Source organism: Lytechinus pictus, chromosome 15, assembly GCF_037042905.1.
Source record: "Lytechinus pictus isolate F3 Inbred chromosome 15, Lp3.0, whole genome shotgun sequence".
NCBI lineage: Eukaryota > Metazoa > Echinodermata > Echinoidea > Temnopleuroida > Toxopneustidae > Lytechinus > Lytechinus pictus.
The window spans coordinates 2696476-2840654 of record NC_087259.1 but is presented as its reverse complement, the minus strand read 5'-3'; the positions used below and the strand labels follow the sequence as shown (position 1 = coordinate 2840654).

The 144179-nt window shown below is 36.4% G+C and overlaps 3 protein-coding genes across 3 annotated transcripts; all 3 read left to right on the top strand.

Moving 5' to 3' along the window:
* The first annotated feature begins 38027 nt into the window (after positions 1-38027).
* LOC129278153 (short transient receptor potential channel 4-like) lies at positions 38028-50886 on the top strand. Its single transcript, XM_054914369.2, has 6 exons — positions 38028-38328; positions 40132-40324; positions 44839-44963; positions 45759-46130; positions 49373-49501; positions 50466-50886. Exons 1-6 carry the CDS (start codon positions 38119-38121, stop codon positions 50859-50861), a joined length of 1425 nt encoding a protein of 474 aa, XP_054770344.1. The 5' UTR covers positions 38028-38118; the 3' UTR covers positions 50862-50886.
* Positions 50887-63859: 12973 nt separating this feature from the next.
* On the top strand, positions 63860-100132 carry LOC129277617 (short transient receptor potential channel 5-like). The gene is made up of 10 exons (XM_054913774.2): positions 63860-63994; positions 67805-68035; positions 68951-69094; positions 69962-70161; positions 79757-79964; positions 80916-81095; positions 90505-90549; positions 91554-91781; positions 92257-92532; positions 95947-100132. Exons 1-10 carry the CDS (start codon positions 63941-63943, stop codon positions 95950-95952), a joined length of 1572 nt encoding a protein of 523 aa, XP_054769749.1. The 5' UTR covers positions 63860-63940; the 3' UTR covers positions 95953-100132.
* Positions 100133-111118: 10986 nt separating this feature from the next.
* LOC129277603 (syntaxin-6-like) lies at positions 111119-128462 on the top strand. The gene is made up of 7 exons (XM_064110153.1): positions 111119-111634; positions 114793-114962; positions 116324-116481; positions 118071-118181; positions 119841-119947; positions 120717-120811; positions 123299-128462. The coding sequence occupies exons 1-7, from the start codon at positions 111600-111602 to the stop codon at positions 123370-123372; spliced, it is 750 nt and encodes a 249-aa protein (XP_063966223.1). The 5' UTR covers positions 111119-111599; the 3' UTR covers positions 123373-128462.
* The last annotated feature ends 15717 nt before the right edge of the window (positions 128463-144179 follow it).

Here is a 144179-nt window from a genome sequence, read left to right as displayed (position 1 = left end):
CCCTTCCTGAATCCCTCTGGTCAGATGCGATGGTCAGTAGTCATCTACTAGATATTGAGTGATATACTGGGTGCCCTCACTAGCTTTGGTCATTGATTAGTATTGACCGTTACTGACCACCAAACGTGACCAGAATATTAGTCTCGGTATGGTCACGGCAAACTGACAGGTCAATAATTCTCTCTATAAATCATGATTTAATGAAAAAAAAATCATGATATAATACTGTATACATTGCTTATACAGACAGCACCTTTTTAGGAGATGATAAGAAAAAACATTACTTATTGACTTTAAAAACAAAATTTGCAGGTCGCCTGCAAGAAAAGTTTAATTTGATTAGTTCTTTTAATTGCTCTCTTCTGACAGAGTGACAGTGTCTGGAATCGGAATTTTCGGTCTTTTTTCATAATTATAATCAGGGTCTTCCCACGAGGCCGAGGGTCTACGATGCTGATTTTGCTCATTTTCTTTCTAAAAATTAATTGTATTTATCGCAACTTATTCAAATGGTCTATGGTAAATTTTGATTTGCCTTGAAAAATATGTGAAACCGGAAGCCTAAAGTGACGTAGACAAAAGTGCAACCTTAGCATTGTGGACCATCCCTCTGTACCCTTAAAACCCCTCCCCCGTGAAACATTTCTAATTTCTTAATGTTTTACTCATTATTTCTACTGACATATTTCAGAGAAAATTCTGCAACACACCTTAAGGTTTTATATCATTTTGACATTATCATAAGTTTTTTACAGTTCTGTTAGTTTTATTCAGTTGATTTTGAAAATAAGCAAGCAGGAAACAATTCACACTGCAACTTTGGAATAATATTGTTTGAGCCGTATGTTTCTACATGTTCAAGTAAATATTATCAATATGCTAAAAATCTCCCTAATGTTAATATATATAATAAACTTCCAACTGTGTCTCTTAATTTTCTATTTTTTTTTATCGTTTCCCAGATAGTTCAGGGGAAAGGGAAATATTCAATTTTCCCCATAACTTGCATCCAAATGGATTACGAAATATTGATTGAATCATCCTATATGATTTAAATAATAATCGCTATGAATCTGTGGTCACATTTTCTTTCTTGGCATTTGATCTCATTCGCCCTTAATATACATTGCCCGCGAATTACCTTCAATTTCGATCGCAATTCGCCTCCGATTCTCCTGGTATTGGACCGATGTCATGAATCGCTAGGTCATTGGGCGGTAGCCACTGTGGATTAGCCATCAGCAATTGATGATAGCTGTCCATGTATGTAATTTAGCCATGACCATGTCAACGTCCTGTTACATGGGATATTGGATAGGTTAATGGCATTTTAAAGCCTTAAAGTGAAACATTCAGGTCCATTCTAACCTATGAGAAAAATATTTCAATGAGTAACCGGGTTATGATTTCAGCACATGTACGTGGACAATACTCATTGTCTGCCTGAGTAAAATAACCACACAGCAAAAACTGTGGTGTTAACCGGTGAACATAGAGGACCACACCAGTTATTTTACACCGGTGTTAAATTGACAGTGTTAGTTTTACACCTATAGGTGTTATTACAACACCTTTGGTTGTCACATCAACACCCTTTGGTGTTATGTTCATTCCCTAGGGTGTAATCTTAACACCTCAGGGTGTGGTCCTCTATTAACACCAACTGGTGTCAGTTTTAACACCTCAGTTTTTACAGTGTTGCATTGTTTTACTTTAAAATCATCCTTTCCATCTCTAATGTTATATGTAATAATATTTAGTTTAACTTTCCGGCTCTATCAATAAGTATACTAAAAATAGAATACATGAAAAGCTTCCACTTCATATAGCCTCAATATGAACGATATATGTAATATTATGATATGATATAATAAATGTTCCCTTAAACTTTCCAATAGCGTCACCTGAAATTCTTCACATTATTGCTGGGAACAGTTTTCTCAGTCTTAATCCGAGATGGTTTTCGAGTTTTACGTTATACGGACGTGGTTAGAATCGAGTCTGTTACATATGTTAATGATTTATAAAAACTAAACTTGCCATATTAACACGATCATACAAACAATAAATGTTACAAAATTCAAACTCTTAATTATTTATCACCTCGTAAATGGGTCATACCTATAATTCAAAACCCGTCAAAGAATTGACCGCAAATAAAAGACACATGATTTTATTCCCTGATATTAGCCCCACATCTATATACCCTCCCTCATCACTTGCAGTACTTGCGAATTAGTTCTGCTCGACCTACATGTATACCTGTATCTTTTGGTAGTATTAACCTAGATAACTAAAGCGACTCATCGAGCTAGATGATTGGTCCCCCATGCCTATTACCAAGCGATTATTTGATGACCAATTGATGATAACGTCTCTTTCTATCATTATTACTGCCTCAGTTACACCAAGGAACCCGACTCCAAACCGACCGATGATTTACCTTTATAAATGACGGTATCATTTTGGTCGGTTTGCTGGGATCGGTTTCTTCAGTGTGACTGTGATCGGATAACATGATCATGCTACAGACACACTAAAGAAACCGACTCAAAACCGACCGATGGTATGTCATTGGACATGACGTAACAGATTTGATCGGTCTGGAGACGGTTTGCCAGGTGTGATTGTAACCGAATCCGACACAAAACCGACCGATGGTAAGTCATTGGACATGACGTAATAGTTTTGATCGGACTGGATACGGTTTGTCAGGTGTGATTGTAACCGAAACCGACACAAAACCGATTGATGGTTGTCATTGGACATGACGTAATAGATTTGATCGATCTGGAGACGGTTTGTCAGGTGTGAGTGTAACCGAAACCGACACAAAACCGACCGATGGTATGTCATTGGACATGACGTAATAGATTTGATCGGTCTGGAGACGGTTTGTCAGGTGTGATTGTAACCGAAACCGACACAAAACCGATCGATGGTATGTCATTGGACATGACGTAATAGATTTGATCGGACTGGAAACGGTTAGGCCGATGTGACTGTCGCATATGTTTTAAGGTTAAAAAGCACTCATCTTTCTAAAATTACACAGGCAGACTTTAATTTGCGGTTTCAGATAGACAATTAAAAAAAAGGGAAAACAGAAAAGAGATAAAAACAAATTATCATGGATGCGTAGGGAAGATGGCGATACAAGAAGAGGAATAAATAGAGTGAGGACAAAGCTGAATGGAGATGAGGAACCTGAATAGGGAAAATCAGAAATTAAGATATTTTGAAATTTAGTTTGCAATTTTTTAAGTAAAAAAATGCAGGTAAAGTAATAACGGTTTATCACTTATCACCGCAAAACATTTTATGTTGCTGTTAGAATTGTCCATTTGACTAAAAGCAATTTTCTATCTTTATGTTAAGTTACATATTAGCATCCTACTTTCTTTTCATTTTTCAAAGTTCTTTCCTAAATCCCCAATCTAATGCAATGGCATAAGAACTACCTGATCAATGATTTTGCTATGTTACCAACCCCATCATAATCAAGCCATTGTGTATTTCCACGTAAACATCTGCTATATCATGATTCATTTTATCTTATTAATCTCGCCCTCACCCACATAGCTCGTTGCCCGACATAGGAGATAAAATCAAACGATAAAAAATCGATAACTTTCTTCTTCCTCGCGGGTATTGTTGCACCTGTACTCGTTTAAAAGCCTAGAAAAGGTTAAAGGGAAATCCAGCCTTGGCAATAAAATGTTGTGTTGGGACGGAGAAAAATAAATCAACCAGAATGGTTAAAGTTTGAAAGAAATCGGACAAGCAATTTGGAAGTCATAGCTGCTTTAAAATTGAGATCACTAATACTATGTAGATTTCAAATTGGCAACTATGTAAGTAAATTATGACAAGGTGCAAGGACAACTTTCCCATAGGCCATGTACATTATTATCAGGGATTTGTGGTTTTCTCCAAAGTACCCATTCCCCTGGAGTATTAATCTAAATATAACCCATGATTTGAAATAAAACTTTTGGGAAAAATGACATTTTAGCCATATTATGTATTGGAGTACATGGAAGAGTAGTCCTTGCCTTACATCACTATGACATCCCATATGCGGCCAATTTGAAGTCTCCATGGGTATATAGTGATTACCAATATTTACAACTTTTAAAAATTCATAACTTTCTTGTTGTTTGTCCAATATTGTTCAAACTTTCACCCATCAACTTATCTGATTTTTCTTTTCCTTATAAAAACAAGTTTTTATTTGGGTTGGATTCCTCTTTAAAGCTCTGAGGTCAGCTCTTTAAAGGGGACGTTCATCCTGACAAAAATTTTATTGTAAAAATGGCAGAAAAAATAATAAAGATATTGATGAAGGTTTTAGGAAAATCCTTCAAAGATTTTAAAAGTTATTCGAAGTTTATTTTCAATTTGTGACGTCCAAATGTGAACAGCTTTCCATGTACTTTGAAGTGAAAAAAGTCGATGAAGTGTCATTTTCTAAAAGAAAAATGTAGACAGTATTTCACCAGACAAATCATTTCACACCCGCTCCTTGAAGAAAAAAAAATCAGTCTTAATGAACCATTAGAAATTGATATTCATGCATTTTATATTACAAAAATTTGGGGCAGATGCTCGTATATATGACGTCACAAATAAAAAAAATACACTTCTAACTTTTTAAATATCATTTTGATGGATTTTCCTCAAACCTTCTCCAATGTTTTTATCTTTTTATTTGTTGTTTTTACAATATTTGTCGGTTTTTTGTTTTTTTGCAATGAACCATTTAGTAAACATGATAGTGTTACATTCTGAAGTTATCATTATCATTCAACACAGCACATTCTGTGGTGCTTATTAGTGTATACGTATACTAATGGTGCTATTTAAACACCTTTGGTTGATACTTTAACACTCTTTGGTGTTATGTTCAATCTCTACAGCCCCTTTCACAATTGGTGGTGCGACTGCTTACAACCGTTGCGATTCTGTGCAACATTATATTGTGACCAAATGATCGCACGAGCAATATTATTGTGATAGGGACTTAATGTGTTATTACAACACCTAAGGGTGTGGTTACCTAGAGACGCCAACTGATGTTAACACCCCACTTTTGATAATGTATGCTGCGAAATTGGTGGGACGGGGAACGAGTCCCCTATACCCCTCCAGTTCCCCATCCCCCCTCTCCCGGGCCCCCTCTCGATTTTTTTTTTTGTTGGTTGATTGACCATCAGGATTTCGAAGTAATCATGTCACTTGTCCTTGCATTTGATATTCAAAATGCAATACGATTATAATTATTAGCTATCCGTTAACCTTGAATTTTGATCATTGACTTTAACCTCGTACATTATTATCGATCCGTATATATCCTTTCATCTTTAACCGTTTGATCAGAAAGGGAATGATCAGACCTAACTTCTTTTGAAGATCAATAAGTTTCACATGATATATAATTTGGAAATAATCCAATAGCCTGACCAATCCCGCATCATTATTCGTACTGACCTTGATAACGTTAATCGCCCAAGCGGATGTGGTGTTTCATTATTGTGCAATTAAGTCTAAAATGAACGAGAGAACGAATTGCCCATTTAATATGAGCCACTCAAGTATACTACTGCTGCGTGGGGCTATTTTCGACATTTGTTAATGGCCGAAATATTGCTGGGCATTGGTTTTATGATATAACTTCAGGGTGTGTCGTATGATCGCATTAACCTTGAAATGGCATGACCATAAAAGGGCTTATACCGAGGATGGATTATAATGAAGATATAACTAAATCTGACAGCTGACGTATTTCACAATCAATACATATTTCATTTTAAAGATGTAGAGGTGTAACTATTATATTAGATGTGATTATTGGTAAATTGTTGAATCATCACGCCGAGGTGAAATTAAAGGTATAATTATGACGTAAACGCCAAACATTGGTCAACTAATTGGATATCTCCGAGTGAGAATAGATCACTCGGATTCGGAAAGGGTGTATACGGGTTGAAATAAAGGGCTTAGGAATGGGTGGTCACTGAAAAGGGTGAAAATGCTATATGCTTGGGAACTGCAGCTGGCGTGGGGGGGGGGGAGGGACTCTTAAGGGCCACACAGTGCCCCCCCCCCCCCCCCCAATGAGAAGAAGGACACTTTTAGCCGAACCACAAATATCTTCCACTCCAAGCACACTTAACTGTTTCAAAAAACATGAAATTGTTAGCTATCGGACTGGGAAAATCCCCATCTTTCCGTATTTTCGGTACAAGCAAGTGAAAACGAACCTCTCTTGTTCGCGAAACATGCTAACAATCATGACAATAGACCTCCTATTATAAAAAGGACCTGGAACTTCGATTCTTGTAATGCAAAATGTTTTTAGGTCTGTAAACTGTGAATTTGTTAAGACTATTGGTAGGACAGTAAAAAAATACTCATTGAAACACACTATCAAGTTCTTTATCTGATACCAGTGTGATTTCGTTCGTATCGAGTAATTATACATTACTTTTTAGCCACTTCCATGTTTTTAATTACGATGCTTTACGGAAGTCCAGCTATTGGCGAATAAAACCATCATAATGAGCTCATTCCGGTCCTATAATGACATTGTCACGTTTGACTTGTTACTTGTTTAAATATTCAGGGCGTATCTAATTTGTGCTTGGATAGATCCCGGCTTTCCCGCCACTGTATATACAATGTATCATGGCGGATAAACTGGGTCGCTAGAAGCAAAGCATCATGGGACCTTGACACTGTTTAATAACTTATCCGCTCGTAGTTCTTCCACATCTAATGAAGATCTACCTTCGCGACCATCATTTTCCTTGTTACATTTAATAATAGACGGGTCAATATATGGTTTGACCCGGAACAAATTGCAAAAAATGATTTTTCAACGGTATTTTGTACTATTTGACCTCAGGAATAACATACTAAAAATCTACCAAAATCCGCATCTGGGAAAATGGTTATTTTCAAGATGGCGTCCAAGATGGCCGCCATTCACCAAAAATGGATATAACTCACTCACTATCCACCCTAGAATCCTATTTGGGTTCATGTTCCATGGTCCAATGGGTAAAAGAATTTATTTATACAAGTTAGAGTGAATATTAGCACTCCAGGGTACCAGGAAAATCCAAGATGGCGCCCAAAATGGCTGCCGTAGTTTAAAAAATCCACAATTCATCTATTACTTAAGTGGCTTTAATTTGGTTTCCATTCGATTGTTTTAATGATGAAGTAGTACATCGGGACAAATTACAAGGACAGCCAGTGGGTCTGGTGTGTCTAAAAATAAAAGATGGTTTCCAAAAAATGAGTTTAAAATGGCTATTAATCCTTAAATTGGACATTGCTCATATCACATCCACTTGAGAGATGTGATTTGGTGTCTAGACCATGGTTTCAATGGTCAAATAATACATTGGGACAAGTTACAAGAACAGTCAGTGGTCCGGTATGTTCAAAAATCCAAGATGGCTTCCAAAAATGGAGTAAAAATGCTGTTGCTACTAAAAAAAAAACCCAACATAGTTTGTTCAATATCCTGGAATATGATTTTTTTGCCTATACCATGGTTAAATGGGTCAAATAATAAATTGGGATCTTTTACAAGGACGATTGGTGGTCAAGTATGTCCAAAAGTCTACGGTGGCTAAAAAAATAGTATCAATCAGCCGCGATGGTATTTAAAAATGGACATAATTCATGTTTTATTCGTCAAGGGCATATGATTTTGTTGCCTATATCATGGTTTCAAAAGGCAGAAAATTAGTTACAAGGACAGTCAGTGGTCCAGTATGTCGAAAATCTAAGAAAGCTTCCAAAAATCGGAGTCTAAAATGACTGTTGTTACTTCAAAAATGGACATAGTTCATTTAAAATCCACCTAGGAGATATGATTTCGGTGTCCACACTATGGTTTCATGGTTAAAATAATACGTTTGGACTGGTTACATTGATATGCAGTTGTCCAATTTGCCTAAAACACAAGAGGGTTTTTAAAAAAGGAATCTAAAACGACTCATATCATTCAATAGTGGTCAGAGTTCTACAATATTCATCTGCAAGAAATAATGTTGGTGTCCAAATTGTGGTATGAAGGGTCAAATAATACACTCGGACAAGTAACAGGATGGTTAGTACTCCATTTTGTCAAAGAATCCATGATAGATTCTAAAATTTCATCAAAATGGGTGCTGTTACTAACTCATGAAGCAATATGATAACTTGTCCCCATGCATTTAAGTGTAGACACCAAGATTATTCCTAACAGGTAGATATTTTATGGAGCAGTAGTCACTTTACATGCTTTAGAACCCATTTTTAAGCCAACTTTGATTTTAAGGCAAAATGGATAGCTGCATATCTTGGTAACCAGTCCCAAAGTATTGTTTGACCCTTGAAAGCCTAGTGTAGACACCAAAATAATATCCCCAAGGTGTATTTATAATGTTCTACATCCACTTTTACGTAACAGCAGTCATTTAAGACCCCCATTTTTAAAGCCATCTTTGATTTTTGGACATACCTGACACCTGACTGTCTGTTCAACTTAACCCAATGTATTGCTTGACCCTGTAAACTCTAGTATAGACAGTAAAATCATACCTCCAAGGTGTATTTATAATAAACTATGCATACTTTTAGGTAGCAACAGTCAATCTACACCCCATTTTTTGAAGTAATCTTCGATTTTTTAACATACAGACAACTGACTGGTCTTGTAACTTACCCTAGTGTATTACATGACCCTTTTAAACCATGCTTTAAACACCAAACTCATATTCCCCAGACAGATATTAAACAAACTATGTCCTTTTATAAGTAACATCAGACATTTCTTACTCCATTTTTGGAAGCCATCTTGTAATTTTGGACATACTAGACCACTGACTGCCATTGTCTTGTCCTAATATATAATTTGACCCTTGAAACCATAGTTTAGACACCGAAATCATATCTCACAGGAGGATTTAAGATGAGCTATGCCAATTTTAAGTATCAACAGCCATTTATGAATCAAGTTTTGGAAGCCATATTGGATTTTTGGTCATACCAGACCACTGACTGGCCTTAAAACGTGTCCTAATGTATTATTTTGGCCCTTAAACCAGCGGTTTAGACACCAAAATCGCATCTCTCATGCCAATATAAAATAAGCTATGTCCGCTTTAAGTAGCAGCAGTCAATTTAGAATCAATTTTTGGAAGCCAACTTAGATTTTTTGACCGACCAGGCAACTGACTGTCCTTGTAACTTGCCCTAATGTATAAATTGATCCTTGAAACTAGTGGTTTAGACACCAAAATCACATTTCCAGGCCGATATAAAATGAGCTTTGTCCACTTTAAGTATCAGCAGCATATTTTTAAGACCAATTTTTGGACGCCATATTCGATTTTTGGACAAACCAGACCATTGACTGTCCTTTTAACTTATCTTAAGATATTATTTGACCCTTGAAACCAGTGGTTTAGACATCAAAATCACATATCCCAGGCCAAAATGAAATGAGCTACGTCCGCTTTAAGTATTAGCAGCCATTTCAGAATCAATTTCTAGAATCCATCGAGGATTTTTGCACATACCAGACCACTGACTTTCCTTGTAACTTGTCCCAATGTATTATTCGACCCATTTAACCATGGTACAAGACACAAAAATCATATTTCTGGACATTGAGCAAACTATGACGGATTTTTTGAAGTTGCAACAGCAATTTTCGATTCCATTCTTGGAGGCCATCTTGGATTTTTTAACATACTAGACCACTGACTGTGTTTGTAACTTGCCCCAATGTCTTATTTGATCATTGAAATCATGGTCTTCGCACCAAATCATTATGTCCCAGGCGGATATGAAATGAACTATGTCCATTTTAATTATCAACAGCCATTTTAAACTCCATTTTTGGAAGCCATCTTGGATTTTTGGACACACCAGACCACTGGCTGTCCTTATAACTTGTTTCGACGTAATATTTTACCCTTAAAACCATTGAATAAAAACAAATTTAGATGAATTGTTGATTTTCAGCCTATATGGCAGCCATTTTGGGCGCCATCTTGGATTTGCCTGGTACACTGGAGGGCTTATAATTCATTCTAGCCTAAATCAGTTTTTGTAACCCCAGAACATGGAATATGAACCGAAATAGGATTCTAGAGTGGATAATGTGTCAGTTGTATCAATTTTCAGTGAATGGCGGCCATCTTGGACGCCATCTTGAAAATAACCACTTTCCCGGGTTCGGATTTTGGTAGATTTTTAGTATGTTATTCCTGAGGTCAAATAGTACAAAATACCGTTGAAAAATCATTTGTTGTAATTTGTTCCGGGTAAGGCTATTTTTGGTCGTATATTGACCCGTCTATAAAGCATTTGAATCTAAAACATAAATCAGATACAATAAAGGCATACATTTATGCACGCGTAAATGAATGTTCACTGTAAAAAAATATTTGTTGGTAGAATTCTAACCAGCACGAGGGTAATGATGTGTCCAACCAATTTGTGGCAGTATTTTACCCGATGCGGGAAGCATTGTCCAGTAAGGTTAAAAAATAAACAGCAGTTACTTTAGAATGGGCAAAATTTTCATCACACTGGATAAATGAAAATGCCCAAAAGAAATGTTGGTTGGACACAAAATTACCCTCATGGAGCATTTTTACCCAATATTTTTTAGAATGTACATTATCTTTTGTTATTATTTATACATAAAACTTCATAGATTGAAGAAAATACTATTGAATCCTCAAATCGGCAATGTGTTTAAAACGCTTCCATAGTCTGTTTGAAACGCATAAACATAGATTGTCAGACTAGTATTATATAGTATAACTTGTATGATATATAGTATAGTATACTTATATAGTTTTAATAGGAAAGCCATGATATAAAAGACGGTTGCCAATTTGAAGATCATCGTGTGACTTATGTATATCTAGAGTAGTAGTAAACCTAACGGTCTTTACTGCTCACAAAACATAAACTCTGGGGAAAAGAAAGTCACACCAATAAAGGCTCGATTATCCCTTTTAGTTTATGTATATAGATTATCATAGATTTAAGAGTGACCGTGCACCCTTTGAGGTTAAAAGGTGTAAATTTTGTTCTTTAAAGTCGAGGAAACAGCGTACGATTGCCATGTCTTGTGCATAGTCTATATCTAACCTAGACTACCCATTGAGAATGTAATAGGGCCTACATGGAGATACCTACACGCTAAAACTTAAAGAAAAATCATAAACGAATCCGTGTTGAGAGTGCATTTATATCCAGAGAGGGTTATATTTATATGCTTATACCCAGAAAAGTGTGGACCTAAGGGTTCTTGTTACCCTGACCGCAAATACTGCTCCCAAAACATAACCTCGGGAAATGTTTACACCTATGTACATGCAATAATATTCCTTTTAGTTTGTTTATTGGTCGTTAGAAATTAAAAATTTATTTGTCCCATTGGCAAAGTCCGATATGCACACTTGAGTGTAAAATATGTCAAACTTGTCGTTTTAGTTGGGAAAACAGTGCGCGTTTCCCATGAAATAAGGCTCGCGCTAAGTCTACATCTAACACCGATTATCCACAGGAATTGTATTTATTAGTATATACCATACCGACATAGGATTTTTTTTAACTCAAGATAAAAAATCTTTTCACCCTCCTTTGAACACTCTCTAAAACAAAACAAAACACTCTCTAAAACAAAAAAAGGGGTTCAAAACGACATGAGCTGGGTCAAGTTGTGGACGGACAAGTGATTAATACAATCGTGCCGATTATGTTTTGTCTAATTACAGAGAAATTTACCTGATCGAACCCATATACTTGTTGGTCTTGAATAGTCCACTCAGCAATGCTTAAAGCCAGCAAATGACGCTATTGGCTAGTTTTTGCAAGGATTGGAATGCAAAGCAATTTGCATTCAGCCCCTGAGGACTAAGTTTCAGACCACTTAAGTGTGTTCCGACAAGCAGGGGGGGGGGGGCAAATGTCTATCAGCTAGCTTTATTCAATACAGATGTTTCGATAAATCGGTATTTGCCACCACTTTAACATCTTTAACAAGGTGTTCCGTTCTGAGGATGCAACGTGAAATAGATTCATTATGCACAATCCGCCTGTTTTCGGAAGGAAAACAAAAAAAAAAATTCGCCAATTGTGACGGTTAACATAAAGGTATTCATTAAATGAACTTTTTAGGATTTTCACGCCTTAAGAAAAGACAAAATGAAATTTCCTCTGTCTGTGTGCTCTTGTAAAGGTACTTTTTTTGACAAAAGAGGTGAAAATGCTGAGTTCGTGAAGGAGTGAATTTGGATTAGAAATATGTATATTTTTACTCACTTTATAGAGTATCCACTGCGTCACTAAGGAGTGACGATATTATCTTTCCACTTAAAATTCATTCTAAATCCACACTAATTTAAGAGAGACTATTTTCACTCATTCCGATCAAGTATTTAAGTGCGTGCGAATGTGGTGTTGGAACCACTGGGATCGGGCTACAGTCATACCGACGATGCCGACGTCAAACCGACCGATGATAATGCCATTCGAAATAACGTAATAGCTTTGATCGGTCTGGAGTCGGTTTCAGTGGTGCGGTTGGGGCATCATAACGGTCGTGCTCTGAGACAGGTGTACTCCATCATTGAGTGTTCGTTCAAAAAGCTCTCGACAAACGATCGATTGCTTGTTTGATATCTGTCTTTCTATCTCTCTTTGCCTGTGAATCATCCCCCTTTCCAACATAGAACCCCTCCCCCTCTCTCTCCGCCTCCCTCTCTTATCTTTATCTCTCTCTCTCTCTTTCTTTCTTTCTCTCACTGTCCTATCTTTCTCCTTTTCACTTTCCGTTTCTCTTACTCTCCCATCTTTCTTTCTTTTTTTTTACTTTCCATCTCCCCCTCTCTTTCTCGCATTCACTCTCAGCCAACACCTATCCATCTATTCCATGTATACGATCAGAAATTGGCACGCATTTGGTTCCTGATTTATCAACCCCCCCCCCCTCCCCCACCCCGTCCCTAGTTTTTTTCTTACCCATGCATAATTCTTATTCACTTCTACAATTGTACCTTTATTCCAATTATGTTGCATAAATGCAAAGTAAGTTTTTAACATCTTAAGTATTAAAAAAATTTGATAAATTCAGTCACACTTGGTCTAAACTAAGGAATCTCCCGTGCCGATAAATAATGGGACTTCATGAATTCGCACATTTATTTGATTTGTGAAAAAAAAAACATCCGTCTGTAATGCTAAGTGATATGGGACCTGCTCATCTTCCTTAATTACAAAACACAGAAAGTACTTATTTCAATCAATATTGACCTGGCTGAGAGGAGTTTACTGACCTCATCGAGCTTCCCAATTGATTACATCATCCACCACTTTTTTTTCATTTTTCCTGCCCTGGTCATTTTAAATTCGCAGTGACTTCATCGGAGAAAACTATGAATACTTCTTGGAGGTTTTCCATCTTCTCTTTTCCCGTGTATTATCTTTCATCAAGTATTTTATTCTATATCCAAATGTCTGCAAATAAACGATCAGGCTTCGTAGTGTCACTATCAACTTACTTCACTCTTGAAAGTGGCTTGTCAGAATGACCCGGATATAAATCAAGAGGTGCCACATGCCCTTCCGTGTCAAATCTGTCTCTGATTTTTGTAAGAGTGGAGTTTCTTGTGATCGTCCTTTTTTTAATAATCGGACGCGACCTATTATGTAAATATATAGGTTAACCAAAGAGTTTAAAGTATTTTGACTCCTTCTTTGAAATAACGTCATATTTTATACATAGGGTAGCCACTTCAGTCTGAAACACGATGTTATTATTACCCCGGGTTTTAGCTAGGACTGTCTATAGGCGCTCAAGCATTCGTAGAAATATTTTTCTTCCGGATACCCATTTATTACACCTGACTTGATAGAGGCATGTAGACAAGCGCCTTGCCAAATGACGAGAGTGCTGCGGTGGGACTCGATCCCCGGACGTCGTGATTCATCGTCCGAAGGCTTATCCACTTATCCACAACGCTTCTACACTTCGGATGTAAAATGATTTTGAGCTGCATATCTCAACGATATACTGGGCAGGGAAGAGCAAACTGTTAAAGATTAAAGACACGTCTTATTTTTTTTTTTTTTTTTGATGTCACTGACCTCAAATATGAATGGCTTCGGGTGTTGTCTTTTTATAAAGATGCAGAATCAATTTGTTTTATTGACCGTATAATGGGGGCCAAGTTGCTTTGCACGAATTCGATTATGAATTCTTGCATTAAATTCTGTCGAGAATATTCAACTGATGTTAGAGGCGTTGTAAATTTAAATGGAAGATACGATTATCCTGAAGAATGCCTACAGGACATATTGTTTGAGAAGGTGCATTAATAAGTGCTTTAGAAAATTACAAAAAGAGATTCTCAAGATCTGGAATAATTTCGACCTTGGCTTGCTGTACTTTTTATAGAAACAATTTAGAAGAGAAAACGCCGTGGTCCTTGATGGTAATGGTTTCTTTTAAAACGAAATCATAATCTTCACAGATGTCATCTAGCTGAAATTACTTTCTCCATGATTGAGAGCATTTCAGTCATATTTTTCAAAAATCTTTTCCTTTAAAGTGTTGTCAGCGACCTTCATTACAGATCGTATGATTGTGTATAGTGTTCAGGCCTACAGTTAGTTTGTCTTGTACGGCTAATATTTGGGCGAGGTGATCGATCGAGTATTTAGAAATCGGAAAATCCCTCGACAAATCTTCAATTAATACAGTATACATATAGCAGGCGCGCCTGCCTGTCTCATACAGGCAGGAATAAAGATGTTAAGAAATGGAAGGGTAACCGTACAGGGGAAGTTGGAGCGAATAGATGGAAAGAATAGAACAAGAAAGAAAAATATGAGAAAGATGAAGAGAAAGAGAAAGAACGCGGGAGATAAATGTAAAGAGTGAGGGAGAGAGAGGAAGAGAGTGGAATAGAGGGTAAAGAGTGGAGGGGACGGACAGGGAAGGAGATATAGAAAGAGAGGGAGAGAAAGTAGGGAGAGAGAGAGAAGCAGACTGTACAATGAAAGATAAATTATAGAAAGACATTTATCAAGAGCGAACACTCAGAATGATAGGGAGACAGGGAAAGAGATGGAGATAGAGAAACAGACAAGGATGTAAGGATTACATGTGGATATAGGGAAATGTAAAGAGAAAAGTAGGAATGGAAGAGAGGGGAGAAGAGAGGGAGAGATGGGAGAAGAAATGATGAATATGAACAGTCCAGAAAGAGATCAAATCTACATTTACAGCAGGGATTGAGAAGATAGTAGAAAATAAGAACTGGAGATAGACAAAAGGAAAGGATGCGGAGAAATTGAAAATGACGGAAAGCGAGGATGGCAGAAAAGGAGAGGTAAAGATGAGAAAGATGTGGATGAAAGGGGTATTATGATGGAAAGGTGCAAATATTAGATAGGTAAATGAACACGGGTTTCAGCTTGGTAAGTTATATACACCATGAACACATGAAAAAAGTGAGAGGCGAAATCACCAAATGGAACATAAGATATGCGTTGTTAACGCATTTGGTTCCTCATTGGATAATGAGCGTTTGTCAAGATGAAAACAGTACTTGAATCGATAAATTGTATCAAACTATGACTGGTTAGAAAAAAAAACTACATTTCTGAAATAATATCATTAAATTAAAAAAAAAATCACACGATTCGATGTTAAGTAGCGTTGATATATATTCTACAGGGTTTTAATTTCAAATCATATCCTCTGTCCATTGTGATAATTTGAATGTCCTTGTATATTCGGCAAATGAATCGAAAATAGATGGACTTTACTCATTATCAGGAGATATAGTCCAGTAGATATGTGAAAAAGATGCTCGAATCTGGCAGAAAGTGTGAAATTTGGCACACAGGGGTATTTTTGGGCGCTGATTTCAAAAATTGCCGGCCCCAAGCGATTTGACCATCGGGTCGGCCGCCATTTTGAAATCCAAGATGGCCGCCATGAAAAATCATTAAATGTCATTTTCTTGAGTTTTACATGGCATGTGACACTGAAATTTGGCATATAGGGGTATTTTGAGGCACTGATTTCAAATATTGCCGGCCCCCAGCAATTTGACCATTTGGCCGGCGGCTAAATGGCCGCCATCTTGAAATCCAAGATGGCCACCATGATATATTATTGCAATCATTTTCTCGAGTTTTATATGAACTGCGGTATTGAAATTTGGCATATAGGCTTAATTTGGGGTGCTGATTTCAAAAATTGCCGGCCCCAAGTGATTTGACCATCGGGTCGGCCGCCATTTTGAAATCCAAGATGGCCGCCATGAGAAATCTTTATTGTCATTTTCACGAGTTTTACATGACGTGTTACACTGAAATTTGGCATATAGGGGTATTTTTAGGCACTGATTTCAAATATTGCCGGCCCCCAGCAATTTGACAATTTGGTCGTTGGCAAAATGACCGCCATTTTGAAATCCAAGATGGCCGCCATGAAAAATCGTTAAATGTCATTTTCTTGAGTTTTACGTGAGAGGCGACACTGAAATTTGGCATATAGGGGTATTTTGAGGCACTGATGTCAAATATTGCCGGCCCCCAGCAATTTGACCTCCAGGTCAGCAGCAAAACGGCCGCCATCTTAAAATCCAAGATGGCCGCCATGAAAGATAATTTGCTCAAGTCTTACGTATGGCCTGTAACACTTTAAATTTGGAAAAAAAACTTGATCTTTGCATCCTTGATCAATGAAAAGAACATAGTAAATAGATGCTATTTTGAATTCCAATATGGTTACCAAGTTTGAATGATGTTCAACATTATAATGGTGAGTAAAACCCATTGCATTGGCACTGAAAACAAATCCAACGCAACCACATCTTTGTCCGTTGCAAGGAATTTGGCATCCTTAATTGCTGATATAGATGTTACGTAAGTATGAAGCACCATAAATACACAAACCAGCTAGCTTCTTCTGCAGTTACACATTTGAAGTGGCTTTGGTTGAATAATAACCATCCAGAACAATCATTTTCTGTTGAGAGGCTTTAAATTTATTATTTCTTTGAGCTTTATATGATCTGCATTATTGCACTTTGACAAATCGACGGAGTGTGGGGTGCTTATTTCAAATATTGCTGGCCCTCAGCGATCTGATCCCGAGTCAGAGGCAAAATGTCAGCCATCTTGAAATCCAAGATGGCTGCCATGAAAAAAGATCATTGAAAAAAAATCACTTTATCTAGTATCACGTAACGTATTATTTTAAAGTTTGGCATCTAGGGATATTGAAATTGCCCCCAGTAATCTGTCCAACAGATATGCTGCAAAATGGCCACCATCTTGAAATCTAGAGAGGGTAGACTGTCATGAAAATTCATTAAAATCATTTTCTTAGTTTTAAACAATTTGAGGCACTGCATTTTAGAAGTACAGGCAGGATTTTGGCCCGCTGGTTTTAGAATATTGCTCCAATAATTGCAATATTTTATTACAAATCAACATGAAGAAAACTGCTCCAGACTTGAAGTACTGATGGTTATATAGTAGTATGATGATGATGATGATGATGAAATGAAATTAATATTAATAATGGATGATAATAATACATATTTTATTGTTCAAAATAGAATTCAGTAACAGAAATGCTCCGAAAATTTATTTTGCCCATACCCTGTAGATCGTGAGCCCGGCAGCAACTTAGCAGCGCGACATCGGACGTTGCTCTATCCTTTAAAAAGGGAGTTCACCCCAGAGAAAAGTTTGTTGTAAAAACAAAAGAAAATATGATATAAAAAAGATATTGGTGGATCCATCAAAGATATTAGAATTTTAAGTTTTTGATTTGTGACGTCATATAGGCTACTGTACGAGCAGCTTTCCCATTATGTTGTGTGATATAAAATGCATAAATGGTTCATCATGGGTATTTTTTTTTCTTTCTGGAGCGGGTGTGAAATCATTAGTTTGTTGATATACTGAGGGTCCTATAAAAAAACATTTTCATTTTTTGAGGAGGCTACATTTCATTGATTTTTGTACTATAAGAAACATGGGGGAACTGCTTGCATCTGACGTCACAAATGCACCAAATGAAATTCCAATAGCTTTTTAAATATTTGATGGAATTTCCTCAAACCTTCAATATTTTTTTTCATTACTTATTCTGTTATTGTTTCAATACACTTTTTGTCAGGTCGAACTTCCCCTTTAATTCGTTGACCGCCAAACAGGTTAGAAGCAGCTCCCCTTTTCTAACATCTTTTGGTCTGATGCTGTCGGAGCTTGAACTCCCGATCTCCCGATTGTGAGGCGAACATGCTCCCATTGTCAGATTGTCGAACACACGATGGTTATTCAAAAATGCCAAATTTTAAAATAATACCTACATTATAATTATGATACTTGATTTTTTTTAATGATTTTTTTATGGCAGCCATCTTTGATTTCAAGATGGCTGCCATAAATTGGATGAACATTACTGGATTCGAAAGAAGTCTATGGAGATCACAGGGAAATCTCAGTTGTGGGCGATGCCGTCGAACTTAACACACGTGTAGAAAGCAACTCGGACGCCAAAAGAAAGCTTATTTTCTTCTCTTTTGACTGATAATACATATGTTTACTCACCATTATAATGTTGAACATCATTCAAACTTGGTAACCATATTGGAATTCAAAATCTATTTACTATGTTCTTTTCATTGATCAAGGATGCAAAGATCAAGTTTTTTTCCAAATTTAAAGTGTTACAGGCCATACGTAAGACTTGAGCAAATTATCTTTCAAGGCGACCATCTTGGATTTTAAGATGGCGGCTGTTTTGCTGCTGACCTGGAGGTCAAATTGCTGGGGGACGGCAATATTTGACATCAGTGCCTCAAAATACCCCTATATGCCAAATTTCAGTGTCGCCTATCATGTAAAACTCAAGAAAATGACATTTAATGATTTTTCATGGCGGCCATCTTGGATTTCAAAATGGCGGCCATTTTGCCGCCGACCAAATTGTCAAATTGCTGGGTGCCGGCAATATTTGAAATCAGTGCCTAAAAATACCCCTATATGCCAAATTTCAGTGTCACACGTCATGTAAAACTCATGAAAATGACATTAAAGATTTCTCATGGCGGCCATCTTGGATTTCAAAATGGCGGCCGACCCGATGGTCAAATCACTTGGGGCTGGCAATATTTGAAATCAGCACCCCAAATTAAGCCTATATGCCAAATTTCAATACCGCAGTTCATATAAAACTCGAAAAAATGATTGCAATAATATATCATGGCGGCCATCTTGGATTTTAAGATGGCGGCCATTTTGCCGCCGGCCAAATGGTCAAATTGCTGGGGGCCGGCAATATTTGAAATCAGTGCCTCAAAATACCCCTATATGCCAAATTTCAGTGTCACATGCCATGTAAAACTCAAGAAAATGACATTTAATGATTTTTCATGGCGGCCATCTTGGATTTCAAAATGGCGGCCGACCCGATGGTCAAATCGCTTGGGGCCGGCAATTTTTGAAATCAGCGCCCAAAAATACCTCTGTATGCCAATTTTTACACTTTCTGCCAGATCCGAGCATCTTGGCCATTTTTTGTCACATAACCGCTCCACTAATATGTTTAAATTGGAAACCAAGGTTACCGGGGCAAAGTTTATTTGATGCTGTACTTGGGCAGTGCTAATGGTTTCCGGTTCTCTTAAATACTGCGATATATTATGGGATATGTCTTCGTATCAAGAGGAATTAATTTTATGGTAGATGTCCTTTAAAAAATTCATTTGATCATTAGGATCCATCACTGTTCCACACATGTAAAATGCACCACATCAATTTCCTATGCAGGCAACCTTTTTTTTTACTAGTGCGCACATTCCAGTATAATTACGATGACGTTCACATCCTACCGAATACACATTTAACACTTGGATGAAGAGTGACAAACATGGATAAGTGCCCTGCCAAACTACAAAAGCATCGGGTGAACCTTAGATTATGCGCCAAGGGACTGAACCACAATACCTCAACAAATGAGAGAAATAAGCGAAATATCAACCAAAAAAAATGTCGGGAAATATCAATATCATTACCTTTGATAAGAAGACTTATAATGGTTTATAAGAAAAAATGTGAGTATACTATCAACATTTCTCGAAGGATGACACGTCCGAAAATTGAGTTTACCCCGCTGAAGCATGTCATATTTAAAACATCACGCTTGTAACCATGAAATGAAGCGTGAAGAAACATCATGTATATACGCAGGATTGGAATGACTTGGCGTTATTCCTCTAAACCATGTGATCAATGGCGCCAGGCTAGTTTGGGATGACATTGAAGATGATATTACAGTCACACCAACGAAACCGACTCTTAACCGACCGATAGTATGTAATTGAAAATAACGTGATTGCTTTGATCGGTCTGGAGTTGGTTTAGCGCGGTGTGACAGTGGCATGATTTATCAGACTTTAACATGTAAAAAACATTACAAGGAGAATGTCTATGAATTCAGGGTTTCATATTTCCATCCTTAAGGTGTTCCAAAATGATACCTCCTGTTCATTTGTTATTGAGCGTTTATTTTCTTACTAGGCGTTTTAAACAAACATGAATGAAGTTTTGTTTTGTCTGTCAATTGCATAGGTTAAGTCAAAGGATCATCCAATTATACTTGTTACGTTATTTAGAAAAGGGCCTTTAAAAATCTCAACTACCCATGTCCATTTTTTTTCTGAGACACCCTGTATTGTGTACCGAAGGCGAAGGCTGTGAAGTTTAAAAAGCATATAAGACATTGGAAATTACACATTGGGCATGCGTATTTGTCACGTTGAACGAGTCGATTACCCTCGCCGTCTCCCAAAGGTATCACCCTTACCCGCTCCTCCGGGGAGAGATATAGAGGAAAAGAGGGGTAAACGTCTTGGGTTGAAGATTTGAAGGGATGTTTGTCACAGGGGAATCGACATGGACACGATGGACCGTTAACAAGGTGTTCATATAGAGAGAACGAGTTGATAGGTATTGTGATTAGCATCCAATTGCTTGGAATCCACTCGATGTCCAGTTCTGGTTATATGGCGTCACACAGTGGTTACGATGAGATGGAAAGGAAGAGAGAGGGGTAATAGATGTGAGAGAAAAGTCGTGGTATTAATTGACGCCGACTAACACGAAACTGCACCAAAGTGGGAATTGGCGGTTGTAAAGGAAACAAGCGCTGGTCATCAGTCTTTAGCGGTCGATTTTTAACCGATTAAGAGTGTAAAGGAACGCTCTTTTAAGAACACTCCAAATCGCACAGGGTGAACTCTTTTCTTAAAGCAAAGAGACCCTCTTTTTTGTCGGAAGTCACTGCAGGTGAATTGCATAGGTTGTTTATTCTGGAACTGAATATTCTGATGCGTGATTCTCTCAAGAGAGGAGACCTGTGAACTGAGAGAAAGGATGAAAGTGATTGCTGAAGTATTCCATCGAGGTCGTCTGGTCACTGTCTAAAACCATATTCTGAATGGCAAATTGAATGTGAGACTGATTATCGACTGACTGATCCTTTGTGGAAGTATGATTTGATCTTTACAATCATAATTACAACAATAATTGTCACTTTCTTAACTTGAAGGGGAATTCCCCCTTCTAAATTCAATCTGGAAACGAGCTTCTGTTTGTTCTTTCTCTGGTAAGTAAATGTCTTTGCTACTTGTTTCAAAAGTTTGTCTTTTTCAATATTTATATCATGTCATGCTCCTCGTAATTTCATGAACACTTTCTTAAACGTATCAAATGCATATTACAGGAGACAAATTGGCTTTTCTCACTTTAAACGCCGGTAATATCCACAAAACTGAATCTTTTTTAATGAGTCCATTTTATTTGAAGTGTTGTATTTGATTATAGGTATGAAGATCCTATTTCCTGCATATTATTGTCTGTACATCTGTTTTGTTTTGTTAACAAAATGGCCTCTCTTCACACATGCACGTTGACGAGATCAGCACGGGGTACGTTGGAATGCTTATCTACATTGTTTTAATTGCTTAATTTTAACTTGAAGTTGCGTAACATACTTTCGTGTAAGAAACAAACATTTTAGGATTTAAAATATAAAATGTTGGAAATTATTTCTTCATGTTGGTGAACAGATTGGGATCTATGATGCAGTTGTAAACCTAAAACTTTCAAAATTTTATGAAAGTGCAAATTGGAAAAACGCGATTACTTTCCAGGAAGTGATTTTTATTTTCTTTTGTTTTTTATAAGCCTTCTTGAACATGTTGAACTGCTTATGTCTATTTAATTTTGAAATGGGGAAATATCATGGTATAATGCATAAAATTTGTTTCTTTTTGGGGGCTTGAGGTAAAGCCGTCCATTATAAATTGAATCATGGGTTCAAATCCGTGGTGAGGCATGCACCAATCATGATGATTAGAGATGATCAGGCGTTCATCCTGACATTCAAACTCCATCGGAAAGAATTATGACCGTCGGTCCCTTAGATTTGACAAACATACACATCTTTCATAAGGATGACATGAATTAAACAAATTATAAGAGTGTCCAACCAAAACATATTACAAGATAAGATGTGAATTATGATGGTAAGAGTTGTGTAGTAGGACCTTACACTTTATAATTTAACATAATTTGATGAACGGAACAATTACAAAAAATCAGATTTTTAGCCAATGTGTTATCAAATAAGCTGTCAGAAATGAGAAAAAAAAAATTGGTAAGACCAAGAGAAAGACAAACAGTATATGACAGGGGGGAAGTGATATGAATTATGTGTCAGTTTGATAATAGGAGTCGTTTACAGATATCAATGAGAGAGAAAAGTGAAAGAAACTATTACTGATGGAAATATAAGACTGAGAAGAATATCAGAAAGGAGTGACAGAGAGTCAGTGCCATGTGAACAATATTTTGTAATAGGGGGTGCCGGTTTGGAAGAAAAATTTGACAAGCAAAAAAAAACAAGGTTTTCCCTCCACAATGAATGCGATTTTTGGTCGAGGAAAAAAAAAAAAAGCTTTCACAACAAAATGAAGGTGATTTGGGTCAAATTTCTACTTTTTAGCGCATCGTCCTGTTTTCCAGGGGGTGCTTGCCTGTGGTGTAGAACACCCCCCAACACCCCCGCTCCCCAAGACCACGCAGAGAGAGTTTAATGAAGAATTGGGAGGAAATAGATATGAAATAATTAGTGACTTTAATCAACAAATCCCCATGCTACTTCGCACCTGATTAAATACTCGACATGACGTGACTCTTATTTGAAAGGTTAATTTATCTTTAGGGTTACTAAAAGGCCTTAATTATTTCAAAATGAGATGATAGTTATGTCTCCCTTTTTTATTCTTTCTGTGTATGTCAATCGAGAAGAAATTAATAACTTTCGATTACAATAATTGCTAGGAATTTTGGAAAGACTGGAAATGAAATAAAGGAAGGATTACTATATCACCCCCTCAAAAATCATTATCATCTTCTTTTAAAAATGTCAAGTTCATAATACGAGTGCTAAGCATTCGGTAGCAATCCCTAAAAATCAACAAAAAATAAAAAAAAAGACAACTAACAGAATATTATACGTTTTTTAGAAAAAAAATAATAGAGGGAAAAGTCGGGTAATATAGTTATGAAGAGCAAATAAGGTGCATGCGTGATGTAATTAAGGTAGTTCTACAAATGGGAAACACCTTCTTTGTACCGTGTCATGTGCATATAACTAATGATGTTTAAGTATTGTTTCAGTCCACGTCCCCCCAAAAAACCAACAAAAAAAACATGTTTATATATATAAATAAATAAATAAAAATAAGAAAGAAAAAATGTAAGGAAGGAAGAAAGAAAGAAAGAAAGAAAGAAAGAAAGAAAGAAAGAAAGAAAGAAAGAAAGAAAGAAAGAAAGAAAGAAAGAAAGAAAAAAAGAAAGAACGGAAGAAACAAAGGAAGAATAATGTCAACACAACGAAAAGAACTTTTTAATAGAACAGAACATAAATAACGGTCTGCCAGTGGTTACAGAGGGCACATGAGGAGCGTGATGTAATTAAGGTAACACTACAAGAGTAATTCTTACATTATCCATGGACCGTATTATGTACATGATATGACGGCTCGTGTCACAGCCGCACCAGTGAACCCAATACCAAACCAGGGGCCCGTAACACAAAGCTTTGCAACGATCGTAGCACATTTTTCTACGATTAATTCCATTGACTACAATGTACAATCAATCGTAAAAATCAAGCGTACAATTAATCGTTAACCTTTGTGTTACGGGACCCAGGTGGGTGTGTTTCATAAAGCCGTTCGTAAGATACGAATGACTTTACGCACGACTGGTGACCCCTTCTTGTGCTGAATGATATATCCCTAAGTCATTTGTTTAGAACATAAGAACATGTTCCAGTCGTTCGTAAAGTTGAGCGTAACTTAACGAGCAGCTTTATGAAACACCCACCAGTTAAAGGGGAATCCAGCCTTGGCAATAAAATATTGTGTTGGGAAGGAGACAAATAAATTAAACAGAATGGAGAAAGTTTGAAAGAAATCGGACAAGCAATAAGAAAGTTATAGCTGCTTTAAAATTGAGATCACTAATAGTATGTAGATTTCAAATTGGCAACTAGGTAAGTAAATTATGACAAGGGGCAAGGACAACTTTCCCATAGGCCATGTACTTTATTATCAGAGATTTATGGTTTTCTCCTAAGTACCCATTCCCCTGGGGCAGTAATCTAAATATAACCCAGGTAGTATATTGTTTTATGTCCTCATGAAAGAAAAATATAATTTGAAATAAAACTTTTGGGAAAAAGGACATTTTAGCCATAATATGTATTGGAGTACATGGAAGAGTCCTTGCCTTACATCACTATGACATCCCATATGCGGCCAATTTGAAGTCTCCATGGGTATAGTGATTACCAATATTTACAACTTTTAAAAATTCATAACTTTCTTGTTGTTTGCCCAATATTGTTCAAACTTTCACCTATCAACTTGTCTGATTTTTCTTTTTCTTATAAAAACAAGTTTTTATTTGGGCTGGATTCCCCTTTAAAATTATTTCCAATGACAGACCACCGCTCAGTTTCGGGTTGGTTTCGTTGGTAAGACTCTAGCCTACACAATGCTGCAGTTTCATTTGCGCAGCATTTTAAACTATTACAATTTATTTCCCCTGTCTATGAAACATTACTACTCAAAAACTAAACCACGATGTTATTGTGATATAAAATGAATGTAATATAGCTACCATAAAACCATTTAAAGGACACTTTGGATGCCATGACGTCTGATGTGAGGAGGAGGAGGTGGAATAAAAGATGAAAAACGAGGAAGGGGAGGATAGTGAAAATTAAAAAGAAATAAGCGTACGGTAGCAGAAGAGAGAGTGTGTATAGAGAGAGGTTACAAGTGAAAAATAAATAGAAAGATGCTAAAAAGCAAAGCAGGTGTTAGATATAGGCTTATTATCTCTGTGATCTAGATCAAATTGTTCATGAAGTGGAAGCTACTTTCAAAATTGTGACGTCATCTGTTTTCCAATCGTTAGTAAGAGGTTTCGCTCCCCACGAGACAACACTCGTTTGAAATCCTTACTCTAGAGCGTGGTTGACGACAATCTGACAATCATGTAGGACGTTTGAACATGCTTATCGATTTAATGCATGAATGGTAGTCAGTGAGTAATTTGATTTTTTTTTTGGGGGGTGACAGAATTTCCACATGGGGTGCAAACCTGTAACCTTAAATTATGGTGAAATTGAATAAAAATGTGAAAAATTGTATAGAATTAGCTTGAATTGTTTTTTATCACCTACAAACTGTATGTCTAATTATGTCTGCCAACATCCAAACCCGCACAATCTTTGATTCATGAAGCAATGAAATGATTCAACGATCGCCAGCTAAACCAGACAAAATTTGTGAATTTACCCATTTGAGACGGTTCACTGTCGATATTATTGTCCATGGATAAATATGATGACTTAATGAGAAATGGTAATCATCTGTGCAAAGTTAAGATGCTAACGTACTTTCCAGAGTAGTGAAGTATAGCCCGAATGTCAGAGGGCTTCTAGTTCTAGATGAATATTCGTGTATAATACCTGTGTGGGTGCACGTACACATTTTCCCAATGTATCCCTTCATTGGCGATACTATGAAAGCCCAGCACACACTATGCGATCCGATGCGACGCGATTTTTTTTTAATAAATCACAGTTTGTATTAAACAATTTGTGGAAGTTCCATGAAGTGAGGTTATTTCATTTTAATTTTTTAATGTTAGGAATAACAAAATCATAATTTTGCTTTGAGGCAAGCCCTGTGGTCGGAGTAAAGTCCAAATCGGTTTCAAATCGCAGCCGATCATGACGTCATTACGATTTGGATTTGAATTTGCTTTTATTTCTACAAGGAGAGGCTCGAACTAGACCAAATTTCGATTTTAGTAATCCTACCACTATTCTGAACTCTGACCGTTGATATTGTGTTGGTTGGAATGTCCATATAAAATGTTATTACAATTTGTTTGGAATTTGGATCGCGACGAATCGCATAGTGTTCGCCGGGCTTTTTATAGAAAGTACCTATATCTTTCTAATCCGAATGCTTGGTCAATAATCATTTATCGAATACAAAACGCATGATTACAAGTCGCCGCTATACAGGGTGGGGGCAATCAATCAGCGAAAAATGAAGTAAATCGACGGGAGAAGTGAATAAATCGTGAATGGAAAGGTATGAAATAAGAGTATCAAAAGAGAGATTTATTCTACGGTTACCCCTTTAATTCAATTAAAGAAAAAAAGACGTTTTCTTGTAGTCGTTTTAACACCCCCCCCCCCCTACTTTTCACCGACCCTGTCGACCCTGATAACAATGCAATGATCAAGATACGTTGAGACCATCGCGATCATGGGGGAAATATATAAGGTATATATTTTACTGACGTGGAGAAGCTTTGAATAAAATTACTCTTTGGTTATTTTAGTTATAACGATTATAATGATCATGCACCTCGTGCACTGAGAAGCAACGAAATAGCTGCAGGGATCTGCTTTTGTTAGTCATGTTAGTCATACTGTTAGTATTTACGAAACGTTGAAAAGATATTGTACATTTATTTTCATTTTTCGCCGTCTGCTTGCCCTTGAATTTGACAAATGTTAGGAGGTTTAGGTACCTGGGATTGTTCCAGATATTGTTAATGTAAGATCACTGGAGGGGTCTCCTTGCCAAATCCGTTATAGCTGGAGGGTGTGTGTGTTTATACGTGTGCTGAATGAAAATAGTGCGTATATTATCATGATACCCAATGACGTCATGACAAGTGATGTCTGTAAAACATACTTTCCATACTACTGCATTCACCTTGCAATTCCCCCCCCCCCTCCATTTCTCTCTCTCAGTCACTCACATATACTATCTATCATTGTGTGTGCATCTCTCTCTCCCCCTCCTCCCTCCCCCTATCTCCCCCTCTCTCTCCCTCTCTCGTCATCTTTCTCTTTCATGAAGATTGGAAAATAATTACAAAAAATTCGATCACATGTATAATTTCATAAGGGGATAGCTTTGAAAGCTGCTGAAGCCCCAATAACAGAATTGATCACCCCCCCAAAAAAAAATTAAAAATAAAATAGATAGATAAAATAAGCATAACAATCGTGTTTTCTATGATGTACGGTGTATACAATACAAAACAATTAACATCATTAATTAATATGATATATAGCGTTTATTGGGCGCCGGTTATCGAGTTGCCTATTCAATGGCGCACTAACACTGGCTGTAGCTCCAGCTTCTATAGGCTACCGGGTACCCATTCATCTCACCTGGGTTGAGTGCAGCACAATGTGGGTAAGTTTCTTGCTGAAGGAAAACACGCCATAGCTGGGATTCGAACCCACGACCCTCGGATAGAAAGACGAGAGTCTTAACCACTACTCCACGACGCCCCAACAATTATTCATTTTCCCCCATCACATGAATTTTCATCTACTCCTCATTTTATAACAGGGACAGTCAAAAAATGGAGTGTCCTAATAAATTTCCTATACAGCGTTCAGAACAATTTCTCCAAATAATTTAATAAAATTATATTTCAGGCTGTGAACTGAGAATGAAATTGGAAACAACCTTTAAAACTTGTAGAGACGTGTTATCTATATTTGAAAGGATGTAAATTGTCCCTATTATTCGTACAAATAGGATTTAACTCGCCGATAGGACCGCTTCCGACTTTTAACTAGGATTACTACACACAAAGCCACGTAGAAGATTAACTTTTAACTATTCACTGTTAGAGCAGGAAATTTCCAGACTTGAAGAAGAAGATGAAGAAGAAGAAGAAGACGAAGAAGAAGAAGAAGCAATCAGGTAAAAATCACCATTACCACTACCAACCCCACTAAAATACTAGCACCAACACATCCTCCTCCTCCTTCTCTCCCTCCTCCTACTCCACCCCTCCTCCTTTTCATCTACTCCCCTTTCTCATCTTCTTCGCCTCCTCATCATCATCATGCTCCTTCCCCTCCTCCTTCTTTCAATCCTCCTCCCCCTCTCCTCATCCTCCTCCGCCTCCCTCCCCCACTTACTTCTCCTCCTAATGCTATTCTTCCCCTTTTCCATCTCCTCCTTTTCCTCTCCTCCTTTCTCTCTCTCTCTCTCCACCTCCCTCCCATCCTCCTCTTCCTCCTCATAATCCTTCCCCTCCTCCGCTCCCCTCCCTCTCACTCCTACTCCCCTCCGTCTCCTCCCCCTTTTATTCTCCCTCCTTCCATCTCTTTCCTTCTCTTTTTCTATCTCAGGGGCCGGGGGCGGGGGGGGGGCTTAAGCTCCCCCCCCCCACTTTTTTCCAAAACCGTGTACAAACACGTAAAAATGACCATATGATTGTGATTTTTTGAATGGTCAGCCCCCCCCCCCCCCACTTTGAAAACCGTTCCGCGGCCCCTGTATCTTTATGTCCCTCTTCTTCTCTCTGCTCTGTTGTATATACCTGTTAGATCAGAATAATATTGACTCGTTTAGACAGAAGGTTAAATGATTTAAACAAATTGTTTAATCAATTCATGGTTACTTCCTCTAATATTCTTACATCACAATGAATAGGTATACAAGGACAGATCATTTATTATGAAATTATTTGAAATGTCAAAGATCGTAAGGTGGAAATATATATACTTCGCAAACGAAATAATTTGATTAACGTTTATCATTTGCGGGATAAAATACTCATTATCGCTTTTGCATCCCATGGGTAAACTTTGGGTTTTGTTTTTATTTTATTCTGACTTGTGATTTTATGTAAAATGATATCCATCTAATCTACTTCACAAGTCATGTCTTGAGAAGAAAAAAATAAACTTTTTTAATGTGTAATATTCTTAATTTCTTAACTCTCAGATATTTTAAGGTCCCATTCATTTCTCCCCCCCCCCCTGCTCTTTCCCCTCCTACACCTCCTAGGTCCTCATCCCCCTTTCTTCTGCCGCCACCAATTCTTTCCCGCTTTACCCTCCCTCTTATTTTTTCATCCTCTCCACTTTCCAATCATCATCATTATAAAAGCATTCTCTTCCAACTTATGTTGCTCTTGCCACTTCACCACGGCGCCCCGGGGCATATCTGTGAATGCTGCATGTGCTCTCACCCTTGCACTCAGCCGGTAAAAGCTCCACCCGCGGTTTGTATCTTGACATGGTTCTCAAACAGTTTCCAACCTTAACCATAAACAGTGCATGCAGCTGACAAGTATGCAACGTGATTTCACATTCAATGTTCTTTATACCTACCTCCCCCGCCTCTCTCCCTCTCTTATCTATCTTCTCCCTTCTCCCCCCCCCCCCTTCCCCCTCTCTCTCCTTCCTTCTTTATCTCTCTCTCTCTCTCTGGTAATAGGGAGATGTCACAAGCACCCTTTTTCTTTTGTACTTAATGATTTTATTCAGTCAGTATTTCGACGAAGAAAAGCTCACTAAAGTGGTACCCCTCCCGCCCGCCCCCCCCCCATCTCCCTCTTTTCCCCTCTCCCTCCCTTTCTTCCCTCTCTCACTCCTCGGCCCCAGCCCCAGCCCCCCTCTCTCTTTATTCTCCTTATTGAAGTACAAGGCAATGTCCTCCAATGAGTTTTCGGCCACATCATAGAGTAGGCGGTGTCCCGGGGGCGTTGATTAAACGAAAATTAAATAGTTTGCTTGATCGGGTATTAAAGACGTTGTGTTTATGAATTGTTAGGCTTGAAATAGCCAAATTGAAATGCAATAGCGGTCATTCCCTTAATTTTCTGGCCTTACCTTAGATAACATTCCCCCGAAAACATTTTAATAAAAGTAGGACGGTATTGTGAACTCTCGCAGTTCCATGAAGTTAATTGACATCACTCGTTTTCCCTATACCAGCATTCATTTTTGCGGCGGCACTCTCAGATCTGTGTATACATGGAGGTTGCGGTTAATAATTTCCTCACTTTAGAGCAATTTGCAATCACGCCAAAATCGTAGTGTTCTGATAACATTTGTTTAAATATTTCTTCTGATTTATATCAGTGGAATGTTCATTGAAAAGTTTTGTCAGTGATTTTTTTAACAGCCCGATGTTATAAGCTACTGCGTATCCTTCATTTACTTCGTTTCGTGAATGTGATGATTTTTTTTAAGAGATACGATATTTTTTCTTGTTATACTTCAGCTATAATTCAGCTTGTATTATGGGATGTGGTTTCTTCCTGTACCAGTCTTTAGGATGGTACATTAAATATTAATTATGTACTTTTAATCGCAAACGGCGAGAACTTCTCCGGAATCCCCTTTGACTCGATAATAAGACGCACAAAAAATGAGAAAAGTGCCACCCCAACTTCATTCAGGAAAATCGACGTGAAATGGATATCGAATGGCAATCCAATATTAGGACTTCAACTCAAGTACTCCTCTCAACACGTGTTTACTGAAGCACTTCCCATTATTACTACCACACTTGTCACAATTGCAAATAATTCGCTAATTACCTGCCTACTTCAGACAATATTTGAAGTTTCACGGTGCGTGATTCGTCGATGTGTACAGCAATGTAGGAAATATGAATAGGTATGCTTGATACGTTCGCCCTCATACCCCGCCCCCACACATGTCTTTCTTGTTATGCCTTAAAATATTCCCCTCTCGCCCTCCCCGCTTTCCTGAAAAATAAAAATTATGGATTTTCATTTTCATTTTTTTAATTTTCCTTATATCACTCTGGCACTCTCTCTCTGTCTCTCTCTCCCTCTCTTTATTTATCATCAGTCTCTATAAGTATGGTGATTATGCGTTCGACCAAATAAATGGTCGAAATCAATAATTTGACTAATTTGTCTTTTTTTCGTTTTACAGCAAGCATATTTACTAATAACAGATCAGTTATTTTATCCCGTTTTTCAGATTGTGGATTAATGAATAGTTTTTAAAGAACATTTTAATCAAATTTAAACAGAAAAGGTTTCGTCAGTCGACTACTTTTTAACAAATATAATATTGCATAACTATTGGTTTGGCAGAAATTAATTGTTTTTATTGTATTTTTTGTCATATTAAATTATCCAAAAAAAAATTATTACATTCAAAATGAAAATGTACGCTTGAACCATTAAAATTTATCTAAAAGAATTTTAATCCAAAGACTTAAAATACTGATAGCATACTCACGAAGATGAAACGCTATCTTATGAAGATGACATTTTATCTTACGAAGCTGGGTACTATCTTACAATGATGGCATGCTATCTCACAATGATAGCACTCTGTCTTATGAAGATAGCATGCTATCTCACGAAGATAGCATGCGATCTCACAAAGATAGCGTATTATCACATAATGATACCATACTATCTCACCATGATAGCATTCTGTCTAATGAAGATAGCATGCTTTATCACGAAGATAGCATGCTATCTAACTAAGATAGCATATTTTATCACAATGATAGCATTCTCTCTTATGAAGATGGCACATTATCTCATGAAGATGGCATACTATCTCACAAAGATAGCATACTATCTCACAATGATAACATACTATCTTACGATGATAGCATTCTCTCTTGTAAAGATAGCATACTTTCTCACAATGATAGCATACTATCTAACAATGATAACATTCTGTTTTATAAAGATAGCATATTATTTCACAATGATAGCACTCTGTCTGATGAAGATAGCGTGCTATCTCACTAAGATAGCATACTTTCTCACCATGATAGCATTCTGTCTTATGAAAATAGCATGCTTTCTCACAAAGATGGCATGCTATCTCACTAAAATAGCATACTATATCACAACGATAGCATGCTGTCTTATGAAGATAGCATGCTACCTCACAAAGATAGCATGCACTTTTAAGGCCCCGCACACATTACGATCAGATTTAGGAGCAAAATGGCATTTTGCTGATTATCTAAAAATGTGAATAAAAAGTATCTTTTTATTTGAGATTCAAATTAACTAAACGAATACTAATACAAAAAATGTTCGATGATTGCAAGCCTTTATTTTGGAGTAAAGGCCAAATTAGTTTCAAATCGTGGCCAATCGTACGATTACTGTGACGTCATTACGTCTAGATATTAAATTCGCTTCTAAGAATGGCAACATAGTCACAGATTTGAACATTACACAGTAAGATATTTCACGTCTCAATAATAACATCAAATTCTACTACGTATTATTCCAAAATCGGATCGCAGACCAATCGTAAGGTGAGTGGTCGCCTTTATGACGATGACATACTAGCTTTAGAAGATGCCATACTGTCTCACAAATATGAGATACTACCTCACGAAGATGGCATAGTATAATGATGAGGAAAGCACCTAAACTTTATATTTTTCGGGTGTGAAAGTTTTTCTTTAAAAAATGATCAATGATTTATTTTACACTCATTGAAATATCTCTCTCCCTTGAGTACGTGACTGTGTACTTCTGTCTATTCATTTAAACGTTACCGGAATACTTACCTATTTAACGCTTTCTATTCTTAATATCCATGGGTATATACAGATCTAATTTATTTTGTTCATTGTGCCCTGAGCTCTCTACATTGCATTGGGGATTGGTAAATAATATGTACTTAATTATTATTGTCATTAACCTCTTGTACTTCCATAATGATAATAAAACCAATGAATACATCCAGCTTTGATATCGATGTTCCTACGACAATCTACGAGAATTTCGTCACCCTTTTTGTAATAAGCTGACGACTGCATCCGTTGTTTTTACAAAGCAATCGTTTTTAGCCGTGACCTACATTTCGGCCTGATTGTGACATGTAAACACGTGCTGTCCAGCGACCACTCCAGTTCACCAATAACTCCATGACTTTGGTGATATTGTTTTGGTATGCAAGATTCAAGGTTATGGGAGAGATCTGGGTACGTTGGATCATCTAAGTGCCCGGGATTTTTAGACCCTCTTTTTATTATCCTCTGACCGGACATGGTGGCTCAGTGGTAGAACGCCCGCCTCATGAACGTGAGGTCATGAGTTCAATCCCCGGCCGAGTCATACCAAAGACTTTTTATGGACCTTCTGCCTTCTTGACATATGAGAATGGAGAAGGGTAATAATAAAATATGTTATACAGGGCCCGCTGGAAAAACAGCGTCATCTGAGATTAATATTATTATTATTATTGTTGTTATTATTATTTATTATTATTATTATTGCTATTACTGTTGTGTTAAAAAAGTTACAAATGTTTAAAATTTTCCTTGATAGTTTTTTTTTCGGGTTGGTTAGTACACGATTTGGAACTTCATAGCATGTGTTTACTTAACTATTATCTTTTTGGTATTGGATTCTAAAATGGAGATTTTTAGTGAATTTAGAGCAAAGAGGAAGAAAGGCAATCTCTTTGGTTAATTCAAGACTGAAAATACACTTCCACTTCGAAATCACTAGAAACGCACTCTTTTTGAAGAGTGTGTGATAGAAGTGTGTGTATAAATCACCAGAGAAAGTAACTGCATTCAGACCACTTAATCGATGATAATTTAACATTTTCCACTTCAAATTACATACAGCACACTAAATCGATTGTGGAATGATTCTTTCTACAAATTTTCCCTTAACTTATTGTGAATATTTATTTATGAGCGTCATGGCTCTTTCCGGAGAAGTTCGTCGGCGCAGCAAATGAGAAAGACAGGATTTATCGTTCAGCCAACCAAAGCTACGTCGAGTGAACTTAATTATTCGCTGGTGGGAAAAAACGCCCATATTCCCAGGACAGGTTGTGACGGAATCCAGTTACAATAGCTCATTGTACAACGTGATGAAAACAGTCACACAAACGAACAGACTCCTAACCGATCGATTGTATGTCATTGGTAATATCGTAATATATTTTGATCGTTCTGATGCTGGTTTCACAGGTCACACCAATGAAACCTACTCCAATCTGATCGATGGTTTGCTATTGGTAATAACGCATTATCGTTTGTCAGTTTTTAGTTGTTTTTTGCCAATGTAACTAGAGCATTGTGTGATGCAGCCCGTGGTACACGTCACAATGTAGATTGTATGTGACGTCATTTATAAGTATTGATTTATGGCTTCATTTTGTGCTGCAGAGAGGCGAGTCCGTAACCATGATACATATTTGATTAATTTGCGATGAAAATACAATCACTCGAAGGAGCAGATGGTTTGATTGTCATCCCAATGATAGATATCTAAATCGTTGATGATCTTTTTGTTTCTTTCCCTGTTTTTCGCCCATTCTCTCTCTCTCTCTCTTTCTCTCTCTATCTCTATCTTCCTTTTAATTTATCTATCTATCTATCTATCTGTATATCTATCTGTCTATCTATCTATATGTCTATCTATCTATCTGTCTGTCTATCTATCTATCTATATATCTATCTATCTATCTGTCTGTCTATCTATCTATCTATTTATCTATCTATTTTTCCTTCAATCTGATACCCTTTTCTGTCTTGTATATTTTGTTTTCCTGTGATCGTCATCTTTGGGGTCGTGTAAATGAATAAAGTTCGTCCACTTAAACAAAAATGGGTTGAAAATAAGCACAAGATTTGGAAATACTAAATGAGATACCATTTTATATGCCGATATTGCGTTGCCTTGGTCACGTGGTAGTCTAAAGATATATCAAGAGCGAAATATCATGCTGAAATCATTGATAAATCGGGGCATTTCAATTTTTTTTGTGTTTATCGTTTAAATTTCCATGATGCATGCACGATAGATAAGTCCATCTGAGAAATAAACAAACATAAAAAAACCCCGCATAAACGCTTCCACACGCTCACTAAATCATTCACGCACACGCACGAACCCTCAAACACTCACGCACAGTCGAACACACAAAAACTTATTAGCAGACTACACGATCCAAGTCGATTCGTTGAGAAGTCGTGCAAAACGATTATGAATGTCTTTTTGTTCAACTCTATAATTTGATTAACAAGGACTAATCTATCCACCAATGTATATTTCCAATTTACAATACGCCCAAACTCTGACCGGTGTTTCGTTAACTAGATGGTCATCTCATAATCAAACACACCTTTTGAGTTGTATTAAAATCACTCCGACAATGAGTCGGTCACGGACGATCAAATCGGATCGATTTCCTGTCAATAAATTATCGGTCAGCCGTGACAATGGTAATATCGAGCATTTCAATAAAGATGCGTCCTCTATCTTATATTTTCCCTCCAATATTCCTTCACCTTCGTTCAGGCCATAATGATCGCGATCGAGCGTAATTTACTACGTTCGCTATCGACTGCATTATTATCCGCTCATCATTTTTCCGCGACATTTCAAAAATTGAGAGCGCTCCCCTTTGTCGCTATTTCCACCGAACAAAGACTTACGATTGCTGCAAATTAGAGCAGAATGGCAAATCTTTTCGCCGTGTAGAGAGGAGGAAATGTCAACTGATAGACTCGATCTTTTTTAATGCCAAAGGATAAAGAAATAGTCGGGAATCTAAACGAGCGAATTCGATTGAAGTAATTAATTAAACACTGGATAGAGACGGTGGCCTGCCCCGACCGTTACTGGTTGGTTTTAATTTGTGTTTTTCGTCAACTTGTTTAGTGAGTTGCGAACAGATTCGTGACTGGTAAAGTAGATGGCGTGTTGAAGGTGCCTCCTGGATTAATTTGATGGTAGCCGGACACGATCATGAACAGTTGGAAAATCAGAATAAAGGACTGACTGGAATGTATCGCCATCCGTTCATGAATGATGTCAGGCAGGGACCACTTGTGTATTGATCTCCAAGACCCTAGGAACGAAAGTTGCATCTCTTTTTAATGGCACCTGTAGTGGACCATATTACTAGGATCATTTGATTCATCTTCGCTATTTAAACTCCTCTTGGTTTCTGCTCTTCACACTCACACTTTTCGTAAAGACAACAGGGCCTGTGTTTGTGGATTCATACCAAGTGTTTATCATCAACAAGTTATCATCACTTATGTGCTTGACACATTGAGTCTTCTTTGAAACTAATTTGGTCTGTTATTAAAACTTTGTTGATACTTTGCGCGGCTTCTTAACATGAATAGATGGTTGTACCCTTGACGCACTTTTACTCTTAGTAGGATTTTGAGGATTATAATTCTCACCTTGAAATGAAATAAAAGGCATTTTATTGTGAATAAAAGCTGGGATCAAACGTTTACCGGAAACAAGAATCCAGATCCAGTTGACTGCAGATTTGCTTTCTTGTCGCCGTGTGATATCGTCATCAAAGTGAGAATCAATGGACACACGAACCTCCCCGTTGACCTTGATGAGTTGTGTTACTTAAGGAAACCCATACCTTGCCATTTTCTACACATTTTGCTCTTATCAAACCAGGGTAATCTAATTAGAATTAATTTTAAATCCATGGAGTGGAAGAAAGGATGCTCATTCTCGGAACCACTTCGCCGGTGACTTACACATTTTTGACAACTTGTTTTTTTCGTTGATTGGCATCGGAACATAAGCACCCTTACCAGGTGCCTCACTTCAGCCGATGTGTGTACGCATGTGACGTTTACTTATTGATTGAAGCAAGAACACTAAGCGTTATATCGATGACATTGTGTCGGGTTGCCGATTTGCATCCCCTTGTTGATTGGCCCACCTGCCCTTGGTAAACTTCCACTCAAAACATCCCACAGAGAGATAGAGAGACGAAAACAGAAGGCAAAGAAGATGAGATAATGTAGTTGGATTTGATTTATTCATGGTTCTTTAGTCCGGTTCGAGCAGAGCTTAGCACTACTTATCCTCTTACGGCGGAATTTTGTTTCATTTATTCATTAAAAGCAAATCCTTCGTCACAAATCTATGAGGAAGCGTTGTTATTTGGTTTACCTTTAGGTCGAAGTGTTACTATAGTGACGAACTTGTTCTCAAACAAGTATACGAATATTTGTTACCAAAGAGCTTAGAACTGTGGATGGTCAACAGCATTCAGCAGGCGCGGTTTCCTTTTCCACGTCCATGAATCGTGTACGGTCAACACTTTAGCAAAACTTGAATATTGCTATCCATAGAAATATTTTGCTCTCTTTCATGCCATCGTGCTTCTTCGTTACATTTCTCATGCTAACAAGGAAGGAGTCTTAGCCTGATTGATAAACCTAACAAACCATTGCAAACCTTTTTTTCGCTGAGCCTATATACGTTTACTATCCTACATTTTGCCAAAATCGGTCCACTTTTACATCTTCCTTAGACTGCATGCACATCGTACGTTGACCCGCAAACCATCTTTAAACAGACGAGCATAAACCAAAGCCACAACGTTTGCAAACTCAAGATTTTACTGAAAGAAACTGACGCATGATGCACCTAGGAATCTGTATCCCATGAAAGATCAACATGAAAGATATATTGATGATAAACATCACAGAATGCATCATCCAATATACCTAGCTAGCTGGAAACTACAGATATAGAAAGAGGAGAGGACAGAGGGAGGGGATACAAATATTGACCAGGATATCCCTCTGCTCTTTGAATTATTCCTTGTGGTAGTCAACCCCATCAGGTATGGATCCCAGTCGTGAGGGCGACCGAAGAGGTGGTGTCCTCAACACCACAGAGACTGTTGTAAACCCCATGGACATACCGAATAATGCCAGTCCGCTGCTTCTCCAGAATGAATCGACACCATTGGATATTATGATGGGATTTATACCCGGATCTAACCAAACACCAGGACAGGACCAAGACAATGGGGATTCGCTATCTCAGCAACCGGTATTTTACGATGAGTTTAGATTTTAAAGAATAAAAAAAGGAAACGGGGAGTTTTGCTGAAATTGGTCATGGTTTTGTTTGGTAAAGCTGGCGAAATTGATTTTTTTGAATGTATGTCTTTTTTTACATCACATGAAAGTCTTGTCATGATACGCTTTACATTTAAAGAAACAATATATCTTAATGAAATAAGTCATAATGCCTTATTATATTGTACTTCATAATTTTTTGTAAATTCAAACTTTCAGCATGTGCTGTTGGTCACTTTGTATTATATACCAATGAAGAATTAAATTAACAATTTTGCTAAGCTTTCCTGCATAATATAATTGATTAAAAGTCCTATGTCCTTTGTCCAATAATAATATCAACAAGACAATGAGATATTAGCAATTTTGCATTTGAAATGTTATCATATTATTATCTAGTGGTTTAATCTGGTAGAGTCAATTCCAAACGATTGGTCTGTTTTTAATCACCACTTTTCAAAAAAAAAAACACAGTGAGATCTATCATTGAAATGATATTATACAACATTAAGAACTGGTCATTGAGTATTTCCTTGGGCAGTTAATTTACTGATAGTGTTGGTGTATTCATTTAGCGCGAAATGAATGCAATATCTCGAACAAAACGGATAGAACTATTTTTCTCTTTAACCTAATTTAACGACGTTTTGAATCAGATGTACGAAAAGACAATTAAAAAAAAGGAATACACGTATTTTATGGTTTGCTTGCACATACCACCTTTATGTTTTATATGTTACATGCATCTTTAAATGAAGATAAGTGGACAATATATATCATGTATATTGAGTCACCTGTAGATTTGAATAAAAAATACACTCTTCCATCGCTCGACAGGACATTTTATTACCCTATCCCTCTGAGAAAAGTGAAATAAAGTTCACCGAGCAGGCATGAATGCCTGTAAGTCCTGTCACCTCAGAGTAGCAACCCGGTAATTGACGGGATGAAAAGCAAGGGAATCGGGCCATGTAAAGCGGTTGACTATGATAGTTATAGAGGATGAACTGTATCGAATTAGAAGAAAATGGCGGGTCGAATGTCAAAATAATTTGCAAAGGTGGAGGCCATCCTCAATAGAATTGCCAGGAAGTCGTTAACAACGTGATTCTAATAATAATTACATGTTTATCTTTTGATACAACTTTTTAAAGAGAGTTGGAATGAATATGCGCGCTACAAGTTGAGTATACTAAGCTGTATTTTAAATCGATCCAGTACAATTAAACAAATTTTCAAAGCTTGCCCTGATAATTTTTTTCATGCTGAACCTTAAAAATGATTAAAATTGCATCTGCATGCAAAAAGGAAGAAAAATGTTCATATATAGAACCAATTTTAATGCATCAATATATTTTTCTCATAGCCAAAATAAATGAATATAACGACTAATATCCATAAAATGGCATTAACGATTTGACCCTTATAATCGCTTGATTTCACATATGAATTTGCAAGTTTTCAACTTGTTAAGACATTCTTTTTCAATATCTTGTTAATTCTAATGCTAAAAACCTTAAAAGAAAATATGAAGCAATGAAAGAATAATATTATTATTACCCGTGTGAAGAAAAATTGGTGATCAACTAAATATTTAATTGCCATAAATAAAAAGGTTACATGAATCTATATGTTCATGATATTGCAGTTTCATATCTCTCTTTTCTGCATTTTTTCTTTGAACATTCGTTCGGCATTCTAATATTGTAAGGAAAAAAATGAATTAAGAATTAATAACCCTGATTTTTGTTTGTTTCTCTTTTTCCCCCAACAGAAAGGGAGTCCAACTTTCAAGATGTCCAAGATGCCAGAGAACTCAGTGGAATCACTCTTCCTCCAAGCAACAGAGAGGGGAGACCGTAAGGCTATCATCTTCGCTCTCGAAAACGCTCCAGACCTCAACGTCAATTGCACAGATGCAGATGGAAATTCCGCCTTGGTCATAGCAATACAAAATGGAAATTCAGGTACATATTTTGCTTTTTTTCTTCAAAAATCTATGGTAAAAAATCAAATTGCAAGGCAATTGATTGATGGTACTGCGGAGATAAAGGGTCGTATAATGTAGTGACGTAGCGTATGAAGTTGAAATCGAAGCAGTATCCCCGGTGGTAGATGATGAAGAAGAAGATGATGAAGAAGAAGAAGATGATGATGAAGAAGTAGTAGTAGTAGTAGTAGTAGTAGTAGTAGTAGTAGTAGTAGTAGTAGTAGTAGTAGTAGTAGTAGTAGTAGTAGAAGTAGTAGTAGTAGTAGAAGTAGTAGCAGTAGTAGTAGTAGTAGTAGTAGTAGTAGTACAGTGTAGTAGTAGTAATAGTAGTAGACGTAGTAGTAGTAGTAGTAGTAGTAGTAGTAGTAGTAGTAGTAGTAGTAGTAGTAGTAGTAGTAGTAGTAGTAGTAGTAGTAGTAGTATATATAGTAATGGTAGTAGAAGTAATGATAGTAGCAGCAGCAGACGTAAAGTATACTGGTTATTGTATAGGAGTAGTATTAGTAGCAGTAGTATAGTAGTAGTAGTAGTAGTAGTAGTAGTAGTAGTAGTAGTAGTAGTAGTAGCAGTAGTAGCAGTAGTAGTAGTAGATGTAGTAGTAGTAGTAGTAGTAGTAGTAGTAAAAGTAGTAGTAGTAGTAGTAGTTGTAGTAGTCAAGTAGTCAGTGGTGTAACTATGGAAGGCACGTGCCCCTCCCCATCGGCTGACAAAAACAAACCGGGGGAAATAAAAGGAGAAAAAGAGGGAGAACAAAAGAGAGACGTAGTAGAGGAAAAAGAAACTAGTGTATATATATTATATATACTATATGACAAGACATTATAATACATAAGTATTTTTTTCTCATAACTTTATGATACATAATTTGCTGAGGGCCTATGTATTCATCATTCTGGTAGTCGCAATGTCTGTTTAAGATAAATATAATCCTGTTGTACTAACATCCCCTTTTCAAGTCAATACATATCAAATTTCCTCGCACTTCGAGTATATTTCTGTTTTATGAAGTTACATGCTTCTTTTCACGAATACTTAAAGTGATATTTCCCCCTTTTAGAGTCTGAATAAAAAATATTTCAATTCAGTGCTTACGTTCGCATTAGTGGATTGGTGAGATAGGTTTACAATTATGATGAATTCCTAAAAACAGTCCTAAAAATGTCCCCTTCTCTGGTCTAAATACTGTATTAAAATAATTCAGCTCGCGCTTCGCGCTCGCATTATTTGAACAGTGAGAAACATATTCTTTTAATGGCACATGCAGTCCTAGAAACGTCTCTATTAGGTCAGTTTACGTGGCAATTGAGCGCGCTTCGCGCGCCCCCTAAGTGACTTTTTTTTTTGCTTGTGACCCACGGTACGCCAATGGTAGTAGTAGTAGTAGTAGTCGTCTGAAATTTGCCCTCGAAGCAGTAAAATCAAATTAGCAGATGTAGTATCACAACAGAAGTTATTAAAAACAATCCAAGTAGAGGTACAGTGTATATTTGCAAGTTGGTGTAGGAAAGTGGATTTGATTTAGAAAATCTTCAGCTAAAATAATGTCACAGAACAATCTTTTTAATTGGATACTTTAAACTTATCAACAAATATTTATTGAAACCCGATTTGTCAAGGATCAAAATATTGAGATAGATATCCAACTTTGCTTAAGATTACAGAGACTGAAATTTAGTGCAAACATTGAAAGTTGTTTGATAAATAAATTTACGATTTAGAAGTGCTTACATTACAAAAGCCAACAATATAGCACCGAAGCGAATCGCTAATTTATGATAATATCTGCCAATTATTTGCATCGTTTATCACTGTCGCTAGATTATTGAATTGTTACATTTGCTGTGAGGAAAACTAACTTTTATAAATTCGATAGAACTCATCGAATATGAGAAGGAATTAATTCCCAAATTGGTGTACTAATAATTGGAAACAGCTAATAATTGAATACCTTTGATGTCATAGAGTTATTTATGTGTCTAGCAAAGTGCATTGCTGATATGACACGTTTAATAACCCCGTTTCCTGTTCATTATCACAGGCAAAATAGAGATGTCAAACGAACCGAATATGCTGAAATATCATTCAAATAAGAGGCGGAAGCAGGATTTTTGAAGGGGGATATACAATTTACAAGCAAAATAAAAATGGTTTTTATTCCAAACAAGGGACCAATTTTCATCGATGGGGCTCAAGAGGGGGTACATCATACAACAGGTTGCGATTCTTGTACAAATTTGGGTCAAACTTGAAAGGGGGCATGCTACCCGTGTCCCCCCCCCCCCCTACTGGGATCCTCGCGTGTAATATCAATTGAATTCCCCCCTGTGATCTATGACGACATAAATCCTCACAAATTATTGTGATTACATGATGAGAGGCCGCGAATGACCAGGCGGTAATTAATCATTACAATTCAAAGACCCTGTACAGCGCGAGAGACTGAATTAGATCAAAATGGACTTAATACGATAAAAGTTTATCCCCGAATGAAAGGCGAACACACTTTCATGGATAAATCCATGGATGGCATCCCGACAGATGCCATCGAGCTTTGTATGCAATTATATGAAACCAGTGGGTCTATACACAGAGCCAAGACTATTTTTATTGACCAATTAATAGAATATACGCAAATTTATTTTCAGCTATTTTTTTCATATCATTCATTTTCACCGCAATGTTTGTTGAATGGCTAGCAATTAAATTAATCTGCATGGATAATTAATTCAAGGTTACGAATTACTCGATCAGCTATCATTATCAAGATTCTTAGCAAGTATCTAATTAAGGAATTATTATTAAGTAATCGCTCGAAAATCAATCACAAAATTCAATTTTCAACCTGATTTATTACCATCGTTAATTAATCCTTTTCATTAACTCACGTCCGGTTTTGGTAAAGCCATATAGTTCTCGAGTAAATGGGTCAACGTGATGTTGAAGAGTTTGAATCGTGTAAAGCACAATACCATTTCTTTTCATACTAAATACAGTATTAATTTCATATCAAATCAATTGGAATAAGGGGTATTTCACAAACAACAAAGCGTATATTACTTTTAAAGCCATGTTTAAAGGGAGGCATATTGGGTGATCCCACTTGCAATAGACAGGTAACTGAATATCTTACCTACGTCTCTACACTGCAAAAGCTCCGGTGTTCATTTAACACAAGCGCGGAATCTATATATATCCACACCAGAGGAGTGTTGAAACAACACCAGTTTGGAATCAAACCGATGCTGTTTTAATACTAATTGGTGTTGTGTAAACACCTTTCTGGTGTTAGACCGAAACAAAACTGGTGTTGTTTAACACTTCTCTGGTGTGGACATAAAGATTCCGGGCTGGTGTTAAATCAACACCTGAGTTTTTGCAGTGTATACGCGGTGATTGTTATATACCACACCAACCATGCCAACTGGTAAATAGACTCGTATAGTTAACCCTTTATATAACACATCAAAACATTTACACCCTGGTATTCTTGCAATTTAAAGATTGAAAATGCCATGATGAACCTGTATAACCCTTTCACGTCACCTTTCCTCACAATTTCACATAATTAAGTACCTTGATTCACTTTTTTTACATGAATTGGCGGCCTAAAGTAGATAGACAATTGAATCCAATTTGTGAATCTGGGGCAAAGTCATAATTGACTAAGTGACACCTATAATTATCGACCCACATTCGTCACCAACCTAACAGTGATTACTAGGGGCGTCCATCCATGTTTTCGGATTGGGGTGACAAAGATGAAAAAATGACAAAAATTAGAAATTTGCGCCAATAAAAGTGTATGTTTAGAAGTATTTCTGTGCCAAGTTTAATGATTTTATATTGCTTTACGATGCTGTGTAAAACATACATTTGCATTGTATCTTTTGAATTTTTTTACTTGTCAAAATAACATTTCCATTGGGGGCGATCGCTCCTATCCCCCACCCCAGGATCGATGCCTTCGGTGATATTGCCGTTTTGATGCCTATGCTAGTATAAAAACTAGGACATGAAAATTATCTGGGATTAATGAATTGAGCAAAATCGGTGCATGGTAGTATTAAACATTGTATATGTGTAGCAGATGCTCAGTAAATAGAATGTTCATTATGAAGTTAAATTGCACATTGTTTCAAATTTCCCTTTCTCAATGAGCATGAAATTAAATGGCAAAGATAGAGATAATTGAGACAATCTGTTTGTATACTGAAAGCAACGGTTGCATGATTAAACGAAAATTGGATATGATGAAATCGCATTTTTTTTTTTTTTTGGGTAAACATGACTGAAATTATATATCTTTCAAATCATTAGCATTTTAATGAAATGCTATTTATGTCTTTATATACCGGTATATATTATAAAAAGTAAAAGTTTGGATAGATATAAATACATATGGTGTAAAATGAACCTTTATTTAATGTAAACAATCTCAATGATATCAGTAAAAACGTTCTTGTTTATTCTTTCTCATGTTTCTTTTTTCAGATATAGTAAAGTTATTATTGGATCATAATATTCAACTCGGTGATAGTTTATTACGTGCAGTAGATGCTCAATTTACCCAGGGTGTACGACTCATATGCGATCATATAAAGAAGAAAAATATTCCAGTAAGTATACTGAAAGTAATACCATAGAAACAGAAAGAGGTGATGATTGTGGAGGGCGGTGGTGGTGTTTGTGGTGGTGATGGCGGTGACGGTCGTGATGGTATTCGTGATGATGGTGGTGATCATGGTCGTTGGGTTGGTAGTTACTTTGATACGGTGATGATGGTGATGGTGCTGGGGATGTTGTTGTTTTTGGTGGTGGTGGTAGTAGTGGTGGTAGTGTTGGAGGTGGTGGTGGTGGTGGTAGTGGTGGTGGTGGTGGTAGTGTTGGTGGTGGTGGTAGTGTCGTTGGTGGTAGTGGTGGTGATGGTGGTGGTGGTAGTGGTGGTAGTGTTGCTGGTGGTGGTGGTGGTGGTGGTTCAAGTTTGTTTCAATGTCAGGAGTGATGTTGGTGGGGATGGTGGTTGCTGTGGTGGGGGAGTGATGTTAATGGTGGTAACGATGAAGAATTTGATAATGACGATGACAAAGTAAACGACGGCTACGATGAAGATGATGATGATTATGATGATGACGGTGGTGGTGGTTACCCGGGGTGGGGATATGATGATGATGATGAAGACGATGATGACGATGATGATGGTGATGATAACGAAGATGATAATGATTATTATGATAAAGGTGTAAATAAGACTCTCATAAGTTGATTTTTAAAGAAAAAAAATGATAATCCAGTATTGAAAACATTTAAAGAACTGGATGATACATAATTTGATTGTTATAAAATATCAAGTACAGGTGTATCTTTTTTCATGACCCCTTGTTTATTCTAAAATATATCTATATCTACTGTAGGAAGCGTTGAATTGCAAGGCGCTAAATGGTGATTTTCACCCCGACGTCTCGCCGTTAGTCCTGGCTGCTCAACACAACCATTTCGATGTGATCAAGATCCTCCTGGAGGCAGGAGCCAGGATAAAGGACCCTCGGGAGTATGTGGACCAAAGTGAGGTCCACACCCTGGAGAACTCTGTTGGTATGCTCAATCTATACAAGGCCTTGGCTAGCCAGTCTTATATTTCTCTGACGTCATCAGATCCGTTCAATACTACGTTTGAGCTGTGTGCGAAACTACGGAAACTGATGAGGACCAAATACGAGTTCTGTGACCAGTTCCAGGAACTAGCAGACCAGTGTGAGCAGTTCGCTGCTGATCTACTGGACCAGGTTAGTCTGACATCTTGCTTTATGCTACATAATGCATCTGACTCGGTTCTATACATGTCCTCATGAATATGCAGTGAGGAAGCTAATGAGGCCATATTCCCACTTATTCTTTTGAAATAAATAATATTACGCAATAAAATTGCCTTTTTTTTTCAATTGCTTTCTTCCATGAATGGAGAAATGGGATTTGCTATTGATTAATAGTTTAGGATAATCATTGTTGAAACTTATTCCTAAGCAAGGGAACATTTTCAGACACTAATGAAAATTTGAAATGATTTACTTTCATGTAATATAATGAGAAATATGGGAGAGTCGGAATGTGACATCATTAATCTACCCCTTGTATATTCATGACGACATGCATGTTTTCACAAGATACTGCCAATACTTAAAATTCAATAACTTCATCATTCTTTTATTGATAAACTTATGATAAACTTTGATTATGATTGGCTGCTGAGCCCTTGTACTGTATGGCGTATGAAAAATGACAAATTTCCGTACCTGTAATTCTTTATAAAAACGACCCCTGGTGAAAACTTGGGGGTTTAAAAAGTTTACCACATATAGCACGCGTTGCCTATTATTAACTACCAGTGATGAGTCAACATTACTCTTACAATATGTCAAGTTGGAAGATTTTAAAATTCAGCTCATTGGATTAACGATTTCACCAAATTTTGTTGACAAAATACATCAAAAGCTGAAGAAAAAAATCATTGGTGATAAAACGATTTTTTTTTCCAATGAATTGAAATCAAGAATAACGTGGATACCAAAGGTGAGATTAAAAGTCAATGTTGGGATTGTTCTATTAGTTTACAGTGACGTACAGAAGATTTCTTCATTATTATTTTATACATTCAGGGTACGCATGGTTCTGGCCAAGTCAGCGAGTATAAAGAATGCGATAATAAGGCCTATATCAACAAGATTTTCTCAAAATAGGGTCTCATTTAGAAATTGGGTGACAGATTGACATTCATTTTATATTTGTTGAAGAGATCTGCACGCATTGTCGGCCTATTTTGTCGATTTAATCTTCTTCGGCTCGTGGCATTTCATTGCGGAAATTAGGGATTTGTGCTGTAAAATCGGAGCATGATGCAAATAAAATCTGCAAATAATTGGTTTTAACACATTGATGAACATTCGTGTATAAACCATAAAAAGACAGCGGTGTCTCCATTTCTATATGACATGATGATGAAGGTGAGATTACTTTAAAAGACTAGGATAAAAGTGTGTGAATTGTGACGTCAGAAGCACGCACGTGCTCTAATCGTGTTTTGCCTATATTGTCAACCCGTGCTGGTGTTGCCATCTTGTAGAAGCAGACGGTTGATATGGCATTGTGACGTCATTTTGACAGAGTTCTGTGTGAGGAAGATGTCAAAGGGTTGGTCGCTTCCATGAATGGTCTATTTACATGTGTTATGTAGTGTATAGCTTATTTGAATTGATACAAGCTAAAAATAGAAGATCGGTGTTGTATTGCACCTCTATATATTGGAAGATGAATTAATTTCTTTAAAAAAAATATTTCTTACTTTCTTCCAAAATGATTGTAGCATTTCGATGAACTTTGATGAACTGCAGTTATGCACATTCATTTAATAGTTATTTTCTGATTGTTTAATTTCGGAAGCTCTATTAAGTCTCCCTCGCTGCGAATAATTGCTTTCAGAGAAATTACCTCCAATCAGAGGATATGCAATTATCATGAATGTACATAATTACCATACATTGTTATGAACATAATTGTATGTATATAGGCCTTTCATATTGGTATGATGTGTATTTTCGAATAAAAGTAATTTAAAACTTTAAAAATTGAACTTTCGGCATTGATCACATTCACATATAAGAAGATCTAAGCGCATCCCGTCGGCCCCCGCATGGACCAAGTTTCATAAAACCCTAACATTTTTATCAGCCAATAAATTGCATAGAGTACATGTCATTAGATGAATGACTTGAAGAGTGTATGAACGTGATGAATATGAAATTAGGATTATTGTGTGTTATCTTGCTATAGAAATCATACCAATATGTAGAACTTATTTTAGCGTATCAAAATATAATGTCAATAGCGAATTTTTTCAATCACTACATAGTCGTTTTTTGGAACGTTGAGAATCTTTTGAAGATGCCCGTCAAATCACAATGAACAGATTATAGAGGTCATTGTCGAAAAGTGGTAAATCGCAAGTTTCGGAGCTGACGAAAAAATTGCAAAGATGTCGTTTGCCTAGAGTACACGAAGATACTGCTGTTTTGATTCACCGATTTTCGAATAAGACTGCTTTGTCTACAAAGGGCTTTTGACAATATATTATCCAACGTTCTAGAAAGTGTTCGTGTAGTGTTGCGATAACTCCCTTTTGTCGTATTCAGAGTTGCCAACCCTTACGGAATGAATATTAATGAGATGTGTTCTAATGTAAATTCAGTGTTTACTTCCCGATTGAATGACTGAGCGAAAAACTTTTAGCATGTTTTGTCTCGTAAGAAAACATTTGGTTCAGCCGTTTGGTTATTCACATTGTCATTTCTTATCTGATTGATATTCCGTAAAGGTTGGCATCTCTGCATATCTTTCTCATTATGTTGTGATTCAGCAATAATAGACTATTCAATTCTAGTCTCACAAACGAATCTTACTCCAGGCCAGTCAAAGCTATTATTTTTAATTGCATTGTCGGTCGGTTTGGTGTCATACTTTATTCAGATTCGATGGTGTGACTCTACATGTATAGCATTACAGAATACTCTATCATTTATGAAACATAACATGTGGCTGAGATAACGTTAGCATAATAATTTATGATAATAATTATGGTCCATTAATGTAGCGTAATTACTATGTGTATATACTCAACTGCGCTTGATACTTCGTATCATTACCCCGGCCATAGCTTATATTAGCCGCCATATCACGCTAAATCGTCAAGGAATAAATCCTACCAGGTACCCATTCACCTCGCCCTGGGTCATGTGCGTCGAATGCAGCACAATGTCGGTAAATTTCTTGCTGAAGGAAAACACACCTTGGCCTGGAATCGAACCCATGTCCCTCTGAGAGAAAGACGAGAGTCATAACCACTAGACCTCGGTCCCCATGACGATAGATTTAAACGGTAAAACAATCAGTTTACAAGTATATAGTTTGGCGCCTTTCATCATTCATTTTACAAGACGATCATCGCTTTCTTTATTTCTTTTATTTTACGATACAGGTACGAGATTCGGGTGAGCAGGCCTACATCTTAAATCACGACTCGTACGGCTGGGGTAACCCAAACTCAACCCTTGCCACCGAACAGCCCAACAGAGTCAAAGCAGCCATTCACTTTGAACAAAGAAAGGTAGGCGCCATTCTTGTCAAACATGAAACATAACACTACAGTCATACCAAGGAAACCGACTACAAACCGACCGATGATATGCAATTGCTGTGATCGGTTTGAAGACCTGTTTCTGACTGACCCTATTGACTCACGTTTACCCCAAAGCGTCAATTTTAATCACGAAATGTCCTTTAATGAAGATTCGTTTTATAAAAACATTAGCCCATTTACCTCTTTCATAATGGGGTAAAAGCGTGATAACCTATATCACCCAGTATGCCAGTGACTACATCAACACCAACGATTATTTTTTGTCGTATAGGTCTAATGACATTGAACTTTACTTGATATGAGAAGGGAGTTACCATTTTATCTCAAGTACTGTGTCAATATATATTATTTCTTCCATAAAGCCTTCCTTAATATGGTTATGTTTTCATGTGGTCACTTTAGGATGACCTTTGTGGTAGTGGTGATGTCGCTAATTTACTTTGGTGTAATTGAGAAGGATTTGTTTACATTCATGCGTTGATTCATTCAAGTTAGCTTCGCATTTTGTAGTGTTTTCCCAATCAAATCATTAAGGAAAAGTCAGATACTTCATTAATTGATCAAAAGCAGATTAATAGAATAAGGCCTCAATTTAAAGATAAAAGTACAAAGAATTGAAGTCATTACAAAGTCAGTGAGTTATTTTTATTTATATAAAAATTACATTATTTTTTTCATTTTGGGAGAGATTATTCAAGTGCACATAAATGGACATTTCCATGTTATGTCAATGTTCGAGGCCATCATAATTACAGACACGAGTTCATTCTAAACTGGCGTATATATTTCGTCAATATTCGGTTTCCTAATTCATATTTACCATGTTTATGTCATTTTTAATACACACATTTTGTTAAACATACATACATTCTACCTTGATATATATATCGTTCTTAAGCGTCTTTCCCATCTTTATTTTTGTCCCCTGCAGTTTGTAGCCCACCCTCACTGTCAGCAGCGGTTGATCGAGCGCTGGTACGCTGGGCTGCCGGGCTGGCGTGACATGAACGCGTTCAGGTCCGGTCTTCTTGTTTTCCTGATCGGCCTGGGTTTCCCCCTCCTATCCATAGCCTATATCATCTACCCCCGGGGGCGGTACCGGGACTTCCTATCAATACCCTACGTCAAGTTCGTCTGTCATACGTCATCCATGATCTACTTCCTCCTCCTGCTCCTCTACCAAACGATGGCGGAGAACCAGGTTAGAACGGAGACGGATACGTTGATAGACGGTAACGGGACGACCACGGCGACGAAGGCCATCGATTCCAGGTCGGAGCCGCCGACGATAACCATGTTACTCATCGTAGCATGGGTAGCAGGTTAGTCTATGTAGAGATGCCCCCCCCCCTAAAGAAACACGAACAAGAAAAAAAGGTAAAGGAGAAAAAGAAAGAAAAGGAAATGAAAAATGTTTAAATATGATAATTTTTAATGTTATTTCAAAATCTATAGCAAAATTAAGTTTTCATTTTAAAAAGTCAAACTTGTCCTCGCTCGCGTCGTTCGCTCGCAACTTTTTAGAACTTTCCTCACATACGCCATGTACCCCTCTTTTAGTCTCATGACAGGGGTGATAATAAAACAGGAAGATAAAATGTTCCCTTATCCCGAATGTTACTTTGATTATATTTTTATCGTAATGAAAATTATACGTTTCAATCTTGTTTATAATTTCAAAATGACAAATTTTTATAAAAGGAAATCACATCCGATGGAATCAATACAAAACACACGTATGAGACCTAAAATGTCCCTCCACATTGTCATGTCAATATGATAGCCATTTGATAAGACATTATTGAGACATTCAATGTGAGGACCCCTTGTGTCGGTCACACCAACGATACCGATTCCAGACCGATCAAAGCTATTACGTGTTTACCAATGGCGTCTCATCTGTCGGTTTGGATTCGGTTTCGTGGGTGTGTGACTGTAGTGCTGTTAAACACAAATGAAGACATTCCTGCAAGCAACTTTGTACAGCACAAAGTGGAGTAAATTGATGTTGAATCGATATCGCTGTGTGTATGATGACGAGGTCGACGAGGGAATGCGCCTCGACGCAGGTGCTCAAATCGTCTGCCGTCAAAAGTGACACGAGCCACTAGAGCGTTATCCCTGCGCTCTCTCGACCAATGGATATCTATGCCCCGTTCACATGTGAAAGTTATCACGATTGTCCTGTAGCTCCTGTAATTTAAGCTGTATCGCTGTCGATGTTGTCTCTAATATCACAGTCACACTGATGACACCAACTCCAGACTGACCAGAGCTATTACGTTATTACAAATGACATACTATATAGGTCGGTTTGGATTAGATTTTCGTGGATGTGACTGTAACATATCCGCGCGCTTTGACTGTTCTCAATTTTTGTCTTTCTAAAAGCATTGATGCCCTGACCAGCTGACAATGTGCAATAGAATAAGTCTATTTCATTAAGATCCTTTTTTTCATAAAAAGTGTAGATATTCGGGTTTGATGCTTCGCCTTTTTCAAGTCAACCGGAGTGGTATATTAAGCTCTTTAAATCAAGAACCAATTCACATTTGTAACTTTATCATTGCTCCGACTGAATAATGTCACCCCAAATCATTGACATTGTTTACTAGTTGCAGTATTCGAACACATACAGAAATGCAGCGGTGTGGATGTTTATTAGCTGGTCGATAGACTCTAGAAATGCGTAGGGTGAAATGTAGTAATTATCCTATATATATATACGTCATTTATTTTTATCTGTTCATGATGAATAAAGATAATTGTACATTTTATATTGCGCAATTTGTATATGGATATACTCATTACATCTTAAAACCTCAATATTTTGTTTAATAGAACATTGCAAATGATGTCAAATTTCCTATTATTTCATGCATGCATATCATAGTTATTCTGCAAACATCATTTTCCTAATTATTTGAGCAAAATTCATGTGGGGATTCCTACATAAAGCTCTACCACAGCCTTCATGATTTAATCTATGGGCTTGAAATTTTGCATATATTGAATAAAATTCCCTTATTCAATCAAAAATAAACCTTTGTTTAAGTTTTGAATTTTCATTTTCATCCATCCATCTATACATGTATCTATCCTTCCTTCCATCCATCCATCCATCCATCTATCAATCCATCCATCTATCCATCCAAGCAACTATCTAGTTATCTATCCATCCATCCATCTATCTATCTATGTATCTATCTACACTCTTAGAAAAAAACAGAAGATTTCATAGAAAAAATAACCAAACCATTCTGTAAATTGTTATAACAGGAAAGATTTTCGACAATTTTACTACAATTTTACAAAACAGGTCTGTCTTTAAAATAGGGGGAAACAGATTTATTACAATAAATCTGTGAAGTTACATACACCAAATACCAATTGCCAACAGTTTATCTATCTGTCTGTCTATCTATTCATCCATCTATCTATCTATCTATCTATCTATCTATCTTTTTATCTATCTACCTCGGTCACACTCAGTCACTCGCTTCCTCCGCCCTCATCCCTCCATTCGACTGCATTTTCGCGACACCGATATTTTAGTTGAGAAAGCTATAGCCTATAGGGGCTGCAGATTTTTTTTCAGGGAAGGAGGGGGAGGGGCTGTAATATCTATCTATTCTCCTCTCTGGCTGGTATGCCAAAATGAATTCAGTCCACATCCAGTCTTCCCGTGATATTGCTCAGTATATCGTGATGAATTATTTTCCAAATCACTTCACGTGTTTGATTAAACCATTCCGATTTACATCACACGCCTGCCCCTACCCAGTGCGATGGTAATTGATCATTTTGTAGCGAGCTAGCTGGCCGGATGAACGCTTTAAAGCAGTACAAGTGGATATATAAGACGGTTGACTCGTGTATTTTTGGTTGGTGTTTGTTAATGGTTTTAATTTGGGGTTTGGTATATGGATGAGTTGTAGGCAGTTTACAGTGAAAAATACTGAAATATCTCCCTCCATTGTTTTATTGAAGTTTACAATCTAAAAAGTTTACCATATATTGGGTAAAAAGGGAACATGCATGTTTGGGATAAAAAGATACCTAGTAATACTGTGTAAGTTTCACCTAATGTTGCGTTTCAATTTACCCATAAATCATACATTTTGCCTGATAAGGGTCAAAGAATTACTCAATCTTTTTAGAATGTTGAAAATTATAATCTTGCATACAAATAATATTACTTGATAGGGGTTTTGAGAACGTGAAAAATTATTTCAGTTATAAATCTAAAAATAATCAATCATCATGAATAATATGAACCATTTAGTTACAATTTGTTTTGTTTTTTATTTAATGATCCGCCATAGCTAGCAAATGAGTAAGTTATTACGTAAACACAAACATCCGACCAGCAATTACTTTTCCCCATAATTGCAATGATTACTACCTTTAGTCCCCCACACACAAAATCACAAATTTCTCAATGGACGTAGACTGAAATTATTTTTAAAAAACAGAAAAGGAGAAGTGAAGTACATCCATTCGCTTAAAAAATCCCAGAATTATCCAATGACTTTTCAATCAAATAAGGAAACGAACCAAAAACGTCAAATATTTTTTGTGTGAAAAACTCGCAGAACCACTAATGGTCTGATGAATGCATGGTGTAAAATTTCAAGAAAGAAATGGAAAGGGGCCGTTCCCACAGCGCCCCCAATGAAAGACCAGCATGTAGAGCCTACGTCAGACTGATTATTCAGGCGTAAGTCAGGCGGTGGTTCCCGCTCTCTGCCTCATATTACTACAGCATACCTGCATTATCAGTTATTACTTCCTCAAACAAATCCCGATTTGAGGACAGAAAATGTTCTTCGTGTTCCCAGTGATAGGGGTGAAAATCTGTCACATAATTGGTTTTTATTGCTCTTAATTAATTTGAATGTGCGATCGGACGTGTTGATAGAATTAGAATCATGAATATATAAAGTCGGCAATAACAGCAAACAATTATCGAAAAACGTTTCGTTACCATGAAAGGCGGGCACTGTTGAAGATAGATTTCAACATTCATTTTTATCCCATCGCCCAGAAAACATCGAGAATAACAATAAGGGGAAATATAATGAAAACAAACTAAACGAAAACAAAAATGAAACATAATCTGAAAAGAGAATATTGATTTTGTTGCTATAAAAATGGAGTGTAATTTCCAACTGCTTTATCACAACTTATCATGTCTCAAAAAAATGGAGATATTCCATTTTCAATCCTTTTATATATTTTATCTTCAATTTTTTTCTTTAAAAAGAACGGAAGTAAATAAAAAGGTGAGCAGCGTAAAATCAGCAAAACTTGTATTGACCAATCAGAATGTTCAAATTATCGATATATACATGTACCAACATTAGCCATTCAGAGCCGTTGTTTGACATTTCTAATTAATTACAAAGCCCACTGCCATAAGCGCGATCGGTATTTAAACGTGTATCGCCAAAATGATATATATTTTTTTGGTAGTAGTAGTCATTCAGTTTAATTGCTTGCAGCTGAGTAGATACATAATCGAAACATTACAGAATATAATATTTCAATGACTCTGCTATTGAGCAATTACATTCAGTTCAAATGTTATTATTTCTTATGTGTCAAATGAACAGTTACAATAGAATTACAATATAAAAATTGGTTCATAATAATCGAAGTAAATTAGCAATAAATCTTATATACATATACAATAGCAATAGCTTGATAACACATGAAGTAGAAAACATAAATAAATTAGTCACTAAAAAGATACAGAGCTTTTAAAACAGTAAGGCCTCTGAGATTAAATAGAGATTATAAGTCATACAGTTAAAATAATATTGTATTCAAAATTATTGACCGTTATACATTGCCTCATAAAAAAGTAAAAACATCAATTACGTAGTCGTTAAATATTACAAAATATAACATAACAATAAATTTGTAGCTGAGCAATAAAATACAATAAACTATGAAATAGAATTGAATGAGAAAAAAATTATGCACCCCCCCCCCCTCCAAGCAGTTAGCCGACATTTAAACATAAACACAAAAACGTATAAAAAAGACAAAAAGCGGATAGCAAGAGATGACGAATAAACCCAGACGAGACATTAATATCGGAGCACACAAACATATTTCTCAGGTGGACATTAATATCTTCATCTAATTATAATTCAAGTATTAACTGTGAAGACCATCATGCACTCGGATCACATCTGGGTATCATTCCTATTATTCACTCGTATGATTTTTTTTTCTAGATTTTTTTTTCTTTGATCGAGGCCATGGTCATATAAGATCATTCAACTTTTTTACTCAATGTGTTTCTCAATTACTGCACTTTGCCTTATTTTCGTGTTGCGTTATATTACATGCGTTTCTAGAGAAAGGTATATGTCTTCTATATTGATAAGTGGATAGGTAGATTATGGAGAGAGAATATAGATAGATCAATCGATTGATTGTTTTATTCATTGATGGATGGATGGATTTTTTTACATTGTATTTAATGGTTTTTATTTGATAATAACTTCAATTCTTGACATAAACGAAATGAATTACTTACAGCAAATGAAATGTCATATCTTTACAAATGAGTAAATACATTGATTAGTCAAGACGGATGGATAGATTGATTGATTGATTGATTGATTGTGATTGATCAATCGACTTGATTCCTCGACTCGATTGATTGACGAATATTACTTCGTTGACGAATACACGAAAATATGGGATTTTTAGAGACGAGGAAAAACAATCACTGAGTCTGAAAACAAGAGAAGCAAAGCAATTTCTTAATATATAGCAGGCCATATACAAAGGTCAGTCGAAAGAATTCCAAATTAAAAGTGAATGGGAAATCATGCTCTGTGATCATTCAACTATCAAATAGAGCACTTCCATTCCATGACCTTTTCCCGCCAAAATGAGAATATAATTACACCTTCTCGTGTGACCATGATGAAACTGACCCCGGATATAATTTGAGGACAGTCACATCAAAATGGGATGCTGGGTAATCGCCTGTACATTTTTGTTCATTCATGGTTATTGTAATGGTTTATTGCTAAAAAAAAATTATTCAAGTACAAGAATTAAAACATAATCATATGATGCTTACTGAATTAAGAGTGATGGGTATCATGCTTTTTATGTTTGTTTTCAAAGTACGGGAAGAGGGTAAAAAACCCAACATCTGAATCCGTAATCTTTCATTAGTAATGAGTTCAAATTATAGAGATCCACGTTCTCCTAATTTCAAATTCGTGTTACATACCCCCTCTTTCTCTCTCTCTCTCCGTCTCCCTCTCTCTGACTCTGTCTCTCATACACTCACACTGCCTTCACTTACTGTTATTTTGATAATTATGAAATCTAATCGGTAATAGGCCTATACCAAAATTTAATTATAATCATAACGCGAGTAAAAGCGTTGATACCATTAAAAAGGTGTTGAAAATGCGATGACCGTATTTAACACATGGTATGAAATGGCGCCCTCCGTCACGTGACCCGAATGCTATCCATCTGATTGGAAGACGATTTCCGCCACTTGTCACCGCGATAACACGTATGATCGTGCCTCTCGTGTCGTGTGTGTTGACCGAGAGGGAAGGGTTTACTTGACATACCATGTTGGAATCCAACTCAACGAGCCAACCCAGCAAACATGCCTGCTTATTCCAACTATGTTCATGATGTTGGAACTGCTCTTCCGTTATCATGACTGCTATCCCTCTACCCACTTTCTATTTCTTCCTTTTTTTCTCTCTCCCTCTCTGTCGAAAGCCTCTCATAACCCCTTTTGTTCCTCCATTGCATGCAGTATGCCCTAGTCACAATGGTGACACCAACTATAGATACAACTAATCTATTGCGTTATTTTCAATGACATGCCATCGGTCGTTTTGGAATCGATTCCGTTGGTGTAACTGTATATAGGGATATATTTCGTCCGTTCATTTCTTCCCCGCGCTATGGAACTCTTTCTTCTTAGACTTGTCTGTTTTTTATCTATAGTAATTAGGGTTGCAAAGGGCTGGAAACTTTCCGGAAATTTGGAAAAATTTCCATGGAAAGTTTAGGGAATTATTATTTTTTTCACAAAAAGTGATTGTGTTTTTAAATACAAAATCATAAATTGATATCCTCGAATATTATACTTTCCATTTGTATTTAAACTATTCTTTATTCTTTAAATTGTCAAGGGTATGAAATACTCATCAAACTGTAGATAAATACATTATACAGTATACGTGTAACATGTATGTAATCTATAACATGATGGAGCATAATTTACAAAATGAAGATACTTATCACTTCAACATGAAAAAATAAGGCTTTGTATAACACAATTTTTTCATTTTTCTTTTAAAATCAAGGGTTTTACAAGTAAGAACCTGCCTTCCATTTACCATTACATACTAACATGTTAATAGAATATTGCCCCCTACATGTAGTCTGCACGCACAGACCCTTATTAAAACTTCGATCCACAAAAGGGTCTTCACACAAGACTAGCACGAATGCAACTTTCTGCTGAACATAAGGACCTTCTGTACACAAGTCATTGGCAGCGGCCTGAGGCTGCATATTCAGACCACTTTCCTTGAGTGAAGGGTCTGCTATGCGAAGCCTTCACTCGAGTTAAGGGTCTGAATGTGCAGCCTACTCATGCCTTGTGTACTGAAGACCCTCTCGCTCTAGGAAACAGCAAGTTTTGTATGTGCTAGTCTTTGCGTGGAGACCCACTTGTTAATCAAAGTTTCAATGAGGGTCTGTGCCTGCAGACTAGGTTTGCACAGCAGACTGATCCCACCAGCAGCTATGGTACTGGGAAAAACAGAGTTCAGGAAAAAATGTTAATTACTAATTCATTTATGTGATGCCTCCCTTCACCCCCCCCCCCCAAAAAAAAAAGGGGGGAGAGGGGCAAGAAATAGCAATAAAATGGCTGACTTTAAAAACAATTAAGACTAATAATTTTTCACAAAGGGATTTAAAAAAAAACATGCACTAAGTATGTTGACCTCAAATTACCTTTGACCTTGATAGAGATTGACAAAATTGCTATTAATTTCATATCTTTTGTGATGTTAAATGACAATCACATATCAGTTTCATTTGATTTTAACTAGTATTTTGAAAATAATGAACAAAATATTTATTTCTAGAACAGGGTTAATTGAACTAAAATGAACTTTAAGCTTGAACCAGCAACCCGATACTCATCAAATTAACGCCGCCAACAGCACCAAGTTCTCACTTCTGCTATGCAAAAATACATGAGAAATTAAATCATGATTAAGAACAATATAATAATGCTAATAGCTACAATAATGTCATTATTAAATATTATTAATAATGATTCTCATCATCTGCAAAAAGATCAGAATATCCATTAGGAATCATTCCATGAACACTGTATATCCCCTGTGTAAAGCGTGTGCCATGTACTGCCATCGCACGTACCATTCAGCAACTAATACAGTAAATCAACTTTTAAATGAAATTCATTGAAATTCTGCCTTGTCTTACTGTCTTACCATAATATTTGACTTCTAACTTGCTGAAAAAGCAAAATCAAGCATCATCTGTCGGGGTAATCCTTCAATTCATCATTTTTTGAAGTTGGAAGATGTTTATCTTTTGCAATTGGGGTCACTCATGTATAAGTTTCATAGAGGTGATTTGCCATTGACGTTAGCATATTTATTTCATAGAAACAACCAATTTCATTATTACCCAACAAATCTCTTATCTCTTGCCATTTTCTATCTTGTAACTTCGTGCCCCCCCCCCCCCCCCCCCCCCCCCGTTATTCTATCTATCTATTTGTCTATCTATGTATCTGTTTTTGGGTTTTTTTTTTTTTTTACCTACTTTTTTTTTCTTCAACATATCCATTATTCATCTGTAATTAGTTTTTAACCACATATGTATCCTTGTATAACCTTAGTACAACCTATTTCTTTTTATTTAGTATTATCCACCAGTTTAGCTAGAATCAAGTTTTGCTTTAAACAAATAATGTATTGTTTCAATACTGAGGGACCGTATAACAAGCCTGGCTTCCAAAGGTCTCCTCGTCTTCCTTGTCTTTACATTACTTTCCTTTAATTATCGATATATGTTGCTTTTAAACGTTTTCGACATATGCGTTAGCATATGATATTGTACATGTATCTTGTTATATGTTACTTTTTCAAGGAAGATCAATAAAGTTCATTCATTCATTCATTCATTCATTCATTCATTCAATTCCTGTATGTAAATATCAGAAAACTGCTACTTTTTGAAAATTCCAACATTTCTTTAAAATTCCCGAAAATTCAATAAATTCCCGTTTATTCCCATGGAAAGTTTTCACCGCGAAAATTCCCGGGAATTTTGCAACCCTATAGTAATCCGCATTTTTCTTCCTTGTCTTTATTATCATTATTATTGTTGTCCTCATTCTCTTTGTTATTCTTTTCCCCGTCCACCTCCTCCTGCTTCTTCTCTTTTTTTTTTCTTTTCTTCTTCTTCTTCTTCTTATTCTTCTTCTTTTTCTTCCTCTTCTTCTTTTTCACCTTTTTCTTCTCCTTTTTTCTTCTTTTTCTTCTTCCTCTTGTTCTTCTTGTTTTTCTTTTTTTCTTCTTCTTCTTCTGTTTTTTCTTCTTCTTCTTACTCTTATTATTCTTCTTCTTCCTCTCTTTTTTGTCTTCCTTGTTTGTCTCCCTTCCAAGTCTTCTTGTTCTTATTATATTTTTGCTCTTTGTATAGTTTTATCATCATGTCTATCCATTTCCTTTATTTTCGCACGTTTTCTTTTCCATTTTAAACTTACTTTTCTTTCTTGACTGCTTAAGCTTTTTTTTTAATTTCTTTCCCGTTTTTCTTCATTCATCCTTTCATTCATTTGCCTGTTCCCGTTTCCCAATAGTTCTTCCTTTTCTGCATTATATAGTTCGACTATCTTTTCTGAATCAGCTGCCACTCTCTTACTAACCATTTTTCGTCGTAATTCGGACTTGATTTCTGAATATATAGAGTGTGGTATTTTATTATTATTTTTTTGCATTTGGTATAACGTCCTTCCCATTGGTCAAAAACTATATTACAATATGAAGCCATTAACCTCGCCAAACTGCAAATAGTAAATAGATTGATGAGATACACGTAAAGAGGAACTGATGCATAAAAAATTACACACGCACAAAGAAAACATTTGTGCTGGAATTCAATTCCTAAAAAAATATTTAATTCCTGCTATTATTGTCTCGTCTGTTGCATGAATAAATGCGTAATTAACTTGATAAGCGGCTCAAAATTGCACAATAACTCATTCTAAACATAAAAGCGAAGCAGGATTGAGAATGATAATTCACTATCATCTATTATCATAATTCAAATGCCGGTTCAATTGACATTCATTTCCATTTAATGTAGAAGAAAAGCGATGTTATATAGATCGAGTCTGCGCGATTCTATCTTGACACCACAGCAAAGCTAACGCTTTTAAAATGGACCTTGAATTCTACGACCAGCCACCGATATTTCATGGACAAAAATGAGATCAGTCGCTCATCATTTTTCCTCATTTCGTTTGGAATGCAGAGCTATTTCACGACTGACTGTACAGAATAATTATCTTTACTTTGCGTGCAAGCCGGCAATATTGCTCGATCGAGTAGATTAATTTATTTCCGTCTTTAAATATGCTTTCGCGGTATTCATGAGGTCAAATAGAGTGCCTATTTCGGAGTTGCACAACTGTGTTTAATTTTCGGAATAATAATGATACGACAGGGTATAAGCAGCCATTAAAAGGTGATATCAATTTAATGTCATAAATAATGAGAAAGTGTGTTTGGCATTGCAATGCAAGCTGCTGCACAAAAGTTGCACAAAAATTCAATTGTAGTTTTTGAAAATGCACTTTTCATCATATACATATTAGATTCATTAATTCAATTGACAGTTTGGTAATTGTGGATATTTTTACATGATGGGAAGTATTATAAACTGTCGCTGAATATACTTATTTTCATATATATTCAACTTATTTGTATTTCATTTCCGACATAACAAAGGAAAGTGCTCGAAAATAATTGCATATGAAACGTATACACTCTTAAAATAGTTGGGCAAAAAAAATGCCCAACTTTTAACCAACCCTGGGCAACATACTGTCCACGCAACTATTGGTTAAAATTTTTCAAAGTTGGGTAATAAAAACTAATAATTGGGTAATAAATTTGCAATTGGATAAAAATTGCCCAGATATAGTGCGTCCCAGAAAAAAAGAAAACGAGATTTATCGATGATTTATCATAACTTAATCACAAATTCAATAGACAAATGACCTACCATTGTAAAGAATCTCTTCTTTCATCTGAAATTACTTAGATTATTTCTCATTCACGCATGAGTGAGCAAAAACAATTTGAAGAGGGGATACCAAAAAGTCACTTGGCGGGCTGTATCTGGGTTTTAAAAAAAACACCACATTTTTAAGAAATTCAATATCTGCTCTACAATTTGATACCTCAATTACAGAAAATGATCAAGAAATAACAAAGTTCTGCTTATTTGGAATAAAGTTTGAATTTCAATAATTTCATAAACTGAAGAGGTTTTACAGGCTAGCGTTCCGAGTCACTCGACACTCCGTTTTGTTGACGATCAGCCATGCATTAAGTCTTTTGTTAATCGTGCGATATCTTCTGTGGGGAACCGGTGAAACGCGTTTATTTTATAAAATTATGGAAATACAAGCATTGTTTCCAGGGAACAGAACTTTTTACCTCTTGACCATTTTCTGTGATTCAGGTATCAAATAAAAGAGCAGATATTGAACTTTTTAGGAATGTGATTTTCTTTTTGAAATTCAGATACCCCCCGCCAAATGAGTTTTTGGTATCCTTTCTTCAAATTGTTTTTGCTCACTCATGCGTGAATGAGGAATAATTTTAGTAATTTCAGATGAATGAGGAGATTCTAAGCTTTACAATGGTAGGTCACTTGTCTATTGTATTTGTGATTAAGTTATGATAAATCATAGATAAATCTTGGTTTCGTTTTTTTTTCTGGGACGCACTTGATATATTTTACCAACATAATTACCCAACACAGTGGACAGTATTTTGCCCAACATTTAAAGTGTGTACAGACAATATAAATTGAGGCATGTACAAAATATGATATTTTTTCATAAGTAAAACAAAACAAAGTATCATATATACATGTATATATATAACGATATTACATTCCGCGTGTTGGACATAGATGATATTAATGAGGCAAAGTGGTAATGCATTGTACTGTGAGCTTTATTGTATCCCTGAAGAAGACGTATGTTTAACGTCGAAAATTTGGAATTCAAAATAAACTGTTGGAACTAAGTACAATGCATTACCACTTTGCCTCATTAATATATATATATCTATATAAGAAAAATATAAACATAATAAACATTATTACTCTTAGACCTACACTAACTTGGGTTGTTATCCATTGATTAGCCCATGTATAGTTTATTAGTTCATCCCTTTATGTATAAACACATATCCTGCAATGTATAAACGCATGTCCTGCAATAATTTCAATGATACTGATAATAAATTACAACGAAATTTGAAAAAATATTATGATGGAAGGTGGAATTATTGTACTGCTATATACTTGACATAGATTTGCTCTCATAGCACCTTCAAGAGTGGGCCGATGTCGATAAACACTATTTCCGTGATTTTTGATGTAATTGACATATATGAACAATTATGACTAAAGTTCAATCTTTTGGGGTTTTTTCTGCAAAGATTTGTATAATTTATATGTTTATCATAATTTGCTTATTTCACAAAAAGCATGCGTGTACAATATCATTGTATAACTTATAAACCATAGAGCAGTGTCATTGGCAATGAATATGTTAAGGTGAAAGTTTCGTACGATATGCGATACATTCACAACAACGAAACCGTTATTTCGAGTTGCTTTTAATTGGTCGATTTAGAGTCTGTTATGTTGGTGTAAATGTATCATAAACTTTGGGGATAAAATTCTCTGAAACTCATGATAGATAACGCATTCAGATAATGAATTTCGCATTGTTTTGTAATTTTATTGGTGAGCTTGAAATGAAATGAATATTGTGTAAAATATCGGACAGGAATTGAAACAGATGAATCGATGAATCAAGTACCAGTTGTTATCTATTACTGCCCGTCATTGTTTATTCAAAATGAAATATTACCACCTACTTGTTACTGTGTCTTGGGTAAATACAATGTTCTATTGATAATATTTATGTTTAATAAAACTCAAATAAGTTTATTTATCACCCTTTTCGCAGGTCAAACGTGGCAAAAGTGCAAGGAATTGTGGTACAATGGAGCTAGATTCTTTGTCAACTTGTGGAATTATTTTGATTTCTTCATGCTTTCTCTTTTCTGGAGTTTCATCGCACTCCGAGTTATGGTCTATATTCAGGTAAGGAATTTCACTTTTTTCTTTATTTTTCTCTAAACACAAAGGCCCGTATTCTGATAGCAGGTTTAACTTAAACTCAGGTTTAAAGTTGTGGTTAAAGTATGGATAGCCGATTGTTACATAAATCACTAACGGTAGAGATATCATATTTCAGCTCATTTCGCTTTCAAATCATTCATAATTGTCTAGGAAGTATAAATAGATGATTGTCTTCACCGTCGATGAATCAGGAAAGAGCACACAACCTGACTTCAGAATACAGGCCAAAAGGTCTGTTAACTAGCATAATTATTTAGATTTCATACAGACTTTCAAAAAAAAAGGTTGTTCTTGACAACACAATATCATGCCAGAAAGTCACCAGACAAAACACCAATTTATATTTGCAAATACAGAAACAGGATTGAGGTGTAGAAATTTCATTTTTAAAATCGAAACTTGTTAGGTATAAACTGCGTTCAAAAATTAAAGCTTAACTTCGTCAAAAATTTGGTAAAATTATATTTCTTCAATAATGTGTACTATTTCAAATAAGGGAAGGTAAAGGCATTATGAAAAAAAAATGCTTCAGTTTTTCATCATTGTCATTACCCACAATTTTTATTCGTATTGATTTTTTGACATTCGTAAGAGGATTTCTTGATCAAGTATGAATTTTACTGAAGAAATTATAACGTAAGCGGACGATTTCGCACAGTTCCTTGGGTTTGTATATACTGCATAACAAAGTCCAATTCCTTCGCAAATTGGCAATTTACCAACATGTCTGATAGGAAGATTCAGTTTGATTTTTTTTTGTCAAGTTAAAGATCATTTCCGGATCTTATAATTTGATGGTATTTTATTTGACTTATAGAGCGAGACTGTAAGGCGGATTGTCGAACGATCCCAAACACAGGATTATACATTGAGGTTCATTAGCATTTGGACAGTCCAATTCATTCATAAAATACAGTATTACTCAAATTTGTTTGTGAAAACACTCTAGTAAAATATTTGCTAACCGATGCCTAGAATTAGACCCGATTCTTGAGGAGGCAATTTAATTCCAGTAATTCTGTTTGACTCCGGAGCAAATTCAGTGTGCGACCATGATGCTTAAGGGTTTTTTTCTGTTTGCTTATTTCAGCTTACACTTCATAATGGTTTGCATAACCTCTTTTCCCAGTCTCCTATTCGTTTCCTAAGGGTGCTGATGCGTGTAATAAGAGCGGGGGCTGCCGGATCATTTTGCGTCACCGGCCTTTGACACGTCTAAAAACCGAGATGTAGTTTTTGATGATGGCGGGCATCTTATTCCAACAGGGTCACGCATATTGTTTCATACACACACGACTGTTAGATGTTGTGTATACATTAAATTAAAACGGGCAACATGGATGACGGAGTACATGAAGCAAGCACGCCAAACAGAGTTATTGTTTAACGATACTGTACACAAAACTTGTGTATACTTATCATCAATTTTGAATGTACACACTGCGGCGTGGCGGAACAAAAATGAGAGATCATTTTATATCGCTTGCACAAGGGAAACACAACAGATGAAGGATTAGCCTGAAACAAATGTTCCATTTCATTAGCTGTTTTAATCATGATTATAACCTTTCAGGGTATATATGCAGATATGGTTTCCGCTTCGTGTTCTTGCGAAGGTTTTAATGTTTAAAGTTCTGATGACAGATGCACATAGATACGTTCAACATAGATCATGTTTTGTATATTGGTTACCTTTTTTTCTTCCAAATGATTTTTATTGGAAGACCAAATCCTTAGGCATAAAAAATAAAGAATAGAAGGGAGGCCAGTGTACATACAAAGTTTTTTTTTTTACGTCAAACTTAAATATAAAAAACAGGATAGACCCTATTTTGCAAAATAGCTGGTTATTCTTTTAAGTACAAATTATTCATAGTATCTATAAGTACTATTATCAAAGGGATCTTTGATGATTGCTCACATATCCATAGCAAGTCATAGCTTGTACGAATTATATACCAGGCATATAGGCCTATAAAAGTAATAATAATTTTGAAGAAAAAAAAAAGAAACCATATGATGTCGACCTATATAGCTCTGCGGCTTATTTGCTTTTTAGGCCTACTGTTCTTAAAAATTAAAAATGTCTGTTGGTCATTTACATCAAGGAACGTGATTTTTAATGCCTTTATTTGATATAAAGAGAATTACCAATGTAAATTTGAGAGAAAAATCAGACAAAAAGTCACTACCACGAATGGATACGAATTGATGCAATTAATATTGAACAGTATATCGACCAAGGAAGTGAAAAATACAGTTTATTTTGAAGAATATCGTAAAAACATACGACACACCACACAAGACCCATTTTCAAGACAAGTATTACAGGAAAACAATGTCAATAGGCCTATATCTCGGCATCAGTTCTTCCCGGCAGCGTCTCATCAACGGTCCCATGTCATCAAATCGGTGTAAGTATCACCGACTCAATCCAACAGTAAATTGCCACTTCTCTGTTGTAATCTGCAAACAGTGAGGCGAGTTATTCCCACCCGCATAGCGCGACTTCCGTGAAGACTCCTTCAATAATCTTGGGTAAATATTACGGTGTCAATTGGCTTGAAGTATCCTTTTGAGTCCGATGACAGGCCTTGACACATTTCTCCCGACATGACAGCAAGAGGGAGATGAGCTTCAAGTTTAGAAGCTAGTGTACTTGAGTTTCTCAAGTGAGTGTTATCTTTCTTAGATGTCGATATACTAAAGTGCTTTAATCGCGTGATACTCAAGAAAATGGTGTATTGTGTTCTTTAGCGACACACTATCTCACACAATCACTCACTTCCACACACACACACACACACACACATCCAACCTCTCTCCCTCTCTCTGCTCGCTCTAAGCCTCTTAAGACGCAAATTTGTATTGTGTTCTTTAGCCACACACACACACACACACACTATCTCTCTTTCTACCTAACATTATACACACACACACACACACACACACACCCTCTCTCTCTCTAAGCCTCTAACCCTCTAAAATAGCTTGTGTATACCTTGCACTTACACGCAATACACACACTCATATCCACCTTCATGCACACACACACTTTTTTGTTTGTTTGTTTTCATTACTCAATCATAGCAATCGTTATTATTATATTTATTTATTTATTTTGCTTTGTTTACCCTGGGTAACCCCAGTAGTGGACTAAGCACTGTTGAATTGAAAGGAATATAAATACCGATTTCTTGTCTTGTTTCATTATCAAAATACTCGCAGTTATTACCAGTTGTGTGTTTTTAAGCCTTTTGAGAATTAGCAGTAAGTCTGATGTTTAAATTGTGCCATTTAATTACTAAATATTTCACTTTTTTTTTGCCTTTTTTGTTGTTTTTATCAACACTATAAGAAAAACAGAAGATATTACAGAAGAAAAAAAAAAAGATTTTACAGAAAGATTTTCTACAATTTCATAGGACAGGTCTGTTTTAAAAAATAGAGAAAACAGTTTTATTACAATAAATTTGTAAGGTTACATAAACCAAATACCAATTTTCTGTAACTTTACACAAATTCATGTAAGATTACACAGTGCAGTAAGGTTACAGGTGTTCTCGAGACTCTGCTGCAGGATTTTTTTTAAGGAGCAATTTTCTAACAGTGAATGTAATTATATCTTAATCATGTTCAGCACTTCCATTATCGATCACATGGCTTGTGGTTCCGTAGTGGGCATCAAAACATTTTTTGAGAAAACAATACTAAACGCAACCATAAAATCAGAATTATCCTCATTTTCGATTTCCTTTTTCAATAATGCAGGCACTCGCAGACGAAAACGCATCATTCCACATCGCACCGCGGTCGCAGGATTTCAACGCGACCCTGTCCCCGCCAACAAGTGCCAGTTCCATGGACGCCAGCGCCATCAACGACAACGCTGTGGTCACCGAAACCCTGGACGGTATCCAGGATAATCTGCAGGGTATCCATGATCGTCTTGACCAGCTGACCATTGGTCAAACCCAAATCAAATTCTTGTTTTCAGGGGATGTGAGTATTGTCCTTTGCGCCGTCCCCATTATGGTCGTTTGGATTGCAACGCTTTACAGTTCTAGTTATCCATGACCATTATCATACTTATTATCACTGGCGTATAGATGGGGGTTGGGGGGTCATACCCCCACCCCCACCCCTTCCCCTACAAATAAAAGTGGAAATACCAAGAAAAAAATACTGATAAAAATAAAGAAAAGGGAAATGGGGAAAACATTAATATATCACATAATAAGGGTCAACATTTTTCTCCATATGTCATGTTTAGCCCCCTCAATTTTTTTTTTCCATTATGATATTGAGTTTCACCATTGTTAGTGTATATATCTGATATAGGGTTTCAGGTGCAATTCCAGTTTTGCACGGGAGGGGGTTGATAGATACCAACTAATAGAGAGGGGCGTGTAGATTTGTTTAAAATGGGTTAGTATGCATAAAGCTTCCAAAGTCACTGTTACGCTCGATAGAGTGGGGGGGGTTTTCATCATAATCTTTTCACGCCCTAAAGTGCGATTGCTACATACGTTGGTAAATGCAGGCAAAAATCTTGTTATTACCTACATGGAACGTGAAAAGGAACTCCTAATTGAAGTTGAAATAATCAAATTAGACTGAAAAATATTCAATATTTGATAACTCTAATATTCGTATAAAAAGTAATATGGAAGGGAAATAAAAAATGAAAGTGAAAATTGGAATCGGAAAACAATGTTTATTCCTAGCGAATCAAAATATAACCAATACAATTTAACTCTTCAAACCGAAATATTGGCATAAGTTATCTTCGCAATATTTGACTTCTATTTGCATTACTTAACTTATTTTGCAAGATTTTGACTGATTTAGGGCTTCCTGAATACACTGAAATTCCAAACCCAATTTTTTTCTTCCTTTTGCTCTTTGTCGTTTCAGGCGGGAGAGGGTTCATCAAGCAGAAGACGGGGCAGTGGCGGGCTAACTAAGACTGACATCACTGACAATGAAGACTTTGAGAGGGCAAATTGGGGTCCCTACGACCCAGTCCTGATTGCAGAGGCTCTTTTCGCCATAGCAAAGGTGAGTGCATTGTGATTTATTTCAAAACATTCATTTCGTCCGCAGCACTGCAATAAGGTCTTCTATTTTCAATTCGCTGCTGTAGAAAGAAAACACGGATGATGTTTGAAGGTTTGAATGGTTTGCTCAACGGAGGAAGAAAGCTCCACCCACTTCCTTGCTTCCTGCTCAACCCTCAAACCCCAACGGTCTGTTCTCATTCAACATGTCCTATCTCTAAGCCTCCCTGCTTCAGTTAGCCAAGCCTTCACCTCTGCTCATCCCCTCATCCTTGCCACTAATATCTTATTACCCTCCTCGCACCTATCTGTCACTCTTGCTGCCAATGTCATGACCCACTGCCTCAGATACATTCTTAAAATTCATCATATTCGCTTAGAGAAATTACTTCAACACAACAACCAACCTGCGGATAGCCGCTGATCCTCAAATACCGGGGGAAGAACAACAAAGAAGAAGAAGGTGGTATGAACAATGACTGAGATGATAATGGATAGAGGTAGAAGTAAAATGAAGATCCGATAACGGGGAGGTTGGGAAGTAGAACAACTTTCTGAATTGAGTGTAGTCCTTAAAAGGAATGTAAACCTGGAGTGAAAAGCTTGAGTAGTAGGCAGGGTGAGAGGCGTGAGAATAGATGTATCAAAAGGGCAACATTTATGCTCGCTCGCAGCTCTTCAGAAATTTTGCCTTATTCCCATATCTACCCGCCCGCCCCCCAGAAAAAAGAAGGTTCAGCTCATTATAAGCCACAAATTTGGGGGCGTCAAGTTTTCTTCACCCTATATGTGTAACCGTTGCCTTTTTACATGCGACCAATCAAAATTTCCTCTTATTTTTATTTATTTTTTTTTTTTTTCAATATAGGTGTTGAGTTTTCTTCGACCTATCTGTATAACGGTAGTCAACCGTCATGTAGGGCCTATGCAGATCTCTCTTGGTGGTATGATCATTGATATCTGCAAGTTTCTTCTCATTTTCTGTTTCGTTTGGTTCGCTTTCTCGCTTGGTATGAACCAACTCTATTGGTACTATTCAGCCTTCATTACAACTCAGCCGTTTGGATCGTGAGTATATATCATCTCATACATTTTCATATCGCTCCGTAATCATTATGTCTTTCTCCTCTCCGACACACTTTTCGATTTCCCGCTGAATGGCCGCATTTATAATACGGTTGATCCGCTGGGGTTTCGGTCATTTCATACAACTCCAAATGCCTTTTCATTTATTAATTTCCATATTCAATCTTATCCTTACTTTAATTGAGGTATCGGAGGGTAACTCATGAAAGCCCATTACAGTAAATACCCAACTGTATTAAAGAGGGTGGATAGTTTTGGTAATTCCTCAAAATCGGCATGTCACCATTCTAATTAATTTGTATATTATATGAATGTGTATGTCCTAAAACAGTCATGATGTGGATGATATGAAATGAAAAGGTGTTTTTCATGATAAATTATGCTCTTACATGTGTGGATTTTACTTTGTCGGGATACCCAGCTTTTTGAAACGTAGCTGCATGCAGACACTCAAAGTGCGCACCACCGCCTCTGCCGTGCGTGTGCTACGCGAGAACGATAATGTAGTCCTCGCTACACAATTGCGTTGTCAATCAGTTTTACCATAGAGCTATTACAGCTCTATGGTTTTACAAAGCTCATAGTCGTAGATACATTGCCGTTTCCAGACTTTCCTTGCATGATTGCATCACATTACAACGAACGGCAGAGCAGACTTTAGATCTAAACAGCCTTGATCGATATTAGGAGTATACCCAGTTGTTGTGTGTCCGGACAGGTTGTGTATCCGGACGATCAATTTTAGAAAGTCATTTTGAAAAAATTACAAGCGAAGTTTCATCAATTTTTAGCACAAAATTTTAGAAAATATTATAGAGAACAAAATAGAAGATGAATACAACTATTGAATTCATATTTTTAGTGTAATCTTAAGACAAAAAAGAAGGCTTCAAAAATATAAAGTGTCCGGACACCCGATCCCCCATCCTACGTACCTCATTCCTACCTTCCTTGAAGTTTGAACTTGCCCTTGGCTGGGGGCCGCTTGCATATAACAAACCTCGACCGTCCCATCTTCCCCATTAAAAAAATGCAACCACGATATTAGCTGTTGCAAATAAGTATCTGCTCTCTGATTGCTAATATAACACTGGAACAATTTATAAATCAGAATGAATATAACGTACAGCACAGAATTAGAATGGGAAAAACTTCTTTTTTTTGTTCTTCTCCGACTTCCCGCGTATTAGCCTCAGCTCATGTTGTTTCAGATTGACAAAAAGTTTTATTTTACGATTCTAATGATTCAAAAGAAAAGAAAGGAAGATGAAACCAACAGAAAGAACCCTTACATTCAAAGAAAATTCCAAGATTGTGCATCCTGTTTATGTTTTGGAAATGCATTGATTTAATTCTCACTAAAATGATATATAAACAGTCTTTGGGTTAATTGTGTCTGAATTCGTAGACTATAGTGTGCACGTTGGATGTATGTTCTGTGTATGCAGTAGGACTGGCCGGGAATTTCATTCACTTGTGCGTGGGTGTACGGTATGAGTGTGTGTGTTTGTGTTGAATAGTGCGTGTGGAGACGTTACGTAATAAGGTCAACAGATACATTGCATGCAATGATCTTGTATACCGGGCCTCCTAAAGGTCATGAAGAGTTCAGTTCACTGGTCATGTACATGGAGAGATCCTGCGTGTCCCGAGATAATTTGATTCAATCGAAACCATGGGCCTAGTATACAGCTCAGCATGCCGAGTTTCAGAAAACTGGCTATCCTATGGAATAAGTAATTTATTGGATAAAGTTCTGTAAATAATGTTATTCAGTTTGATCGTATATCTTTCCATAATATGGCCATTTCACATGGTAATAACCACTATCTCACTAACTAAATAGGCCTACCAAAAGAACAATAAAAATAATAATGTGGGTCGGGTGTAACGTAGCCTCTTGTCGAGGCCCTGGCGGCTGCTTCCCGAGCGAAGCGAGGGATATCCTAATTCGCGAAGCGAAGCGAATTAGGCCTGGCGCGAGCCAGGGCCTCTTGACATCTGAGCTGAATTATATATTCATGAGGAACGTCTTCCTAATAAATATACATGAGTTGTAATATCACCGGTCACCTCGTAAACCAATGAAATGTCAAAGCTGTTTCTTCCGGGGTTCGGAATACTTTAGTAGTCCACTATTCTGCAGGGGATTCAATTAATTGCGGGACACTAAAGGGGATATAACCAGCAAAATGCTACAAGCAGTGGTACTTCTACTACTACTAGTATACTGGCCGTAAAAGACCCATCACCGCCCCGAAACTTCCCGGGAGATAATGGTCAGCCGCTGGTCAGACTCGAGTCAAGGCGAAACAACTCTACTCCAGCATTCCCTCACTGCACCGCGGAGAACGATAATCGACAAATAGTGGAATCGCATGAAAGATAACATTTTTTCCATATCCTGTGGGTAGATTTACAAAAACATCTCGTCCTTTCAGTGCAGATTTAATTTTATCGACTTGCAAATCCTTAAATCGGTCAATATTCAGCATTTTAGAGGCATATTCAATGCTCTTTGATATTTCGTCGTCACTCTTCGCCTCTTCGCCAAGAATCCACGGGTCGCCATTCAAGATGAGCTCATGAATATTCAATATGACGTCATAGCAGCCCGCGCTCTCATTGGATGATTTTCACCGACCAGTTTTTGGTCGGTATATTGGTAAAAACAATAAAATAACAAAAGAAAGTCGGTGAAATTCGGGTCAGATGTCAAGAGGCCCTGTCTCGCGGCGCTCTGCTTCGCTCTCTCCGTTGCTTCGCAATGTTCGCTCGGAAAGCAGCCGACAGAGCCTCGACAAGAGGCTAGGTGTAACGTCGATATAGGGCCTCGATATCATTTTATATATTTCCCCATAATTTTATTTTTTTCCTGAATATGTGGAATAACCGCTGAGGATTATATCTATGGTTCAGTCAAGTTGGTCCTTATTTTCAAATCTCTAATTGAAATATAATTCAAACAAGCCAGGGGGGCGGTGGGGGCGGTCGCCCCCCCCCCCCCCAAAAAAAAACGTCCCCAAAAAGAAAAAAAGAGAAAAAAGAGAGGAGAAAAGGAAAAGGGAAGGGAGGAAAGGGAAGAAAGGTATAGCTTTGAGTTTTTTTTTCTTTTTATTCTTTTTTTTTTCTCAAAAGAGAAACTCCTTCACTCTTGCTCTAGATTTATATATGAATTTTGCTTCCGCGCTGCGCGCGGTTAAATGACAATATTGAAGATCTCCATTGTTCCCCCCACCCTTTCTCTAACCCTGTTTTTCCACCTCAGCTATATATGTGTTTCTTGCCGGGTAAAGTTCAAATGTATACATTAGGGCATGGTTAGGCCGAAGTATATGAAGTTATCTTTTTTTTTATTGATCGCGCAACTTCTGGTCGGGTCGGCTCCGGTTGGGTGAAATCTTTATATCAATTTCTGCCGTCACCTCCATAAAGTCAACTTCTCCCGCTTTTCAGCTCATTACTAAACAACCATAATTTTTGGGGCAAACAGGTTCCTAATTTAAAAAGAGGAAGGTATATAATTCGTATCTTATTAAATAAAAAAGTACAATATTTTTTATCAAATTCTATTAAACTTCATGTCATTTCCCTGCACATTCATCTCCTGTCCTGTTTTGCGCCCTCAGTTTGAAATTTTGAATGACACCAAAGTTTCTTTATAATTCAAAATGAAGCGCTTCAGGATAAGTCAAAGAAATTAGGTATCCTTTTTATATAATTTCAATAAATCACAGAAGTTTCAACTTTTTGCGCACTATTTTCCTTGTAATGAAGTTCAATAATCTTAGAAAATTAATTGAATTAGAGCCGATCGGGTATTGGAGATATCTGCATTTGATGAAACGTCTGCCCTTTGAAATTTCAGAGTTTCGTTGTTCTGCGCGGGGAGGAATATCTTCCTCCCGGCATATACACTTCTTCTCCTCTGTTTTGCGAGTTAAAGATATGCACTGTCGCTAAATTGTTTGTAATCAAATCTGATCTTTCCAAGGGAAGTATCCAATATGTGTTTGAGAATACCGTTTTCTCGGGACCCTTTTCATGGCAAAAAATTGATAAAACGCTTTAGTTTCCGCGCTTCGCACGGGGTTATTATCATTTTAATTTCCTCCATTGTATTCCTTTTTTGTGCGTTCACAATCTTTTTTGAAAACAATGTTCAAAATCACAATATAGTCAACTGAATTGGAGCTGATATATAGGTACTAAAGACAAGAGAGACGGCTCCTTTTCATTTTAATTTATGAAACACCAAAAGCTTCGCAAGGGAGGGGAAACTCCCCCTCCCTGCACCCACCCCCTAGGGAGCGCGCTTCGCGCGCTCTGTAAGTGTTGGCACGCTTCGCGTGCATTTACCGCCCCCTCCAAAATGAAATCCTGGCTACGCGGTTGGTAGTGATCGAGGGACATCATCAACTCTCATTTGCATAATACTGAGTTGTGCATATAACTATTTTGTGAAAAATATAGGCTATGTGAAATTTGGAAATGCCATACTGATTTACTCATTTTTACATCCAATTTTGATGAATTTTTCAAAATTATGCTTGTTGGATTTTTTTCTATTGATTCAAATCAACATTTTTTTTCTGGGGTGGACTTGACCTTTAATTAAACATTGAACTGTGGGAGAGATGCAAAAAAAATGGCAGGGACAATGATTTACAAGCCAAGCACTGATCGATTTTCAAGTCATTATCAGAAAAAGGAGGTGAAAGAACGGGAAGGGGAAAAAATGCAATGAAAGAAAGAAATTATATAGAGAAAGAAAGAACGTAGGGGAGGGGGGTTGGGTGGGGATCGAGCTGCATGGGAACGAGTCGTTGGGAATTTGTCTAGTCTGACAAACTTTATTATTGCAATTCTTTGTTTCTAACTTGACAACCAAACGATACACGTCCCTCATGAATAACCGGATATATATTGTCACTCGGACTGTTATGAGTGAGAGAAAAGCAAAAAAAAACCCAAAACAAACATGTTGCGATATCGGCCTAAATTAATTGCATCATAATTCATAGTGCATTGAAGTAATATTATTTCTTCACACACACTTTCTTGTGAAAATGCCTATTTGTTCAACTGCATGGCCTATCCCTTCCCCAATAGGCCTACCCCCCCCCCAACCTCACCAATCGCATAAGGGTGGACAAAATAGTACTGCACGAGCAAGTATTTGGCCTTCGGCTGTATAAAACGTGTAATTTTTGTTTGTCAACGAAACAAAGTACGAATCTCTTGTAATGAAAAGATCTCTGACTTCATAATTTTATAAAGTCAAAACTTATTCCCAAAATATTTTATGAATGTGAGAAAGACCAGCGGTCGAGAATACAGCATATACGCCAGTTTTCCCATAATTTTTCTTTCCACATGTAAATTGGCGGATCAGGGCTGGGGGCGACCAAGGTATATTTTGAAAATTGCTCATAGACATACATTTTTATTTATTTACTTTAATAATTGTATGCATTTATTCATTCATTCATGCATGGTCATTTATCATATATTCTGTTTCATTTCCCCAGTGTAAGAGAGTCTTGCACAATAGAGCTAAATGTACGAAAATTGCCATTATAAAATATGGGCCCGTCTGTTTTGCTGTTTCCACCAATTTTTATTTCAAAATCCAAAATGATACATTTTCTTTTGTTCCACGTTCCAATAAATAAAAAATCTTACTTGACATCTAACACGAAACGAGTGACCATTTTTGAACTTTCTTCACAACGTAAAATTTTATAAGAATCTTTTTACTATAATTGGCGACCTTGCCTGACACAGTCCAATTCGATATTGCCATAAACTATATAAATCGCTCTTGTACCATGATTGGTATACCCTGGCCAAATGGCACTGGATGCATGATCAGTTTCAAGTTTCCAATTTGCACCTTTCTAATGAGTCTGAGCAGAAACACAAGTAAAGAACTGTATATAGCTCCTTTATAGAGGCATATTTACAAATGATATGTTGGGTACAGGGGCGGATCCAGCTTCGCTGATATGGGGGGGGGGGGATTTTTCAGTCACATTTTCTACAATCGGCCGCTCGAAGTTGATTTATGTATGTTTATTTGAAGGGGTAGTCCATTAGCTGTATTCCTATAAATCAACATAAATATTTAATAATCTCATAAGCCTTATATAAATAGTTCGAGCGCGAAGCGCGAGCTAATTTTGTATTTGAAATTTTAACATTCTGGGCAATGTTTGTGAGCCTGAACGAATCGTGTATATATGCAACTAAATAATTACTGCGAAGCGTGAACAGAAATTTTAAATATACGTTTTGATCTGATCGAAAAGGAACCATGCACCTGTCAAGGACGTCTTGCAGTTAGCCATGAATGCGTTGCATATTTCAACAATCAAATAGAAGTACATTTTTACCTAAAGAAGGGAAATTCTAAGCTTTTTTGTAAACGTAAACAGGATATGTATATCACTGAACTATTGATGCGAGGGCGAAGCGCGAGCGTAAAAAAAGAGATTTAGACTAAAACGGGACACATCATTCATGTTTTGTAAATAATGAAAAGGATGAGTAATTTGGGATCTTTCTAGATTAATAACATGAATAATGCGAGCGCGGATCCAGGGCGAAGTTCCCGGGTCCCTCTAGGAGTGGGGAAAATAAAAAAAGGGAAAAGAGAGGAGAAAAAAAGGAGGAAAAGAGGAGGAAGACAAATGAAAAAAATAAGGTGAGAAGAAGACTTGGAAAATACAAAAAAAATAAGAATCTTTCATATCACTATATGAATTTTTCGCTCGCACTTGCATGTTTGATATCGAGATACAAATAATCCTCAATGGGCTGATATGGAGCTTAAAATATCACGTTGCTTGATTTACAAATTGATTTTTTTAATGTGCAGCCGTAGTCCGTTTATGGTCTGATCGAGTATCAATGCAGCTCGCGCTACGCGCTCGCATTATTTGTCAAGTACCCAATCTCTAGTCTTCGTATTTACAATAAATTCTCAAAATATTCTTATTCAGGTCTGATTGTCAAAACATATCAGCTCTGATTGTCAAAACCTATCAGCTAGCGCTGCGCGCTCACATTTCGATTGGTTAGTTATTTATCTCTATAACAAACTATTTAAAATCCCTTTTCATGACAATTTATTTAAAAAAAAATCGGTTCGTGATTTGCGCTCGCATTAATTGTTAAAGATATATCAACCAATGCCTTCTATTCATAAATAGAAAAATACTTAGAATATCCAGTTTTCAGAAATTGATATTAACAAATTTCTCGCTCTTATTGGGCTTATTAGAGTAATAAATAAGATAATAACAATAACATTTCATGAATTGCTAATAACTATATTGTCTTTTTTTATAATTGAAAGAATTTTCATCTCGCGCTTGGGGACACTTAATAGGTAGATAATTTCTATTTTCATATGACAAAATGTCCTTAGAATGTTCCCGTCCTAGGTCAGAATAATTTCCGAAAAATATCCGCTCGAGCTTCGCGCTTGAATCATTTATTGAGTGCGATCCACATCCAGTCAGTTTCATTTTCAGTGTTTGAAATAGTTTTCAGATTAGAATTCTGCTCGCACTTCCCGCTCGCATTACGTAGGAAGATGCCTAATTACCCATCTTCACGCCTTACAAAACATGAACTAGTGTCCCGTTTTTAGCTCTAAATCTTAATTTTCCCCATCGCGCTTATCGCTCGTATTGTCTAGTTATATACCTATTCAGTTCAGGATTAATGCTTAGAATGTCAATTTTCTTGTTGGAATGTCAAAAATGTTCAGCCCGCACTTCGCGCTCGCATTATTCCATTCTTGAAATAGGCCATCATAATTATATAGGCCTATGTATCGTCTTCAATACTACAATCAGAACAGGTCCCTTGTTTATCAGGCCAGAATATATATGAAAAAAAAATCTGCTCGTGCTTCGTATTTGCAGTATAGTTATTAGTTAGATGTTTTATTTTCAGGACAAAATATGACATTTACGAAAAATTTTAACTCGCGCATCACTCGCACTATATTGAATAGTACGTATAGGATTATACATTTCAGGGGTCGCGGAAGTGAGGGGGGGGGGGCTCCAGCCCCTGCTTTTTTCCATAACCGTGTTCAAAAAAGTAAAAATGACCATTTGATTGTGATTTTTTGCATGGTCACCCCCCCCCAAAAAAAAATAAAACATTTGACTCAGCCCCCCCCCCCTCACTTTGAAAACCATTCTGCGGCCCCTGCATTTATGTTGTTTTATAAGAATAAAGCTGACTGTTAGGTCTACACCTTCAAAGAAAGAAAGAAACAAAAATCAACTCAGAGCGGTCGATCGTGGAAAATAATGGGTGCAAAATTCCCCCCCCCCCATATTCGTGATATTGGCCGCGAAATTGATCTGCCTCTGCTATCATGTTAGCTCGTTCCATTCTTATTTCCTGTTTCCCTTGCCTCATTTGTTCTTTCTTTTCCTTTACTTGTTATCCTCTTTTTTTTACCTTTCCCTTTCTTCTTTAATTTCTCCCTTCACTTCCAAATTAATTTCCCTTCCCCAATGCATGCGCTGAAATATGACGTGAAAGACATGAACACATCGTACACGCAAAACTGTGTATGAACAGAATGCATAGAGTTGGATAAAGCGTGAGAGAATGTCAGGCCGAAGCGCCGAGCTGAGCGAGCGTGACCAATGTCCATCGCATCGCATCGCATGCAGCATGCAGTATAATGTATCTCGCAGTTTCAAGAACCATGAACCAATCTTGTCGCACGTGGAAATTTGTAGCCAAAATTTTGACAGACTCATCTCTAATACGTTTTCATGAACGTCAAAATAAACTACTGTAACATGTGAACTACAGGTTGGAGGGACAGCATAAGGGGTAAGTTAGTCCACATTTTTAAAAATAATTATCTAACCCATCTAACAAAAATTCAACGGTTTCCTGTGCTCCTCGCCGAACTCGCTGGGGGAGAAACTCGACGGAGGCCATGCTAAAACTAAGGAACAATGATCGACGAGCGCGTACACGGAATTAGCAGACTACGCTCTCGCAGGGATATTTCGGTTTGCTAAAAGTGGAACGGCTAGTGATCAACTAACAGGGGGAAAAATCAGTCGTGGACGAAAGTGGGCGCTATATAAGTGCGCATAAATTCAGCGAACTGTCTTTGAAATTCAGCCGAGGAGAATGATTTTATTTCTCGGAGTTTATTTAAAATTTAATATTTCCAAGAAGAAATTCTGTCAATTTCGCATTGAATCATCATCAGCAATCGTTATTCAATAGGAAAGATCCATTCAACTGGAATTTTTGTATCCTTTACCAACACTATCCACGAGCTTTAAAATATGGATAGCAGGACTAACTGCAGATATTGTAATATTAAGATAAATAAAAAATTAATTTCTGTAAACGGAAAAAGAATCTTGATTATTAATTATTATCATTATTATTATCATTATTATTATTATCATTATTATTATTATTATTATTACTATTATTATTATTATTATTATTATCATTATTATAATCATTATTGTTATTATTATCTTGAATTTCTTTTCTCACTTATTTTTTTATAACACAGATTAGGGGAAACGATGGCCACGCTTTTCTGGGCTCTGTTCGGCCTCCCTGACATGAATATCGTAAACCTGTCGAGCCAAGCAAACATACCCCATACCTTTACACAAACGGTGGGGAACTTCCTTTATGCCACCTATCACGTGATATCTATCGTGGTGCTTCTGAACGTGCTTATCGCTATGATGAGCAATACGTATACGCGTGTTGAGGTGAGTTCAAGCGTGTAAATGATATCGGTGTTATCGTGATCGTCTGGAATGTCGTCTGGGGGCCGTAACACAAAGCTTAGCAATGATCGTAGAACATTTTTCTACGATTGATTCCATTGACTACGATGTGCAATCAATCGTGAAAATCGAAAGTACGATTAATCGCTAAACTTTGTGTTATACGGTGCCCTGGTAAAATCTTATTGACCAAAACTTGTAGCCTTTTCCTTATTTTTTTTTGCCCTTTCTTTTCTTTTCATCCCATTTGTAATAAATCTATAGCAGACAAGCACCGGAAGATTAAACACGCCTCTGCTCTGTCCTGGAAAATTTAAAGGATAACACCTCATATGACATTTTTGTGAAGTTCTCTTTCTCGAAAGATTTCGACAACTGAGGTGTTAAAAAAAAGTTTAATAACAACTTGTCTAAATTGTCTCACCTATCACGTTTTTGTCAAATATCGCTTCAAAGCCAAAATTCACCAATTTCCAATTGAATTTGAATCGATCTCAATAATCTTTTTTTTTCTCTCTTGTCATTTAATACATCTTGTTAATATTTCATTTTGTAATTGCTGAAACGCATCAGTATTAATTTCCGGTATCTTTGATAAGTTTGATGTATAATTTGTATAATTATATGGGTTATGGATTTATTGTATAATTTATAATCATGTTTCAATAATTTGTACAACTTGCTTATGGAAAGTAAATTTGTATTTTGATTTGAGAGAATAAAATAAAACATCCTTAAAAAAAATACCGTGGCCGAGTGGTCTAAGGCGCCCGACTACACCATGTTAGTCCGGGGTTCGATTCCCAGCGCGGCCCTTGACCAAATCATTTTTATCTTTTATCTTGCATCAAATAAATGAAAATGCTTTAGGAATCATTGATACCAACTTGTGCACGTGTTAAAAAAACTTATCCTTTCCCAATTGATTTATAGATGGATGCCGATATCGAGTGGAAATTTTCGAGGTCTAAACTTTGGATGAGCTATTTCGACGATCTCGGCACAGTGCCCCCACCGTTCAACATCATACCAACGCCAAAGGCCTTCTTTTATTTCTTCCGCTGGTTATTTTGTGAAGTTTGTTGCAGAGGGGAAATGGCAAAAGCATACAAGGTAATTATAACCTCCCTTTCAAAAAAAAATCGTAATTTGAATGATAATTCCAGTGAAAAATAAGGCGAATGACGAAGTTTTAGCACGTGGGAAACCAAACTAGATCATGATTAGAATCACGAACGCTAATCACAATCACGAATTCAAATTCTACTCCGGAGGTGAATTCCAGTTAAGTTTCACTCAAATTACGGTACGAATTTTGCGTGTAAAAAGGCTTGACCTCCAAAACATATTTTGGGGGCGGAGCTTACGTGAACTCCAAGTACTTCAAATACAATTGTCATGCACTCGTAGTTTGTATTTGCGATGCAGTGCTTTGATTGACGAGGACACATACCGCCTTCGCTCGGGAATTCGAATTCAAATCACTACAGTTTTCGAGTGAGCGTGTGAAAGGTCCGATGATTCTAAAGACGAATTGCAATCACCAATACAATGATGATTCAAGATTCACGTATGAAAAGGCCCTAAAACTGATACAATATGAAGACTCTCCAAGAAATAAATATCATGGTTAAAATGTTAATGAGTTTCTCAGCTTTATCTGGTGTTAATCAGTGATTACATAGTCTGTATTATAAGGTCTAATGAGTCATACTTTTAATGAGTTTTCTGACCATCATATCGACAAGGCGTGACCGAATGAAGATAGAACCATCTGACGTGTAACATAAAACGCCTACGAAGGGCACTTAAATAGCCATGGACGCTATGGGCTTCAATTATTGATCTTCATCAAAATTATTATCACTAATTGGCATATTCAAAAGAAAATTTACGAAGACAAATATAACTAGATTTTAATTCGTCATGCGGACGAATTAGGTGGTCTGTCATGATTTTTCATTCATTGACGGCTAATGTTGTATAAAATGAATCCCGGGAATGAATCATTCAGATATGATTGATAATCTTGATCATAGACATCAAAGGAATAAATTTTGACCATTGCTAAATGTGATTATAAATGTAGTGATGACAATCGTGATGATTGTAATGATGGTGGTGATAATGCAATATGTTAAATACGAAATAAAGTTAGGAGCACGTAAAATGCCTTAAAAACTCTCCAAAAATCTCAGACGATTTTACCGAAATTGGCTTTCCAAAATTGCGCAATGAAAGGCGCCTTAATTTTCACAGCAGCTAATTTTTAATCGACAGTTTGATGTTTTTTATGCAAAATCTTGTTAAAAATTCTTTGTACTTTGAGCATTTTTTTTAAAGATTTCACCCACTGACATTTCACAATGTCAGTGGGTATTAATTTCACAGAATACTTGAAAATTCATAGGTGATACTTTTTAAAAGCTAAAATATCTTAAATATTTTTGTTCAAATTTTCTGCTACATTTCACAATGCTATAATTTCACAGCATTCACATCAAAACTCATCAGTGATGTATTTGATAAAAGAACCAAGTAGATTTTTTTTGTAAATGTTTGCCAAATTTCTGCAAATTTTTAAACATTTCAAATAATATTTTCCGTCAAAAATTTTCAATATCCATTTATTAATTGTGTATGACTTTGACATTTACTCGAAAATTCTTTCTTGATGATTTTTACTGAAAAAAGTCAGGTAAAAGATTCAAATACTGGCAATTTTCCCGCAAAATTTCGGGAACATGTGTAATTAACTAAATTGCACAATTTTTTCATTTCACAGAAGGTACCTGAAAATTTGTTATACGTTATATTAAGTAAAAATTAACAAACAGAAAAAAAATCCAGGAATTTCCGCAAAATGTCCGGAATGAAAATTTTCAACCCAATAGCGTTTAGATATTGCAGCGTTTACTAAAAAAATACATAAATGATGTTTTACAATGTTAAAATTGCCCCTTAAAAAGTTCTGGCAAAATTACAAAATATGTCCTACATAAGTAACCGCAAAGCAGGTGGGCTTAAAATTTTCAGCAAGACCGTACAAGTGATTAATGAAGCAATTTCTTTAAAAAATTCTCAAAAATTAAGTCCAGAAAAAATTAGCAAAAACTCAAACAAGTTATAACACACTGATGCTGGGGTCAAAAGTGAAAATTAGTCACATGTTATTTGTAGATAATTGTCTTCACTATATCATATCAAAATTTGGAAGAAAACTGACCAGTAATAACGAAGATACGGTCAAGTACGTTGACGTTTGTTGCGAAAATATGTAATTTTCACTAATAACTAAAAATTGACGTAATTACAAAATCTCCAAATGAGATATTGATTATATAAAAGAGTGAGAAAAAATTTGGGGTCAACGGACTCCCTGAAGAGCTACAGTGAATTTTATATAGGCATATTTTTGCCCATTTACGCGCGAGTAATGCAAATTTGAATGGACGCGCATTCCCGTATTATTGGTCGTAAGAGGCTGAATGAGGTATCAAATTAATCAGAAGCTAATGGACAATGGACAGACATAAAATAAATGATGACTCGAAGATGCATACCGATGGTAGGTGCAAGAACGCGCACGCATACCTGTGCGCGCGCAAATTCTTGACATGCTCAAAATGACCCGAAACGTACCCAAACTTGACCACGGTTGATTTGGGGAAATTTAAAATTTTGACGCGCGCGTACGTGCGCGTCGTGATGATATGATCAATCATATAATTTTACAAAATGGCGCCTAGATGACGTCATCATGATTTGATAACCTTGAAAAGTTTCGTTTCACGATTCCATAATAATTTCCATACATGACATGAAAATCAAGAAATTTGACAAGCCCGATTTTGAGATAAAGTGGGAACAAAATTTGGCAATAAAAATAAATAAAGTAAATTCTGACGAATATAATAGGTGATCTGTCATATTCATGACAGACCACCTAAAAAGGAAAAAAAAAAAAAAAAAAGGCAGGCAAGGATTGAACCACCGACCCCTGCTTTACTAGTCAGGTGCGTTATCCAGTCGACCACAATGTTTCCGACAGACGGCAAATGCAAAACAGGAAACATATTGTCAATGTAAATTTTTGCAAGTAGAAAATTGGCATGATGACAAACCTCTACAAGTTCTAGTTTTGAGAATAGCACAAGCTTTAAAATGATACAATGGACATATTGTCTAAAGGGTACATTCTAAGCTAAAACATATTGAAAATTTGGCGAGAAAAGACCAATATTTACGGAATTAGAATCAATTTACATGAGTGTGGTGACATCATGAAACAGAAAACGTTAATTTTTAGTTCCGACGCCATTTTGATGACGTCACGATGTTTTTAAGGGTCAAATGTGGCATGAAATCATATTTCCTATTCATACTCTATTCGAATAGGAAAAAAAAAATGGGGGTCAACGGACTCCCTGAAGAGTCACAGTGAATATTATATAGACATATTTTTGCCCACTTATGACTTATTTTGCGAGTTTGCACGCGCGTGTAATGCAAATTTGAATGGACGCGCATTCCCGTATTATTGGTCGTAAGAGGCTGAATGAGGTATCAAATTAATCAGAAGATAATGAACAATGGAAAGACATGAAAGAAATGATGACTCGAAGATGCATAACGATGGTAGGTGCAAGAACGCGCACGCATACCTGTGCGCGCGCAAATTCTTGACATGCTCAAAATGACCAGAAACGTACCCAAACTTGACCACGGTCGATTTGGGGAAATTTAAAATTTTGACGCGCGCGTACGTGCGCGTCGTGACCTTTGCATGACCTCTGATGATATGTCCTGATGACCTGTCACCTGAACTTGATATGATGCAAATATGGATGATTTTTGATGATTAGTTGCGATGATATGATCAATCATTTAATTTTACAAAATGGCGCCTAGATGACGTCATCATGATTTGATAACCTTGAAAAGTTTCCATTCCCATGTCCATAATGATGCCCATACATGACATGAAAATCAAGGAAATTGACATGCCCGATTTTGAGATAGAGGTGGACAAAGATTTGGCAATAAAAATAAAGAAAATTCTGACGAATATAATAGGTGATCTGTCATCTTAATGACAGACCACCTAAAAAGGACCAAAAAAAAAAAAAAAAAAAAAAAAAGGGGGTCCAGCGAGGTTTGAACCACCGAACCCTGGTATACCAGTCAGGTGTGTTATCCAGTCGGCCACAGTGTGTTCGACAAGCACAGAGAGCAAAATAGGAAACATATTGTCAACTTGACATTGAATGTACATTCTTGCAATTCCAAATTGGCATGATGACAAAACTCTACAAATTCTAGTTTTGAGAATAGTACAAGCTTTAAAATGAAACAGTGGAGATATTGTCTAAAGGATACATTCTAAGCTAAAACATATTGAAAATTTGGCGAGAACAGACCAAGATTTACGGAATTAAAATCAATTTAAATGACTGTGGTGACATCATGAAACAGAAAACACTTGTTCTTAGTTCCGACGCCATTTTGATGACGTCACGATGTAATTAAGAGTCAAATGTGGCATGAAATCATATCTCCTATTCATACTCTATTCGAATATGAAAAGAAAAATTGGGGTCAACGGACTCCCTGAAGAGCTACAGTGAATTTTATATAGGCATATTTTAGCCCATTTACGCGCGCGTAATGCAAATTTGAATGGACGCGCATTCCCGTATTATTGGTCGTAAGAGGCTGAATGAGGTATCAAATTAATCAGAAGATAATGAACAATGGAAAGACATGAAAGAAATGATGACTCGAAGATGCATAACGATGGTAGGTGCAAGAACGCGCACGCATACCTGTGCGCGCGCAAATTCTTGACATGCTCAAAATGACCAGAAACGTACCCAAACTTGACCACGGTCGATTTGGGGAAATTTAAAATTTTGACGCGCGCGTACGTGCGCGTCGTGACCTTTGCATGACCTCTGATGATATGTCCTGATGACCTGTCACCTGAACTTGATATGATGCAAATATGGATGATTTTTGATGATTAGTTGCGATGATATGATCAATCATTTAATTTTACAAAATGGCGCCTAGATGACGTCATCATGATTTGATAACCTTGAAAAGTTTCCATTCCCATGTCCATAATGATGCCCATACATGACATGAAAATCAAGGAAATTGACATGCCCGATTTTGAGATAGAGGTGGACAAAGATTTGGCAATAAAAATAAAGAAAATTCTGACGAATATAATAGGTGATCTGTCATCTTAATGACAGACCACCTAAAAAGGACCAAAAAAAAAAAAAAAAAAAAAAAGGGGGTCCAGCGAGGTTTGAACCACCGAACCCTGGTATACCAGTCAGGTGTGTTATCCAGTCGGCCACAGTGTGTTCGACAAGCACAGAGAGCAAAATAGGAAACATATTGTCAACTTGACATTGAATGTACATTCTTGCAATTCCAAATTGGCATGATGACAAAACTCTACAAATTCTAGTTTTGAGAATAGTACAAGCTTTAAAATGAAACAGTGGAGATATTGTCTAAAGGATACATTCTAAGCTAAAACATATTGAAAATTTGGCGAGAACAGACCAAGATTTACGGAATTAAAATCAATTTAAATGACTGTGGTGACATCATGAAACAGAAAACACTTGTTCTTAGTTCCGACGCCATTTTGATGACGTCACGATGTAATTAAGAGTCAAATGTGGCATGAAATCATATCTCCTATTCATACTCTATTCGAATATGAAAAGAAAAATTGGGGTCAACGGACTCCCTGAAGAGCTACAGTGAATTTTATATAGGCATATTTTAGCCCATTTACGCGCGCGTAATGCAAATTTGAATGGACGCGCATTCCCGTATTATTGGTCGTAAGAGGCTGAATGAGGTATCAAATTAATCAGAAGATAATGAACAATGGAAAGACATGAAAGAAATGATGACTCGAAGATGCATAACGATGGTAGGTGCAAGAACGCGCACGCATACCTGTGCGCGCGCAAATTCTTGACATGCTCAAAATGACCAGAAACGTACCCAAACTTGACCACGGTCGATTTGGGGAAATTTAAAATTTTGACGCGCGCGTACGTGCGCGTCGTGACCTTTGCATGACCTCTGATGATATGTCCTGATGACCTGTCACCTGAACTTGATATGATGCAAATATGGATGATTTTTGATGATTAGTTGCGATGATATGATCAATCATTTAATTTTACAAAATGGCGCCTAGATGACGTCATCATGATTTGATAACCTTGAAAAGTTTCCATTCCCATGTCCATAATGATGCCCATACATGACATGAAAATCAAGGAAATTGACATGCCCGATTTTGAGATAGAGGTGGACAAAGATTTGGCAATAAAAATAAAGAAAATTCTGACGAATATAATAGGTGATCTGTCATCTTAATGACAGACCACCTAAAAAGGACCAAAAAAAAAAAAAAAAAAAAAAAGGGGGTCCAGCGAGGTTTGAACCACCGAACCCTGGTATACCAGTCAGGTGTGTTATCCAGTCGGCCACAGTGTGTTCGACAAGCACAGAGAGCAAAATAGGAAACATATTGTCAACTTGACATTGAATGTACATTCTTGCAATTCCAAATTGGCATGATGACAAAACTCTACAAATTCTAGTTTTGAGAATAGTACAAGCTTTAAAATGAAACAGTGGAGATATTGTCTAAAGGATACATTCTAAGCTAAAACATATTGAAAATTTGGCGAGAACAGACCAAGATTTACGGAATTAAAATCAATTTAAATGACTGTGGTGACATCATGAAACAGAAAACACTTGTTCTTAGTTCCGACGCCATTTTGATGACGTCACGATGTAATTAAGAGTCAAATGTGGCATGAAATCATATCTCCTATTCATACTCTATTCGAATATGAAAAGAAAAATTGGGGTCAACGGACTCCCTGAAGAGCTACAGTGAATTTTATATAGGCATATTTTAGCCCATTTACGCGCGCGTAATGCAAATTTGAATGGACGCGCATTCCCGTATTATTGGTCGTAAGAGGCTGAATGAGGTATCAAATTAATCAGAAGATAATGAACAATGGAAAGACATGAAAGAAATGATGACTCGAAGATGCATAACGATGGTAGGTGCAAGAACGCGCACGCATACCTGTGCGCGCGCAAATTCTTGACATGCTCAAAATGACCAGAAACGTACCCAAACTTGACCACGGTCGATTTGGGGAAATTTAAAATTTTGACGCGCGCGTACGTGCGCGTCGTGACCTTTGCATGACCTCTGATGATATGTCCTGATGACCTGTCACCTGAACTTGATATGATGCAAATATGGATGATTTTTGATGATTAGTTGCGATGATATGATCAATCATTTAATTTTACAAAATGGCGCCTAGATGACGTCATCATGATTTGATAACCTTGAAAAGTTTCCATTCCCATGTCCATAATGATGCCCATACATGACATGAAAATCAAGGAAATTGACATGCCCGATTTTGAGATAGAGGTGGACAAAGATTTGGCAATAAAAATAAATAAAGTAAATTCTGACGAATATAATAGGTGATCTGTCATCTTCATGACAGACCACCTAAAAAGGACCAAAAAAAAAAAAAAAAAAAAAAAAGGGGGTCCAGCGAGGTTTGAACCACCGAACCCTGGTATACCAGTCAGGTGTGTTATCCAGTCGGCCTCAGTGTGTTCGACAAGCACAGAGAGCAAAATAGGAAACATATTGTCAACTTGACATTGAATGTACATTCTTGCAATTCCAAATTGGCATGATGACAAAACTCTACAAATTCTAGTTTTGAGAATAGTACAAGCTTTAAAATGAAACAGTGGAGATATTGTCTAAAGGATACATTCTAAGCTAAAACATATTGAAAATTTGGCGAGAACAGACCAAGATTTACGGAATTAAAATCAATTTAAATGACTGTGGTGACATCATGAAACAGAAAACACTTGTTCTTAGTTCCGACGCCATTTTGATGACGTCACGATGTAATTAAGAGTCAAATGTGGCATGAAATCATATCTCCTATTCATACTCTATTCGAATATGAAAAGAAAAATTGGGGTCAACGGACTCCCTGAAGAGCTACAGTGAATTTTATATAGGCATATTTTAGCCCATTTACGCGCGCGTAATGCAAATTTGAATGGACGCGCATTCCCGTATTATTGGTCGTAAGAGGCTGAATGAGGTATCAAATTAATCAGAAGATAATGAACAATGGAAAGACATGAAAGAAATGATGACTCGAAGATGCATAACGATGGTAGGTGCAAGAACGCGCACGCATACCTGTGCGCGCGCAAATTCTTGACATGCTCAAAATGACCAGAAACGTACCCAAACTTGACCACGGTCGATTTGGGGAAATTTAAAATTTTGACGCGCGCGTACGTGCGCGTCGTGACCTTTGCATGACCTCTGATGATATGTCCTGATGACCTGTCACCTGAACTTGATATGATGCAAATATGGATGATTTTTGATGATTAGTTGCGATGATATGATCAATCATTTAATTTTACAAAATGGCGCCTAGATGACGTCATCATGATTTGATAACCTTGAAAAGTTTCCATTCCCATGTCCATAATGATGCCCATACATGACATGAAAATCAAGGAAATTGACATGCCCGATTTTGAGATAGAGGTGGACAAAGATTTGGCAATAAAAATAAATAAAGTAAATTCTGACGAATATAATAGGTGATCTGTCATCTTCATGACAGACCACCTAATTAGGCTTAGTGTAGTAAATTTACTATCTGATTTAGAGAGATTCATAAATAAACTCTTGATTTTTCACAAAGATGAATGAATGTCGGGTCGGGTAAGATGGGGATTTTTTTAATACTTTGTAGTTATAGATAGCCGAGTTTTAACGCTGCCTTGGCCGAACCAAGTAAGGTTCGCTGAGGCGCCTCAACTGCGGTTACCAATCGAAATCTTTAAAATGGTTTTAAGTTCAGTACATGATTATGAAAAGCTTTAACGATATGGTATGTGAAACGTTGTGGCCCAGTGGATTAGTCTTCTGACTTTGAAAGAGAGGGTCGTGGGTTCAAATCCCAGCCATGGCGTAATTTCCTTGAGCAAGAAGTTAATCCACATTGTGCTGCACTCAACCCAGGTGAGGCGAATGGGTACCCGGCAGGATTAATTCCTTGAATCCAATGAGCGCTGAAAGGCAGCTCGAGCTAAAGCTGGGGTAATAATGATAATAAACAATGCGCCTCGGAATAGAATATTTCTAGATAAATGCCCATTATTATTATTATTATTATCCATTAAAAAAAAAGGATAGATGAGATCGAATAATGGTTTTTAAAGATTAAGACTGTATGATACGTGAAGGGGCAGCGCCAGGGTATTTCAATGTTCGGGAATAGGCCACCTAAAATTTACCTAAATGAACTTAGCTTTTGCAATACATGTTTAGGGAAAGTAGTGCATTGTTTTGATTATACTTTATCTTGGATTTGTTTTATTATCTTTAATTTCAAAGGAACGATTGAAGAGCTTAGTAGATGAACGTCAATTGCGTTTCAAGGTAAGAAAATATTATTTTTAATAAATCTGAATGTAACCAAGTATATTTTGTGAATATAGTGATGTTTATTCCATCTGCTGCACGATCGTAATAACAATGCTAATCACCACCCCAAACCAAAAAGATTTTTACACATTTTACACGACGACGACGACTAACACTACTACTACTACTACTACTACTAGTCTACTACTACTACTACTACTACTACTACTACTACTACTACTATACTACTAATATACTACTACTACTATTACTACTACTACTACTACTACTACTACTACTACTACTACTACTACTACTACTACTACTACTTCTACTACTACTACTATACTACAACTACTATTATTACTATACTACTACTACTACTACTACTACTACTACTACTACTACTATACTACTACTACTATTATTACTATACTACTACTACTACTACTACTACTACTACTACTACTTCTACTACTTCTACTACTACTACTACTATACTACTACTACTATTACTACTATACTACTACTACTACTACTACTATTACTACTACTACTATACTACTACTACTACTACTACTACTACTACTACTACTACTACTACTACTACTACTACTACTACTACTCCTACTACTACCACTACTACTACTTCTACTACTACTACTACTACTACTACTACTACTACTACTACTACTACTGCTAATGCTATTGCTTATACTACTTCTTTTACTGCTGCTACTGCTACTACAACTACTACTTCTCTACTACTACTACTACTACTACTACTACTACTACTACTACTACTACTACATATACTACTACTTTGACTAACTAGTCGTTTTCTTCTTTTTCTTCTACTGCTACTACTACTTGTACCTCTACTACTACAGCTACTGCTGCTGCTGTTGCTCCTACTGCTGCTGCTGCTACCTGAAGTGAAATAGAATAGTAGCATAAAATCTCCATTAATACTAAGTATCATTACTGCTATCTATTTCTCTGGATTCCTTCTTTCACAGGAAGTATCGGACCATCTGGTTAAAAGATACCACTTCGAGAAACGTCACCAGGAGGACGATGACGACCAGGCCAACATCCTCAACGAGCTCAAGCAGGACATCTCGGGTTTCAAGTTCGAGATGTTCGAGGCCCTGGGTGAGATGGACAAGAAGATTCGGCAGGTGGAAGCCAAGGTGCACGACAAGGACTTGGAGGATGATGGCGCACTCGGTACAGGGATGTTCCAGGTAGGATTGACCCGGTGGCAATGATGGCCATGGTGGCTGCAAGGATGATGAGATGATCATTTTGGTAGTGGTGCTGATGATGATGATGATGATGCTGCTGCTGATGATGATGCAAATGATGATATAAATGAAGTGATAAGCTTCGGTATGAAGACGATTATAATATTCGACGATGGTGATGGTGATGAGGGTAGTAACACTATGGCCATAACGTGATATGGTGGGGGACTTCGGCGACAGCCGTCCCCACCCCTCCACTTGTGTATTTTATTTCAAAATCGTTGACCCATTCTACCTCCATGTTTGTTCAATTTGCTTATGTTTGACTGTTTGGCTGTTTGTTTGTTTTTTCAAAATAGAACCGTTGGGATTTTGGGAAGTGTTGACGAACTGAACCCGGTCAAAATCAAAATATTGTGCGGGTTTGAAGGGACATTGTCCATAAAAAAATGTCTCTGATCATTTTGTGTTCCAGGCTCTCCGCGATGCTATGAAAGAACCCGAACGAAGGGACAGCATGATGTCACTGTCATCGGGATGCTCAGAAGCGATGGTCGACATGGCCCAGGCAAAAACCGAGAAGAAACCGAAATGGCTGGACGAAGATGATATGGAACTTCAACCGCTGGTCCCGCCTGTTGTGAACACGACGCGAGAGGAGGCTCCGACATCCCCACCTAACGGCATCCACGCCAACCAACTCCGCTTCATTGACGAGGATGATGCGCTAGGAACACACAGAAATACAGAAGTATAGTATTTAGACGTAATTACTTCGGCCTGCTGTCAAACTCTTGCGATGTTTCTGCTATTTTCTATCTTGCAAACCCAGTAGAACTTCTATCTTCAATCTAGACCAGACTTTGACTGTTTCTCTTGTATAATGCCATGCTTGATCAGAAATCTTCTTCTACTGTTCAAATTGTAGTCAAGACTCACCTTTCGTACTTTCTGGTGTGCCGCGAACGAAAATATGCCTGATTTGTAGCACGTGATCAGAATGGAATGTGTGTTATTAGCCGGTAGTGTATGCTCTTCTGACGTCACAACTTGTGTTCTTTTTACCATGACGTAACAAAGTGTGTCACCGTCAATACTTTCTAAATGTATGTATACAGTGTATGCCTATCAATATGAGAATGGATTTCGTAGATTATTATTTCTCTTTGTAGAAAGTGGTAGATGAACTTTTTGATATTCTATGACTTTCAGACGGCTTCATCTTTTTTTGCTCTTAAAACCCGACTCCCTGACAGCTTTTCTGTAGCCGATTTTCTTCTATTATTGAGTGTTTATATCTACCACATAGATTGTCCTAGCATCTACTGTATAATGTTCAAATTTAGAGATCAGAATAATTGGTAATCAGTCTTTTTGAAAATCTGTCCTTTGGTTGTTGTTTTTATTTCAATAAAATGTAATGATATACATCAAATTCTATCTGATATGAAATCGTTCAAATATATACGACAACATTTTAAAGACCTAATTTTGATCACCAACTCCGTATTATGTAAGAGGCGAGAAGAATATGTAATTTATAATATCACTACTACGACAGTGCGTATAAAAAAAATGGGACAGTTTTGAAAAGTCTATCAAAACTTTGTTTCAAGTTATGTCAATAGATGCTCTGAAGTCTTATCTTTCAAATGCCATTTGCAATAATAAGGTTTGTTCATGCATGAGCGCACATGGAACGTTTTTGTCAGGAGTTCAAAAAAAGGTTTGCGCCAAATGGCAAAAATTAAAAAGTATTGACGATCAGACATTTTGCTAATCAGCAGACTTCCTCGTAAGCTTTTCATTATCTTTGCCCTAATTCTCGAATCATGCTTTCAAAATCCATTTACAAAGCATTAAGCCCCAGTCACATATAGACACGGATCCTCACGGATCAACACGGCAACGCCGGCATGATCCGGGGAGGTCCGGGATCGTTTTGCCCCGGATTAAACGTTGATGACTGTAAACACGGCATCTACACGGCATCTTCACACGGATCTACACGGACCATGCCGGCAGAGCACGTCGTCAACACGGACCTACACGTCAGCAACACGGACCTACACGTCAGCAACACGGACCAACACGTCAGCTACACGGACCAACAGGTCAGCTCAAGGACCAACACGGCAGCTATATTGACCAGCACGGCAAATGAAAATCTGCTCATAATAATGAGCTGATATTTATTCATTTTTTCTTATCCTTGTCGCAACATTATATTATGTTGTTTTTAAAAAAAGATATCAAAACTTAAAACTTCCTTAACCAGTAAAAACGCTGTTTTTCATACAACGCAGTTTACCGTTTTAACAGTAGTTGAGTACTTTAAATATTGAACGACAAATTTAATTTCGATTTGATTTGATATCACTTTATTGAAATCACAATAAAGGAAAGAAATTAACAAAGTCACTAGAAAACATAATAAAAATTTAGATAGGCCCAGGTCATGACGCATAACTGTCGATGCAGGGCAGTAGTATAAAACTTAATGTACAATTTTGATGTAACAGATACATAACATTTATTTTAAGAAAATGAAATGTGAAATAGTAATAACAGACAAAGTTGGGGTAAATATTTAAAAAAAAAAAAAGAATTATTGATACATGCACTAAATTTACAAATATTAGGTTGGGGCCAATCTCCAAAGCGTAAGAAAATATCCTGAATCGTTAAATCATCCATTTAATCATAAATAAATTAAGCATGTTTGTGTCAACTGTTTAACAACTCCTGAAAAGTTCATAAAAGTAAATAGCGTTGTAAAGATTTGATGGGAAAAAAGAACACGGACTGCCAAGGATACTCCAGGCAGCCACACGGACCTACACGGCAGCTACACGGACCTACACGGCAGCCACACGAACCTACACGGACCATCCCGGATGGCTTTGCCAACCCGGCAGTCCACGGATGACGCCGGATGTTTTTGACAGTCAAAAACTGCCGTGTTGGCCTCCCGGACGTTCAAGGACCAACACGGACCACCCCGGACCTCCAAGGATGCCCAAGGCGCCAACACGGATCTCTCCCCGGACCACCCCGGATCAGATCCGGGATGGTCCGGGGTGGTCCGGGATCTATATGTGACTGGGGCTTTAATTTACATGAATTGTTTTGTATTTTCATTGTACTGTGCTATCTTTTAGCATTCCTTCATAAATAAGAAGAAAAAAACGTGTTTGTCAAGCAAGGAGATTTGCATTATCAATGGGCGAGCTTGTAATTTATTCAAATCCTTTTGTTATGTAAAACAAAGGTTACGGGTGCCTTTAAAAGTCATGAATCCTATTATGAAGGGGACATTGATGCCTTGAACAAGTTAAATTGTGTGCTTGAAAGGGTGCGGGATACATTTTTAATTGGGTGCAGATTTGAATTTCAAGGTTCAAGGTTTTGACACGCAAAAAAAGTTTTCACTAAGAAATGATGCTCTTTTTTATTTTTTTTTATTAAGAAAAATTTGAAAAGCAACAAAAAAGTTTTCGCTACAAAATTAAGGTATTTTTTGTTCAATGTTTACGTTTTAACATAGTCACAGTTTTCCAGGGGTGCTGCCTATGATGGATAGTACACGGACCACCCCAGGGAAATCTTTGGAGGGGGGCTTCAGCACCACAGCACTCTGCATTCCAAGGCCATGGTGCTTGACAGGACAATAGTAATTCTAACAGGAAAGAATCATGTCTTTCAAATGCACCACAACCTTTGTTTCACATAAAAGGATTTGGATAAATTACAAGCTCGCCCATTGGTAATGCAAATCTCCTTGCCTGGGTTGACAAACAATTTTTTCTTAGTTAGGAAGGAATGCTAAAAGATGACGTAGTAAAATGAAAATAAAAAAACGATTCAAGTAAATTGTTTTGTAAATGGATTTTGAAAGCATAACTCGAAAAACATAGCAAAGATAATGAAAAGCTTAAGACATTTAAGAGGAAGTCTGCTGATTAGCAAGATGTCTGATCGTCAATATTTTCTCATTTTCTGCCTTTTGGCGCAGGCCTTTTTTTTTAAGCAGAATGTCAGGTTTATTTAGTATGATATGATATTCTATGTTATGTTATTCGGAGGTCAGAGGATTAAAAGCCGTTTAGACAGATTTAGTTATGATTTTTGTTATATACTTTTGTTTTATTTCCTTCTCGAATAGGCATAATGATGGCCTCATCAATAACTGTTGGTGATGTTTCCTGATTGGTCAGCTGGCATCACGTGATCTCAGTACCACTGCCGTGACTCTTACATTCGCTTTGTACAAACACTGGGCAATAAAATGGCTCTTCATTTTGATACTTTATTTAAATACAACTAGTGACGTAAAATAATGATATAAAGAATAAGAGAAATTTCATGAGAAAAACTAAGTTAGGATCGATGATTTGGGATCTGCGAGATATGATCGTGCTTTTGTTATCAACATTTTCAAGTTTGCATTGTAAACGGATAGATTTATGGAGTGTATTCGTACGCCTACATTTTATTTGTTGGACCCATTCTTCTTCTGCATTTTATCATTGATTTGTTCTATTTAGTGCACAAAGAATGTAAAACGTAAAAGTGCTTCTCATGAATATTTCTTCTCTAGATGCTTGTTTTTTTACGATCGAGTGATTTTATAGTAGCCTAAACATATTTGAAAAAATGAAGTGTTTTAGATACATATTATGATATGCATAATACGTATGAGCTTACTATGTCATTACCATCGATATATAGATCAGTTTTCATCACCTACTCATTTATATGCGTGCATAAATTTTTATTGTTATGTATTGCTTCGTAAATGATTCACTGAATTGCCCGATTATGCCTAAGCCAATTATTGAAATCAAGTTTATCTTGGGATAGGCGCCATCTACAAATTATATGTACGCCATAAAAGGGTTTTTTTACCGACTTTTGTAAACGACAAGCATGGCAATGTCGTTTTTGTATATTTTCTTCATTTTCCTTTGGAAACTTGTGTGTTTGCTGTTTGGAATAACCGAAAATAACTCTCGGAATATCCATGGAGCCAGCAAAAGACATTCTTCACTTCGACCTGATCTTCCGGTACTTTCGGAGACGGGGATTTTCCGAGATTCCCTGAGAAAAATAGTGTCTTTGAGTTATATTGGAAAAAACAATTGTTGTCCTATCCAGAACGGATAAGCACCGGAATGCATACATACATACTCTACCATGAAAATTGATTTAAATGATTGGATTTAAAGCAACGCAATGTACATCAACAGATGTTTGAAGATGATTTTAGTGGTATCATGCTCCTATAGCACGTCCATGGTTAGACGTGGGTTGACGAACTGAGTAGAAACCACTTTCGTTTATTATTTATCGAGATTACTTTTGTGGCTGGAGAAAAAGTGCGCATTCTTGCTATAAATTATCTTTGCTTTTGCAGGGATTTAGATTTTGTGACAGCAATATTTTGATTGAATTATTATGCACTATGTAACTATATTGTTGCTATTCCGATGTGTACATATATTTCATAGTTCTTTTCTTAGCGTGTATGGCTAATGTATGATTTATTATTATAAGCAACGAATATTTTGAATGCTTTGTTAGTCTTGATAATATTTTTGATTATGAAATTTTTGCAATCAATTTCAAGTGAATTCGAGTTGAATTCGTGTAGGTTTTCCTCCTTTTTTTGTTCGAATTTCTCAATACATTAAAGTGAGACATGGGTTTGTTTTTAGATTTTTTTATACTTGAAATTACGGAGAGCGAATTTGGCTTTGAAATGTCTAAATATTGTGACCTTTCTATAAGTATTCCAAATGTAGGTAAAACAATGCATTGATTTTAGCTATATTGTGAATATATATCCATCGTGTTCCAAGCTTCATTTAAAGTAATGTGATTTTTTTGTCATTGCACAAATACTATTTTCAGTTCAGTAACTTAATGGTTTTGTTTCTATTTCAATGTAATCTATTGACTGCAACTATTGAGCTACAGGGCGGATCTGGGAAATCGTTAAACAGGGCGTACACAATATCTGTACAAATAGGGATATACCGAAAAATAATTGCTTACAGTAAAATTGCTTATGCTGCTACTACAATTGTTTGACAAACCCACTTTGGTGTGTCATAATCCCCCATGCATTCGTTCATAAAGTTATTCATACATTTACGAACATGTTCGTAAGAGTCAACGGCGAATCCAGGGGACCAAGAGTGTCGGGGCCCACCGCCCCTGGAAGATCCGCCAATGCATATAATAAGACAAGGCACCGGCCCACCGCCCTGGAACGATGATGCCTTCTTTTCTCTTGTCAGAATGTTTTTCCTGCCCCAGCTCCCCCTCATGAGCCCCTGCATGTATGTGCGATCCTGATCCACCGCAGACTAAATGAACAACGCTAATTTCAACCACAAGACACATTGCTTGCACTATAAAGGATATTATATATATATATATTTCGAAATTTTACAGAATTTGGTAGCTCAGTTTCAAATCTGAACAGATAAAATAAAAATCAATCTATAGATTTTATAATAATTATGAAGTGAAACGAATATTATGATGAACTAAGAAACACCACGCCTTTGAAAATATTAATACATTTTTAAGGGAGTTATAAAAACACTTGAAATCTAACGGCGGGAGATAATGTAAACAATATACAGTGCGCATTCAACAATACATATTGTGAAAAGCTGTCAAAATCATGAATTATTTTAATTATAGTTGAATGACAGTCCAACAAGGCAAGGTTGGGTTTATGCTTGAGCGAATTCTTAGTTTGGTCCAGGCAATCAAAAATGGCTTGCGCCAAAATGAAAGAAATCAATAAAGAGAAAGCAACAGTACCCCTAATCAAAGGATCTTTTTTCTTCAAAAGTATATTGATTTAAGATAGTTTTGTACTATAATTTCAGTTATTATTATGTATGATTGATAAATATTCATACATAATTACTTTTCTTATTAGTTTGAACTTTACCATATATTTTATTCAATCTTTGATAAAGAAAAGTTGTTACATAAAAGCAAATATATTATAACTATAATGATAATTGACGCATAATCACAACATAATCATAAACGATTACTAAAAGCACGTCATTTTATTTGGAGTACCCAAAGCACTGCTGCCTTCATTGCAGAATTCTTCATTTTCAATTCGTAAAGCTATTTTTGATACTCTGGACCAAGATTGTAGGCGTTCGCTCAAGCTTGACGTTTGTCTTTTGATGTTTCTCTATAAAAGAGACTAAGCATCTGTCAATACCAGATTTTACCCGAGAGTGAAATATTTTTACACTCAACGTATCATCAAAACTATGTCATAATGTTATTATGATTTCTTTTTTCAGCATTCTGCAGCTTTTTAATATTCGCTAAAACATTGTTTTGTGTGAATTTGCCAGTTTCTTTTTTAGTACAGCGGCACCACCAGTCAGAAATAGATTTTTACTGTATGATTGTGAAAGGAAATTTCGGAATTAAGATTTTTTTAAAGTTATTTTGAAATTTGGGGCAGTGCAAAGGCGAATATAATATACTACAGCAATACAAACGAATATGACTTTTTTTTATTCACGTATTTCGTCTGGACTAGTTTAGCAATATTCATAATCGTGTTTCAAATTTCATGGTTGTTCTCACTTGTCCTATTTTCTCCTTATAAAGAACCCTCCCTCTCTCCCCCTCTCTGCCTCCCCCCGCCTCTCTCTCTCTCTCTCTCTCTCTCTCTCTCTGCCCCCCCCCCCTCTCTCTCATCACTCTATGTCATGTTTTTCTCTTGTTTAGCCCGAGGACTCTTTCGAAAGTGTTTATCATTTACCATTGCTAATTCTTATTTGAAATTTGAACCATTGTCCTCTCTATATAGTTAAAATATATTCTGTTTAGTTATGTAGACCTATTCCGATTTTAGTTATTGTATATTTCTGCGTATTCACATTCATTTGAGAGATATGACACTGATTTACTTTATAAAGATGAACATAATGTTGACTGTACTATAATTTTAGGGTATATTCATGTATATATTTCTTGCGGATTGTAATTTACATTATATATAAATCTACCTAAGTTTTCTTGCAGTAATGATTTTGAAAATGTATATGAAAATTTATCTAATATATTGGTATAATGTGTTTTGAATTGAATGTCGTATAGTATAATCATAGGGATATATTTGTATCACACATAGCGCTCTTTCAATGTTATGTAGTAACCAAGAAAGAAACAAATTCTCTTTATATGAATGTCTAATCAATTTCAGACAACTTGTATGAAACGATATACAAGGTGCTTAAGATCGCGGGTATCATATTAAACTTTATCATATTCAATAAAAATAATGTTCCCTCTTCGAAGTTACTTGTGTTTAAATCATTTCATGTTATTTTGGAGGAAAGGGCTAGAAAGAGAGACAGCGAGAGGGAGAGAGAAAGAGAGAGCTTAAAAGACAAGAAACATAATGAAAGTTTCAGAGTGCAAGTTGATTTGAATGAATACAGAAAATCAAACAAGCAAGGCTGAATATCTCAATGATATCAGATGTAAGATAGTAACTGATATTATTCTCGCCTTATTTTCAGAAAACAGTTATCTACACAGAGTAGGCTGTGTGTGGAAACGATGACGCCACCCACTTATGAGGGGCCAAACAGGCAACCAATATCGCATACATTCGTAATTCCGAAGCTTCGTTATTCCGAAGGTTCGGATATTCCGAAGGTTCGTATTTCCGAAGATTCATAATTCCGAAGGTTCGTTAGTCCGAAAACGAAATGAGGTTCGTAATTCCGAAGGTTCGTTAGTCCGAAAACGAAGTGAGGTTCGTAATTCCGAAGGTTCGATAATCCGAAAACGAAATGAGGTTCGTAATTCCGAAGGTTCGTTAGTCTAAAAACTAAATGATTAACGAACCCTATTTCTTATTCGGACTTAAGAACCTTCGGAACAAGGAACCTTATTTCGTTTTCGGATTAACGAACCTTCGGAACAACGAACCTTATTTCGTTTTCGGATTAACTAACCTTCGGAACATCGAACTTTATTTCGTTTTCGGATTATCGAACCTTCGGAATAACGCCACAATTGTTCGGATTAACGAACCCTTTTACGTTTTCGGATTAACGAACATCGAGGTATAGGCAATTTACGTGTTTCGGAATTACGAACCTTCGGAATAAAGAACCTTCGGAATTACGAAGTGTAACCGTTTAACCAATCAGGGGCCCGTAACACAAAGCTTAGCAATGATCGTAGAACATTTTTCTACGATTGATTGCATTGACTACAATGTACAATCCATCGTAAAAATCTAGAGTACGATCAATCGCTAAACTGACCCAGAACACAGGAAACTATACATCTTTACATCTATCCCACTGACCCAAGCCAAGCTCGTTTAGTTGCATGGTTGTATAGTGAGCGGGCCAAACTGCCATTAGCCCGCTATAGCACTATTCAGCCCACTTTACATCCCTGAATCCATGCCAGTCCAGCCAATGACACCATGATTCATACTACCGTATCAGGACATCTACCCCCCTGGACATCCACCCCCGTACATCCACCCCCCGTACATCCACCCCGGATATTCACCCTCTAGGACATCCACCCCCCTAGGACAAGGCTTAGTATCCCCTAGGACATCTACTCCCCGGACATTTACCCCCGGACATCTACCCTTGGACATGTACCCCGGACATCTCCCCCGGACATCTACCCCCCCCCCGGACATCTACATGTACCCTCCGGACAAAGTAAGGAAAGGAGTAAAACAAAAACAAAAAAGAAGAAGGATCAGAGGAGGAAGAAACGTGAATAGAATAAGAAGAAGAAGGGAATACTTGCAAGTAGAACATGTTCAGGTCATTATATTAAAATGAAAATTTCGCTCGCGCTCCGTGCTCGCAGTGTCAGTTTAATGAGAAAATAGTTTGAACAAGAGGATAACATTGGGTTTAAAAATTACCATTTTCAAGTCAATATGCACAGATTATTCTATTCGCGATTCGAGTTTGCAGTAGTTTGTATGAGCGTGATACGCATCCTGATCATGATCACAAAATTGCTTAGAAAATCTAGTTTTCACCTTGGAAAATGAACAAATTTCAGCTCGAGCTTCGCGTTCGCATTGCCTCTTCGATAAGATAAATATCTTGCTCAAGAGGCTTAAATGGAGCTTGAAATATTTAGTTATGAATTAAATATACGAATCATTTTTCAGCTCACGCTGAGCACTCGAATTATTTGATTTATAAAAGTACCTCTCCTCTTCGTGCATACAATAAATTATCAAAAAGATGACTTTTCATGATCCCTTTTTATGATGTATTACATTCTATCGAAGACTTTGGCTCTCGCTTGACGCTTGCATTAATTGTAAAATGTAATAACATGTGCATCCTGTTGTTACAAAAAGTGATAAAACTGTCCCTTTTTTTCAGATCGGATATCAAAAACGTTTTAACTCGCGCTTAACGTTCGCATAATTTATTTTGGAAAATACCCATCCTTTTATTTATTGCCAAATATGAATAGAGTCCTGTTTTCGAGTCTGAACATCAACAATTTCTAGCTCGCGATTGTCGTGTGCATTATTTAAATAGTGGGACACTTATCCTCCTGAATTTATACCAAAATTCCTTAAAATGTTTAAGTGACGAAAGCATGGGATAGGGGGGGGGGGCTAGAGGACGCATCCCCTTCCAAATATCCAAATATTACAGACTGAGGTTATTGGGCAGTGATAGGACATCAACCCGCTGAGGTCTTCGCGTTACGCGCTCGCGATGCGTGTTCCGCACGCATAACACGTACAATAATTATCATTTCTTTGTATTAACTACAATTTAAAATTTATATGATGAAATAATATATTATATAATAATGTTCACTGACCCTAAATGACATTTTACCTTTAGCATGTGACCAAAGACTTGTGCAACACGATTGGTGATACTTGATTACCCTTATATCCACATTTCATGAACTAGATCCATAAACTTTCAAAATTATGATGGCAATCCAAAAAATACCCCCAACACGGCCAAAGTTCACTGACCTTGGTCATGTGATCTGAAACTCACACAGGATGTCCCAATTTCATGAACTAGATCCGTATACCTTCAAAGTTATGATATTCGATTGGATTTGATTTTAATTTATTTCTGCATTCACATCAGTATACAATATATTCACATCAGTACACAATATTCACATCAGGGGAGTGTTTCATCAACATTTTCATCCGACAAGTTGTCAGATCTGACATCTTTCTCTGATGTTGATTGGCTGAGAGGTACTGTTACTATGGTAACTGTCGGATAAAATGGGACTTGTCGGATAAAACGTCCGACAAGTCCTTTCATGAAACGCTCCCCTGTATACAATATACATACATCAGTATATACAATATGGACAGAGGTAACAAAAATACAACAAATTAGCAATATTGTGGTTGCAAAATAAGCAATGAAAATAAATAACATAACATATTGTTCATTTAACGAAAAGACTTCTCATTTTACGTAGAAAATGTGCATAATTTACATGCATGCAAATTAGATCATTAGACATGATTACCGCATTCTTTTCTAACATTTTCAATTTTGACATTTCCATGAACTATTAAAAGAAGTATTAAAAGACTTAAATATGAAAAAAGAATTAACATTGGTTCAAATTTTGTTTTGATTCCCCCGACATAATATAAGTTCATTGACCCTAAATGTCTTTTGACCTTGGTCATGTGACATCAAACTCTTGCAACATGTTGAGTTATTTTTGATAAGCATTATGTCCAAGTTTCATGATCCAGATCCATTTTTCAAAGTTATGATGGAAATTAACAAATACCCCCAATTTGGCCAAATTTCATTGGCCCTAAATGACCTTTGACCTTGATCATGTGACCTGAGACTCAAGAAGGGTGTTTAGTAATACTTGATTACCCTTATGTCAAAGTGTTATGAACTAGGCCCATCATACTTTCTAAGTTATGATGACATTTCAAAAACCTAACCTTCGGTTAAGATTTTGATATTGATTCCCCCAACATGGTCTAAGTTAATTGACCCTAAATGACCTTTGACGTTAGTCATGTGACACCAAACTCTTGCAGGATGTTGAGTAATACTTGATAAGCATTATGTTTAAGTTTCATGAACTAAGCCCATATACTTTCTAAGTTATGATGACATTTCAAAAACGTAACCTTCGGTTATGATTTGATGTTGACGACGCCACCGCCGCCGTCGAACAAGCGGCGCCGCGGCGCCTATACAGTATAGTCGCGCTCTGCTATGCAGGTGAGACAAAAACTGTAGATCCCTTAACTGCAAAAAAGGGGGTGGGTAAACACTGCATTTTTAGTACAATTGTACATCTTGGTATTTATATTCATTGAACTCATTGGAATATTTTATTTTAAAGTGACACTCTGTATCTATGCAAATAAACCCTAATTAGCATAAATTATGCAAATTAGCCTCTGAAATGAATAGTTATCAAAACACTCTTGTAAAATATATACTACTTCATGGAAATGTCAAAATTGATAAAAATGTTTAAAAAGAATGCGGTAATCATGTTTAATGATCTAATTTGCATACATGTAAATGATGAGCATTTCCAACATAAAATGAAAAGTTTTCAGATGACCCTGAATAATTGGAATTTAATACGAATGCAAATAAACAAGACATGAATAAAATAAATCATAATAATGTGCTTAAAGCCCCTTTCACAATTGACGTACGACCATTTGCGACCTTTTGGTCGTGCGACAGGCTGCAACAGGCATCAATCGCTAGTCATCTCATAAGATCGCACAGAGGCTTTCACAGTTGCAACAGCTGTCGTACAACAAAACAACCAGTAAACCCCGATGCACGAGCAAGTCGCATATACTCTTATTGTGCTCGTGCGATCACATGCGAGTGTTGCACGAGGGATTGCGAGTGGAACGGTCGCATACATGCGAATGAAACGGTAGTGCAATGTTGTAAGCCGTTGCGATCGGTCTTGCAACAGTCTTATGGCCCATATTATTATCGCAACCAGTCGCAAGACAGGTCTCTGTATATGTAGGTCGCTTGCACATGTGCAAGTGTTGCACGACCTCCAGTCAAGTAAATGCGACTACTTAGTTGTGCCACCTCTCGCACCAAGTCGTACAACGTTGAAAGACACTCGCACGATGATCGCCCGACCGATGGTACGACCCCGGGTACGGTCTGATGCGAGTGAATCGATCGTATTTGATCGCGTTCGGATTTTGAACATGTTCAAAGTTCAGATGTGACCAGTCACGACCACCTCGAGTTCGTGCGACCGTCTACAACGACTGCGAGTGCTCGCAAGACACCAAGAGATCGATCGTGCAACAACAAGAAAAAACTGTTGCAGGCAGTCGTAAACTGGTCGGACGTCAATTGTGAAAGGGGCTGAACGGTCGCATACATGCGAATGCAACGGTAGTGGAATGTAGTAAGCCGTAATTTCGATCGGTCTTGCAACAGTCTCATATTATCGCACCCAGTCGCAAGACTGGTCTCTGTAGGTCTCCAGCACATGTGCAAGTGTTGTACGACCTCCAGTCGACTAAATGCGACTATACTTAGTTGTGCCACCTCTCGCACCAAGTCGTACAACGTTGAACAACACTCACACGATGATCGCCCGACCGATGGTACGACCTGTTGCGAGTGAATCAATCGTATTTGATCGCGTTTGGATTTTGAACATGTTCAAAGTTCAGATGCGACCAGTCACGATCACCTCCGACCACCTCGAGTTTGTGCGATCGTCTACAACGACTGCGAGTGCTCGCAAGACACCATGGGATCGATCGTGCAACAACAAGAAAAAACTGTTGCAGGTGGTCGTAAACAGGTCGTACGTCAATTGTGAAAGGGGCTTTAAGGCCACCGCACACCTTACGATTGGTCTGCGACCAGATTTTGAAATAGAATGTATAGTAGATATTGATGTTAATGTTAAGACATAGAACACCTTACTATAACGTTCTAAATCATTGTACGAATACCTACCTTCAAATCTATGACTATGCTACCATCTTTATAATAAAAAAAGCGAATGTAATATATAGTCATAATGACGTCATTATACAATCGTACGATTAACTACGATTTGAAACTTATTTGATCTTTACTCCAAAATTAAGGGTGGGATCATCCCAAATTGTTATATGTGAATTCTTTCAGTTATTTTGAACCTCAAATATAAATATACTTTTCATTCACATTTTCAGAAAATGAGCAAAATGTGATTTGTTCCAAATCGGATCGTGGACCAGCCGTAAGTGTGCGGTGGTCTTTAGGGTTGGGTAAAGATATTTTGCAAAGAGATGTTTTGATCTATGCTAATAATTCGCAATTACCATAACTTATGCATATTTTTTAATAAAAAAAATGATGGATAGGCCTATATTCCAAGCATGAAGATCGAGTTGAAATTGGTTTATAATCATATTTGAAAACAGGGCATTTTAATCACGTTTTTAAGATCAAGATGTGTATCTCAATAAACGATTAAAGGAGAATGAAACCTTTGGAACAAGATAGCTTTTGTGAAAACAGAAAAATCAAAGAAACAGATCAACGAAAGTTTGAGAAAAATCGGACAACAATGAGAAAGTTATGAGCATTTGAATATTGCGATCACTAATGCCATGGAGATCCTCAAATTGTCAATGCGACAAAGATGTGTGATGTCACTTTTGAACAACTCTCCTCATTACTTAGTATATATTTCACTTAAATTGGCTCTTTTATCACATCTATCAGTAGATCACGTGTTCTTTCTATAGGAGGGCATGTCATACATATTTTTAAAGATACATCATGGATAAAGAGTTTGTATCACCAAAAGAAAAAGCAGAAAGAGACATTTTGAGGGTATTTTATAGTCCATCAAAGGGAAAGTTGTTCACATGTGACATCACACATCCTTGTCGCATCGCCAATGGGAGGATCTCCATAGCATTAGTGATTGCAATATTCAAATGCTCATAACTTTCTCATTATTTGTCCGATTTTTCTCAAACTTTCTTTGTTCTTATTCTTTGATTTTTCTGTTTTGACACAAGCCTACTTAATTTTCTAAATGTTTTATTTCCCCTTTAATGTGCGCGAAGCGTGAGCTAAAATTTATGATATACTGACCTGAAAGGGAAAGTTTAAATTCATTGTTAACCATGTAGGAAATTTGTGAATATTATGGATTTTCATAAACGTAAGGTTGCAATGCCACAGTGGCACGTATATACAAAGACTTTCAAAATGACGGGCAAAATGATATGAATATGTATGTATGTATTTATGTATATGTATGTGTGTGTGGGTGTATGTATGTGTGTATGTATGTATGTATGTATGTGCAGGGATGTATGTATATGTTCAGCCTTGTTTGAAATTGTGGTACATAAACCAGGTAAACCGTCTGTATCACGTTTGCTTGAATGACATATACTTCTATCACAGAAGGTGATATGATAAAAGTATGATAATAAGAGTACAGGATGTGATGGATGTATGAATGGATACAGATCGGGTAAAGTATGGATGAACTCCCCCCCCCCCCCTTGTCTGTTAAATCATCCGCTCCTGCATGGTATAAATAATATAATAATAATAATAATAATAACGATAATAATAATGAGAAGAAGAAGAAGAAGAAGAATAGGCATTTATATAGCGCCATCTGTCTAGAAATAATCTATTCCGAGGCGCATTGTTTACTATCATTATTATTATTATTATGATTAGCCCGGCTTTAGTTCGAGCTGCCTTTGAGCGCTCAGTGCATCAGTAGTAGGTCGATGATTCAAGGAACTAATCCTGTCGGGTACCCATTCACCTCACATGGGTCGAGTGCAGCACAACGTGGGTAAAATTCTTGCTGACAGAAAACACGCCAAGGATGGGATTTGAACCCACGTCCCTCTGATTGAAAAACAAGGGTTGTAACCATTAGACCACGGCGCCCCCTTGAAGAAACAAAATGATAATAAATCTAACATAGAGGTAAGATGTATCTCCTATCATAAAGTAATTCGGAATTTGAATTGTTTTCAATGATATGAATTATAATGCATATGAATAATATAAACAAAATTATACAAATTGAATAGTGGTTTGCATAAACACATTATTTCTTCCGAGCCATTTTTTTTCACGGAGTAAGATATATGATTTGGGTGAATAAATAATTTTATGTATAGTTTTGTTCGTAAAAATTCAATAATTTCATACATTATGAGAGGTAATGTGCATATATACAAAAAATATATGGTAGCATTTACCTAGGCCCATTTAACATTTTTACATTATCCTAATTTTATGCATATAAATAGTTCAATATCATGAAAAAAATATGTGTTTTTGGTACTAATTTGATTGAAATATGCAAATTAGGCAGTAATTCATGTATACAAATTGTTTTGTTTTTATCGTAAGTGGTTTTCTTTCTTGCATCCACCTTAGGGTCGAACCAAGTAATGTATTTGTATTTTATGAGTAAAATAAATTAGAAAGGCAAAAGGGGCCTAAGCTTTCGATCCTAGCAGAATCTTCGTCGGAGGCAAAATGACAAACATTTAAAGTGGAACAACCATAATATAGACCACAGACAAGCTACAGCAACACTAGAAATAAGGAGACAAAAGGGGCATTAGGTGAGTAGAGAAGACCAATCAGGTTAGTGAAGGGGGTGAAAGAAAAGGAGTAGGCAGACACAAAGGGAAGTTAGTGTAAGTAAGGCCAGTAAAAGACCTCAAGCCAAGAGGGATTAAGATAATGAGGCAGGCAACATCAAACAGGATCTGGAACAAAACAGTGATAGAGGGTATGAGGAAGAGATGAATAACAAGAGAATTAGTGAGAGGTGGGTCAAACAGGTTACAAAGAAAGGCATAGTAAACTGGTGTATAAGAATGGGGGAAAAAGGAAAAGAATGGGGAACAACTGATAATGTGCAAAAGACATATAAGTATATATGATAAAGCATAAACAAACTGAGAGAAGAAGGTAAGTGTAAATATGTATCTATAAGTGATATGTATATAAATATATCCAAAAAAGAAATGTATATGAAAAAATATATAAATACACATATGGTGTAACTGATATTGTAATCCGCTAGGTGTGACGGGAAAAAAACCTAAGACTATATAGTAGGGGAAAGAAAAACTGTATATGTGAAAAAGAGGAAGCAAATTGCCTAAAAAGGTAAAAGCAAATATAGAAGAGAGGGGGTGTATTATGAAGAAACCATAGTATACATGTAAATAAGCAAAAGTGGTAAATCTAAAAGAGGTGAGTGGAGAAAAAAAAAATTATAATAATTATTATATCGCCTGAATAAGGAAGGAGAAATTGGAGCTGAGCTGTATATGAGATATGGGAGGAATTAATTGTATTTTGTAGATCATGTACCTTTATATATCAAAAACGGTCAAATGCATTTATGGTAATTTGGGAGTGACATAGTAAGTTTATTTTTATGAATACTTTCTTTTAAGATTGATAAATTGATCAATTTGATATATTTCCATTATGATTTACTCCACATAAATAGTTCAGGATACGTGAAAATACTCTAAGTTGTGTAAAATAGGTACATGCAGGGAGACCCCCAAATATTTCTTCGCAATTTTGATTCCTTTCATCCTCAATGTCTTTGTGTCAAATTTTAGAGGTGTTTGGGTTCATCATATGCATGTATTAAAGATAAATAATAAATGTGCAAATAACTTAATTATTTGCATAAATACAGAGTATCTCATTGGATAAATCTTTTTCTGTTGACCCAAGGAACATTTCTGTCAAGCGGGGCATTTTTACTTTTAAAAAATGAAGCGTTCAACTTCTTAACAAGTCTACTAGGGGAAAAAAAGGAAAAAAGGGAGGAGAGAAGAAAACTTACAAGAAGAAAAGTAAGCAGAGGAAGAAAAGTGAACAAAGTAAGGGAGGAGAATTGGAAAACTTACATGTGATTGCTGATGTGGTTTACGGTACACCATGTGGAGTACCATAGAAGAAGAAAAGAAAAAGAAAAAAAAAGAAGAAATGGATAGGCGAGAAAGTGGAAATTTAAGAGTAGGGTAATCTTTCTTGAATGTAGTCCTGAAAAGGACTGTAAACCAGAAGAGATTGATGAGTTGAAACAGCATGAGTAGTAGGATGGATGAGGAGGTGCTGGCTTGAGTCGGCGAGTAGAGATGAAGAGCAGAAGCAGTAGAGAGACTCGACGTTTCGGGCAGGTTGACTGTCCGTCTTCAGGAGTGATTGTATAAAAATGACAATTTCGCGCCTCGCTCTCACATTGCCAATTGAATGAGATGTTAATCTGCTCAATATGATAACATGTAGCTTTAAATATCCCGTTTTAAAGTCAATATGCACTAATAACTCTGCTCGCGATTCGATTTCTTCATTATCTGTTTAAGAGAGATACGCATCATGTTCATGCTCACTAAAAAGTGCTGAAAAGAAAAAAATCTTTATCCAGCGCTACGCGCTCGCATGATTTTATTAGCTGAGATACGCATCCTCTCCATGAAATCCGGCAAACTGTCATTGGGTAGATGTACGGGGGGGGGCAGATGTCCGGGGGTAGATGTCCAGGGGGTAATTAAATGTCCGGGGGTAGATGTTCGGGGGTAGATGTCCGGGGAGTAGATGTCCTAGGGGGTACTTGTCCGGGGGGTGGATCGATGTCCTTGAGGTTCAATTTTTAGAGGGTGGATATCCGGGGGTAGATGTCCTGATACGGTAAGGAACAACTAAGACAAAAAGTAAACTGGGATAGCAGGATAGCCTATAATAGGAATTAAATAAAAGAGATTGACATAACTATTTATTTATTAATCATTTATTTGGCACTGTAAAAATTCTGAATTAAAAAAAATAGTCAGGGCATTCTATTACAATCTCTTTAATTCATATGTAAATGCATCACAATTTGGCTTGGCCGCCATGATGTATGATTTTTATCAAATAAACCATTTATCTATCTATCTATATATCGAATATGGCAAGCATACAATGTAATCAGAAAAATTAAAGGGTTAAACTTCATCAGAATTATTAAACCAATTAGTCCCTTTCTCAATATAAACTAATTTCTGGCCTCCACATATACGTCTAGTCTCTAGACTAAAATGCATTGAAAATGTAGAAATATGTTAAAAGGGGGATTTGAAAAAAAAACGGGTGTCCGGTTCAACCTATACGAAGAAGAATATCATCGAAAAAAAATGAAGTTTTTGTTTTGAATTGTGGCGTGGGGGAAAATCCCTCTCCTTGTGACGTCATCACTCATGCGTACAATCAAAGGTCAAGTCACAGATGTAGAACTGACGTTATTTCGGAGTCGTGTCATCAACAAATATTAGGGATTTAGGGGAATTTTCACCGAGGAGAGCAATCGTTCAAGTATTCAATACGTTAATTTACATACTTATTTTGAAAATTATGGATATTTCTACATCATCTACCTTTGTTTGAACCTTGTTTACACATATTCGTGACGAGAAATTTGAAGCATTGCTTTACCAATAGGCAATACCGGTACGGTACCTGCGGCTACACACGGCAAGTCTACGGGAGAGCGTAGGCGCGACCTCCGAGCGACACCGGTCAACGTGGTCTTATCTGCTACTGTAGCTCAGCTCAGCCCTTCTTCATTACTTTTTTAAGATCTGAATTCTAACGACGTACAACGTTCCGTCAGAATTTAGACTTAGAGGCTCCCAACTAGAACTTCACTTTTTTTTCAGTTGTGTTGTGTTGAACTGAAGGAGTCATGTCACTTGAAGATCCTTTCTTCGTTGTGAAAGAGTGAGTACCGTAAGGCCAGGGTATAGACTATAGTCACGTATTGTATTACCGGACACTATTATGATTCCGGACGCGCGTATTACTGCGTTCTAAAACAAATTCGTACCGTAAGACTTCCGCAATTCAATTTCACAGAGCAATACATAGAACAAGATTGCAAAAACAAGGCGAAAAATCCAACTTTTACCTAATTATCTCTAAAAATGACAGAAAATGCTTAAAATATCATAGGGCCTATAACATAGACTTTAGTTTTGTATTAACAATTGATGTATTTTCTAACGGAAATATGGGCCTGATTTGCCGAATTTCAATCTCGTCCACTCCTTCGATCGAATGATGAGGTGTGGTGTATTGTGCCGGGTGATCGTCGATGGCTAGTTCTCAAGGTACCCCCGTGCGCGAGGTTTACCGTGAGTAGAGCCGTCAATCGGCAGCGCATCGATAGAACTTGATGAGCGTCACGATACGAACGCGAGCATATTATTATTGGAAAGTGCCATGGAACATGCAGCTAACAAGACAAAATAAAATAAGTTGTCAAACACGAATTTATTACCAACATCTGCTCAGATTCGATATAAAAAAGCAAATAATACTTAGAATTTACTCATGATATGATATAAGAAGAAAAAAATCACACAAATTTGCTCTTACATCATTATAATCAAGGATATCTTTACCCGTCCGGCGCGCGTCCGGAATCATGATGTAATTTGTCGCGCACGAAAATAATTGTTTTTCGTGGAGGGGTATGCGGCAACTGCGACGCAATGAAAATGGTTGGTAAATATAAAATAATTTTATCATATTCATAATTTTCATAATATTTGGAATAGCAAGTGTGATTTTTTCTTGATTGTATTTCCTCTAGTTGTCATTTTTAAAGCACTGAAATAAAGGTGTCCGGCAATAGGATACACTGCCATACTAGTATTCAACCCGTTTGGAGAGTTTCCTCAAATATATAGAAATATAGAATTTACCTGAATTTCAGACCCGTCTTATTTCCAAGAGCAAATGCTGGTTATTCTTTTTCCGTTATTTTTTTCTTCAACCAGTTGACTGTGTGCGCGGGCGATCGAATTATACGGCGACGGATTTTAGTACTAGTATTCAACCCGTCGGCACTAGTATTCAACCTAGCGATGAAAGATGGCCCTGTCTCTCAATCTGCCCTTGTCCCATCCGACTATGGACTAGACCATTTGAGATGAGACCAAACAGGGAGTTAATCAAAGCCAGAGACTTACATAGATCTAGATCTAATTTAGCAATCTAAACCCTTTTGAGATTTGCTATCAATCCTCACTAGGTTGAATACTAGTACCATTCAGTGCAAAAGGCCATCGCCGCATAATTCGATCCTCCGCGCATACAGTCGACAGATTGATAAAGAAAATACCGACAACAGATTACCCTGGACATAACAAAGGTATGAAATTAAGATAAATTCCCTATTTCTAAATATTTTGGGGAATATGTCAAAATCTTTGAATTATGCCGGGTTGAATACTAGTACCCATACGGTAGTGCCAGTGGAACAATTTGTCAAATCACAAGACCCATATCAAGACCTAGTTCATGTTAGTTTTTTCTCCTCTTACACAGACGCCGGTTCGCGATCGTGCAGCCGCCATTAGGGGGTAAACAATTCAAAATCCCCCGACAGGGAACATCGATTTTTGTCTTTATTTCATAATTAAAAAGATATAAAAGAACTGGGCCAAAATAAAGATTATTATCCTATTTGGCCTGAAATGCACCAAAACAGGAAAAAAATTAACTTAAAAGGGGAAAAAACAGTGACTTACTTTGACTGTCGTGCAACTCCACTCAATGGTTTTTCCGAACTTATGATACATAGACATATGGCCATTGAGTCCCTGTACAGATCGAGTTAGAACTATGGTCTCTGTAATTGGTGAGTGGAGCCAACGGAGTTCAGCGGAACAACCAATAAAACAGAGACCGAAGCTTTTGGTCCACATCATCATCAGTGTACGGAAGAAGGCAAGCCTGTCGAGACTTCCGGGCATTCCTTCTGATAGTGCTTGTTCAAACTTGACTATTTAAAATGACTTATAAATTACATGCATGCATGTTGCGTGGAGGGTGGACGGATATTTTTTAAGGGAGGATTTGATGATGATCCCTATTTGCAGTATTTTATCCTCTCTTTTGAAAAAAAAATACTGCTGGTTTAAAAAAAAACACTCGGCCTATATCGTAATCGTAATTCATATTTCTATATTACTTTAGAAAATAGACCTAGAATACCTTTTTTCATTCAGCATGTAATAAAAGTAGAAAGTACCTTAAAGTTGTCATCCATAAGCATTTTCATCTTAGACTTATGTCCGTTCCTAGATTTATTTTATCTTGACAGATAAAATAAAATATTGTGTCTCCGTTAAAATCAGTGAGATAGAATACCCTTATAATCTCTCCAAATTGGTATTCTGAGAACAATTTTATCTTTGTAAGACAAACCTATTCTTGAAGCAATGTCCAATGAGAAAAGTGGTTTTTACTCTCTCATCTCGTTCAACCTGAAAAGGAGTGAGATTGCATCAATTGCAGGACTGATCAATTGATTGACTTCCAATATGCTTGCGCTATACACTAGCGCATCTTTACAGAGATTACTTACCAAAAAGTGACGAAACTCTCATTTTTTTGTTGATGTCAATATCACATTTCAAAGACAGTATTGTAATAGTCAAGAAAAGTCTTATGAAATAATTCCCAATTCTGCAGGAATAATGTTAAGGTTTTGCTCTCAATAACAATATAATTTTTCTTAAATTTTCATTTTAACATTTGGAGCTAATTCAACTAAAATATTGCTGAAATGAATTTTGCAGAGATAAAATAGGCCCTACCTTAATTTAAGGTTATTTTATCTTTTCTTCAAAGTGACATGGGCTCACGGCATTGCAGTGGTTATACTACATGTAGTACATGATGGATTTGTCCGCACAGGCACTGCTCTGTCATGTATCATCTTTAGATATATAAAATTTTATCGCAGAGATAAAATGTCATCTCAGAATACCAATTTCATCATAAGAGATAAAAAAAGTCTTTAAACATAAAATTGCCTCAGAATGCCACCCCTGACTTTTTTCTTCTTTTCATATTTTTTTTCCTGGTAGGGAGGTGGAGAAGGCTGTGAACACATCAGAGGGGCTATACCAGAGATGGACCAAGCTTTTAGAAGACACAAACAGTGTTAGCAAGGAGGAGTATGATTGGACAATGAATGAACTCAGGAATAGTCTTAGGAGTATAGAATGGGACGTGGAAGACCTCGAAGAAACCATTAATATCCTTTTTTTTTGTAGCAAATGACGTTCAAGTAATTCATTTCTTATGCCCCTTTTGTCTCCTTGTTTCTAGTGTTGCTGTAGCTTGTTTGTGGTCTATATTATGGTTGTTCCACTTTATATGTTTGTCATTTTGCCTCCGACGAAGATTCTGCTAGGATCGAAAGCTTATACCATGGTCACATTTGTTCTACGGCGGCCGTACGGCGAGTCGAAAACAGCCGTTTTAACATTTTTTGTCCAACTACATTTAGGTTGTTTGAATCAAAATTAATAATAACGGCTGTTTTTGACTCGCCGTACGCCCGCCGTAGAGCAAATGTGACCAAGGTATTAGGCCCCTTTTTGAATTTAGAATTTGTCTTACTTACATGTAGCAATAATGTGGAGTGTTGTGGATTAGTCTGCGGACTTTGAAAAAGAGGGTCGTGGGTTGGAATCCCAGCCATGGCATGATTTCCTTCTGCTGATCCCTGCACTCAAACCAGATGAGGTATTTGGTACCTGTCAGGAATTTATTTCTTGAAACACAGCTGCTCAAAGCCTTGTTTACAAAATATGTAGATGTGTGAGGCTAAGGAGTTAATTTGCAAGGTACATGTACATGTAAGTTTATCTGCCTAATCTTTGAGCACAAGACTTTTGACATTTAGATAACCATCCAACTTTTATAGTAAGGCCAAGTCAAATCCCTCTTTTCCTGTCCATGGGAACTTCCTTTGTTTTATTTGAATTACTTACATGTATAGAAAATAAGGGAGCAGTGTATTTTGTAATCTATCCTAATATAAATAAAATCTTGTGCATAATGAACATGTATTTGGGTCTTCCATCCTTTCAGCTATCTGTCTCAACTGTTTGATGCATCAACTTTAAACTTCATAATTTTTGTTTGTGCCCAGCCTTGATTATATCTTGCCTCCTCAAGTCTGTAAGGCAAGTTTACTATTGGTATTATTTGCAACAATTATTGTATCTTTAATAATTGTAGAACCCTTGTAAAACTGAATCCTAATACAGATCCTGGGGAGCATTTCATGAAACAAATATTTACAGATTACTGTTATAAGCTACTGTAATCCTTGCATCTGATTGGCTGAGAGCAAATTAGTCAGTGAAAATCACTGGCAAGATGCTTCATGAAATACTCCTGTGATTTTTACAAAGTTACATGTATATCAATCAGAGATTAGGAAATCTATCTTGCCATGTGCTGTCTTGCCTGTGAAATCTACTTATGTAATTAATGCTTTGTAGTTTATTACCAATTGACCATTGAAACTACCCTGTTTCTCATATTTGAAGGAATGTCAAACATTCCTGTGGTCAGTAAGTGTATTTTCTTTAACCATGACATCACGCATTGTTGAAGCCAACCCGAGGAAATTCAGGATAGAACCGAGTGATCTAGACTCTAGGAGACTCTTTGTTACAAGGACTAAAGATAGAGTCAGAGAGATGAAAGACCACATGAGCAGTCCAGGCACAAGAACGAGAGAGGACAAGAAATCTAGACAGGTAAATGTCACCGCACATCTTAGGACTGGTCCTTGATCCGATCTGGAGCAAATCACTTTTTGCTCATTTTCTGAAAATGTGAATGAAAAGTATTATGAGGTTAAAAATACACTGAAAGAATACTAATATTACAATTTTGAATGATTACGTACAAGCCTTAATTTGGAGTAAAGGCCAATTAGTTTCAAATCATAGCCAATCATACGACTGCTATAATGTCATTACGACTATTGTTGTTTCATCATGACTTTATTCAAGTTCAAAGACACTGATATACAATATATACATAAAGAGACCAGGTCCATCGTTTCCATTCCAAACAAATGGCAGGTCAGTACATGGATTACAAGACAAGTAATACGTATATATACCAATATAGAGAATTATTTAGAGTAACATAAATGCAGGAAAATAATTAGTTAAAGCTGTCGTTGATATCACGTTGGAAAAAAAACACTCAATCAGTCTTCTAAATCAGAGCTGGATATGTAAATGGAATTAATCAACTACTGCATACAACCTGAAATGTAAAGACAACATTACAAGAGTTGTTTTGTACCCAATTTCCACTACGGTATCTTCTTAATTATCATCATTATATATTTAAATTAATAATAATAATTAATAATTAAATTCGCTTATTATTCTTATAAGGATGATAGCAAAGTCACAGATTTGAACATACATGTAGGTATCCTCACGCTGATTTAGAACGTTACACAGTATGACATTCCATTTATTTCTCAATATTAGGATCAAATTCTACTATGTTTTATTCCAATATCGGGTCGCACACACAAATAGTAAGGTGTGCAGTGACCTTAATGTCCAGTTGGAAAGGTGCGTTTCTACAATCGCCTTTTATTACCCCACGTTATGTGGCCTGCTTCACCTTGTATTTAATCGCTTTTCAAGCTTTAAACTGTTTTTGCTGAGAAATAGGTGGTGACCGGTGTATTGGCTCAGTCGGTAGAGCGTCCGTCTCACAACCGGGAGGTCAGGGGTTCAAACCCCGGCCGCATCAAACCAAAAGACGTTTAAAGATGGGAGTTGCTGCTACCCTGTTTGGCGTTCAACAATTAAAGGGATAGAGTCTCGTCGATCTGGCGCTGCACAGCGGCTGCCGGGCCCACGATCAATTGGGCAAAGCAAATTTTCGGAGTATTTCATTTCATGTCTATTTCGAACAATAAAATATGGATTTTCATTTTTTCATGATGCATTAATGCAAGATAATGAGAAGTGACTCGGATGATACAAGATCATATCATGATGCCCACAAATGGTCTTGATGATGCTTGTCTGGGATTTTTTTAAACTATCCATACAGGGAATAATTTACTTGGTATCACAGTGCAATTATGATGCATTTTATATAAGGCCATGAAAGTGTCTTCTAATACATTGTATATGTAGAAGCTTTTGCATAGGACTTTTAGACACTTTATTAGTCTTTTCCCCTAATGATGAAAACTGCTAATCAAAATTGGAAAAGTACAATTGTTCCCTGGGATAAAAAAAAAAATTTGTCACATGTAACAAACGATGTTCATGTATCAACTATTTGTTCCAATTATTTTTCTCCGCAGTCACTATTATCGAATGGTCCTGGACGACCAAAGCATAAATACAGTCGGCTGGAGCAAGAAGCTGAAGATGAAAACCAGAGATTTATTAGAGATAGTCATCAGCAGCAACAGGTATCATACAGATTGCATTTAAAACATGTCCCCTTGGATGTTAACTCCTTGTATCTCAAATTTAAATACCTTTAGCAGACCTGCCAACCAGTACGTTTTAGCCGTATTAAGTACGTTTTTGCAACCAAAATACGGCAGTACGTTTTTTCTTTGAAAAATATGTTTTTTGTAAAAATAAAAAAAAGTAAAAAAAATGAAAAATAAAAATCTCTATATGTCTCTATTTCATAAAACGTGCACAAATATGGTTATTAGATCAATGTAATTTCAGGTAACTTTTTTTTTTTTCAATCATTTTGTTCAAACCAGGGTGAAGATATACACATGTTTTAATGGGTTTTTTTTTCATCTGCAAGAGCAGTGCGCATTTTAGCTTGCATGCAGCTTGAGCGCCGCGATGAGCGAGTGCGCCAAGCATTTTATTATGAAATACACTTTTTTGGGGAAAAATACAGTTTTTTGTATCACAGAATACAGTTTTTCATTCCCAGAGGTTGGCAGGTCTGCTTTAGGTAAATGAGTTTAGTCTATGTGTTATTAGACTATTGGAAAATCAGGGCTGCCAAGAAGTACTGGTTTTCAGTAATTACAGTGTATTACTGAAAAATGAGAAAGAATACCAGTGGTTTCATGCAAAATCCTTATTTTTGAAGTTTCAGTTTTATGTGTTGTCCTATGGTATTTCTGTGAAAATACTTATTTCTTCACCAAAATACAGATTTTTAGCCTTTAAAATCAGGGGCGTCGATCCATTTTTCAGATTGGGGGGGCGAAATCATTAACGTTCCAAAGGCGCTCGATCGTACAAAACACCCACCCACACACACACATACATATATATATATATATTATATATACACACACACACACACACATATATATATATATATATCTATATATCTATATATATGTATGACTCATGAGACACAGACACGTATCTCACTACACAGATAGTACGAGTGCCGCGAGTGAGCTCAAATTTCTTTATATTCTGAGCTGAAAACTTGATATTCTAAGCATTTTTGGTACCAATGATTAAGATTTGTATCTAAAAGAGAATAGATGCGAGCGCGAAGCGCGAGCTGAAAATGTTGATATTTCGATCTGAAAAAATGACAGTTTACTGGACGTTTTTGATAAAGAACAAGCTATATATCCAAGAAAAGATGATTGCAAATTGAAGCAGTTCTTTTGAGGCTTAGAACTGAAAATGGGACATTTACATTCACCAATTTAATCATGAAAAGTATGGGTTTTTGCTATAGAAATGATGCGAGCGCGAAGCGCGAGCTGAAAATTTTTATATTCCAATCTGAAAAGCGGACATTTTGAGCACGATTTTAAATAAAGAACGAGTTGTGTATCTCAATCTCGCTTGCTGAACATTACAATCTTGTTTTTTTTTAATGCATATCCGGAATTATTGGGGGGGCAAAATGATATGTTTGCCCCCCCAATATTTTCATTGGTGGGGCGATCGCCCCCTGCCCCCCCAGGATCGACGCCTCTGTTTAAAATACTGCAATGTTCTTGATCAGGTTGGCATCACTGGACAATTAGGACTCTGCTAATAGACCAAATGGATACAAAATAGTTTAATTCCGATAATTTGCAATTTGCGTACAAAATATCAGTCTTTTTCTTTTTCTTTCCTGCCAGCTAATAATGGAATCACAAAATGATCAAATAGAGAGGGTAGCCGACAGTGTTGGTGTGCTGAAGAATATGAGTCATACAATAGGGAATGAACTCGACGAACAAGCAGTGTAAGTTTCTAATATATTTGCACACATTTTAATGAAGTTCTAATAAAATGTAAAGGTTCATTCAATTCATTGTGGTTCACCTCAGAGAGCTTTAATTTGCTGGTATTGCTAGAGATTCCATGAAAATTCAACTACATGCAAATACTGTCTACATGTATATTATAAACTAGGCCATCTAGGAAAAACACCCCCCAAAATAAGTAGCTAGCATATTCTGCTCATTGTGGAGGTGCCGTGGCCGAGTGGTCTAAGGCGCTTGGCTATACATAAAAATTCTGGGGTTCGAACCCCGGCCGCAGCACCTATGCCTGTGAGCAAGGCATTTAATGTGCAATGCTCTTTTATCCTGCTTTCAAATAAATGGAAATGCTATAGGCATTATTGGTAACTTGGTGTGCACTTGTTTTTATAAAAAAATAAATAAAAATATTCTGTTCATTCTGATTGTGAAAACTCCCTAAGATATACATCTTCATATAATGTATGTGTTGATGTCTCAATGATATTTTCTCTTTCTGTCTTTCCCTATCTTTATAATTTTACTTTTTCATTGAATTGATTTGATTTGATTTAACTTATTTTGATTTGATTTATCTTGACATTACTTGTCATGACTTGATTTGATTTGACTGATCTGATTTTATTTGATCTGATTTGGTTTGATTTGATTCCTAATTTCATTCGATTCAATTTTATTTGACTTGATTGAATTCAATTTCATTCAACTTGATTTGATTTGATGTGATTTGATTTATATTTCTCTCTCCAGGATGTTAGATGACTTCTCAACAGAGCTAGAGAACACAGAATCAAGGTTAGACACCGTCATGAAGAAAATGGCCAAGGTCACAAGAATGTCAAATGGTAAATACCTATTTTATAATTTTATTCCTGTACAGGTTTTTCACTATAAGACACAATGTCTTGTGTGTGCTTTTAAAAGATATTTGTTTAAAGGAAAATGAAACCTTTGGAATAATATAGCTTGTGCGAAAACATAAAAATCAAAGAAACAGATTAGCAAAACTTTGAGAAAAATTGAATAGATAATAAGAAAGTTATGAGCATTTGAAGTTTAGATCATGATTGTAATGTAGATCCTCCTATTGGCAATGCGACAAAGATGTGCGATGTCACATGTGAACAACTTTCCCATTACTTTGTATATATTCCACATAATCTGCCTCTTTTATCACACCTATCAGTAGATCATGTATTCTTTCTATAAGAGGGGCTGTAATGTAGATTTTCAAAGAATATATTATGGATGAAGAGATTGTATCACAGTAAGAAAGAGCAAAAAGTGACATTGTGGAGGTATTTTATAGTCCATCGAAGGGAAAGTTGTTCACGTGTGACATCACAAATCTTTGTCGCATTGCCAATAGGAGGATCTCTATAGCTTTAGTGATTGCAACATTCAAATGCTCATAATTTTCTCCCTATGTGTCCTATTTTTCTCAAACTTTTTTTTCTTACTCTTTGACTTTTCTGTGTCCACATAAACCCAATTGTTCCAAAGGTTTCATTCCCCCTTGAAATTTTGACATCCACTTGCGTGTTCAACCACAAACTTTATATATTAGACCCTGAGAAACTAAACATATCCTGATCACCACCCCCTTCCCCCACACCCTGTAGTGATCTAAGAATTTCGGGGTTGCATTGCTAACAAGTTGTAAAGCATTGATCCTCATCAGGAGCCTTTTTCATTGTGTGTGTGAGAATGATCTAGCATCAGAAACTGTTTGATATAGGCCTATATAGAGATGAGACAGAGAGAACAGGATGTGCTGTGAATGTCAAGTTTTCAGATTCAAAAGATCTATTGTACCCTCATACTAATCATCCAAAGCTCTTAATCCTTCTTTTGTTTGATTGCAATAGTGTCATAGAGCTTTCAGATTACAGACTTTTGTTAGTACATGGACCAGCATTCCTTTATGTGAGATATGTTTCCACGTTCTTATATTATCCAAAGACTTCAGCGTTAAGGCCACCGCACACCTTACGACTGGTCCTCGATCCACTTTTGGAAAAAATCGCATTTTGCTAATTTTTTGAGAATGTGAATGAAAGTTATCTTTTTATTTGAGTTCAAAATTAACTAAAAGCAGGGGTGTGAGAGTTCAGATTTTTATGTGATTTCAGATTTTTTTGTTCTGATTTTCAGCTTAATTTCAGCTTATTTTTGGCCTTCCTCTGTACAAAAAGTATGGGAGCTCTTTCTATTTCAGACTTTTTCAACACTCTTCAGCTTTTTTTCAGATCTTTTTATTTTTGACCACTCACACCCCTGTAAAAGGATACTAATAATAAATATAACAATTTTGGATGATTGCAAGCCTTCATCTTGGAGTAAAGACAAAATTAATATCAAATCTTAGCCAGTCGTACGATTACTATGACGTCATTACGACTAGATATTAAATTTGCTTTTATTCTAATAAAGATGAAAGCATTGTCACAGATTTGAACACACTTAATCATACAATGATTTTTATAGAACATTTTACAGTAAGATATTCCTTGTCTCAATATCAATTAGCATCAAATTCTACTACTTTTTATTCTAAAATCGGGTCACAAACCAATCGTAAGGTGTGTGATGGCCTTTAAAGTCAGTGCCGCATCAGCTTCCACAGGAATGTTTTTTTATTTGCTAACCCCAGACTAAAGAGCATTGGAAATACCTGTAACTGAGCAATCATTTGGGGAAAGGAAACTCAGTTGTACCAGCTAGAAATCTTTGACCAAGCCTCATTAGTCTCTGGCATCAGTGTCAGGCCAGGAACAGTGAGATAATGACTTTACCACAAGGCATTTTCCAGGGGTTTGACTAACATTCTAGTCATATATCTCAATATACATGTACCATGGTTGGATCATGTGTGATTTATATTACATCTGTGGAAATGCTGCGGTTTTGACTCTCCCCTTGTAATTAGAGGGTCATGTGTTCGAATCCCACAATGGCCTAGCGTCCTTTGGCAAGACGTCAATCCACACTTTGCCACTCTCACCCAGGTGCTAATTGGGTATGGTAGGAAACAACTGTCATTGTCGATTTAGCAAGTGTGCGCCTTACAGGCTGCTAAAAAGCTTTGACACCAGTGACCGAGTAATAATAATTGTGAAGCACTTTCAGCAGTTATCGCACTATATAAAAGCCAATTACTATTATTTATCCAATTGCTGTCAAATTTCCCATATAAGCTTACGCCCCACGTAAAGTAAGGTGCAGTTGTTAGACGAACCAAAAAGTGCCGAATGATATTTAAAAAGGACTGTTGTATTTTTCTTTTCTAACATCTTAATCATATTTTTTTCCCTTTCTCTTTCTTTCGTTAGACAAGAGGCAATGGATGGCAATAGCGGTTCTTCTTGTAGTCATGCTCATCATCATCATCCTCTTCTTCATATGACAGCATCGTCATGACTGCCTTTGGGATATCATTCTTGGACCACCACACGGAGGAAACTTCTACTGGACCACCTCTATTATCCATGTGATTGAATGACTCTTTGACATCTTATGAAATATACCGCCCTCGTTGAGATCTTTCTTGAATGGAAGGACTGTCCAAAGGAAAAGCTATCCCACGTGGATGACTGCTGAAGGAATTGATCACATTACGGCATGAAGCATACAGTATGGTATCCTGTAGATCCCTCAAATCTTTCTTTTACTTCCAGGTGGAAAAATCTTGAAAGGATTCAATGTACAAAGCAAAAGCAACATCTGGATTTCATCAAACTCCCTTTATCAATATGGAAGTTTCCTGAATAGAAAGTGTTCTGTAACATGACAATTTCTTGTCAGAAACAGTTTTCCATTGACCTCATTACCATGGAATTTCCACAGTAAAATCTGGTCGATGGACAAGTTACAGTCTGAGCACAAGTTAACAGCACAAGTACAAATAAGCTGTAGAAACTACCTACATTGCGTTGCGTGTATGTATGCAAGGCTGCTCCTTCGGTGGAAGAGCTTGAATATAATATATTTAAAGTAAACATGACATAACATGAATGTATGCAAAGCTGCTCCATTTATGGTAGAGCTTGAATATAATTTATAGTAGAGTAAACATGATGCTACCTGACCGCAGACAGCACCAAATAGCATGAAGATTAGATGATAGTACTACGTACATGTATGTATGAGTGAAATTCTTTGATGTGATATAGAATTTTCTTTTTGCAGTTAGCAGCTCAAGAATGTTGCTTTGTATGCATATACAATGCTCTGATATTCAGAGACATGAAGGATTTGTACAAAAAAGTGATTTATGACATTTCTTTATTATGATATGTACTATATAGTTAGCTGAGGAAAAAATAATCACACTGTAGAAAAAATTACTGAGAAGACACTTCCTAAGCTGACATGGGTTGCATTCCTTCGAGACCTTTTCAGTGGTTTATCCTGCTTAGGCAGTGTTAAAGCTACAGTGGACGGCAGTGGTCGGGCCCAACCGGCACAGAAGATTTTTTGACCACCACTCATCATGGAAAACACTGCTTCTGTCCACCACTAATTTCACATGAAAAGTGTTTCAAAACTAACTCCTTGCAAAAGTGAAGGTGAGACTTAGGGATCAAAATGTTGTCCGTCCGTCACAAACCTAATGACACATAACTCCACAACCATAAGTCGCTTTCCAACCAAACTTGGATGGTAGATGGACTTGGGGACCTGCATGTTATGCTGCAGTCGGAGGTCACATGGTAAGGTCAAAGGTCATTTTCAGGTCAACATTAAAGTTGACGTGCAAGGCTCTTATGTTAAGTTTTATTCCATCCCAGTCATTTCACAATGAAGTTTCGATACAATTCTGTTGCTTGCCCTCGCAAATCACTATATTTCTGGTTATTTTCATAAGTAGGCGAGACACAAAATCGCTTTTGCCTTGTATTTGATTATATTAGTCATTTTCAAAGATTTGTTAATGTAAGATTGTTATATTACATTGATGTTCCATCACTTTTGGTTGTAAGCATGGGTCTAAATCCCAGGGGGAACGGGAGATAACATACATGTACCCCCCCCCTCCCTCTAGGAGAGGGGGAATGGCATGTGACAGAAACATTTTTTATCATCAAATGATTAATACTTCTGTCAAAGCATTGATTCATCTTTAAACAACAAAAGTGCTTAAATTTACCTATTTTTGCATTCTAAAATCGCAAATTTTCTTACTCAGGAGTGAAGCGACTGCATTCAATTTATTCTTAGAAGAATTTGGACTTGACAAATGCTTATGTTTAGCTTAAAGGTTTTATCTGATGAGCACATCATCAGAGTGTGGTTCTAATAAGTCCAATTATATGAATTGAATGATTCAGATTACTTTTAAACATGATTATATCTTTAATCATAAACCAAACCAATAAAAATATTCCTTAAATATTTTAGTGGGGTGGGGGTCATATCCTGGCATCATTTTATTGTACAAAAAAATATACCCAATACTTCAAGTTTATTGTACGATGAGTGATTGATGACATTGATCAAACCAATGCCTTTAATGAAACTCTGAAGCATGTTAGGCCAGCAATATTCTCCACATGTCATTACATAGGATACTTTCTATCACTTAATTAATGCAACAATCTTAATAAATATTTAAAGTACAAATTTTGGTAAAACATATTATTATCGCATCATCTCCCAATAAAATCTTAAATAGTATTCAAAATCTTTTCTTTCTGCAGTCATATTGACTATATTACCCTTTGTATTATATGCACAGTATTTGTAACGACTGTATTAACCTTTTCAAGGCTCTTTCACGCTTGCTTGCTACATTTCTCCCCTTACTCCACACCCATTGAAAGACATTTCAGACATCATTCTTTTTTCCAACTACTGAAAATTTGCTTGCTTATTAGGATATAACTGTAAATCAGTAATTAATACAGTGTATCACAACAAAAAAGTACCTTAGCCATCATGAAAAAATTGTAATAGGCTTACTGTCATCACCAAAAGATATCAGTGGTGCTCAAAAGTTAGTGAACCCCACCAGAAAAGAAACAAATTTAAAGTGTTCAAGTTCTGCCATGTTATAGATATTAAATTGTGAAGTCAGGTGATGAAATATTACATTCAATAAAGTTTGTCTATCTGGGCTTGCCGAACATTGTGGTGTTGTTGTCTACATTTTCAACACTCAGCGTGAGGGAATGCATTTTGTGAAGCGGGTTCACTAACTCTTGAGCACAACTGTAAATGGTATTGATAAGTACAACGTATAGCCCTTGATGTGATAATTAGACCCTGAAAGACATTTTTTGACACGATTCTGTCTTCCAACTCCTGAACACTTAAATAAAAATTACATTCAGTAGTTTATATCACAACAAAACCGTTACAACATAGCCATAGAAAAAACAATAGTGATAGGCCTTTAAACTTAAAGATGGTAGTACTACATACTATGTAGGACACCCAAAACCCCTGTATTTTGGGTGTCCTAAAACTTTGAATTTTCATGTCAATATATTGCCATCATCCCCTCACTGCTCGGACCAGATTTACGCCTCAGGCTTTAAGACCACTAACTCGGCCTGCAAAAAAACTTTGTAATGCCACTGAAATGGGTCTAGCTAGAACACTGCTGCCGGGTTTGACAGCTTTTATCTACTAGCAGATGGTCTAATTCTCAGATAGTCTAATGCCATCATTACTAAACCCACTTGGTCTACTAGCAGATGGTCTAATTACCATGTAATGCTCACTTGGTCAACTGTCATTTACTTGTAAACCCAGATTCTCACATTTCCACTTTTATCTAATAACTCTTCTTAATGTTTTGCATTAATGTCAAATGAGAATTTGGTTTTATACACTGTTCATCTGATCATATAGTGTAGACTATTTGTGTTAAACCAAATGGATTTATCAAACAAATAGTTATAGCCCATCAGGAATCGGACTACATGGTAATTGTTTGAAGGTCAATGAGGACAAACTATATGTAGGATTAGACCAAATGGGATGAGACCATATGGAAAGTAGACCAAGTGGCAATGTCTTGATTAGATATACATTACAATATCACGTTCAAGGCAAGTACGTACAATTTAGTTTTAGACAAAATACATCTATTACAAATCAAAAGTAGTCATGGACTACATGTGCTGGTGTGATATGAAATTCAATTTATTTAAATTCTCAATAATCCATTAAGTTTATTGAATGTGCTAATATCTACAGTCATGTAATATTTGTGTCTTGATTATTGAAAAAAAAAAACCTTGGCAGGGGGTGGATCCAGGATTTTCCGAGGGGGAGGGGGGCATTTTTGTACCCCCAAAAATGAACAAGTCCCCCAAGAAGGTCTTCACTCCCAATTAAAAAAAAGAAGTCCCACCTCCAATGAATGGTGATTAATATCAGGAAAAATAATTTGACAAACAAAAAAGATAGGGTCCTCACTTGCATATGCAAGACATATTCCCCAAACAAATATTCTTGTGGCATTCAAAAGGGGGGGGGGGTACGGGTCGGATGTCCCCCACCTGGATCCATCACTGACCTTTGGTATACATGTATGATTCCTGCCTGTAATTTGATTTTGAGACGTGGCTTTGCTAGTAAATTTATTTTTAAAAATTGTATACTTGCCAATATTTAATAATATTTTCAATCATAGATCGATTTGATTTCTAGCTGAGCTCTATTTTAGATGAATTATTCTCAAATGCTTAACAGCAATAGTCATAAAAGTGTGTGTCTGTATATGTATCCTTTTCATGTATAGCTAACTATTGAATATTTCATTTGATTGTTTTTAGGGACCTTTTCAGGAGTTTGTATACAAAAAACTATTGATAAGTGTAATATATTAAAGTTCATGGCAGAGATGACATATTCAAGCTTTTGCCAGATTTTTTTTTTCTGGCATCCATGTGAAGGTTAAGTTTACCACCCCTCCTCCACCCCTATAGTACTACCAATATCATGATTATTTAACATTTTCCCTGTCAAAGAGGGATTATTGCAGTATTTGTATTTCTAATATTTTAATCTATTTTTGGGGGGGTGAGCATGGTATGTAATAATAATCAATACTTGTAGGTTTTAATATTTGTGTTACACCCTCTGGTGGTTATTTTAGAGAAGGTTTTGTGTATTGCTGAAACGTTCGACTGACATCTATCCAGATAGATTTTATACTCCTTGGCCTGTATTCTGAAGTCAGGTTTAACAATTAGACCGTGCTCAAACTCTGTGCTAAAATTATAGGAAGCCAAACACGTCAAAATTTTGTTTGCATTGTATGCTTCTAATGTTGACTGTGCTCTTTCCTAATTGTTTAATAGTGAAGACAACTATCTTGTTTATCCTTTCCAGACAGTTAAGATTTCAGAGTCAAATGAGCCGATTAATTAAACCTGTAGGGTTATAGATTTATGTCACAATTGGCTATCCATAGTTAGATCGCACCTTTAGACCAGAGTTAAACCCGGCTTCAGAATACAGGCCATTAGGTCTTTGATGTTTGGTCATTGGAGCCATTAACATTTCAAGTTAAAGGTCAAGTCCACTTCAGAAAAAAAAAGTTGATTTGAATAAAAAGGGGAAAAACTAAGGTTAATCACTTGAAATAAATTTTTTTAAAGAAAGTTTTGAGATTTTAGAATTTTACTTAATTTCTCAAAATAGTTGTATGCACATCTGGGTCAGTATCCCAATGAGGGTACTGTTGACATCACCTACTTACCTTTTTTTTGTATTTTATTATATGAAATATGAACTTTTTTAATTTTCACATCATTGTAATGTCAAACAAAGTTTATTCCTCTCCAAACAGGAATCGCCATTGTTGTAACCTTTTGTTGTTCATTCTAGAGGGTTATTGTCAAATCTGTAACAATTGAAATATTATAATTCATACAATAAAACACACAATAACTAGTGAGTGGATTACATTGTTGGATATCTCATTTGCATGTCACCTAGTTATGCAACTACTCTTGTGAAAAAATAAACAAAATTAAAAAATGTCATAACTATTTTTTATTTTGGGTTCAATTTTGATGAAGTTTTCACCCTTATGCTTGTTTTCTGTTTCCTCTGAAGATTTAAATCACACTGTTTTTTTGGAATGGACTTCATCTTTAAAAAGATGCAAGATTGTTTTTTTACACCCCCCCCCCTTGTATCCATAACTGAATAGGTATAGGCCTTTGTGATGAAAATAGATACAAATCAGTATTAATGACTGATTAAAATTTCTGTACATGGGCCGCATTAGGATTGCACACAGATACAATCAAATATCCAATTTATGTTTGAGTATGTGTCGCAGGAGCCAACTTGCTGTTTTGTAGCAGTTTCAGCCCTTTGGAAAATTGCTAGAAAACAGTAAATGTTTTCATTTAAGTTTTCTCCTCAGGCTTTCGTACATGAAACGGCTACAAAACTGCAAATATTGTTCATTTTACACAGCTATTCTCACTGTGTGTTTTACGGATCATCCTTTATCTGCATGATCGAGAGCTAATGATTATTGTATTCCAATTATTACTTTTGATGACTTTCCCATTTCTGCACTTGTTGAATGTTTTATGTGGCCGTGGATTTTGTATATGTATGCAAAATGTTGAACTTTCTTTTCTCAACTGTGATTAAATTCAATTAGAGCAGATAAGAAAAGACTGATATACAATCTTAATGTACATATTCCTATAGCTGATGTATGCCAATATAGTCAATAAACATTTGATGATTTATATGCCTATACATGCATGGAGCTAATATTTATCAATAGATTGGCAACGATTTAGAAAATTTTGAATAAAATGCCAAACCACTTAGATTACTCCAAAATAAATATTACAAATTATTTACCTGTGTATCCTCATCTACAGTGTACATATCAGTTTCCTTAATGATTTAAAGCATGAACTTGAAGACATTATTTCTTTGTAAATGAATGAAAATTACCAACAAGTTCAACTTCACAAATGTACATGCAAGTGTTATGCAATAGAGTATATATATTGTTATTATGTTTATTGGCACTGCTGGAAAGCTATTTTTATTTATAGACAGAAGGGATGCATATCAATTTGTGCTATGAAAGAAGTGCATTTTGTTGTTACTCTCAGCATTTTTAGTCGACATCGGAATGTTGAAAGCCTTCAAGAGAACCTGTAGGCATTACTCCTGCCATACTGTTATTTATACTGTCCTTTATGATACCTGTATTGAACATAATGTTTATACCTTGACCATGTACTAGTGTATGTAACATTACAATGCCAAGTGTTTTGTGTGTACTGATACATGTATAATCCCAATTTAGTATGTTTGAATGGACAAAATATTTTGAAATAAAATCTGTAAGTTGTGTAATATACTGTATGTTGCTTTGAAATGCCAAACTGAAGCATTCATGACAGAGATATCAGTTACTGTTCCAAATAAATGAATTGCATTGATTTGAATATATATAAACAATATTATAATACATGTGTGTCTGTATTCTTTTGTATGTTATGAACCCCTCCCCCATTGAGTATTTGTTAAACCCCTTTCTACATGATAACGTGAATATGCATGACCTTAAACTTATATGCTGTGGGCGATTAAAAAATAAGATGCTTTAATTGATGTTTATTGCGACTCAACTTGAAAATTCATTAAGGTTAGGGACCCGGCACAAATAATATCTGGATTGTATTGATTGTTGTGTGTGAAACCACAAAAATTGTAAGATATGAGTTCAGTTGCCTTCCCAAAAAACACTCTTGTTATATATACAATTCCATGACTGGGGCTGTATAATAATAATGATAATAATTATAATAGTGGTAATAATAATAATAGTAGTAATAATAATATTAATAATAATTATAATAATTATAATAATGATAATGGAGATTTATATAGCGCCATCTATCTAGAAATAATCTATTCCAAGCCGCATTGTTATTATCATCATTACCCCGGCTTCAGCTCGAGCTGCCTTTCAGCACTCAGTGCGTAACGCTGTAAGCGCATATACATGTAGAGTCGTCGTTTTGGGAAGAATGTTAGATGATAAACCATTATCGTTCACCTAATTTAACGTTGGAGAACTGTTGGAGAGGTATTGAAATTAATGGGGGTGTCTGCTTATTTAGATCGAGGTGAAGTTTTTGGCAGATATACGCTTTTATCATAAACGGGATCATAACCAACTTGTGGTAAACTTGGTTTCCTCGTGAGAAAGATTATTGGTAGTTGAGAACTAAATCATGAAAATATAAACAATATACCATACATGCATGATATATGTTCTTTGTTTTTAGGGTTTCATTCTTTGTCATCGGAGTAATTCTATATGATAGGCCTTCTGAATAACTTATAAGACTTCAGGATGTTATTGTTGCATATTGATTATCCTTTTTCAGCGAAGAAGTTTCCGCTTTTTAATGTCAGCTCGTGATTCCGGCAAGATGTACTGTTTCAAAGGAATCAATATCAAATTACAGGATGTTGACATCAATGCAAGTTAAGCAGCCCAATTATTAGCAAGACACAGTAGCCAAATCATGGTAGGCATAATATACAAAGGCTTATATACCTGTTGAAACCTCGTTGGAGGGTCTATACTGAAAAGCTCTCCACATATACATATCATCTTTCCTTTTAAGCTAAAACAATACCCCCCTAAAAATTATTAGAGTATATGTTAAGGGCACCCCCCCCCCCCTCAGATACGCGACAAATAAACCAATAACATTATTATATGAATTGAATTGAATTGAATTTATTAGAACGTCACTGGCAATTGCCAATATTTTGTTCAAAACAAGAAGTACAAAATAATTCAAAACAAATATACAATTCAAGGAATATAAGCAGATAAACAAAAACAAAATAGTAATTCGTCAAAAAGAGAAAAAACTTATGTCTACTTATAAATAGTAAATAATAGAAGGGAGTGATAAGCATGCAGGTGACATATATACACATATACATACATACACATATACACTAGTATACACAATATACATACATATATATATATATATGTATACACATACAAATATACACAATCAACATAGGAATCATTTGGATAGATATTTTGACAATGATGATATAAGGACTGATGTCCAAGAAAAGATAAAGAAAACATATAGAAAGTGAGGGAGGAAATGGAAATAAAGAGGAAAGAAGTTCGAGAATGGAGAGAGCGGGAAAGAGAGGAAGAATGAGAAGAATGGCATTACATATAAACACAATGTGTAAAAATATTACGAATATATTACTACAGATTGTTTGCAGGTTGATATTTTTAGTACTCAGAAATCACCCCTAATAGTAAAAATGTTTTGGATAAAAGAACAAAACAATTTAATCAATATAAGGCTTCAGTTTCCAATTTCATGATGTGAATAATTTTTTCCTGGCACTCCATTTCAGTAAACCTTATATCGAAGGTACTTATCTTTTCAAAAAAATCTTTACGCGAATCTTTATATTTGTTACATTTCATTATAATGTCGAACTCATCCCCGACCAAATTCAAATTACAATCTTCACAAAATCTCAGGTTAGATGGTATCTTCTCCGGTCTTTTGTACCTCCCTGTTTCTATCGGTAGATTATGAGCGCTCAGTCGGAGCTTTGTTATATTTTTTTCTCAAATTGACATTGTGTATTGAACATAAATAATTTTCTTGCCTTATATTGAATTTGAATTGCCTAAAATTTCTCAGTTTATTTCCTTCCCTAGTGTCCCTGTCGTTAAATAAATCCAATTCAAATTATTCGTCAAATCTTCTTTCCAAGGATGTTTTGCATATTATAATAAATTCTCTTTGGGAAATTGGTATATTTTCTGGATCAAGTACGGGGGTGTCATTTTTCCGACAAATATTTAGTATGTTAAAAATATCCTGAATTGTCTTAAATTAGCAATTGTTTCCGTTATTCAATAGATTTACATTTTCTACAAAAGCTTTGTAAACCAAACTATCTTCGTCCATATTACGTATTCGAATCCAATATTTAAGGATATTTATGGCAATTTGGATGACTTTGGATATCTACCGATTTCAGCTGTCGCTGCTAAATTACTGCATTTGCGGTTTACCCCAAGAATATATTTACAAAATTGAATGTGCACCTTTTCAGATTCATGTTTTTAAATATAGCCCTGTTTTCCCATCCATTAATTGTAGATTTTTTTCCATGTCTATAACATTTGTACCCCAAATTTCAGGAGGTACAAATAACATTAATGGAGGTAACATTAATGGAGGTACAAATAACATTTGTACCTCCATTAACTTCAAATGAAACCCCTTCGTTCGATCTCCCTGATTTTGAGCACAACATGATCTTAGTCTTAGATACATCTAAGTTTAACATGCAGGATTTACAGTATGTGGTGAATTTGTCTAAACAGTGTTGCATACCTTTAGGGGATTTCGACACAATAACAAGATCATCAGCATACATTATACAATTTAGTTCTTTGTCATATAGTGTTACTGGATCGATTACTGATGTATAAAATATATTAGTTATGTCATTTACAAATAGATTAAACATATGTCATTTAACTATAGACTATTATGCATACTTAAAGAATGAATAGCTAAAATCAAATAGAGGAAAGGGTGCACAAAAAATGTTATTCGGTGGGCGGTTTCTGAATTTCAAAGAGGAATGAAACTTCCATAAATTTCTTTGTCTGTCCTTTGAGGACACATCTTGATAAAAGGTAATGACTTCGGGGTATATTTGTGTAAATATAATTTTACAAGATGTAGACGTTTTCACTGCGGTACTGCCTGCCTTTAATAACAAACAGTAATCTGATTTTTTTTCTTCATTTTGTTGACGATCAACCTTTATGACCATTGAAGTCTTTTGTCCATTACGTATTTGCTACTTTCGGCAACCAATGAATTTCCTGGCATTTTTTTTAGTATTGTTTGTTTTCACAGAACAATTACATGTACATCCTGGTCGGTATGAAGATGAGAAGGCCAGTGTCACGTACTATGCTTCGTGATATATCTATTGTTTCTTTTGAATAAAATAATGTAGGACTTCCACAAAATCATGGTTTCGATCATGAAAGTTTATCTGTGTTGGTTGAAAATAACATAAGTTGAAACTTTTGATCTCAACACTCAATCGCTGAGGAATGCTGCAGTCATCAGCACCCGAAAATTTCGAGGTAATTTTTCAATTTTTTATTTTGTGTTGAGATCAAAAGTTTCTGAATTTCACTTAATCTATGAGAAATTAAATCAAATTTGGCAATATTTTAGGAGAAAATTCGATTAGTTCATATATTACAAAATACAAAAGAAATATTGCTGTGTGACATGTGTGACAACATCGGTTCTTCTTAGTAACACAACTGCAAAATATTCATATCTCTATTTTGTGCAAACAAGAAACTAAAAATACCACAATTCTTTAATTTGTTGGTAACTTCTTTCTTTTATTTTTGCAAATAATAGAAACTTCAGATTCATAGCTTCTTAATATTTGCGTGCAAATAATATAAATTTGAATAACATAACTTTTTATTATTTTACATCCGATTTCGATAAAATCGTTAGTAATAAACTTATGTTACTTTTTTTTCAAGTTTTCACCTCTTTTTTTAAAGGGGTATTGGAGATCGGTACAACGAGAACCACCCCACTACCACTTTGGAAGGGTCTGTCAAATAAATATCCTGCAGACAAAATGGGGAAGAGTCCCCCCCCCCACCCCCCCCCCCTTCTTCCCCCTCAATTTATAAATTCCTGGATCCGCCCCTGGGGGGGATAACCCATATAAAACGAAAATTACTTTACTAGATAGAGCAAACTTTAATATGACTTAACAACAACAATGAGTACGTGCCACTTTAAAAGTATAATTAACAGTTCATTTTAGGGGCTTATAAAATCCCGAAAACTTGGCCGCTAGTCAATTATTCTGAGAAACAACCACAAGGACGATCTTTGTAGATTATGCATTTTTTGCGATATTCGAGCCATTGATGGTGTGTTCATAGTGTTAACATTCATTTCCGCCTGGATATAATTGCGATTACACACTAACAATTATACTGATATGAGGATTTGACCCAGTTTCATTAAAATATTCGTAATCACAGGTGGTGAAAATTTTATAAAATATTGAGAGGTCATAGAAACAAATAATAATCTTAAAGAGTTTGAAAGAGGAAAGATTCACTTAAATTTTCTGCTCAATGTTTTTGGAATAAAAAAAAGTAACTGTATTTTCTTTAAAACTTAAAAAAAAATTGGAAATGGTAATACAGAAATCATGTATACGATTATTCATATAATCAAATTATAGGTGACAATAGATTTATACACCGTAAGCCTTCAACCGGACCTAGAGTTTGTTGACATTTAGTCACTGACGCGATTGTGCATGCTTGGGTGGGTTTTTGTTTTCTTCTTCAGTTTGGCCTACTAAGTCCATGAATCCTCTGAATTTTATCATACGGGTCATATTGATATTTAGTCATTATGTTTGTTAGAGCTACTGATTATCACCCTACGAGTTGGATTGTTGCAACACAATGCGAAATATTTCATTAGAGCTATACATGTAAGTACTGATTTAGCGATTCGGAATTTAATAGCCGAGTCTGCAAACACAAAGACTATAGGAGTTGGCAAGAGTTGCAGAGCGGAAGCGTTCCGTGCGCTGTGAAAGGGGAACCCCCCTAATTATTATAAATACCACAGACCAGCGTCGGACATCAAGAGTATTTTGAAATTTTAACCTTTCTTTGACATGTTTGAATTGTTTTTCTTATCAAAATACCTTTGATGTCAACAGTGTGGACTAGTAGTCAGAAAACGGACGGTCACCTGCGAAAGGTCTGCGTAATATAGGCCACTTTGGAAACGAGGCGGGTCGAAATTAAGACTTGGATGGATCTTCATTTGGAATTTCTTAGGGAAAGTGAATGAAGGTCCTTTTCTGTTTTGAAATCCATAACCTGTGTCACATAGAGACTGTATGCCTTATAGTAAAGTTGAAAGCAACAATCATAGTAAGTATACGATACTGAATACCTTTTTCTCTTTCTTTTATTATTCAAACAGGATGAGAGAATCACTGTAAAAATTGTATTGAAAAAAAAAACATGCCTAATATAGTTCGCAAAACGACAACACATTGAATTGATTTCGCTTTTGTCCAATAATAACAGATACCCACTCAAGCGACGTGGACCTATCGTCATATTACAAGCTTACATGTTGGCGCATATTTATTTAATTCATCGTTTGTTTTTGTCTGTTTTTGCTTTTATTTCAATTTGAATATAGATTATTTTGAATTCCTGAGACCGATGACATCTTACAACCCAAAGCAATGGCATCATCATGTGGTTTTGAAATTAATAATATTGAGAGTATCAAAACACCGGATCAAAACATATGCATAATTCTGTTTCTGTTTCTGTTTGTGGTAACTCCCGTAGGAACTCGGCAGGACAGCATTTTTTTGCTGGTAAACGCCAAGCTGGTATATAACCAATTACCTTGGAAACATTTTACGTCTAGGTTAATCAGTCATAGTGGCTGACGTAATAGACGACAGATATCACTCTTGGGCCTTTTTATCAAAGTGGAGACAATGGCAGAGTTGGGATTCGAACTCACAACCTTGCGATTATGAGTCCAATGCTCTAACCACTGGACCACACGACAATCGCACAAGGTGGTGTACTGCCAAACATCCAAGCCGTGTTGCTTCCAAAGAAAACCGCTAAATCAAGCTAATTATGTATATACATTTATAACACCTAAATTCTAATAAAAATCCAAGTTCGACAAAAGGGGGTTACAGTATCTTAATTAAATCAGAAAGAAATAATGCCTGAATATTAACGTTTTACATCCTTTCAAGTGATATATTTCAAGGGCGGATCCAGCTTTCGCCAATAGGGGGGGGGGAGCCTGATTTTCCCCGGTCGGCCGCTCAAAGTTGATTTTTTTTCTTCGAAGGGGTAGTCCTAACAATCACTTCTTAGCTATATTAAAAAAACATTTAAAAATATAATAAGCTCATAAGCCCTATTTATATAGTGCGAGCGCGAAGCGCGAGCTACATTTTTGGAAATTTCATGTATTTTGTCCTGAAAAAATAAACATTCTGGGCAATATGTTTGTGATCATGTATGACATGCCTATGTACTTACTGCGAGCGTGAGCAGAAACTTTTAATATACGTTCTGGTCTGATTGAAAAGGGACCTGTTAAGGACTGTTTGTAGTTAGCCGGCCATGAAGACGATACATGTTTCAACAATCAAATAATGCGAACGCGAAACACTAGCTGAAAATTTTTGACATTATGACCTAAAAAAATGGACATTATACGCACTTTTTGCAATCATGAACAGGATAGTTATATAACTAAATAATCCGAGGGCGAAGCGTGAGTGGAAAACAATTGAGAGTTAGACCTAAAAGCGGGACACTCGATTCATGTTTTGTAAATCATAAAAAGGATGGGTAATTGGGTATCTTTCTAACATTAATAATGCGAGCGCGAAGCGCGAGCAGAAAATTTTTGATATTCTGATCTGAAACTGGATATAGTGATCTAAGCATGCTTTGAATAAAGAACAAGCTGCGAATCTCAATAAACATGCGTGCGCGTGTTTTAGATTTAGACCTAGAATCTGGGCATTCTTAATTCATTTTTATTACGAAAATCAATAGTGCGCGCGCGAAAAGTACAAGCTGAAAATATTCTGATCTGTAAAGGGTCAATTTAAGCACTTATTCAAGCACTGTGTGGGAAAATTGTGAAGTGGATATGGATCGCGCTAAATAAATGATGCGAGCGCAAAGCGCGAGTTAATATTTTCATTATTATTATTTTGACCTATAAGACTGGGACTGTCATAATGAAAAATGATGACTGTCTTCCTCTTCCTCTTCAGAAGCGCGAGATAATACTTGTAGATATGTCCTTCTGAAAAGAGGACAATTTAATTATTTGGAATTCATGAAAATATTATTATCTTATGTATTGCTGTAATAAACCTAATAAGAGCCCGAAAATTGATGATATTAAGGCCTGGAAACTGGACATTTTAAGCGTTTTTGTAATCATGGATAGGAGGCATGGGTTAATGTATATTTTTAACAATTATTGCGAGCGCAAATCGCGAGCCGAAATTTTTGATAAACTGTCATGAAAAGGGGATTTTCACTATATCACTATAAATTACTCACCAATGACAATGCGAGTGTGCAGCATTAGCTGAAAGGTTTTGACAATCAATCCTGAAAAGGGATATTTTGATAACTTTATGGAATACACGAAAAGAACAGGTACTTGACAAATTAAATAATGCGAGCGCGCAGCGCGAGCTGTAAATGTTGATATATCAATAAAACGAAAATTTTATACAGAGCATTTAAAAATCAATTTGTAAATCAAACAATATACTGAAAGCTCGATATTATGTCCGAGCTGAAATATGTTTTGTATATTGACTTAAAAACTTAATATAAGCTCCATATCAGCCTATTTATTGGGCAAGAAAAATATGCATCTCATCCTCTTCTTTCTTCTCCTTTTTTCCCTTTTTTTTCTTTCTTTCCCTTTTTTTTCATTTTCTTGCTCCGCCAATTGGGGGAGGGACACCCTCGCCCCCTGGATCTGCCTATTTTTTAGTTTGATTTTCTCTTTGAAGGTAAACGAACTTAATATTGGAAGTAGGTCTATGCCTTTGCTTAATGGCACTTTCGTTGTTCTCAGTTTCGGTGACGTACAAGAAAGCGACTCGTTCTGTTTTGTATTTATACTGACATGTATTAATGTAAACATTTCCGGTTTCCCTGGGGAAAGGGAACTCCCTCATTTAAAAACAAAGTGATTTTTTCTTCTTATACATTACCAGGAAGTCTGAAGACTCTTGTAACATGTAGAATTCTCCTGCGACAGTCTGTGTTTATATGGACAAACTTTGATCAAGATAGACCTACCTCCTTTGTTTGATACAAATTTAAGAGCGAGAAAATGATATGCTGCGGTAGAGAAGTTTATATGTATACCCATTCACCTGTAAATATCTTCAAGTGTTTATTCATGCATACAATGTAGTACCGTGCATATATTTTAGACAAAAAATCACAGATATCTTCTTTAAATGGGAATCCAGCCTTGGTCCTAAAATGCTGTATTGGAAAGGAAAAAAAACAGAATGGTGAAAGTTTGAAAGAAATCGGACAAGCAATGAGAAAGTTATGGCTGCTTTATATTTATATTAAATTAAATATTTATATTAAATTGAGACCCGGCCCTAAGACTATGATTTCGAATTGGCAACTGGGTAAGTAAATTATGACAAGGGGCAAGGACAACTTTCCCAAAGGCCATGTACTTAATTATCAGAGTATAGGGCAGTAAACATCAGTCTAAATATTGGTTAAAAGTGCTCCATGAGGGTAATTATGTGTCCAACCAACATTGGGCATTTTTATTTATCCAGTGTGATGAAAATTTTACCCATTCTAAAGTAATTGCTGCTTATTTTTTAACCTTACTGGACATTATGCTACCCGCATTGGGTAAAATACTGTCCAAATTTCGTTGGACACATAATTACCCTCATGGTGGTAAACATTTTACCCAATATTTTTTTACAGTGTAAATATACCCGGTAGTATATTGTTTTATGTCCTTATGAAAGAAAAATATAATTTGAAGTAGAAGTTTTGAAGAAAAAAATGAAATTCTAACAATTTTATGTATTGGAGTAAATGGAAAAGTAGTCTTTGCCTACATCACTATGATATCACATATGTGGCCAATTTTAATTATTCATGGTACAGCGATTACCAATATTAACAACTCATAACTTTCTTATTATTTGTCCAATATTGTTCAAACATTCAACCTGTCTGATTTTTCTTTTTCGTTATTATTTGGGTAGGATTCCCCTTTAAGCCCGTCGCACGTGCACTTCACAAGACTACGAAGCGATTTGTAAAGTTGGACAAATCGCATTTTGCATCCAATTAAGAAGTAAAATTAAAATATTCTTAAGTTTGGCATAATGCCAGTAATACTATAATCAGAATTCTGCTTTGCTGCAAGCCTCGTGGTCGGAGTAAAAAGCCCAAATCGGCTGAAACTTCAAAGTGGCAGTCGATGATGACATCGTTACGAACTTGCTTTTTTCCCTAAGTAAGCTCGGAATAGACTGGGATTTTGATTTGTCATAACACCATGGCCCTTGGAAGCGAGTGTCTTGATTTTCCCAGGGGGTGCTGCGTGTATTATTCTCCTTAGGCAGCACCCCTGGCAAGGCCGTAATCAGCGGGGGGGGGGGGGCGCAGTTTGCCCCCCCCCCCGAAATTTTGAAAACTTGCGCGTTTTTTTAGTTACTGTCTCCATTTTGTTAGTAGATGCCATGAAAACTACTACTGCTGCTGCTGCTACTACTACTAATACTACTATACTACTACTACTGCTGCTACTACTACTACTACTATCTGCTACTACTACTACTACTACTGCTGCTACTACTACTGCTACTACTACTACTACTACTACTACTACTACTACTATACTACTACTACTACTACTACTACTACTACTACTACTACTGCTGCTGCTGCTACTACTACTGCTACTACTACTACTACTACAACTGCTACTACTACTACTACTACTACTACTACTACTACTACTACTACTACTACTACTACTACTACTACTTCTACTGCTGCTGCTGCTGCAACTACTTAATGAAAGGGCTTTCAGATCCAAGCTATTTGCAGTGATTTTGTAATTTTCCATCATATTAATGATTATATTCCGTAAATCAACTTAGCACTCAACAGTTCTGTCTGAACAAGGTTATTGTTGACAGATAACTGATAAAAAATTCCCAATGAACTTAAATACAAATCCCAATATACAGGAGTCCTTGGCATTTACGTTATGAAACCAGAAAAGTGATTGTGCAATAATCATAAAACCATAATAGCTCCATGATAATACGATGTCTAGAATTTGAACTGGGTTTTTTCGCATTATCTAAAATCTCGATGCAGAAAGTCCAGTTTAGGGGCCTTGCGTGTATTTTATGAAGGGCGAGGCGATCGACCGAAATGGATGGATGAATGGGAGAGTGAGTGAATGCGTGAGTAAATGAATGAATGAATGAATGAATGAATGAATGAATGAATGAATGGAATAAACGAATGAAGGAATGAACGAACGAATGAATGAATGAACGAACGAACGAATGAATGAATGAATGAATGAATGAATGAATGAATGAATGAATGAAGATATGGATGGATGAATTAATGAATGCATGTCGAATTGAATTAATACTTGGTTGGAAAGACAAACGACAGAATGAACGATACAAACGAATGAGTGAACGAACGATACCAAAGGAACGAAAGATCAAAGGAATGAACGAAGGAAAAAAAATATATAAAAAATGAATGATTGCAGATAATAGACGAAACTAGAATAGCGATTGGATGATGGAAGAATGCCTAAAATAAGGAAGGAATGATGGATTGAGTTAAATGGGGGAAAAAGAAGAACTTATAAAGGCACAAATCAGAAATCAACAAGTGGTAAAGAATGAATCAATGAATGCATGTAATGCATCTTGCTAGGGCGGCTTCTGACTGGGAGCAGGGGTCCGCCCTTTGACTTTCCGAGTATTGAACAAACAAGAAAAAAAAAGATTTTATAAAATAGAAATAGTGTCGTCTGATCTTAGCCTATATATCCCTCTTATAATCAGAGGAGAGATAAAAAAAAATAACACCATACTCATAACTAAGGAATACCCTGGCGCCTCCCTTGATACAGAATGAACAAAATCAAGTCGATATGCAATTCCCCCCCCCCCCCCGCCCGCCTCCCTCACTCCCTATCGAACACTGTCACTCTCTGTCAGGAAATCGCCTTGCACGCGAAGTTGGTTTATTCCCGTAAATCTCTAGGATGTGGATAAGTTAACTGGAATATTTCTCCGGAAACTTTTTTCAGGGGAACTTTTAAGGTAAGTAGACGGGTCTTCTAAGCTTTTCACTTTTTACTGGCATATCATCCGGCTTTCAATATGGTCACCATGAAGTTCACCTCGCAGTCACGATTTTATTTATACTTTTTTAAATATAATTTTCCTCTTTTTATTTGGGGGTAGAATTAGATTATTGTGAAATTCCGCGCAAGCCAACTTCGTGCCTACAAGTCGTCCTCTTGCTCTCATTAAGTCGTGTCTACCCCAACCCCCTCCATATCCAAAATAATACCATGTGAGTAAAAAAAAAGTTGACACCTCACAAATCCCCCCAAAATATTTCATGAACACATTATTATAATCTATGGCCTGAAAGAGTATCTTCTCGTGTAAGTTTTACGGTACACCATGTACCTTTCTTGGGCAATTTGTTGGTCCTGAAAAGAACCACACAAACTCGACTTTTCGACAAGTTTGTTCTTGTCGTCTTCAGGAGAATGAGCAAAGTTTGTAAAAGCAGGCCTTAGGTGCCGTATATCTGCCGAGTATCTAGCTTCTCCCAAATAATTTGATAACATATTTATGAGGTATGTGTTAACGCTTGGATAATCAGGAGGTGTTTTTTAATATTTTTTTTTACTGCGATGTAAAGTTCGATTTGCACCGAGGTATATAAGGCACTGCATGCTGTAATGAATAAATCCAGATGCCAATGATGTCATATAATACTACATGAGTTTGTAAACATATTTGCAAAACCCTTTTCAATGTAATTAACATGAGAATTGATACTAAAAAGTGGTTATTAAACAATCATAATGTAATTTGTTAAAAAGGTGTTTTGAGATGGATTTTAATGCAACCCTTGTAGGCATGCAGTGGTGTATCGTGGGTCACGGCATTGGAGGGGGGGGGGGCAGGCAGCAAAAATTTTGAGTCCCGCAGTTGCCAGGTATACTGACCTTATAGAGACATTTTAAGGACAGTGCCATTAAACGGATATATATCTCACTGATCAAAATAATAATGCGAACGCGAGCTGAAAATTGTTTATATTTAGACCTGAAAAGGGACATTATAAGCAAATTTTTGTAATCATGATAATGATACGTACCTGTCTCGCTAAACAAACAATGCGAGCGCGAAGCGCGAGCTGAATTTTTTGTATATATTGACCCCAAACAAGGACATTTTATTGCACTATTTGTCTGATTTTCCTTCCCCTTTCCTTTTGAGGCCTTTATCAATTTCAAGCTCTAAGCTTAAGATGAAGGTCTCCCACATTTCAAAATGTATTTTTGTTGATATATGTATATATTTTTTTTTTCTGCTATTTTTTTTTCAATAAATAAAAGAAGAAATTCATCAGGTATAAGTATATTTCAATTAGATTGTATATTATGCATATGTTATTAATTATATCATTTGCTTATTATGTTATGCTAAGAAAAAAAAATGATTACACTTGTATATGCTTTTTTTGGAATGTGGAAATAAATAAATCAAATCAAATCAAAATCAAAATTTTAAGGACTATATTTTAGGAATCCATTAAGAGTATACATATCTCACCATAATATGCAAGTGCCAAGCGCTTGCTGATTTTGTTAGAATTACATCTAAACACATGAAGCACTTGTAGTCATTGTAATCATGTACTATAATTAAATGATGCGAGCGCGAAGCGCGAGCTGACAATTTTTTATATTCAGATTAGAAAAAGCGGGACATTCTTTTAAGGACTGATTTTAGGAATTCATGAAGAGCAGACATAATTATTTTATCTCACCAATCCACTGATGCGAACATAAGCACGGGCAGGAAATGTTTTATATTAAGACCTTAATTAAAATGGGTCTGAGTTAAGGGTCTGAATGTGCAGCCTACTCATACCTTGTGTACTGAAGGCTCTCTCGTGTATTGGAACAGCAAGTTTTGTATGTGCTAGTCTTTGCGTGGAGGCACACTTGTTGATCAAAGTTCCAATGAGGGTCTGTGCCTAGCCGCCCACAGCTACAGAAATACAATTTACGCCTCGGCGCGCGCCGGCGGACTTGTTACGTGCGTTTGTACTACGTGCGCTAGTATATCAAAGAAATTTCAACATGAATTTGGCTGCTTTGTAGCGCGCTGAAATTAGTAGGATGGGGGGTTGGGTGTCCGGACACGTAACAGAAATGAAGCCTTGTTTTTTACTCAGGAATAAACCAAAAATATAGGTTGAAT

What these genes read in the sequence shown, in the direction of transcription:
- LOC129278153 (XM_054914369.2), top strand. Translation starts at nt 38,119, where the DNA reads ATGGATCCCAGTCGTGAGGGCGACCGAAGAGGTGGTGTCCTCAACACC. An exon ending in TAAAGAAGAAAAATATTCCA is followed by an intron (nt 44,964 to 45,758) that starts GTAAGTATACTG and finishes TATCTACTGTAG; the next exon opens with GAAGCGTTGAATTGCAAGGC. An exon ending in TTCACTTTGAACAAAGAAAG is followed by an intron (nt 49,502 to 50,465) that starts GTAGGCGCCATT and finishes TGTCCCCTGCAG; the next exon opens with TTTGTAGCCCACCCTCACTG.
- LOC129277617 (XM_054913774.2), top strand. Translation starts at nt 63,941, where the DNA reads ATGCTTTCTCTTTTCTGGAGTTTCATCGCACTCCGAGTTATGGTCTAT. An exon ending in CTCTTTTCGCCATAGCAAAG is followed by an intron (nt 69,095 to 69,961) that starts GTGAGTGCATTG and finishes TTTTCAATATAG; the next exon opens with GTGTTGAGTTTTCTTCGACC. An exon ending in ATACGTATACGCGTGTTGAG is followed by an intron (nt 79,965 to 80,915) that starts GTGAGTTCAAGC and finishes ATTGATTTATAG; the next exon opens with ATGGATGCCGATATCGAGTG.
- LOC129277603 (XM_064110153.1), top strand. Translation starts at nt 111,600, where the DNA reads ATGTCACTTGAAGATCCTTTCTTCGTTGTGAAAGA. An exon ending in GAACTCGACGAACAAGCAGT is followed by an intron (nt 119,948 to 120,716) that starts GTAAGTTTCTAA and finishes TTCTCTCTCCAG; the next exon opens with GATGTTAGATGACTTCTCAA. An exon ending in GGTCACAAGAATGTCAAATG is followed by an intron (nt 120,812 to 123,298) that starts GTAAATACCTAT and finishes TTCTTTCGTTAG; the next exon opens with ACAAGAGGCAATGGATGGCA.